Genomic DNA, 144179 nt, shown 5'->3' with positions numbered 1-144179 from the left:
AGAAACATGTACATTACCATTATTTGCACAAAAAATCTGATGGTGTAATCAGATTTTCAATATCTTTATTAGTTTAAAGTTTAGTATCTGACTGTAAATTATACTAGTTACACCCAGCAACGATTTCCAAAATCTAAACTGTTCATCCGATTTTATCAAATGACGTGTCTTTAGAAAGCTATTAGTGTAAACCTAAATTGGTAGGAACTACAGGCTTGCAACTTGAATAGTACATGAGTTATTGGAGGTCAAAGTTGCCGGTTACTACTGATCGCATCAGGCAAGAAATACTCCACATTTACACAAAAAACGGTAGCAGCATGCTTATAAATATATTTTGTAAGTAGGCTGTTTAGGTTTTCTCATTGGCAACGCCACGTAGCGCTCTGTATGAAAATCACTGGCTGTGCTGTGTGCAGTCTGTGGCTGTTTTGCATTGTTGTTCGCTATTGTAGCGTTGGGCAGTTCGCTGTTAACACCGCGTAGCGTTGGGCAGTTGGAGGTGAACCGCCAGCAGTGATGGATGTGGGGAGAGAGATGGCGGATTTTTGAGAGTGGATGATCTGGACAGAGACAGTAAATTTGTAAGACTGGATATCATGAATGGTAAATACATTGTTTGTTCTCTATCAAAATGTTTCATTTGCTAACTGTCCCTATCAGTAGTTAGTGCCTTCAGTAGTTTGAGTCTTTTATTTAGCTGGCAGTAGTGGCACTCACTGTATTGCAGTAGTTCGAGTAACGAAGATTTTTGTGAGGTAAGTGATTTGTGAAAGGTATAGGTTAATGTTAGTCAGGGCCATTCTTTTGTAGGGATTGTTGAAAGTCAGATTGCGTTGCTAAAAATATTGTGTATCAGTTTAAGCACAGTCATGTACAATTATTCTATGGGGGCAATTCATATGACGACCCTGCCAGGATACCTCACTGAAATCTTCTGATTTTTTTCTTGTAGTTTGTGTAGTTAGTGTAGCTATTGTTTATTGCTAGTGTGTAATTATAGAGAGAATTTCCTTTGTAGTTGTAGTTTTTCATTGTTGTACAGTAAAACAGTTGTGGCATGCATGCAGATTTGCACCAAGTATTTCACAGCTGCGCTTGCAATTAACTAGATATTATTTTCAGTGCTATGTTAATGTGTTCTTATTATTGCTCTTCAAATTGTGCTTTTCTGTGTTATCATGTGAAATATTGTGACAATAATGGGGTGTGAAAAACGTAACAGTAGGCTCCAAAGTAAACTGAGAAATAATAGTGACGACGAGCGTAGCTTATCAGCACCACTGTGTAATGAATTAACAGACATTCAAAGTAGTAATTTGGTAATAGTGCATAGGGAAATGGAGTGGGCGGCAAATAATGGTGTAGGCAGTGAAACAATTAGTGAACAGGGAAGCATTATCGATCGATCGGTTGGCAACAGCTCGCCTCAGGAATCCGAAATGACAGAACACAATATTGCAAATACTGTAGACTCAGGTTTTGGGTCCTCACCGTTTTCTCAAATGAGTCAAGACACATTTTCTGCTTGTCAAAATGTGAATGTTGCCGGTGAAAATGCACTGCCAAAAAGCATAGAGAAACAGATTCCAGACACTAATACATTATTATTGCATCAATGCAACAAATGGAACAAAATCAGAGACACACAGCAACAGTTAGACACAATGGAACAAAATCAGAGACAAACACAGCAAAAGCTTCAAAAGTTAGACATAATGGAACAAAATCTTCAAAAGTTAGACACCACACTTGAACAAACACGTGAAGATTTAACTACTGAGTTACATAACATTGAATAGAAATGTCAAAAAGTCTGTAATGACATAAAAACACAAATTTGTGAGCATTTTCAACCTATTTTTTTGTGGCATCAAAATGCATTACAGAATCACGAAGCAGCCATAAAAGAACTGCAAATTATTGTTCATGAAAATCATGAGACCTTGCAAGCTAAAATTGACTCAGTTGCATGCACCGATTCAGTTGCGCAGCTTGCAAAAACTCAGGAAAACTTAAAGGACACAGTAGATACTCTGAAAATTGGTTCAGAAAGACACATGGAGGAAATTAGTTCATTATCAGAGAAAGTAGTTGAACTTTTGGATCAGCTAAATAATTTGTCTATGAAGGTAGATGATAATCTGAATGACACAAAACCGGTAGTCTTTAATGACACAGAAGATTGCAAACAAATTAGGAAATTCAAACAAAATCAGAATCAAATTTATACACAACACCAAAGAGAAATCCGGGAAGTACAAGATCAGCTGACACAGGTAATACAAGAATTACGTATTTCAGAGGACACTCGCGCTCCAATATGGGAAGAGGGACATAGAAATACGGAACAGCCACAAAATAACACAGGGCACTTCGGAAATTATGAAAGACATTGGCAAGGTACACCGAATTTTGAGATGGAACCGCCGAAACGACGTAACAATGACTGACATGCGACTCGCCGACATGATGATTTTGACTATAAGCTGTTCATTACTACACGTAAATTCAAAACATTTAAGAATTCTGGCAACGACGTTCATCCACAAGCATGGCTCCATCAATTCTCTCATTGTTTTCCTCCCAACTGGTCATTAGAGCACAGATCAGAATTTGTGTGTGGCTACTTAGAGAATGAACCAGCTGTAGAATGCGATCGGTCATTCACGATTGCCACAGTGAAGGAGAATTTTGCCATGCCTTCCTCTCAGCATATTGGTCTCAAGCCACACAAGTCCGAGTAAAACATAGCATCATAATGATGAAACATTTCGAACAATCTGAATTTTCCAGTCTTGTGAAATATTTTGAAGACATGTTGCACAAGAATCAGTACCTGTCAAACCCATACAGCCCCTTAGAACTCATCCACATTTGCTTAATCAAATTACCTGAACATTTACGACATATTATTTTGGCAAGGCGTTGCAAAGACGACATTGAAGCTTTTCAGGGACTCTTACAAGAATTAGAAATTGACACTGACAATCGCGAAACGCGAAAACAGGAACACAACAATTACAGGTCACATCCGTCGCAATTCCGCGATGAAAGAAATAATAACTGGACACGGCAAGGCTATTCTCACAACACAAATCGTGACCAAAACAGACACCACCCATATGACAACCGTTGGCAGAGTAGTAATAATTACAGGGAAAGATCACCTCTCCGCAGTAATGACTATCACAGAGACAATCATAGAAACAGACAATATGGCAACTAGAACTATTATTATCATGGGAGACAGAATAACTTCAGACGCAACGGTCCACCGTGCAGTGATAATTCAGGGAGAAATTCTCCACCACTTAACCGACAAGAAAGAAACTACAGAAACTACAGGAACTACCGACGTGACAACAGACGATTAATCATAACGACAGACCTGAATTTCATCAGAACTGGCGGGATTCAAACAGGGCAGGGCTCTCTCGACAAGGTGAATTTGTAGAAGTTAGATCTCCAAATCCCAATAACGACGTGCGCCAGCAAAGAGACAGACTCGCACCGCAGGCAGCCATGTACGCCGGCTGACTCAGCGAAAAATAACATAGGCAGTAACCTTGAGAAAAATATAAGCATTCCTTTCCGACATATACAACATGATAATTGCTTTGAAGTTTAAACTCTGCATACTAGGAAGAGTAAAGGTTTACACCACATTTCACATGTAAAACCGTTTATTGAAAGATAATCTGCTTTTTAACTTTGTCTTTGCCATAAAACTTTTCACTTCACATTACTAGTATGCATTATCACACTTTGAAACTGTTATCATGCAACAAAGTTTTGAAGTTAACTATCCAGTCTAGAACCTAGGGAACACATTTAGACAGTCATTACCACTGCATTGTGATAGTGAACAGAGGACACAGTGTTACTGTGTGTGTACATTCTTGCTTATTAGTTGCACGATTACATAACGACTATAAGGCTTACATACTTAGAACATATACTGCTAATGAGATTTTAATGCAACATTTTGCTTTACTTGAAAAGACATTCCTTATTTGAAGTAGTTTTTGTGAGATTAAAGATGACTTAGTATTAGGTTTCTTTGACAGCTACATGATTATATCACGATGCTACTAATGTGTGACACAATTTACATTGTTGCTTTTGTGCTGTATCTGCTTTATATCTGCTCAGTTTTTCTGAATTCTTCTGGAAAGTAAAACATGTTTTAGTAGTAAGATTTGTGGTATAATTACAATGAGACAGCTTTTTTGTAGCACAACAATATGTTTCAGTGTAGTACTTTCTTGATCATGGTAATGTACGTAATAACTACGATATCTATATGCATATCATTTCACTTTTGTTTATGATGAGGTGAGTACATTGACTTCAGCAGAACTTTGCTTACAGAGGACGATAACTACGATACTTCCACAGAATTATCTTACAGCAAGACACACATTTAGCGCTAAAGGTCACGTATTTGAGTGATTAATTTTGTACTTAAAACATTAATTTTTAAAGATTTTAGAATTACAGTGATACATTTCATTCCATTGCTGTAATCTGTAACACCTGAGGGTATAATTACATTAATCCTCGGGGGGGTACACGCTTACTTTGTGTACTATGTGTCTGGCAAGCACAAGGAGCCCTAGCTAATATGGTATTTGCTTAAACAACTTTCCACATCGGTACCATATTTCTCTAACACACAAATTACACAGCTATCTGATCATTTAACTGAGAGAGACAAGTATTTATTTTACTACATCAGTGACAGATGTTTACGTAATTACACTGTTGGATAACTTCACACTTATGAAATGGTATTTTGTCTGTACTTTGTGAACTGTTCATATATTTGTTCGGAACCACTGTGATACTACGAGAGCTTTGAATGATGTGTTTGGTATGGGATCATGATATTTAAAGTACGTTTGAGGTAGATGACACTATTGAAATGAGCAGAGAATTTTCTTTAGGTTTTGAAATTATTGTAGGAAGCTACGACGATTTTGAGATTTGACTGAGGTGTTATGATATTATTATTACAATGACGATGTGTATTATGCTGTTGAGGTATGTTTATGATCAATAAGCTGATGCTATATGAGGAATTTGATTATGCTACGTATTTATTATGATGAAATATTGAAGAAGTGTCTACGAATATGTATATGTGTAATAAAGTAAGGAACAATGAGTAATGGTTAGGGACTCTGGTTGTGAAAAAGGATGTTGGAAACTGAGAATCGTACTTTTAAGAGTTATGAAATGTGTGTATATGCGTGAATGTATCACAATGCCGACGAAAATTTTTTGGACACTGTTATATTTATAGGATTTTGTTTCTACACATTTGCAACGCAAATTCTCGACCTGTGAAATTTTTATATGAGACTGTCACTGTAGTGCAAACTGCTGTCGTAAATATTTCGGTAAGAAAGACAAGTGACCTTGACGTAATGCATCGTGAGCGGTCAGTTGTGCCAGCCGCCTGGAGAAACAGCCATTAGGTGGAGAAAAAAAAAGAGGCCATTAACCTCGCTATTGACATTTCTTTGTAAAAAGCATCGCAAATACGACATGCTCATTACTTGGAAACATATGATTACTCGTACTTTGAGCTACTTACTGAAATGCTTATGAATTGATGGGAAATATTCTTACATCTGCACACCTGATTATGACAAGTGTCTTTCTACGAGAGTTGAGAGAATTTCTACTGACTTATGAAATGCCACATGACTGTTGAATGATGTTTTTATGCTTTGCTTTGTACATAGTTGCTTATTTCATTTGATATCTGGTTTCCAGCTGTGTTGCAGCATTGGTTTCGTAAAATAAAATTAAATGCATTTGCTAATGTGAACACTTTCTGTCAACAGATCTATTAAATAATAATTTTATGATCCACATTCTTCGAAAAAGGAGCACTTGGAAAGGAAAGAACAATAAGAAGGGACAAATAACAGTAACTGCATACATCATTTTCTTTTAAGTTTTTTGTTGCACCACTTTAATGACATAGATATTAAGATGTGAATAGGCATTTCCCTTATCTGCATTGTTGTCTTTAGTGTACTACTTTTTCTGCTTGAACTTTGTAATGTTTAGGTATAAGTTATTGCATTTGCTGCTGCTGTTTGCCAGGTATAGTTCTACTGAATTTTACATTGTATTAAGCTAGTTTTACTACTGATTTATTTTTCTTGTTGCTGCTCATTGCCTCATATTAGTTGTATTTGCTTTGCTTATTTCTATAATGCTGCTTGCTTTGCCAATTTGCATGTTTTGTCATTGTTGTTTGTGTTAATTGTTTTGTGCTGCTGCATTGCCTCGTCCCTTAGTTTAGCATCTGAGCTCAGTAGATTTAAGTTAGCTTAAGATGGGGTAGGCTATATAAGTGAACGATTTGTGATGAATTGGACGAAGTGCATTGAGAAGCTATAAGAAAATGGTTTGGCCAAAAAAATATTTTGAAAGAGGATATGAACAAAAAATTAGGGTTTAGAGACAACAAGTTTAGGTAGGATTTTCTTGGAAATAAATGAAGAGGTAAGATAATGGAAAATAATGAGGTAAGAAATATGTGAATATATAAATACAGAAAGCATGCTTGGATAGGATGTTTTGGTGGAAACAAATGTTGGAATAAGACGAAAGATCTATAGAATGAAGTTTTGGGTTGGACTACAGTACCAAATGTTACACTGAAAACAAACCCTGCCCTTTCCTCTTGTGTTATCCCACTATTTGTTTGTGTACCCTTGTTTATTTGTGTTTTTCCTGTCTTTATGTGTTTAGCTGATGAGAGTTCTGTTGTAGAATTTTTCTGATAATATGTTATTTACTTTGTAAAGATGTTTAGACATTATTTATCTGTTCTGTTTTGTTGCTCATGTATGAAGTTGATGTTTCAAAAGTTATTCTGATGTTTTATGTATGTACTTACGTCATAATTCCTGTAACACTGATGTATGTGTTATTTCGATTCTTTTGTAAAGCCCGTATTACTACAAATGTTATCTGTATTGTTATGTTCTTTAATGATGTATTTTGTACCTTTGTTATTGTATCCCTTTTTATGTTACAAAATTGTAATTGACACCAGTTCATCAAATTATGTAACTTGTAAGCATTCACTTCACTGCACATATTTCTGTTGGTCATAGTATATGCACAATATGTGAAAAAAAGAGGACTTTTAGTGTTTGGACGTGTGTTAATAATTCAGCAAGGGACTGATTAACAGCATTGCTGGTTCTAAGGACAATTCCAAAAACTTTGTGAGTGGTTTATGGACTTGCTATATTCTCCGCAAGACTCTTCGATGGTGATTGTGCACCTGCACAGTCGCAACAGATGGCTGCTGGCCGTGTCTACAAGGATTACAGTGGGTCTGCATCTTTGATGGCCCACCAATACCATTATTTCTACAAGGACTGCAGTGGGTCTGCATCTCTGGTGGCCCACCAATACCATACACTCTACCAGGACTACAGTGGGTCTGCTCTGTGATGACCTACCTACCAATATTCTTCAACTTCGACTGACTCTTCTGTGGGTTTGCTCTGTTGTGGCCCATTAGCTGTCTGCATGTCAAGGGTCAGCACTGGCTTTCCGTTGAAAGGACAACACTACTTCTTCAAGACTGCGCGGAAATCCACTACTTCCGTGTGCATTCTCTTTTACTGCTCAGACTTAAAAAAAAAAAAAAACACTGCAATTTGACTGTGATGAACGATCAGGACTATCTTTATGGACTGTGAGAAAATTTTAGCTTTTGACCAGCATTGTATCAGTAAGTGTGTGCATTTGATTTCTTTGTTATTGTAATTGTGAAAAAATTTTAACAAATATGTATTGGCCAGTGCCCAAAACAATTTGTAAAATTTTTTGTGGGGAGTATGGGGGCTATGTAAGTAGGCTGTTTAGGTTTTCTCATTGGTAACGCCACGTAGCGCTCTGTATGAAAATCACTGGCTGTGCTGTGTGCAGTCTGTGGCTGTTTTGCATTGTTGTTCGCTATTGTAGCGTTGGGCAGTTGGCTGTTAACAGCGCGTAGCGTTGGGCAGTTCGAGGTGAGCCGCCAGCAGTGATGGATGTGGGGAGAGAGATGGCGGATTTTTGAGAGTGGATGATCTGGACAGAGACAGTAAATTTGTAAGACTGGATATCATGAACTGATATATATATTATGACTTTTGAACACTATTAAGGTAAATACGTTGTTTGTTCTCTATCAAAATCTTTCATTTGCTAACTATGCCTATCAGTAGTTAGTGCCTTCAGTAGTTTGAGTCTTTTATTTAGCTGGCAGTAGTGGCGCTCGCTATATTGCAGTAGTTCGAGTAACTAAGATTTTTGTGAGGTAAGTGATTTGTGAAAGGTATAGGTTAATGTTAGTCAGGGCCATTCTTTTGTAGGGATTATTGAAAGTCAGATTGCGTTGCTAAAAAATATTGTGTATCAGTTTAAGCACAGTCATGTACAATTATTCTAAGGGGGCGTTTCAATTTATTCGTCTATGTCTTTGTTTATATCCGATATATACTAGTCATGAAGAAATTGGTTAAATATTTACTGTGTTTTAGAAAGCACAGAGACATTAGGCTACTGTCCTAGCTTTTGTTTCCATTCCTTTGATACGTGTTTATTTGATTTGTTTATGTAATTAATAATGTGTGTTAGAGCGTGGTTATGGTCCAGCTGTAGGAATATTTATTTAATTTCAATTTATTTAAATGTAAATCCAGTATTTCGTATGTGTTTCGACATGTTTGTGAGTGTGCGTTGGCTTGAATAAATGGCGGGAGCGCTCTAGCCAATCACAGCGCTCGTTAATGGGGAGACTGGATGGAAGTGGGACAGGAGTGCTGGACAACAGAGAAGAGTGCTGGGCGAGGAGGCGGGAAATACTTGGAGAGTGGAACAGTTTGCGCGTGGTTGTGGGAGATAGAAATATTTCGTAGTGCCGAATTGTGCACTTGTGAGACTCCCGTGGCTTCTGCAGTGAAGACGTAGTATGCGTTTAGAAATGAATATCTGACGAGCTATGTTGTTGTTCATAACTAATTACGTGAAGTAGGAACCTATTGTTTCCCTGTTATTCAACTTATATTTTATTTCACCAACTGCGACATAATCGCGTGTATTTTATTTAATTGCTGGACCATCGACACCAATAAGTGTTTGCAGTAATAAACGGCATTCTTAAAGGTACTTCTGCTATCGTACTCATCATTTACAGTCGTTTAAAATATTACCTGCAGATTTTATTTAATTGCAATCTTTCATATATAAATTTCTACATTACATTCGAAATTCGCAATTGCTGAGTGATAGGAACCTTCTACCGTTCGATTCGTGTGTATATTCATATTGTATATTGTAGACTCAGCAGAATTTGGCTTGTAATGGGGCAACTACGTATCCCAGCCCGTAGGCAACGAAACCAACCGAAACTTTTAATATTTCAACTCTGAGTCTGAGGGTACGTAGTTAAGAGCCATTCATGACATTTTCTATTTGAAAGCTCGCACCACACATCAGCCAGTCATCAACAGCATGCAGAAAGCTGAGTCCAGCCACAGGGTGCCATCACACCGGTCACACCACATGAGCAGCCATTGACAACACTCAGCTGCACGGCGGTTCCCAGTCCAAAAGTTAAGTGAGAGCACCACTTGCGTTTGCCTTGTCATTGCAGTTTGTTAGCCACGGCTGTTGGAATTAAACTGTCACCAAGTGAGAGTGGGTCTGAACTGTTACGGGCTGATGTGCGAAGCCATAGTAAGTCTCAGGGAGATACTAGTGCATTTGTGGTGGTTCGGAATTTTCTTGCACAGATGCAATTTGTTGTGGAGAAGTCGTGTGGATTAGATGAAATCAAGAACCAAGTAAATCAAAAATCAAATAAAGTTTGAAAACGAAATTACTCAAACGTTTTTAAAGTGGCTTAGTGACAAAGTAATTGAACTAAATACGGACTGGGCAGACCGGATTAGCGTGGTAGATAAGAATTCTTGGGGACAAGGTGAATGCTGCGCACATAGGTTGCATAAAACGTTTCAAAGAGACAGAACTCGCATCTGGGAGTGTAGACTGGGTGGGACAGGAACTGAATAAGGAAGCTGATCAGGCGAAACAAATTGTGCCCATTAGGACCACACTGAGTAACGTAGCTATGATTATCATGGGGAGGAGAGAGGGTGGAAAGTGGCTATAGAGTTTATGGTGAGTGCTAATAAAATTAAGCCGGCCGGGGTGACCGAGCGGTTCTAGGCGCTACAGTCTGGAATCGCGTGACCGCTGCGGTCGCAGGTCCGAATCCTGCCTCGGGCATGGATGTGTGTGATGTCCTTAGATTAGTTAGGTTTAAGTAGTTCTAAGTTCTAGGGGACTGCTGACCTCAGATGTTAAGTCCCACAGTGCTCAGAGCCATTTGAACCTAATAAAATTAAATATTTTAACGGATAAATACTGCAAGCAGCAAGTGGTTGTTTTCTTAGCCTCATCGAAAGACCTCTTCGTATAAGGAATAACAGATTAGGCGATAGTACAGTTCATTAAACGGCAGCTAGACGTAAGTTTACAAACGAAGACGAACCAGAATGCGAGTGTGTTTTGCGATTATGCCACATTTGAAGGCCGCCAGGGTGGCCGAGCGGTTCTAGGCGCTTCAGCCCGGTACCGCGTGACTGCTACGGTCGCAGATTTGAATCCTGCCTCGGGCATGGATGTGTGTGATGTCCTCAGGTTAGTTAGTTTTAAGTAGTTCTACGCTCTGGGGGACTGATGGCCTCAGATGTTAAGTCCCATAGTGCTCAGAGCCATTTGAACCATTTTGAACCACATTTGAGGCGCTCCTGCTCAGCAAGTACTCGAGCCCTCGAGTGTTGGGAAGCAGTTGCAGCTGCAGGATTCTTTCCTAAATCCTCTTAAAGTTGTAATAGTAGTCGAAGCAGCCAGCACGAATTTTGCGAAGCATAGCTACAAAAGTTAGTGTACGTAAACAATCCATTGGGCGCACTTACGGACATCTCTACTCTTAACAGGCAGCTACCTGATTAGTTACAGTGGGGTGATCTAGTACACAACCCCGGAAACTACTAAAGGTTTTCTAGATTCCATAGGAAGACTGGATGATGCTATGTATTACCGCAATAAAGGGCGCTTTGGAAATAACAGGGGAGGCAGAGCTTGCCATGAATTACAAAACACTGACAGGGAGAGCCAACAGCATAATGTTAACAGCCTGCAGCAAAATTCGAACAGTCGTGGAAATCAATTTAATCGGGATGACAGACAAAGCAGCAATGGGAATCAAAGCGGGAATCCGTAGCAGCCAGAAAACTAAATTTTGTCTCGACTGTGGTCCGTGAAGGGAGGATAACGCTATTTAATGACGAATATAGGACTGAAGAAGGTTATGAAAATTGTTGTTTTGGTAATAATGATTGAAGAGAAACTGGAATGTTCTACATGGAGGCTGCGCTCGGAAATTGAGCTGTGGGGAGGCTGGAGGCAGGAAGAACGAAATGGCTCTGAGCACTATGGGACTTAACTTCTATGGTCATCAGTCCCCTAGAACTTAGAACTACTTAAACCTAACTAACCTAAGGACATCACACACATCCATGCCCGAGGCAGGATTCGAACCTGCGACCGTAGCAGTCGCGCGGTTCCGGACTGAGCGCCTTAACGGCGAGACCACCGCGGCCGGCAGGAAGAACGAAGTCAGGGGGTGAAACTGAGAGCGAATTGTGTTTCTATTGATATTACTGTAAATTTTTTTTTGCAGGGAAGATGGTAAAAGTTTGGTGTCATTAAAGGTGAACGATCAGATTGTAATAAGTGTTCAGCAGGAGACGGTGAAAGCAATATTAATGTTTGTGGGGAATGAACTGAGGCAATTTCAGAAGTAATATATTCAGCTAGCGTGCAGAAAAAGGAACCTGTGATGATAATGAAGGTGAACCTCCTAGTGTATCTTACGTTAAAATTGATGGTATAATTTCTGTACATGAGGATTCCATTGTCTCATTTGTGTACGAATATTTTGGTGGGAAAAATTCCTAGACAAATATGCATATAATTCAGTGGGAGCAGCAGCCTATGATATGTCTGTGTAATTGATATTTATGTTGTTTGTATATACTCCTACCTAGAGATAAAAATTTTGCCAGGGAGCGGGATTATTTAATTTTTGTATGTTCATTAATCAATAGTAAATTCGACGTAATTAATTGTCTAAATTAATGTTGGTGCATACAGGTGGCTTTTTATTTAATCTGATGTTTCATCGTGTGTTTTTTAGGTTTGTTGTCTTGTGATTTTTGTAAAATCAGCTGATGTGTTGTTTTTGTAATCTGTTTGCATTTCAGAGACGTTGTTCGCAGTGAAATGAAGTTTCTTACACGTGCAGTGCTGCGTGTGCGTTCCTTCATAGTTAACATACAGGTCACAGAAAAGCTGGAATGGCATGTCTTGTTTTCGGCCCCGCAGCTCCATAGCGTCTGTTACTTTCTCGCAATTGGTTTTCTGTAGTATGAGTTTGGATTGCCGAGGGTGGGTTTCAGTAGCCCCACCTATGGAGCCACTGTTAGATTAATTGATCAGACGGCTCACTGGGTTCCATTGTTTCTTTGACACATTGCGGTCTGAGCCCTGTGGCTCGCGTGCGATATCTCCATGGGGTTACTTCGTGTTATCTTTCCGTTGCGCGCTTGGCTTGGGCTGCAACGCCGTCTGTCGGCCGTCTCGCGAAGCTGGGTGGCGTGGCTCCGGGTCGCAAGGAGATAGAGGAACGGACACTGGTGAGCAGCGGACGCTTCCTTCTTCTGGATAGCGCCAGGTATTGTTTCTGCATTCAATAGATAGTAGGCAAAAACACGCCACGATAACTTGGAATAGAAAACTTTCGACGACTTTAAGGAGATAAATATCTGTAAGTGGTCTGATGGACAATAGAACTAGCAGCATTTTTTAAATGAAAAATCCCAGCTCTTTATCCCGTGCCATTTTAAGTGCAGACATTTCCCAATAGATACAGATTCCATAGACAAGATTTTTGCTTCTACAAGCTACTGTTATACGTCTTCCACATTTTTCACTGTTCTTGCGATAGCTGCAGCGCAAATGGCTAAAGAGCCAATAGTTGAAAGTCCTGCCAGAGCTGAAATTATGAAGGGGAGGATTCTACCCAATGTGGTGGGTAGCTGTAGGACTCTAGGTGTTTTAGTTTTCCTTTTGAGGCTCCTTTAGTTGCCGCCAATGATAAAAGAATGCATTTTTTTAAACACCATGGTGTGTACTTCCTCACTTTCTTCTTCGTATTCATCATCCTAAGTGTACAGCGATCTGCATTCGTAATTCAAATGAAATTTAACTCCACACCTAATTCAAGTTTTGCGCACATTACAGCGAAACAACTTAATTCAAAGACATTAGTATGCAACCAATCCATACAACGCAACTTGTACACATTGTGTTCACTTGCACAATATACGTAAATTGCATACACAGTACGCACTCTCACATACGGAGAAATACTTGAATTCACTTATGCACACACCTACTAGCTTAGCACCTGCTGTTTTGTTCGCGCAGACATTATGGTCTGCACTGATTTTGTTTGTTTGTTTTTCTTTGATGCAATTTTTACGTTGATCACAAACTGAAACGCCTTGTAAACTTTTCACGATAATTAAGGCAATAGGAGAATGATCTTTTCCCAATGTACTTCTGATGGAAAAGTGATTCTGGTAGCTGGAGTCCTAGGTTTTAGTTAATCATGTCTTTTGCGTTCTTGTAGTGATGTTTCCACAAAACTTTCATCCCATAACACATATGTTTTTATATCTAAACGAGAAGTGGAACACCAGTTTTCATAAATTTCGGTTTAAATTTTTTTAATATATTGAAAAATTTTCTCAAAAATTTTCATCCCCTATTTCACTTCCTTAGGGGTTGAATTTCCAAAACCGGTGAAACACATATTTTTTATTTCTCATAGAGAAGCCAAATATGACTTTTAATAGATTCAGCTTTGAAAACGCTTTCATAATGAGATAGTCATAGACATAAAACACTTCGTCCCCTAATTCACCCCCTTCAGGGTGAAACTACCAAGATCAATGACACAAATATTTTTTTTATTTGTAACCTGGAATTCAAATACCAATTGCTTTAGTAGTTTTGTAATAATTATTTATTTTCAAGGAAGATTCACTGTGTCAGACTCATAGAGTTAAATTTCCAAACACACATTTCTGACCGAGCAACCAAACATCAATTTTAGTAGGTCTAACATCAAAATTTCCTTAACAGCAACCTCTCAACCCCCATTTCACTCCCTTAGGGGCAGAATTTCGAAAAATAGCTTCTTAGACGACCCGTTCAGTATAAGATCAGTATCCTCTCCAAATTTCAATTTCATTCCCTCAACGGTTTGGGCTGGGTAATGATGAACCATTCAGTCAGGACATTGCCTTTTATACACACTGAACGAAAGAAAATTGCAGCACCAAAACATAATTAATGTAGAGTAATTAAATTTCGGGAATTTGTCTAGGTAACACATTTAAGGGATTAATATCTTAAGATCACAAGTTAACGTAAGCGCGACATAGGCCATTGCAAATGTGAAATGCTGGTTGTTAGTGTCTGCTGTAACCGCCAAAATGTTGAATGCGAGCATGCAAACGTGCATGCATTGTGTTGTATAGTTGGGGATGTCTGTTTGTGCGATGGGCTGCCATGCCTGTGGCACTTGGTCGCTGTAATTGTCGTCTGATGATATCCCATATGTGATCGATTAGCGACAGATCTGGCGATCCAGATCTCTGTAGAGTATGTTGGTTTATAACAGCGGTATGTGGGCAGGCTTGTAACAACAACAACGCTGTACTACTATACAAATAATATTTTTTTTTTATTTTTCGATAAATTAGTGTAATCGATGTTCCGATTTCATTTCTTTTTTTTTTTTTTTTTGTTTCATGCCATTGTGTTAAAGAAACTGTAAACAATTTTCAATGTGAATATTAATGTTTATGTCGAATTTCAAGCACTATTGTAATAGAATTGAAGTGTAACAAACGTTGAATCTATTGTAACATGTTTAAAATTGTAATTGTGCGTCTGGTCCATACGTAGGCAATGTGTTAGGATATGTAGAATGCAAAACCACTGGTGAATACCCTGTCTGTAGGGGAGCGGTAAAAGGTGGATGGCAGGTGAGCGCGAGAAAATGCACACGGGCGCTGCACGGCGTAACGGGCTCAGCGGTTGTAGTCGGAGTTGGGCATTGGTCTGAGCAACACGTTCTGGCTCGAGGAGGCTCTCCTGGAAGACGTAGTTTCATTGAGCCTCGGATATGCCGTTCCGACGCCTATACAGCATGGCAAAATTCCATAGGCACTAAATGGAAAAGTATTGCGACGCTATGAAGAAGTAAAGTGCCGATACATCAAGAGTCATTGCTGTGGTTGTATGTGTGCTCCGTGCCTCGCCATCTCGCCGCCCGCCAACCGCCGCATCGATACGAACAGGTTGAAACTTTTAGTACTGTATTCGTGTGGACCAGTGTTACTTCTGTTCCATACTGTTCAATAACAACTTAAATCTTACCAGAACTGTCCTATCATTTAATTATCCTCACAACTAACCTAACCAGGGTCCTTTCCAAATGTTGTGCAATCTGAGTGTCCCGAAATGAAGAATTAAAGTTTATGTTAATAATAATTACCTGCAGACCTAGCTATGTTAGAATGATGATTAAAGAACTTTTTTGTTAATGAACTAATAGACGAATAACAAAGGTCTGACAAAGTTGGAAGATAATTTTGATATTGATTTAGTAGTGAAGTTTAATCATTTCGATCAGATATAATGGTATTTAACTGAGCAGGAAATAAAATGAAAAGAGTAGTAACTAATATATTGGAAATCTTGAGCACATAATGATTTCAGTAATCGAATTTTTTAATACAGTGATCATAACAGTTTCAGGGTCCCCCCCCCCCTCTTTTTTATTCATTTGAATTCTGAAGTGTTCTAGACTGATTTGATCAGCAAAGTTAAAGTCAATATAAAAAACCAAAATTTATCAGTGTTTTACTTTTATCAAAATTGACATTGTGTGTGTGATTCGAAAGTGCTATTTCTAGGGTAACCTATGCCCGATTTTAATCAGATCAATAGACAGTACGAAGTTTTGTAGTAAACATTATAGTGTAGTGTTATGTATTTATGGTGTATCTCTATCAGTACAGAAAGTGAAATTATCAGTTCAATAGATTTTCTGGTTCTAAAATTTACCATATTATGCTGTGTTACTACGTGTTGTTTTGCTTGAAAGTACATCAACTTGTACAGGGAAGAAACTCAGTTAATGCCTAATTAGGCTGGCGACCGTATTATTAACAAATTGGTAGCATCTTCTGTGTTGTTTCTTGTCCGTCCTGACGTGTAGTTGCATTTCGGACTTGCTTGACGTATCATTGTTATTACAGAGTGGGTGTAAGTCTGATTTGCCTCCATTCAGGTACACGCGGTCAATTTCTGTACAAAAATCCTTTCTCATAAGGTGAAGCCCGTCAACTTACCATAGTACAGGCTTTAATGAGTATCGTGTGCACTAGCGCAGCGTTACAGGCTGTATAACACTGCTGTATAACACTCCCCGGAGTGCTGAACATGAATGGCAGCACAACATGTCGAATCATCAAAGTGACGTAAAAATTTGCCGTCAGGGTGCGTTTGATTACCAAGAGAGTCCTTCTTGTATCATATCAAATCGTACCCCAAACTATAACCCCAGGTGTAGGTCCAGTGTGACTAGCACGCAGACAGATTAGCTGCAGACGCTCAACTGCGCTCCTCCTAACCAACACACAGCCATCACTAGCACCGAAGCAGAACCAGCTTTCACCAGAAAACACACCTCCACCTACCCTCCAATGAGCTCTCGCTTGACACCACTGAAGTCACAAATGGAGGTGGTTCGGGGTCAGTGGAATGCACGATACGGGGCGTCTGTCTCGATGCTGTCCTTGGAGTAACCGATTTGTAATAGTTCGTTGTTTCACTGTAGTGCCCAGTTGTCGTGTCCTGACATAGGTGAGAGAGGGAAAAAGGGGTTGCTGGTCAGTCTGCGCTCCCGAGTGGTACAGAGTAGAAGGCAGAAGGACAATTCACAGTGAAGACATTTGAGTGTTTTCTTCTATCTGAACCAAAACTGGTACAGGCGTTTACTAGAAATGCAGGTGGTGAGACTCTGTAGGGAACCCGTTGTGAAGACTCTTGGACAAACAGGGTTTTGAAATAGTTGTTTATTCCAGACAGGACTAACTAATACACTGGAGGCTAGGGTTAGAAAAAGCATGAACAACACTGTTACAACAGAAGCCAGTGCAGAAGTCCCAGAAGTGGATGCTAACCACAGTAGCAAACACTAGCAGCATCTTAAGGCAACAGCTTAGTTGCAAAACAAACCATAACGAATGTGACAGTGTTCACTGAGGCACTACAAGAGGGAGAGAGAGAGAGAGCAGAGTTACGCGGAGCTGTACCGAGGCTGAAGTCGACGGACACGGATTCGGCGCCCAGATCGTCTGACTGAGAACTCTGCCAAAATGCAGAATCTAGGGGTTTTAAAGAGCCGCGTGGGGGCACTGTTTTTCCCACTTAAAGCCACCCACCTAATCCCGTAGGTCTCTTGCAGGTGCCTGCCAATCATGGTTTAGTTCAGTCCCCTCTACTGCTCCTAAGGCGGGGATGTTAATGCAGTTGCACTAAGTAAGTCCGTATTTGGTACCAACATTCTTCAGCTGAAAGCTAAACGTAACTGCTCTGCCAAATAAGGCTTGCAACATCATTGTTATACGTCATTTAGCCCCGCTCCTCGGAGTAGGGACTGCTAGGTGAACAGTTTTTGGCGTTTTCGCTCTCTTTCTAACCCTTGTGTGTCTACTGACGTTGCTGTTCTCAGGGTTGGTATCAAGAGGGCTTTATACACTAGTACGTGCCTGTTGGTTACAAAGTTCTACGGTAACAACCTACTACAGCGTCTGGACGACATATGAAGTTACATGTTAATTCCTTGAAGAGTAACTAACGCTCTGAGACCGCGCCTGGGGGCGTCTGCATTTTCGCAAGGCTCTCCCCTTTCTGATTACTTCATGTAACAATATCTCTCCTAGTTTCGTCTGTCCCCAGCATCGTCTCTGCTTCCGCGCGTTGGAACACCTGTCCTCCTTCCTCACAGCTTCAAGATAACACTACAGTAGCAAGGGATAGTCAATATATTACACAGTGGTGCTTAAATTGCTGCTGCAGATGCAGTATGAAGCGCCCGGAGCCTGGTCGTCTTGTGATCGTACATTCTCGTGACCACCTCCGCTTGCAGTCACGTACACTGATTACATTCTTGCCGAGTTTACTCCGTATCACAGAAGGAACGACCAGCTTCTCGTAGCACTATTACACGACCTCACTCAAAACTCAGTAAGACTTGATAATGGCGTCTTTATTGCCTTAAAGGCATTCTTGACTAACATCAACTCACCACGTCCAAACCGAGCGGGGTAGGGCAGTGGTTAGCACACTGGGCTCGCATTCGGGGGGGATGACGGCTCAAGCCAGCGTCCGGCCATCCTGAAGTTTTCTGTAATTTCCTTAAACCGCTTAAGGCAAATGCCGGGATGGTTCCTTCGAAAGGGCACGGCTACTTTCCTTCTCCATCCTTCCCTAATCCGAGTTTGTGCTCCGACTCTAATGACCTCGTTGTCGACGGGACGTTAAACGCTAATCTCCTCCTCCCTTATAACGTCAAATCTCAAAGGTAAATAACACCCAAGACCGTTACAGCGTGTCTTTAAAGCAAAACTGATTTGCGTCCTCGTAGTGGTGTTACTAGCGACATACTTATACGACTGGCGCGAAATTTGAATAGACATCATTTTTCAGATGTAGAAAAACGCTATCAACTTTCGTTTAAGTCGCACACCTCCTTGTCACTGTTCAGTTTTTTTTGCCGTCAGTGCGTACAGGTACATACGCTACGATAACCAGGTCATACTAGTCCACAGATACATACGCATTTTCACTATACAAGTTCTGTTCAAAAAATTTCGGATCTTTATCCACAAAATTTTTCTACGCTTACCTTTTACTTATTGTGAATGGTCTCCTTCGAAATACTCTCCTCCACAATTCATAGACCGCTCCCAACGCTGTTTCCACTTCCGGAAGCAGTCTTCGTGCGCCTCTTGCTGGATCGCACGAAGCGCCATCTGCGATCTCTTTTTATCTCTTCTATCGCTGATCGCTGCAAATCTTCGTCCTTCCAACGGGCTTTTCAGCTTTGAAAATAAAAATAAGCCCACAAGGGCCATGTCTGGAGAGTACGTAGGATGAGGCAGCACAGCGATTTCGTTTATTTTTTTTTTTTTGTTTTTTTTTTTGCAAACGTCGCAACATCCCGATAGTACCATCGATTAACAGTTTGTCCCTATGGCAAGAATTCATGATGAAAGAAGTCGAAGGCCGACCGGAACGACGGCCATCTTTGACTTCCGCCCGGCCATTTTTCAGCTGTGTGAACCAGTCGTAACACCGAGTGTGGCTTAAGCACTCGTCACCGTAGGCTTCCTGTATAAAAGAAAAATTGGAAATTTGTGGTAAGGTCTTATGGGACTAAACTGCTCAGGTCATCGGTCCCGAAGCTTACACACTACTTAATCTAACTTAAACTAACTTTCGCTAAGGACGACACAGACACCCATGCCCGTGGGATGACTCGAACCTCCGACGGGGAGAGCCGCGCCGACCGTGACAAGACGCCTCAGACCGCGCGGCTCTTGCTGCATCATTTCGTGTGTCTCTGTAAAGGTTCCCTTGAGTTTAGGTAACAGACATACAGTAGTGAAACTTCCTGCCGTTACAAATAAAACACAGACTTGTGCAGGGATACCAAACACATTTCGCTCCAACACACAAAAATTACGAATGCTTCGGAATTTTTTGAACAGACCTCGTATATAAACATATACATATATTCTTTCAAGTAAATGGTGTACTTTATGGTTTTGATCCCATCAGCACAAATGACAGTCTTATTGTAATGACATTACTAACCACTTCTCAGCTGCAATACAGTATGTGCCTCATGTCTTCGCGATTAAATACTGACTTGACGCACTATATGCAGACAAAGCACCACTACACAGGCACTTCAAGTAATCCTCAACAGTGAGAGCCACTGAGGCCACATGTCACACAGCCTTAGAGCGTCTTTGGCTGGATCCTGTGTCGGTACGATACGTACACCTTTTTTGAGTAGACACCTACAAAATCCGCAATCGACGACCCATTTAGTTGGTTGGTTGGTTGTTTGGGGGATGAGACCAAACAGCGAGGTTATCGGTCTCAAAGGATTAGGGAAGGATGTCGGCCGTTCCCTTTCAAAGGAACCATCCCGGCATTTGCCTGGAGCGATTTAGGGAAATCACGGAAAACCTAAATCAGGATGGCCGGACGCGGGATTGAACCGTCGTCCTTCCGAATGCGAGTCAGTTTGCTAACCACTGCGCCACCTCACTCGGTCGACGACCCATTTGCCTTATCATTCATCAAGCCGATAACCTTATTACCCACCTGTATGCCGCGTGAACTTTCAGCTGCATATCCAGTTGTGTTGAATGCAGGGGGCGACTAACGTCTTCACATAAATCACAACACTTCACCCAGTACGTGAAGCAATCTGTGTACATGTTAAGTAACTTTGCAAAATCGTAATGGAAATGGTACATATGTTGGTTTACTTATGTATTTAATATGATCTGATTAGGAAAATCATGTCCTCTCTTATATCGGACCAGGATTTCACATATACAGTACCACTTTTACGTCATAGGTTCCTAAAAAATAGCAATTTGCCTAATATACACATACTAACATAAAGAGGCTTCCTGAACTGCCCCAAAACCTTCACCAGCTCCAGAGCGACGAGTTCTTTATTGAAGATTGTGACCCACTTAAAATTTCTTCTGTCTCATGGCACACCTTCCAAGAGGCAACTAGATGAAGAAAAAAATGTTCAAATGTGTGTGAAATCTTACGTAACTTAACTGCTAAGGTCATCAGTCCCTAAGCTTACACTCTACTGAACCTAAATTATCCTAAGGACACACACACACACACACACACACACACACACACACACACACACACACACACGCTCGAGGGAGGACTCGAACCTCCGCCGGAACCAGCCACACAGTCCATGACTGCTGCGCCCTAGACCGCTCGGCTAATCCCGCGTGGCGTAACTAGGTGAATTTTGCAGGTGGTCTCTAAAATTTGCCATAGTTTTTCTGAAAACTGAATTATTCAAAAGTTTACAGCAATCTTTCTCAAAAGAATACGTCATGGAAGCCCTGTTTTTGGTGTTTACGTTGTCTGCTTCTTCAAACAGAATAAGAGTGATGCTTGAAGAAAACCTAAATCGAGGCGTTGCTGGAGATTAAATACTGTATAACGTACCTTGGTTTTCTCTACAGCATTATCAACAGCTTGTAGAGGGGATCGTTTGAAGAATTCAGCACGCAGGACACAACGGCAAATCGCTGTGCGCGTTATGGAAACCATGAAGATACATTAAATCTAACTCTAAAACGCATTCCGTTTCAGAATTGGCCTCCACAGGTACGAAATTAGCCAATCCGATGATTTCATCATCAGACAGACATCAAAACCATCCAATAGCTGGAGATTGTTGTTTGGCGTGTCTGTATATGTTGTTTACATCCAAGCTTATAATGTGACTTAAATCCTTGCATGTTTTATTGAACTGTTCACGCATTAGTTGGTTATTTGCTTTGGCATTCGTATGGACTCATTAAAAATGTCCCTTGTTAATCACTCTCTCAAAATCAGTAGCATATCAATATCAATTAAGAGCTCAATGTTTACATGTGTGAGTTTGAGCATGGCGCCCCACAAAAGGCCTGGTGCGGCGTAGTAATGCAAAATCCAGAAAGTTTTTTTCCACATCTACATCTATATTTCCACCCAAGCATACATCTAGAATTGTTTAAAAATCTCTTCAAGTAAGCGTTCTTCTGCGTCCGTATAAAACCTTGCAAGTACCCCTAAGTTACAGGCGTTAAACTCCCGCCAAACGCTCACCATGTACCCGTTGTCCGCTTCCAATATCCCCACCTATATCTAGATCAACATACATACTCCGGAGGGTATCTTGTGCTGCTATTAGTCATTTCTTTCCCTGTTTCACTCACAGTGGGAAGGGAAAACGACTATCTATAAGCCTCTGTACAAGCCCTAATATCTCTATGGCAGTGCCTCTAATTTAGCTGGTGACTACAGTTATGTAGGGCAATGTGGTTTCATTGAGCTTCTCCGTCGAAATGGGACGATTACACAGATAATGATGTGGGGAGAGCAAACCAAATACTGCGATTTACTGGCAGAACACTCAGAAACTGTAACAGGTCTATTAAAGAGGCCACTTTGACTGTGCTTATCCGCCCTCTTCTGAAGTACTGATGTGCGCTGTGGGACCGCAGAAAAACAATTCGTTTTGCATTATCGTGAAATAGGGGAGAGAGTGCCACTGAGATGATACACGAATTGCGATGGCAGTCATTAAAAGAAAGGAGTTATTCGCTGCGGTAGGACCTTCTCATGAAATTTGAATCGCTAACCTTCTCCTCAGAGTGCGAAAATATTTTGTTGGCGCCCACCAACATAGGGATAAATGACCATCATAATAGAATTATAGAAATCAGAGCTTGCACAGAAATATTAAAGTAGTGGTTTTTTCCACGCGCTTTTCGAGAGTAGAACGGTAGAGAAGTAGTTCAAAGGTGGTTCGATGAATCCTCTGTCACGCACTTAGCTGTGAGTTTCAGAGTAATCACGTAGCTGTGGGAAGGCCTTTTTTTCGTTAAGAGCTAAAACTTAGCATTATCAGGATGTGCAACTCGAGTGAGATGCAGATCTTCTGATGCATGGTTTCAGCAAGTTTTTGTTGTGGTGCCTGCATAACTCAGCTAGTCCAGAAAGTGCAGCACAACTTTCTTAATGATACTCTTTCCAAAAAAAAAATATATTTCTCTGTGCTGTCAGGCAGGACACTAATCTTATTACTGCACAGACTGAAATCAGTCAAGAGCTCAACATGGCAGAGGGCATCATACCCCCTTAAATTATGGATTTAAACGGGTATGTGTCATGGAAGGTTGCAGTTCTAGTTTCGTGAGTTGTGTGCGGCTCAATGGAATTTGCCATTTAATTGACAAAATGGTTCAAATGGCTCTGAGCACTATGGGACTTAACATCTGTGGTCATCAGTCCCCTAGAACTTAGAACTACTTAAACCTAACTAACCTAAGGACATCACACACATCCATGCCCGAGGCAGGATTCGAACCTGCGATTTAGTTGACAGTGACCCCTAGTGGTGTTTCATCTTTATTATTTAATGGATGCTCACGAATATAGCAATCAACTTCATCCTTTTAGTATGATCTGTCTTCATGCATGTTGGTCGTGGGAACGTTGGTGTGGTAAATCACATCAACTTTTCTTGCAAGGTCTTCAAGCTCAGAGCAACCATCTTGAAGGATCTTACCCGATCTATACTCCAAAATGATTACAACTCGACTCACATTCACGTACAACTTGGTGCACTTCCATGGAAGTTATGTGCTGATCTGAGGGAGCACTACGTGAGTCAGTGGAGTCACCGTCACAGGCCATCACAGCAGCGAGAAGACACTCCGTGTATGCAGCAAAGGGTACTTGTTACTTGCAGAGAAAATTCTTAAACTTTAAGAATTTATTTGCCTCAGTGGGCATCTCTACACATACTGTTTCCTATGTAGAACTGTCCACCTGATGTGTTAATCACTCACTCATAATAAACGAGTTCAGGAACTTTGGACAGAAATGATTTTTATGCCTCTGTGAACTTAACTGTGTGTGTGTGTGGGGGGGGGGGGGGGGGGGTTAAAGGGGAAGGAACATATTTTTGATTCCGAGGCAGTGTTGTTTCTCACCCTGAGAGATTAACAACAAACCTGCATGTGTCGGATGCCAACCAGCGAATTTAGAGAGGTGAAGTGGTCCAACGACTGTATGCACAACATTATCATCATCAGCACCATCTGACTTGTATTCTTTCAGGCGTTATACATGAGTAGGCATATTGGGATTCTACCTCTCACATTTACTGATATCCTGATGGCTCATGGGGAGTTCAATACCATCATGCTTATAATTCCCAAAAATATCCATTTGACATTTACTGACATGCTGTGCCTTTGTCTTATAATTTCTTGCACAAGCCAGAAGTGACTAAGCAAAGCAACAGCAGTCATTATTTAGACATTATAAGCACCCTGTCTATCAGCTACATCCTTCAGAAGAGGAATGTAGGATGAATCCGCCATGTACTGGAACAGACACACGCATGTGAACGTCTAGATACGGGACTCTACTCATAGATTTCCCAGAATCTCTTGCTTAAAACTGAGACATTCAGGCCTGTAATGAGGCCCTCAAACCACTCGGCAGTTAAGGCACCCCACGATATCATGCCACTATCACTCCAATTATGTATAACAATGTTTTCAGAGACACCCTCCGAAGGGGAGAGGGAGCTTGCAGCATATCATAGTGCTACGCTTAATGACGACACAATGCAGATTGTTCACGATATTGAAAAGTTCCCTTTCCAAAGCATATAGGCAGGCAAGGACCAAATCATAGCATCTGACCGTGTCATCGAAATGGGTAAATAATATAATATCCCTAAGAGCATCTCGAGATACTGAGTATGACTGCTCTTGTGATCATCTTCATCCTTCCTATAGGAATGGGCAGAGAGGTGGCTGATGGCTGAGAGACGATCTTCACTGAGACTACAAAGGCTCCATTCAAATTGTGTGTGTATCCGTGAGAGCACTGCTGCTTGCAATGGCCCACGTACTGGCGAAGCTGTCGGTACCAGCCGCTGTAGTCTGGACATGTTCTGTGTTGCGACGACTGGAGCTGAGGGTGTGGATATCGTCGGCGTAGGCCATGTTGCGGCCTCTGGCTCTCCAGTGCAGATGATGCCATTCTTAGGGATGATGGTCATAATGTGGATGCAGGCAATGGGGGGTGCAGACAGTGCGGCATTTCTGAAAAAAAAAAGAAAAAAACATACAGCACGAGAGTCTCTAAGAATGATACGAAAAAATTTATTCATATATTCCTCAGTTAAAACTCTGCCTCATCCGAAGAGCTCCATTTCAAATGTGATGCACATCCATGAATTTCATTCAGGGCTACGCTCATGAATTCACCATGGGTGGGAAGGCGGTCAAGTCATCATCATCATCAGTCCTGAGCAAGTAGTAAAGGAAACGAAAGAAAAATTCGGAGTAGGAATTAAAATCCATGGAGAAGAAATAAAAACTTTGAGGTTCGCCGACGACGGAATTCTTTCAGAGACAGCAAAGGACCTGGAAGAGCAGCTGAACGGAATGGACAGTGTCTTGAAAGGTGAATATAAGATGAACATCAACAAAAGCAAAACGAGGATAATGGAATGTAGTCGAATTAAAGCGGGTGATTCTGAGGGAATTAGATTAGGAAATGAGACGCTTAAAGTAGTACATGAGTTTTGCTATTTGGGGAGCAAAATAACTGATGGTGGTCGAAGTAGAGAGGATATAAAATGTAGACTGGCAATGGCAAGGAAAGCGTTTCCGAAGAAGAGAAATTTGTTAACATCGAGTATAGATTTAAGTGTCAGGAAGTCAAATGGCTCTGACCACTATGGGACTCAACATCTGTGGTCATCAGTCCCCTAGAACTTAGAACTACATAAACCTAACTAACCTAAGGACATCACACACATCCATGCCCGAGGCAGGATTCGAACCTGCGACTGAAGCACCTAGAACCGCTCGGCCACACCGACCGGCTCAGGAAGGCGTTTCTGGAAGTATTTGTATGGAGTGTAGTCATGTATGGAAGTGAAATGTGGACGATAAATAGTGTAGACAAGAAGAAAATAGAAGATTTCGAAATGTGGTGCTACAGAAGAATTCTGAATATTAGATGGGTAGATCACATAGCTAATGAGGGGGTATTGAACAGAATTGAGGAGAAGAGAAATTTGTGGCACAACTTGACTAAAAGAAGGGATCGCTTGGTAGGACATATTCTGAGGCATCAAGGGATCACAAGTTTAGTATTAGAGGGCAGCGTGGAGCGCAAAAATCGTAGAGGGGGGGCCAAGAGGTGAATACACTAAACAGGTTCAGAAGGATGTAGGTTGCAGTAGGTACTGGGGGATGGAGATTTCACAGGATAGAGTAGCATGAAGAGCTGCATCAAACAAGTCTCTGGACTGAAGATCACCACAACAAACAACAGGGTCCTGAGATGGTGTGACCTGGCTCACAGTGATTTAATGACCCATGACGTATCACATGCCTTGTCTCACTCACTACAACAAAATACAGTACATTTGTTGAGTATACATGAAAACAACAGCACTCGCCATGGATACAGATATAGAGATAGATATATCTGTATATGAGTATATAACCCACTCTGCAAAACTTAAGGACAAGATGGATAAAGTAATATGCTATATTAATTATTCCGTGGAAATGAATAAAAGCAAGGTAGCATGTTGCCAGACATCTCCCAGTCGTGCACAGAAAGTTGGACTTTACATGGTGTGAGGTCATTGAGACTACAGCGCGAAATGGGGCTGGCTGCGCAAGATGTGGTAGCTGAACGAATGGGAAAAGAGTGTGTGTCAATCTCCGAGGAGTTACAGTGCTCCATCGCGGTGTTCTTCATTACAGCATGGGCCAGAGGCATTTGGATGACTTCACATAGGGAAGAATCGCAGGCGAACTGGGATAAGGACGAAGTGGGACGTATGTTGCACAGGAGTTTGGTACTGCTTGCAGCATTGTTTCGTGTGCAGGGGGGGGGGGGGGGTTGAACAGCCAAACAACGGGCTGTTACCCAAGGGAGAGGAGGTGGTCAGTCACGGTCAACTACAGCAGCTGACCGTTACATCGCGCAACGAGAATGAACCCATGTCAAACAAAGGGCGCAATTACAACCACATATAACAAGACTGTAACACACACAATTTCATGCTCCACAGCGGCAAAGCGACTGCACAGAGGTGGTCTCTTTCCCTCATGACCAGTACTTTGTGCCACATTTACACCTGCACATCGGTAGCACCGTTTGCGATCGTCACAAGCGGTAGGGATTGGATCAACGAGGACTGAGGGCTTTTCGGATGGGAGTAGATTCAGTCTGGTTAGTAAATCTGGACGAACCCCCACATGACGATACAATCTGCTGTCTGGCTCAAACCAGACAATGTGGTCCAGACTACAACTCTTTAGACAGTTTCAGCAGTTGTTTGAGCTACACTCCATTCTATCAATCTTAATATGCAGCATCCACCTCGTCCAACGTTGTTAAAAATATCTTGCCTACGAAATTAAGAAATCCCCTTTTCTGTGGGGTCTGCACCGTGTTAACTAATGTAGTCGGACTTCATTTTTTGCAGTCTTTCTACATTGCATGTGACCCAGTTAACATACGAGTATTACATTCAATTTTGCTAATACACTGCTGGCCATTAAAATTGCTAAACCACGAAGATGACGTGCAACAGACGCGAAATTTAACCGACAGGAAGATGATGCTGTGACATACAAATGATTAGCTTCTCAGAGCATTCACACAAGGTTGGCGCCGGTGGCGACACCTACAACGTGCTGACATCAGGAAAGTTTCCAACCGATTTCTCATACACAAACAGCAGTTGACCGGCGTTGCCTGGTGAAACATCGTTGTGATGCCTTGTGTGAGGAGGAGAAATGCGTACCACCGCGTTTCCGACTTTGATAAAGGTCGCATTGTAGCCTATCGCGGTTGCGGTTTATCGTATCGCGACATTGCTGCTCGCGTTGGTCGAGATCCAATGAGTGTTAGCAGAATATGGAATCGGTGGGTACAGGAGGGTAATACGGAACACCGTGCTGGATCCCAACGGCCTCGTATCACTAGCAGTCGAGATGACAGGCATCGTATCCGCATGGCTGTAATGGATCGTGCAGCCACGTCTCGATCCCTGAGTCAACAGACGGGGACGTTTGCAAGACAACAACCATCTGCAAGAACAGTTCGACGACGTTTGCAGCAGCATGGACTATCAGCTCGGAGACCATGGCTGCAGTTACCCTTGATGCTGCATCACAGACAGGAGCGCCTGCGATGGTGTACTCAACGACGAACCTGGGTGCACGAATGGCAAAACGTCATTTTTTCGGATGAATCCAGGTTCTGTCTACAGCATCATGATGGTCGCATCCGTGTTTGGTGACATCGCGGTGAACGCACATTGGAAGCGTGTATTCGTCATCGCCATACTGCCGTATCACCCGGCGTGACACGTCTCGGTCACCTCTTGTTCGCATTGACGGCACTTTGAACAGTGGACGTTACGTTTCAGATGTGTTACGACCCGTGGCTCTACCCTCCATTCGATCCCTGTGAAACCCTACATTTCAGCAGGATAATGCACGACCACATGTTGCAGATCGTGTACGGGCCTTTCTGGATACAGAAAATGTTCGAGTGGTGCCCTGGCCGGCACAATCTCCAGATATCTCACCAATTGGAAACGTCTGGTCAATGGTGGCCGAGCAACAGGCTCGTCACAATACGCCAGTCACTACTCTTGATGAACTGTGCTATCGTGTTGAAGCTGCATGGGCAGCTGTACCTGTATACGCCATCCAAGCTCTGTTTGACTCAATGCCCAGGCGTATCAAGGCCGTTATTACGTACGGCCAGAGGTGTTTGTTCTGGGTACTGATTTCTCAGGATCTATGCACCCAAATTGCGTGAAAATGTAATCACATGTCAGTCTAGTATAATATGTTTGTTCAATGAATACCCGTTTATCATCTGCATTTCTTCTTGGTGTAGCAATTTTAATGGCCAGTAGTGTATTTATGCGCTCTACTTTATCTCTACTATAACGCGTTTGGCTAATATCTAACGGCTGCCAAGTTCACTTTCTACATCTACGGCCACATTCCAAGTCACTTGTCCGTGTTTGGAGGAGGGTACTTCTAATTTCACCTTCCGTATTGGAAGAATGATTTTCGGTAAGCCTCTGTATTAGCTCTTATTTCTCGAATTTTCTCATAGTAGTCATTTTGCGAGATGTATGCGGGAAGAGGTAACATGTTGTCAGACTCGAAATTCTCTCGAAATTTCCGTAGTGAACCTCTCCTTGATACACAACGCCTCTCTTGTTCTGCCTGCCAATGGATTTTGTTGAACGTCACTGTATTTCCTTCGTGGATGGGTTACATTTCCTTAAGATTCGTTCTATGAATCTGTCTGGTATATGCTTTTCCTACTATTTATTTATGTGATTATTCCACTCAAGGTCGCTCTGAATACGTACTCCTAGGTATATTACGACAGATACTGTTTCCAGCAATTGTCATCAATAGTGTAGATGTAGAGTAGTGGATTTATTTTCCTATCTAAGCGCAATATGTTATATTTATTTACGTTTAGGCTCAACTGCCAGCGCCTGCATCATTTATGAATCCTCTGTAGGCCATTTTGCGAAACTATACTGTCGCCTAGCGTTGCTTATTTCTTACAGCCAATAGCACCCCCAGCGAACAATCTTAGAGCTACCGACGCTTTCTACTAGATCGTTTATATACGTTGTGAACAGTAACGGTCCTATCACACTTCCTTGGAGCACTCTGTAAATCTGGAGATTTTGCTCCGGTAAGAGAGATGTGTTGAGTTATATCTGCAAGGAAATATTGAATCCAATCGCAGAGATGGTCCGATACCCGGTAACCTCGTTTTTGGTTTCATTAAACGGCAGTGCGGGATGGCGTCAAATGTCTTCGTGAAGTCAAGGAACACGGCACCAACCTGCGTGTCGTTCTCTCCAGCGCTGTTAATGCCATGAATCTCACGAACGAACAAAGAGAGATGAGTTTCGCAAGATCTCTGTTTGGGGAATCCATGTTCATTTTCATAGGGGTGATTCTCGTTCTCCAAAAACGTCATACACTCCTGGAAATGGAAAAAAGAACACATTGACACCGGTGTGTCAGACCCACCATACTTGCTCCGGACACTGCGAGAGGACTGTACAAGCAATGATCACACGCACGGAACAGCGGACACACCAGGAACCGCGGTGTTGGCCGTCGAATGGCGCTAGCTGCGCAGCGTTTGTGCACCGCCGCCGTCAGTGTCAGCCAGTTTGCCGTGGCATACGGAGCTCCATCGCAGTCTTTAACACTGGTAGCATGCCGCGACAGCGTGGACGTGAACCGTATGTGCAGTTGACGGACTTTGAGCGAGGGCGTATAGTGGGCATGCGGGAGGCCGGGTGGACGTACCACCGAATTGCTCAACACGTGGGGCGTGAGGCCTCCACAGTACATCGATGTTGTCGCCAGTGGTCGGCGGAAGGTGCACGTGCCCGTCGACCTGGGACCGGACCGCAGCGACGCACGGATGCACGCCAAGACCGTTGGTCCCCTACGCAGTGCCGTAGGGGACCGCACCGCCACTTCCCAGCAAATTAGGGACACTGTTGCTCCTGGGGTATCGGCGAGGACCATTCGCAACCGTCTCCATGAAGCTGGGCTACGGTCCCGCACACCGTTAGGCCGTCTTCCGCTCACGCCCCAACATCGTGCAGCCCGCCTCCAGTGGTGTCGCGACAGGCGTGAATGGAGGGACGAATGGAGACGTGTCGTCTTCAGCGATGAGAGTCGCTTCTGCCTTGGTGCCAATGATGGTCGTATGCGTGTTTGGCGCCGTGCAGGTGAGCGCCACAATCAGGACTGCATACGACCGAGGCACACAGGGCCAACACCCAGCATCATGGTATGGGGAGCGATCTCCTACACTGGCCGTACACCACTGGTGATCGTCGAGGGGACACTGAATAGTGCACGGTACATCCAAACCGTCATCGAACGCATCGTTCTACCATTCCTAGACCGGCAAGGGAACTTGCTGTTCCAACAGGACAATGCACGTCCGCATGTATCCCGTGCCACCCAACGTGCTCTAGAAGGTGTAAGTCAACTACCCTGGCCAGCAAGATCTCCGGATCTGTCCCCCATTGAGCATGTTTGGGACTGGATGAAGCGTCGTCTCACGCGGTCTGCACGTCCAGCACGAACGCTGGTCCAACTGAGGCGCCAGGTGGAAATGGCATGGCAAGCCGTTCCACAGGACTACATCCAGCATCTGTACGATCGTCTCCATGGGCGAATAGCAGCCTGCATTGCTGCGAAAGCTGGATATACACTGTACTAGTGCCGACATTGTGCATGCTCTGTTGCCTGTGTCTATGTGCCTGTGGTTCTGTCAGTGTGATCATGTGATGCATCTGACCCCAGGAATGTGTCAATAAAGTTTCCCCTTCCTGGGACAATGAATTCACGGTGTTCTTATTTCAATTTCCAGGAGTGTAGTTCTTGAGTATAAAATATATTTCATAATTCTAAAATACATTAACGTCAGCGATATAGGCCTATAATTATGCGCATGTGCATCTGTCCGACCTGTCTTGATGAGGGGAATAACCTGCTCGTTTTTCCAATCGTTAGGTACCCATTGTCGTCCCAGCGAACTACGGTAAACTGCCGCTAGAAGGAGAGCAGTTTCTTTCGTATAATCTTTGTAGAATCTTACAGGTATCTCATCTTGTCCTGATGCCTTTCCACTACTAAACGATTGTAGTTGCTTTTCTACTCCCCAATCGGTTATCTCAATATCTGTCATTCTGAAGTTTGTACGGTTATTGGAAGGAGAGAGCATATTACGATCTTCCGCGGTGAAACAATTTCGGAAGACCCAATTCAATATTTCAGCCTTCTTTTTTATCATCCTTTCCGACGTCTGTGTTGTCACTGAATGACTGAATAGACGATTTCGAACCGCTTACTGTTTTACGTAAGAGCAAAACCTCTTAGTGTTGTCAGCCAGATCAACTGGCAAAATTTTGCTTTCAGAGTCATTGAAAGCTTCCCTCAGTGGTCTCCTTGCGGTCATTTTCGCTTCTTTGAGCTTTTGGCTGTCAGCTAGATTTTGACTCCTCTTCAATCTATAACGAAACAACGAAACTCTGTTTGTTTATGTACCAGTTATCTAAAGCGGCTGTTGAGCCACTATGGGGCTTTCCCATCCCTTAAGTCCTTGCTCGGAATATATTTGTCTAAGGTACATTGAACAATGCTTTTTTTTTACATTTGTGCTACATATCATCGTCTTCAGTAATGAAGTTTTGGTGTTGACTATTCAGATATTCTGCAATTTATCTCCTGTCACCCTTGTTTAGCACAAATATTCTCCTACGTTTCTTAACCTTCCTTGTAATATAGTCATAGTTCGCTTTTCCTTCCACGCGTTGTATAAGATGGATATCTTTCACCTGACAACTGCTTTGGTCAGTTATCTCCACTGACTACCCGATACCATTTTAAATTACTTTTGCCCAGCTCGTTCCATTCTTTGTTCCGGTAGTACTCATATACCGCTCCCTTATATTCCTGATGGTCTTTTCGAGGATCCATCTGTACTACAAACTTTCATTGCTCCATTTGTCCTATCTCACCTTCAGGTATCGTCAAACACAGAGGGTCCCAGCCATTCATCTCTAAACGTCATGTCAGTCAATGACAGAGGGCAGTCTTTTGAGGAATTCCATGCCTACTAAATCACTGTAAGGGATGTCTGTTTCCTTTCTCAGAACGTGGAATTTGTGGTCTCCTAACACATTTCCGGTAATCCTTAAAGTCAGCTTCGCCGTACCAACCATGCATTAACCGTTTTAATCTTTGTACCTCAAGACTATTAATTGATATATAAATGGTCACAGCTTTTTCTTTAATTAAAGTAATATGTTCCCCCGTATCTATTAAGAAATTCGTCTCTTTCTCGAATTCTTTGCAGTCTCCTGTCATTGTGTCGTTTTCGACTTCTTAGTCTAGTACTCTAACATTATGCCATTTCACTGTGGTGACGTGTTACTACTGCACGTACCACCTCCTTATTTCCCAATCTTTCTCGCCAGGCATTTCCCGAGTTTTTCCTTATACTGTTGCGCTGTATGTCTGCACTTACACATATGGCTTGGGAGTCCGATAGTCCTTTGCCTTAGTCCACGCCTCTGACATTTCTTTCCTTCGTACACTTTTCATCTGTTACCCTGTCTCATCACAGTGGTAACAGAAATCTTGAAATTTCCTTGCTTCCTCCATCCTGATGAGTGTCTCCACCAATTTTATTTTCGTGTCCTATCAGTGCTTATTGCAGTATCTGGATGTATGCTGTGGTTTCCCACAGCTGTAACGCTTTGTATCCCACATCTGCTTATTACTACGCTGGCAGTGTGTTCCGACAGGAACTTGATTTTTCTCTTTCATACACATTGTCGCACTTGTAGCGCTACGTCAACTGCGCCCGTTAGACCAATGTCTTCGCCTCTATTATGGACAGTGGTCTTGTTCTATCATTTCCCACGCCATGAATAAAACATTCGGGTCCTAGTGCACAAACCAGTTCCACCTCGCCCTTTTAATTGCACCTTTTCCGTCACCCGCATTATGGAAACTCTGAATGATTTGAATAGCTCATGTATCTTACTTCCCATGAGACTATTGCTTCTTCTGAATGTTGTCTGGGACGAACTATTCTACTAGCGTAACTTTCTGGGGTAAGGTCTCTCACCTCCTTAGTTGTTCTTACTTCAGTTTTAAGCATATTGACCTTAAAGCAAACCTCGAACCCTGGTACTGTCTGTTTGAAATATACGTTTAAATAATCAAAGCTGTAATTGTCTTGGCATTTTGCACAAATTTATCACTTGTCAGATATTGTTTGCAGTCTAATGCTGTGATATTAGGAATAGTGTGTGTTTTTAACCCAGTCAACAAAGTACTTCAGTCCCCTTTACTTAACTCGATTGATGAAAAGAAATTTGCACATAGTACCGACGACTGACCTTTCCAAGTGATATTGTATGACTCCAGTTCTTGTGCTCGACTGACTAACTGGTATGCGCAATTATTGTTCTTATATCTTCTTCTTGTTTGTAGCTCTCAGGATGAACATGAGACATAGGTGTCTGCATGCATATACACTGAAGTTCTGGTAGCGTTGAAAACTGTAGAATGTGTGGTTACCGGTAAAGTTTCGGTGAAATTCAAGTTCTTCCTCAACGTCTAAATTTATAATTCTGCATTCAGCATGTATTGAGATAGTAGGCAAAAACATGCCACGATATCTTGGAATAGAGAACTTCCGACGACTTTAGGCAGATAAAGATTTGTAAGTTGTCTGATGGATAATAGAGCTAGCAGAATTTTTAAACGAACAATCCAAGCTCTTTCCTGTGCAATTTTAAGTGCAGACCTGTTCCAATAGACACAGATCCCATAGTCTTATTATGTTTTTTTGCTTCGACAAGCTGCTGCTATCCGTCTTCCACATTTTTCACTGTTCTTGCGATAGCTGCAGCGCAAATGGCTAAAGAGCCAATAGTTGAAAGTCTTGCCAGACCTGAAATTATGAAGGGGAGGATTCCACCCAATGTGGTGGGCAACTGTAGGACTCTAGGTGTTTTAGTTTTCCTTTTGAGGCTCCTTTAGTTGCCGCCAATGATAACAGAATGCATTTTTTTAAACACCATTCGTATTCTTTATCCTAAGTGTACAGCGATCTGCATTCGTAATTCAAATGAAATTTAACTCCACGCCTAATTCAAGTTTTGCGCACATTACTTTATCTCCTACAGGCGCAGTGGTTATGCTGGCCAAAACCGATATCCCATCTTGCACTTATTTATTTGGGTCTGTCAGCTAAAATTCTATCTACAGTATGATGTCCTTATTTGGTAGCATGCGTTATCATGTTATCTGCAGGCCCCATCTAAAACCTTAATTCCCTTTTCACGCTGCCCGAGTTGTCTTTCAAGCATTATTCCAAGCCCACAATAGTTGAGATGTGAAGTTCTGTAGGTAACTTGTTGAGAATACCACTATCTGCGCTGATGTGCATCCTATCATAAATGTTATGTTACGACGCTGCTTGAGATTCGTGCACCTTATCATATAGCAAATTATTGGCATCTTCCCATCAATCCATGTAACAAGGGCCTTATTCCCCCATCATCTTATGACACATTGTATAAGAAAGACGTCTGGTTCCCTACTTCTCTGTAATTCTTCTGTGTAAAAACTACTAGCGATTTCGCTGCTGTTTCTATCCTTTAAGATGTAAGATCCAGAGTTTATTCGCTGCACCTTGGAAACTGGAAATATCTCCATCGACCAGTATGGTAGATACGATTTCTCAAAGGTGACCTTGTATTTTAAAATATGTACTAAAGCATGCACATTTAATTTCTGTTTGGGTGAATCTACCATTTTAATATGACTGCACTCTGTATTTAGAAGCTGTTATCATGAATGTCAACTGGTGTCATTCTTATTGTTCACTACATGGTCAGGTCTTATAAATCAATGATTTATGGAAGACTATCAGTCAGTTTACATGAACCACAAAGGTTAAAACTCATCCACATTCGTAATTTTTTTCGTTCAATGCAGATATTCCACAATACTTGCATTCAAATGAGAGAATGTCAAGTAGTGCTGCTTCGCAATATTTATTATAAAACTCTGCAGCTTGATCTGCCTGAAAATTGTGTGGGACACAATTAGTTCCCATTTGCACTAACTGATCAAACACCTGTGCAGCTGCCTTCCCTATAGCTGTTCACACAGGAAAGTCGAAGCAAATTTTAAGTATTTATCAGTAACCATTAACATGTATTTGAAACCTTTTTGTGTCATGAATATAGCCTCATATTCACAAGATATGCCTGCTGTAAATGATCCAAACCTCGGATTATAAAGTGCCTATGCAGAAATGTGTTGTATGCTGGTTTATGGAGCTCTTGAAGTACTATCTCAATAATCATGCAGTAAGACATCTTTATCAAAATTCTGAAATAATTAAAATTATTTCATTCGAATAAGATGTACTCCCAGCTGGGGCTGAGGCTGTGGCCAGTCATAACCATTCAAGTATTTCGTTGGGGTCACTGCAGTAGATGTATTATACAGATCGATTGTTAATTTTCTTATTCTGAATGTCAGGTACACCATTTAACATTCCATATCTTTTATTTACACAACTATCGTAGTAATGTTTAATGAAATCAGCAGTAGCATCTTCAGAGTCTTTGTCTTTGAGAGTCATTTGGGAGATTCTGTAACAGGCCTAACCGTTTCTCTGGGTGAATGGTCTCTTTACAAATGCCCTAACTTGAGCAAACACAGTTTCTCCAGGATAGCCTTGCAGATTTCAATGACTTTATGTTCTGTTGAATGTCGCTATATACTAAGCAGACGGGAATAGTATCCAACATACATGCACTCTCATCCGCTTTCTTTTGAACTACATCAATCCTTTCATTCAATTCATTAACTTCAAAATGGTCTGAGAAAGATTATTTACTTCCATGATACTTTTGCTGAGTGCTCCATCTATGACAATGAATACTGTTTTCGAACATCTGACTTTTCGTGTCAGTATAAATACGAATGTTGAAATTTCCATTGGTATCAGTCGTAATTCAACCGCCCAGTTGTATCGATTGTCAAAAAACGCTGTACTATGAATGACTACAGCAATATCCGCAAAATTTGTAAATTCATCGAATGTGATGTTAGTTCCTACATTTATCCAGTAAATATGTTTTAAACTCATATTTTCTTGTTTGAAGACGATAATAAGGTTTACATTATCTGTAATCAGTTGCTTTGTGATCCTACGGTACATCTGACATAGGTAAAAGTCATCAACGGCTCTGCATAGTAAAAGCAAAAGTACTTTCGTATTTTATCTTGATTAGACATTGATGAATATAAGCACGGTATTTGATTGTGATGGGAAATCGTAACTTACTGTGAAAGTAGCATCATCAATATCTGAGAGTAACTCTTCACATAGTCGGTATGTGCGCGGGAATGGTGTTTTGGCTAATACACATACATTTTTTAGGCAAACGCTGTCTGGGTGTATTATCAGACAAATTAGAAGCCGGCCGTTGTGGCCGAGCGGTTCTAGGCGCTTCAATCTGGAACCGCGCGACCGCTACGGTCGCAGGTTCGAATCCTTCCTCGGGCATGGATGTGTGTGATGTCCTTAGGTTAGTTAGGTTTAAGTAGTTCTAAGTTCTAGGGGACTGATGACCTCCGATGTTGAGTCCCATAGTGCTCAGAGCCATTTGAACCATTCTTCCTGCAATCTGATGGACCGACATTTATCGATCTAATGGTGTATGGCACTAGTGATAAGAATGCAGTACTATGCCTACTTCAAGTGTTGTGAACTTATAAATAGTTCCATGTATCGACATCTATGTATATCTACCTATCAACACAAATCAAAATATTGGGCTACATTTTCTTCTGTTGGATTCAGAGTTTGCCGTACCAGTTCTAGGAAATTGGTCTATAAAGTTTCGTAGAAGCTATAAACATTATACTGCCAGACCAGTCTGTGCATGCTGTATAGCATAGCTGATAAACATTATATTCTCGAAATTCTGTTCCTACTTACGAGTGGTTTCTGTCTTGTCGTATGCCTTCAATCACAATTTAGTTATCGCATAGTTGACACAACTCTCTAGGGCATAATACCACTTTAGTGCCACAATAATGTTGATTTTCAAATCTCACAACTGGCTTGAATTCACTATCAGACATCATTCCAATGCTGACATGCTTATACCAACTGGAATGTAGGGTAAAAGACGTGTTGGAAATGGATAATGCTCCTGTTAAAGTGTCTTTGTCAATGGATACTCCACGTCATCATCTGTAAATAAAAGTATAACAAGTTAAGCGAAACACACACACACACACACACACACACACACACACACACAAGGACGTGCAAGCAAACCGACAATACTTACATGATGGCGGCGCTGTAGCTTGACTTTACATGGAAGTGATATTAACGGTTTGACTGCTCATTACTAACTGATATCATTATTGGTGTTATACAGTTGTAAGGTGTCAGGCAAATCCAACACCTTCCATGAAAACCCTGACATGATAAGCAAATCCAGCAGTATGTCACATAGCTCCAAATAAATTGTGACATTAAATTAACCAAAGTAATACGAGTAACGAGTGAGCAAATGGAATACCACAGACTAACACAAGAATGCCTAAATGCATGTCATACCTTCCCACCGTGAGACAGACGCATTTCCGAGGGGAGAAACGAGAACAGAAGCAGAGAGCAGAACCGTGTTAAGCTAGAGGGCCCTACGATAAGGGACGGACACCCACGTCACCAGCCAACCGCCAGGACCACCCCCCAGCCCATGTTAAAAGATAGAGCCCTCCAGAGGAACAGTATAGATCTTACGATCACACTAAAAGGGCCACACCAGCTGGAAGTTTTAGCGTCAGACTTTTTCGCGTCTCTGTTACGTTGCAAACGTTAGAAACATTGCCCCACCACGAAAAGTATAACGTTTCTCATTGGATAGACAGAATTTTTGTAGGTGGAGCCTAAGGTTAACATTGAGACCCTGATTGGTCAGATGAAAACACAGCCAGATAGTTTTTTTAAAACCAACTTCGGTAAACTGTAGTAAGGAGAAGTTAGGAGAGAGTTGCTTCCGAGATGGCGAGCTGCGCCGCCCGCCGCCCCCTGACACTGCCTAACCAACGATAAGGTAATGAACGCACGCGATGCCGCATAACAGCGCATAAACCTTCACTCAGAGCTGCAGAAGTCTCATCTGTTAAACCCCCTTTTTGCGTAATACTAGTGTCGATCGTCAATTAAAGCTCATGGTATTCACATTTGCTACGTAATGAAACGTCCCCTTTTGATCATTTATCCATGACTGTGCTTAAACTGACACACAATATTTTGTTAGCGCAACGCAATCTGACTTTCAAAATTCCCTACAAAAGAATGGCCCTGACTAACATTAAACTATACCTTTCACAAATCACTTACCTCACAAAAATCTTCGCTGCTCAAGCTACTGCAATACAGCGAGCGCCACTACTGCCAGCTAAATAAAAGATTCAAACTATGGAAGGCACTAACTACTGATAGGGATAGTTAGCAAATGAAAGATATTAATAGAGAACAAACAATGTATTTACCTTGATATCATCATATATAAATATAGCAATTCATGACAAATTTCAAAACTCCGCCATCTCTCTCCCCACATCCACCACTGCTGGCGGCTCACCTCCAACTGCGCAATGCTACGCGCTGTTCACATCCAGCTGCCGCTGCCCAACACTACAATGGCGAGTATTACAACAATGCAAAGCAGACACAGACTGCCCACAGCACAGCCAGTGATTTTCATACAGAGGTGGCGTTACCAATAAAAAAACCTAAACAGCCTACTTACAGTAAGTTAAAATCTGAAACGCGATGATTTTTCTGTTATATAATAATTGAGAAGCCACATCAGCCACTGTAATTTACGACAAGTTAGATAAGTAATTAAAGATAATTGAGGGTCACTGTAGACCATTTTGATAGTTTTCTCTTTTGTGAAACTTCATTTAAACCTAGATTATAGATGTGATATGGCATAGGTCATCCTTCGATCCATTGTAGAACTTGGAAACCCACTCAGGGAATATTCGTTCACATTTTTGTTGAACGCAGTTGGTTTTTATCATCCTGTATTAAAATATTTCCTTTTATCAATAGTGCAATTTATAAACAATGTTTTGTGAGTAGAATAAAATTTCCAATGGTAAACTTAACTGCTTTTTCGACGTTATTTTACCAGCTAACTAAAAATAGGAAAGCCTTGAACCCCTTCCACTAAATTTAGTTAGTATTAAGATTCTTTAACAGGGAGTGCAGTGGAGCTGACGCTGAGATCATTAAGTATTTCGTTATAGCATCGCTAGTCTCACTGAACTCTTCTGAACTCTACATGTCATGTGTGGTCTGGTATCTTCTTACCAGCAACAGGTCCCAGGTTCAAGCTAGTCCATTCCCTAAAAAACAAGCTCGGAGTGTCGTTGCGCGAAAGTGGTAGGTAGACACGACTTAGAACAAACAGACACCACGCAGAATTTTAGACAGTATATATTATTTTCGCAATGCAGTGTGGGTAATCTCATAACAAATAGTAAGGCTGGTATGTGGTATGTTGCAGTTAGCTGGGGAGATCTACAGTCTGAATCTACTACCACGGCTCTGTGTGATGCCTGTTATTTGGTCTGTGGCGTGGACATAAAACAACTACTACCCTACCCCAGTGCGTGAGCGAAACGGCGCGGTATCTGGTAGGTACTTCGAAGCTGAAGTATGCGGGATAGTACGGTTCTTGGATTCTTGTGGGGAAAACATCTAAACTGCAGACAGATTCACCTTGAAAATCTGTTGGTATGTGGACCAAATACAGTGTCACGTCCAGCTGTAGTGAAATGGTGCCAACAAGACTGTACAGACGTGGATGGAGCTGATCAGCAAGGAAGGCCATCGACATCGACCACAGACGACAGTGTCCAGGCAACCGAGGAACTGTGTGGCAGAGATCGCAAGTTTCGCGGCGATGAGGTCGTTCTCATTACAGTTCTCGAGTGACTTCATGACCAAGGACAGGACTTCTACAGAGGAGGAATTGAACGATTGGTAGGAAGTGTCCGGCCATTGCTTATAGAGAGTTGGTGACTATATTCGAAAGTAATGTCGTGTATCTGTGTCACTTAGAACCATAGTGCAGCGTTCAATAAACTCTACTTGGCTTGCCACAATAATGGGTAATTTACTTCCTGAAGTCCCCTCGTGATACAACAGAGAGAGTGTTAAGGGACTTTAAATTATTTGCACCCACAAAATGCTCTAAATTAGTAAACACGAAGTGTTTCGAGGATCATGTTATTAAAAAAATGGTTCAAATGGCTCTGAGCACTATGGGACTCAACATCTGAGGTCATCAGTCCCCTAGAACTTAGAACTACTTAAACCTAACTAACCTAAGGACATCACACACCTCCATGCCCGAGGTAGGATTCGAACTTGCAACCGTAGCGGTCGCGTGGTTCCAGACTGAAGCGCCTAGAACCGCTCGGCCACACGGCCGGCTTCATGTTATTATTTCGGCGTAGATTCACTGGTACTTTGTCGAACATACGTGTAATTTACAATAGCCCAAGGCAGTAGTAGGGCTGTGCTGCTCCTGGATCACTTAAAAATTGTCGCCAGATTTCTGGCGACATTGTCAATGACATCATAATGCGGTGCTACCAGATCTTCCCCCCATGCATCCGACATAGGCCAATTACCGTACATATAAAATGTTGGGAAATTCCAATAAATGGGCGGAAATTCAAAAATCATAGATGGCAGACCTAGCCAACTTTACCCAAGTATAATAGCCAAGCTGGACTTTTCACAGACCTATGATATCAGAATCGAAGACGGTGCATCTGTGGACACTGGACAATCTGTATGGTTCACCAGGTCAGTTGTGGTAAGAATAGAATCCAAGATGGCTGACCTGATGATACTGGGCCAGCCTGTACAGCAGTCAGATTTTCCCCAACCCTATGGCACCAGGACCCAGTATGGAGTATCTAGGGATACCAGGTCAGCCTGCATAGTTGTCAGATCTTTTATCCTAAGTTCAAAATGGTGGGAAATTAAAAAAAAATTGTTTTCCCCAAACATTAAAGTTCAGAGTCCATTTACCCCACATTTGAAATTAAGCTCTGTTTAAACATTTATGGCAGTATAGGATGGGAACGACTGCGTCTTTATTTAACATGTAAAGTTTCCCACACCCCTCTGACGTCACAGTACAAATAGGAATCGCCTTAAATTTGCGATTCACTTGTCCTAAGTTTAAACAATCACAATAGAAATGTTTGCATCTTGATTTAAACAAATATCGCACTGTGAGGGCCCGTGGTGCCTGCTGCTTGTGCAATCGCAAGTGAGCATCACCTGCGCATACTGCTACACCGACTCTATCACGTGACATCACTCCAGCTTTTCTGGTTTCTGGGCAGACCATTACCCAGCGCTGTCTGACTGAACGCCCCCCTCCCCTCACCCCCAGCTCCCCGCCCGTCCTGCAATAGCAGCCCATCCCACTTAATTTATCAGTCCTGCACCAATTGATTGCATGAGACCCACCATGCAGGCACTCACCTGCACGATCCTAATCTCTGGCACGTTGGAGCCTGTCTGCTATTCATGGTTAAGGTTCAAATGGTTCAAACGGCTCTGAGCACTATGTGACTTAACTTCTGAGGTCATCAGTCGCCTAGAACTTAGAACTAATTAAACCTAACTAACCTAAGGACATCACACACATCCATGCCCGAGGCAGGATTCGAACCTGCGACCGTAGCGGTCGCTCGGCTCCAGACTGTAGCGCCTAGAACCGAACGGCCACTCCCGCCGGCTCATGGTTAAGACAAACATGTTTTTGCCCTATACTGTCACCCCACTACCAGTAACCTGCATGGACACATGAGAACCTTTCTGCTGTTTGTGACGCTGGGTTTTCAATACAAGACGATTCTCCAAATAATAAATGAAGGTCGCAAACTTTCTGCTGTGGTAAAGAAACTGGTGGAAGTTAGTAAGCAAATAAGCGTACTTCTTACGCCATCACCCAGCTTAAAGTCCATGAAGACGTGTGCCCAGTATATTGCAGCTCTTATCCGTGCCACAGCAGAACTACATACATTGTAGTGTAGGGGCGAAAGACTGTATTGCTGTCTTATACACTTTTTGACTTGAGAACTTCGTTCTTGGTCTTCCAGTCTCATCGTTCTCCTTAGCTCTTGTACATATTGTACATTACCCATATTTCCCTATTGCCTACTCCTATTACGCCAATTTTTTCGAGAGTTTCGAATATCTTCCACAATTTTGCATTGTCGAATGCTTTTTCGAGGTCGACAAATCCTATGAGAGTACTTCGATTTTTCTTCAGGCTTGATTCATTATCATGCACAACTGGCTCTCTGGTGCCTTTCCTAGTCAAACTGATCATCATCTAACAGATTCGCAATTTTATTTTCCCTTCTTTTGTATATTATTCTTGTCAGCAGCTTGAATGCAATAGTTGTTAGGCTGTTGTGCGATAGGTTTCGTAGCTATCAGCCCTTGTATTGTACTGTATTGTATGTTAACCGGGGGGGGGGAAGGGCTAGAAACGGCGGAGAGGCTCCGTCCCCGCCGCAGCCGCAGTGATCCACAACCCCACGACGACTACCGCAGTCCACTTCACCCCTCCGCCGTCCCACACCGAACCGCTCTTTCAGGGTTATTGTGCGATTCGGCCCCCGGTGCCCCCCCCCCCCCCCTCCAGGGAACGTCTCACACCAGATGAGTGTAATCCCTATGTTTGCGTGGTAGAGTAATAGTGGTGTACGCGTACGCGGAGAAGTTTGCGCAGCAACCGCCGACATAGTGTAGCTGAGGCGGAATAAGGGGAACCAGGCCGCATTCGCCGAGACAGATGGAAAACTACCTAAAAACCATCCACAGACTGGCCGGCTCACCGGACCTCGACACAAGTCTGCCGGGCGGATTCGTGCCGGGGACCAGGCGCTCCTTCCCGCTCCGGAAAGTATCTGCCCTTACTATCTTCGGAATTTTGTGGATGATATTTTTCGGAAAGTCTGGCCGTACGTCGCCAGTCTCCTACAGTCTACGCATTAACTTGAATAATCATTTGGTTGCGACTTTCCCCTGTGATTTTAGAAATGCCTGTGTAGTGTTTTCTATCCATTCTGCCTTACTTCATCTCAAGTCTTCCAGAGCTCTTTTAAAATCTGATACTGGATCCCTCATCTCTTCCCTATGGGCTGCTGTTTCTTCTTCTATCACGTCATCAGAAAGAGTCCTGCCCCTCACTGAGGCCTTGAATGACTCTTTCCACCTAACCACTCTTTCCTCTGCGATTAACAGTGGAATTCTCATTGCCCTCTTAATGTTTCCATCCTTGCTTTTAATATCACCAAACGTTGCTTTAATTTTTTCTGTAAAGTAAGTTAAACCTTCAGACGATCATTTCTTTTTCAATTTCTTCACGTGTTTCCTCCAGCCATTCCGCCTTATCTACCCTCCACGTCGTACAAGGAATTTATATTGCTGCATTCCTATCTTTCCCTGAACAGTTTTTTACTTCTTTCTTTCGTCGATCTTCCGTTCTCAAGGTGTCGTCGCAGTTACTTTCCTTGTACCAGAGTTTGCCCAATATCTGTTATTACCCTTCATAGAGATGTTCACTCCTCTTCAACTGAAATGCCTACTCTCGTATTCCTTTCACAGCAGACACATCCTTAAAGAACTTCTAATACGTCGCATTATTTCTCAGTACTACAGTATTCCACTTCCATCCACGATGATCCTTTCTGACGATTCTCTTAAACTTCATTCTACTCTACATCATTACTAAATTGTGATGTGAGTCCATATCTGCACCCGGGTACGCCTTACAAACCGATATCTGATTACGGAATTTCTGTCTGATATCATGTAATGTGGATGTAATCTTCCCGTGTTGCCGGGTCTTTTCCAAGTATACTTCTTCCTATTATGATACTTGAACAGAGTAGTCCGTATTAAAATCTGAAATTTATTGCAGAACAGAACAGTAGTTATTACTGAATTAGTCTTTCTCCTCTCTCATTCCTACTGCCGTCTCCATATTCTCCCGTAACCCTTTCGTCTTCTTCTTCCCCTACAAACACATTTCAGTCCTCCGTAATTATTAGATTTTCAATTCCTTTTACGTACTGAATTACTCGTTCATCATCCTCATATGTGCTTACCCTATCTCTTCACCTTCCGTTTGCGGGGATGCCATGTGTACCTGAACTATCGTGAGCAATTATTTGCTGTCGAATCTGATGAGAACAACGATATCACGGAACTTTTCCTCTACAAACGCATTTCAGTCCACCATAATTATTAGATTTTCAGTTTCATTTACATGCTGACTTAGTCGTTCATCATCCTCACATGTACTTTCCTTATTTATCTCTTCACTTTCCGTTTGCGAGGTTGGCCTGCGTACCTGAACTATCGTGGGCAATTATTTGCTGTCGAATCTGTTGAGAACAATGATATCACGGAACTGTTCACAGTAGCTCACTATCTACCCTACTTTCCTATTCATAATTAATCCTACATTCGTTACATTATTTTCTGCTGGTATTGAAATTACTCTTTATTCATCCATTTCACTTCACAAACCCCCCTATGCATTTCTCTTTTCAGATTTTCAAGGTTTCCTATTACGTTCAAACAGCTGGCATTCCATGCCCTGACTTGTAGAACGTTATCTCGTCTTTGGTTATTCCATCTTTTTCTCGTGGCCACATCCTGCTTACTGTTTGGAAATGGTTCAAATGGCTCTAAGAACTATGGGACTTAACAGCTGAGGTCATCAGTCCCCTAGACTTAGAATTACCTAACTAACCTAAGGACATCACACACATCCATGCCCGAGGCAGGATTCGAACCTGCGACCGTAGCAGCAGCGTGGTTCCGGACTGAAGCGCCTAGAACCGCTCGGCCACAGGGGCCGCCTACTGTTTGAAAACATTTGCCTTTCTGTGATAAGATGACCGCTTTTGCGAACCTTGTGCTGCCAGTCTTGCGTGTTGACTGTGTGACACATAAATGGAAATACCCACATCAGTGTAACTTCGACTTTGGGAGTGATATCACTCTTCCAATATTTTCAGCGGGCACAATGGTGTTCGGAGCCATCGGGTATAATTTTAGACAGCGATTGAGGGAACTCACATTGCACATTGGTACGTCACGGAGATCCTGTGTCATCATGGGTTACCTCTCATGCGAAAGTATCGTGATGTCATTTTTCAACAGTAAACCGCTCGTCCACACATGGTATATGTCTGAGTGAACTGTCTGAGTGATGTTGAGGCACTCCCGTGGCAAGCAAGATCTTTAGATCTGACCCCGGTAGAACATGTGTGGAACCATCTCGGACGTCAGTTCCGCCCCAGGGTATCAAGGACCAGTTACAGTTGTGCTCCAGCTTGTCTTAGAAGAGGATAAAACGCCTTTATAACAAGCTTTCCGACAGAATCAGTGCATGCATCCAGCCCAGAGGAGATGCAACATTATACTGATAAGTAAGGTTGATAGTGACAAGTTCTTTGTAAATTTGACTCGATTTTGTAATCACTGATTTAAGACACGTACTGTCAGTCCGTGATGTTTCATTCCTTTTCCGGACGCTTGACTTTTTTTCGTCAGATAGTGCACTTTCGGCTAAATAAAGAGAACAGTGCGGTACTCATTTGGCAAGAAGCTGAGAAAGTTACGAGGACTATCGGATTGTTTTACTCAAGGCGGTAACTACAATACGCAACGGTGGGAAGGCCACGAAAACGGAGGTGTGTAGTTGGTTGACTATTACACTCCAGTCCGACTAATTACTTTACCCGTCTAACAAATATCATTCTTCATCCGAGCTCCATCCCAGACTAAAGAAGTGGTAATAACGTCGATGTTGAGTACCCAGAAGTGACGCAAGTTGCTGTTGTTGTTTTTGTTGTTGTTGTCTTTGTTGGAAGACTGCTTTGATGCAGCTCTCCATGTAAATTTGTGTGTGTGTGAAATCTTATGGGACTTAACTGCTAAGGTCATCAGTCCCTAAGCTTACACACTACTTAACCTACATTAGCCTAAGGACACACACACACACACCCATGCCCAAGGGAGGACTCGAACATCCGCCGGGACCAGCCGCACAGTCCATGGCTGCAGCGCCCTAGACCGCTCGTGTAATCCCGCGCGGCCACGTAATTTTACAGCGGCCACATTAGTTTATCGTGTGGAATCCTCTTCTGCGCAACTACTGCAACCTACGTCCATTTGATCATGCCAACTCCAGTCAGCTCTTGGTTTCCCTCTACAAATTTTACCTCCGCAATTCCTTCCATTACCAAACTGGCTCTTCGTTGGCGCCACAGGATGTACCCTATCCACTGATCTCTTCCTTTAGTCACGATGTGCTATAAATTTCTTTTGTGCCCAATTCTACTCTCAAGGGAAACTTCTTATGGCTCCACCATGAGATTTGGTGGTAATTTGGCGCAGTTGACAGACTGTCAAGACCTGAACACTGATCAAGCTTGAAAACAGGAAGAAGGTGTACTGAACTGTGAAAAAAGAAGCAAAATACAAACACTGAACTGTCCAAATTCAATATATGCAACATCGAGCAAATTCGCATAACCATGTCATCGTGGTTATGTGGTCACGCTGTTGGACTTTGAAGGAGATCCTAGTTCAAATCTACCTCTAGTTCCACTTTTTTTCACATAATTATGAACTGTCTATCTGGTCATTGACGAGTCTGTTCGCTGTATTCAAATCTGAGTCTGCGTCTTGGTCTAAAGTCCGTGTGCAGCAGCGAAGTGTAACTAAGGAACATCCAGAAGTACGTACATCCTATTTCTCCTACACAAATACCACACGTTCTGAATCTTGTGTTCCGTTTGAACGTTCTGATTCTTGAATTCCTTTGCTGCATCACTGTTTGGTCCCCTCTCCCAAATCAACCAGCCAACCAACAAATTCCTTTGTCGTATCATAGTTCGCACCCGTTTATTTGTTTTCATTTCCGTGAGAGGTCTATGGGCATCTCGCTTGCTCTCACTGATCATAATATTTACTTTCATACGGTCATAAATGCTTATCACACGACTCATATTCCATAACCAATGTACACTACTGGCCATTAAAATTGCTACACCAAGAAGAAATGCAGATGATAAACGGGTATTCATTGGACAAACATATTATACTAGAACTGTCATGTGATTACATTTTCACGCAATTTGGGTGCATAGATCCTGAGAAATCGGTACCCAGAATAAATACCTCTGGCCGTAATAACGGCCTTGATACGCCTGGGCATTAAGTCAAACAGAGCTTAGATGGCGTGTACAGGTACAGCTGCCCATGCACCTTCATCACGATACCACAGTTCATAAAGAGTAGTGACTGGCGTATTGTGACGAGCCAGTTGCTTGGTCACCATTGACCAGACGTTTTCAATTGGTGAGAGATCTGGAGAATGTGCTGACCAGGGCAGCAGTCGAACATTTTCTGTATCCAGAAAGGCCCGTACAGGACCTGCAACATGCGGTCGTGCATTATCCTGGTGGAATGCAGGGTGTCACAGGGATCGAATAAAGGGTACAGCCATGGCTCGTAACACATCTGAAATGTAACGTCCACTGTTCAATGTGCCGTCAATGCGAACAAGAGGTGACCGAGACGTGTAACCAATGGCACCCCATACCATCACGCCGGGTGATACGCCAGTACGGCGATGACGAATACGCGCTTCCAATGTGCGTTCACCGCGATGTCACCAAACACGGATGTGACCATCATGATGCTGTAAACAGAACCTGGATTCATCCGAAAAAATGACGTTTTGCCATTCGTGCACTCAGGTTCGTCGTAGAGTACACCATCACAGGCGCTCCTGTCTGTGATGCAGCGTCAAGGGTAACCGCAGCCATGGTCTCCGAGCTGATAGTCTATGCTGCTGCAAACGTCGTCGAACTGTTCGTGCAGATGGTTGTTGTCTTGCAAACGTCCCCATCTGTTGACTCAGGGATTGAGACGTGGTTGCACGATCCGTTACAGCCATGCGGATAAGATGCCTGTCATCTCGACTGCTAGTGATACGAGGTCGTTGGGATCCAGCACGGGGTTCCGTATTACCCTCCCGAACAACAGAAATTGGATCTCGACCAACGCAAGCCACAATGTCGCGATACGATAAACTGCAATGGCGATAGGCTACAATCCGACCTTTATCAAAGTCGGAAACGTCGTGGTACGCATTTCTCCTCCTTACACGAGGCATCACAACAACGTTTCACCAGGCAACGCCGGTCAACTGCTGTTTGTGTATGAGAAATCGGTTGGAAACTTTCCTCATGTCAGCACGTTGTAGGTGTCGCCACCGGCGCCAACCTTGTGTGAATGCTCTGAAAAGCTAATCATTTGCATATCACAGCATCTCCTTCCTGTCGGTTAAATTTCACGTATGTATCACGTCATCTTCGTGGTGTAGCAATTATAATGGCCAGTAGTGTATAACATGACAACTGCCAAGACTATAGAAGAAGAACGGACACGTCACTGACCGGGCGCACAGTTCATAAATTTGTGAAAATAATTGGGGACGAGGGAGATTTGAACTCAGATCTTCCGCTTTTCAGTCCAACATCGTGGCCACATAACCCAAGACCGCGGTCCTTGCAACTTGCTCGATGTTGCAAATCTTGAGCTTGGATCGTTGACTGTATTTTGCATCTTTTCTCACACTTCTTATTTTCGTACTTGGTATGTGTTCACTTTTTGATGGGGTATCCGCAGCGCAACTTTACCATTAAATCTGGTGGGACTGCGATGGGAAGTTTCCCTTTTCAGCACCTCCTCCTCATTTGTTACGCAGTCTATCCGTCTAATCTTCAGATGCTTCAGTAGCACTACATTTCAAAAGCTTCTATTATCTTCTTGACTGAACTGTTCATCATCCACGTTTCGCTATCGTAGGTTACACTCCGCGCAAATATCTTCATAAAATACTTCCTAACGCTTATATTTATACTCGATGTCAGCAAATTGCTCTTCACTTCTGCTACCATCAGGTTTTTTGCTGTCCAAATAACAAAACACATTTACCACTTTTAATGTCTCATTTCCTAATACAATTCCCTCAGCATTGCTAGACTTAATTCGACTACATTACTTTACCCTCGTTTTAATTAAGTTGATATTCATCCTGTAACCTCTTTACAAGACCATTTCCTTCAACTGTCACTAACAGAATTAAAATATCCTCTGAAACTTCCAGTTTTTTATTTCTTCTTCCTGAACTTTAATTCCCTTTCCAAATGTGTCTTTGGTTTCTTTTACTCATTGCTCACTGTAAAGACAGAATAAATGCGGAATAGGCTACAATCCTGAGTCACTCTCTTCTCAACTACTGCCGTCCTTTCATGTCTTTCGTTTGACTCTTATAACTCCAGATGTGTACGGGCGAACAGACGTGCAACTGTTGAGCAACTGACCGCCCAGATGAACCAAGGAAGTACCAATAGTCTCTCCTCAACGACCGTTCAACGAACGCACAAGACGCCTGATCAATGTACCACTGTTGTCTGTTGTTCACCTTCGACGAAGGCTGGAATTTGCTCGCCAGAGCCGCAACTCTGCGTCAATTGAATGGCGACAGGTGGCCTATACTGATGAATCACGTTTTTGCTCCATCGGACAGATGGTCGCTGGCGTAGAACGTCTGCAAGCAAACATCCTGCAGCAATCGTCGGAAGGGTCCAGGGCGGAAGAGGGAAGGTTGTGTTCTGGGGAATGTTTTCGTGGCTTTCGCTGGGTGATCTTGTCTTTCTGGAAGGCGCAATGAATCAACACAAGTATGCTTCTATCCTTGCCAAGCATGACCTCCCCTGCATGCAGTTTGCTTTTCCTCGGCACGATAGAATCTGCCGGCTGGAGAATGCAACGTGCTGGTCTGAAGAGCATCAGATGAGTTTACCGTCATGCACCGGCCACGAAACTCCCCGATTTAAACCCAATCAAGAATCTGTGGGACCACCTCGATCGAGCTGTTCCTACCGGGAAACACAGCCGCAGCTGGCCACAGCACTGGAGTCGCCAAGGCTCCACAGTGCTGTCGGTGCCTTCCAGAATCTCACGGACTCTCTTACAGCATCTCTAGCAGCGGTACGGCGCTGGCAAAGATAGTTATTCGGGATACTGACAGGTGATCACATTAATGTAACTAGACAGTTTATACGAGGGCAGTTCAATAAGTAATGCAACACATTTTTTTTCTCGGCCAATTTTGGTTGAAAAAACCGGAAATTTCTTGTGGAATATTTTCAAACATTCCCGCTTCGTCTCGTATAGTTTCATTGACTTCCGACAGGTGGCAGCGCTATACGGAGCTGTTAAAATGGCGTCTGTAACGGATGTGCATTGCAAACAACGGGCAGTGATCGAGTTTCTTTTGGCGGAAAACCAGGGCATCTCAGATACTCATAGGCGCTTGCAGAATGTCTACGGTGATCTGGCAGTGGACAAAAGCACGGTGAGTCGTTGGGCAAAGCGTGTGTCATCATCGCCGCAAGGTCAAGCAAGACTGTCTGATCTCCCGCGTGCGGGCCGGCCGTGCACAGCTGTGACTCCTGCAATAGCGGAGCATGCGAACACACTCGTTCGAGATGATCGACGGATCACCATCAAACAACTCAGTGCTCAACTTGACATCTCTGTTGGTAGTGCTGTCACAATTGTTCACCAGTTGGGATATTCAAAGGTTTGTTCCCGCTGGGTCCCTCGTTGTCTAATCGAGCACCATAAAGAGCAAAGGAGAACCATCTGTGCGGAATTGCTTGCCCGTCATGTGGCTGAGGGTGACAATTTCTTGTCAAAGATTGTTACAGGCGATGAAACATGGGTTCATCATTTCGAACCTGAAACAAAACGGCAATCAATGGAGTGGCGCCACACCCACTCCCCTACCAAGAAAAAGTTTAAAGCCATACCCTCAGCCGGTAAAGTCATGGTTACAGTCTTCTGGGACGCTGAAGGGGTTATTCTGTTCGATGTCCTTCCCCATGGTCAAACGATCAACTGTGAAGTGTATTGTGCTACTCTTCAGAAATTGAAGAAACGACTTCAGCGTGTTCGTAGGCACAAAAATCTGAACGAGCTTCTCCTTCATGACAACGCAAGACCTCACACAAGTCTTCGCACCCGAGAGGAGCTCACAAAACTTCAGTGGACTGTTCTTCCTCATGCACCCTACAGCCCCGATCTCGCACCGTCGGATTTCCATATGTTTGGCCCAATGAAGGACGCAATCCGTGGGAGGCACTACGCGGATGATGAAGTAGTTATTGATGCAGTACGACGTTGGCTCCGACATCGACCAGTGGAATGGTACCGTGCAGGCATACAGGCCCTCATTTCAAGGTGGCGTAAGGCCGTGGCATTGAATGGAGATTACGTTGAAAAATAGTGTTGTGTAGCTAAAAGATTGGGGAATAACCTGGTGTATTTCAATGCTGAATAAAACAACACCTGTTTCAGAAAAAAAATGTGTTGCATTACTTATTGAACTGCCCTCGTATATACACATACATCCCCCATTTAGAAGATTTTCGAACAAATCTATGGGTTTTTCGCTTTACTTTTATGAGAGTACTAAGCAAGTTTTTAAACTTGTTTAGAACTGTGTGTGAGATAATATTCTAAAATTTGTTTTCCTCGGAATAGATTAACTCTGTGTTTTCAAATTCTGAATGAAACAAATTTAATATACCAAGTCTCATGATCTGGAGCCATTAGGGAACTGTTTCCTTTAAGAGGACAAGCAATATCTGTTGAAACTCCCAGATAACGTGGAGAAAATGTACGACGTGTACAAAATTTCCTGCTACCGATCCAGATGACGCTGTGGTTGGCACAGTGAACTCGCATTTGGACGGGCGGCGGTTTACATTCAGGTTTTCCATCATTGCCGTAAATCGCTCCAGGCGAATGACGGGACGGTTCCTTAGAAAGGACATAGCCAGTTTCTTTCCCCATCATTGAAACATCCTGAGCTTGTGCTCCGTCTGTAATGATCTTGATGTCGTCGTGACGTTAAACCCGAATCTTCCTTCCTTCCAAAAATTTCCTGTTCCAAGACCCCTTATACCAAGAAGCAGCTAGGAGATTAGATGTTAGAAATTGAAGATGGCATTGCCTAAGGTGCGAATACAAGTCGGAATAAAGATCATATGGTTTCAGATAATCATAAGTGAAAGATACAGTTAAGTGTTGTACTTGAGGTGCCGTGCAGGACAGTGTCTTTATTCGTTATTCACATTATTTCTGCATTATTTCTATTTCCCTTCTTTTTGGTCTTCATTACTCGTGATAGAATGCGCCGATGAGATCGACTGAGTGTTTCAATTTGTCTGCTTACAGCTATTCACATTGGGAGTGATACCCTAAGAGTCAAAATTACACTGCTTTACAAAAAAAAAAAAAAAAACGAAGCACCCAGAAGAGGTGGTGGAAAAGAAGTAAAACTTCATGGATTGGTAGGGTATGTGATCTTTACAAAGAACTTAGCAGTATGAGCCTCTGTATCAGTGTGGGGTTGCACTCTCCTCTGCCTGGACGCATCATGCAGAGAGTTCATAGAGACACGGGCGATGTGTGTCCTGTCCTGTTGAAAAATGGCACCATGGTATTGTCACACGAGAGATAGCGTATAAGGACATAGGATCTCCGTGACGTAACGTTATGCTGTTGGGGTTCTCTCAGTCCTATCACCCGTGATCTGAAGTCATACCTAATGGCCAGCCGGAGTGGCCGAGCCGTTCTAGGCGCTTCAGTCTGGAACCGCGCGACCGCTACGGTCGCAGGTTTGAATCCTGCCTCGGGCATGGATGTGTGTGATGTCCTTAGGTTGGTTAGGTTTAAGTAGTTCTAAGTTCTAGAGGACTGATGACCTCAGAAGTTAAGTCCCATAGTGCTCAGAGCCTAATGGTCCCAGCACTATGACGGGAAGAGTAACACAGCGGTGCCTCTTCAATTCATTGGAAGAATGGGATCTCTCCCCAGGCTGCCTCCATACTCGCCCTGGTTAGTTCAGGTTTGTGATTCACCCCTAAATGCTATGTGACACCATTTATCAGCAGTCCATGCTTCCCGATCACGATACCACTTCAAACGGAGCCGGTTGTGTTTCGGTGTTAGTGACAGACTTCATACGGGACAGAAATTTCGAGTCCGGCTACTGTTAGTCACCAACCGGTGGTGTGGGATGACACAGGATATTGCAGGAAGCCTACTACATGTTCGCGGATGGACGTCAGAGATGTGAAATGGTTATGATGCATCTGATGCACAATACGGCAATTATCCCTTGTGGTGGCCAGATGTGATCGATTGCAGCCGTGATGAAGAGAATACTTGCTCTCACATTCCCTAGCAGTCCAACATCGTGCCACTGTCACATCCGAATGCCTCACAAATCTGGATTTTGCGTGATTCAACCAGCCGGCCATATGGAGACGCACAATGAAGCCGATCAAACTGTCACGTAATGATAATGCTCTCTCATACGATTACGCGGCATTTATGTTTCCTTCAGAGTCATTACTCAACATCTGACGTTATTCACGCCAGTTCTACCAGGCCTGGTAACAATACTAAACAAGAGCAGCATCAATATACTCTGGCGGTCGTTCTGCTTTCTCAGACAACTGCACCCTTGATCAGAGCCGATGGTGTGTACATGTATGAAGTTACACTGAAATCCAACCAGGTCTTTTGGGTGCTTTACCCTTTCTGGTCAGGCAGGGTACATGTTGTTCGTTCCGATAAGGACGGAATTACACGGATGGGTGATTGTTCAGTACTCCCTCAGGGCTTATCTTGAATTTTCCAAATAAGAAAAAAGAAAACACGGTAATACTAAATCACAATGACCAGAACGAATTATTAATGCAAGTCTTACAAAATATGAATTGTAGACTGCGCCTCTCGTTAGCCTCCGAATTATTTACGAATGAGTACTGAAGTGTAAGGCCTCAGAATTTTTTATTGGAAAACTCTAAAGGCTTTTTAAGTAAAGCAAACTTTATGAAGATTCAACTCTCATGTTCTTCATGTCCACATGTCTGCAGCCTTCTGCTGCTAGAGGGGCCCAAATTTTAGCGTGTAACATGGCGGTGGGATCTGTAACATGTCGGTGCGTGAGAAATAGCATGCTGTGATCGAGTTTCGAATTCGTAGAGTTCTTCAACATTTGAGGCACCCTTTGCTTCAGTATGAAAATGCCAAACCTCACACGAGGGTTTTGACATCTGCAACAGTTCGAAGCCTTGGTTTCACTGTCACCGACCATCCTCCATATAGTCCGGACTTGGCCCAGTTCGATTTTCAGCTGGTTCCAAAGCTTAAAGAACACCTTCGAGGACTTCATTTTCTACAGTGGTGAAGCGTTGTGGCGCTATCGACAAAGTCAAAAATTCTACTGAGACACTGTCAAAAAACTGACCTCTCGATGAGAGAAGTGCGTTCATCACCAGGGTGACTATATTGAGAAATAAATATGTAGACATGAGGAATAAAGATGTGAAATGTTCATAATATTTGTTTTATTTAAAAAAAACTTCAAGAGTTTTCTCATAAAAAAAGGTGTTATATTTCAGTACGCACTCGTATATCTCTAAGCATGTAGCTGTAGTGCATTTAACTTGGTTCGTGTGGCATTTGCTGTCATTATATTCACTTTTGGAACTTACTAACCCGTCCAATGGCCCAAACACATCAGTATGAATAGTCAGCAGATATTATTGGTTTTGATGTCCCATATTCCTTGACAGAGAGTAGGGGACGATCGGGAGACCCGCACTGCTGTACTAGGCAAGGTCATAGCGGAGGTGGTTTGGCATTGCCTTCCTCCGACCGTAATGGGGATGATGATGATGACAACAACACCCATTTATCTCGAGGCAGGTGAAAATCCCTGACCCCGCCAGGAAACGAACCCGGGACCCCGTGCTCTGGAAGCGAGAACGCTACCGCGAGACCACGAGCTGACGACCATTGGTTTTGAGAGCGTGCAATATTTATTCCTCTCTTGGCTTTCTGTTCAGTCATTTAAATGATACAAAGTATTAGAGAGGCGGTCTTGTATGCTAAAGACTGGGAGGTCAAGAGTATCGTATGTGAGTCCACGTCGACAGAGTTGAGGACCGGTGGACAGTGGTGTCGCTTGTCCAAACATAGCGTTGGGGACTAGCCTCAGCAAGTTAAGCGCTGAAAAGAGTTTGTCTTTTATTCAGCGACACGCATCCAACTCCTTATCAAGTGGAATGAATTAATTTTAGTCGTTCTACGTCTACTTGATTTCAGAATAGCAACTGTACCCTCATCTCTAGATGATCCGTAATAGTATCTTAACTCTACAGCGTAATAGACGGACCAGCTAGTTACACTCTAAGACAAAAAACGAGTGTAGCTGAATGGGGCGGAAATCTGTAGACGTAATGTACATGTACAGACAAAAAAATTACAATTTCAGAAAACAATTGTTTTATTCAAGACAGAGCTTCGCAAGTCAGTAACGCATTGGTCCACATCTGGCACTCGCGCAAGCAATTATTCCGCTTGGCATTGATTGACAGAGCTGTTGGATGCCCTCTTGAGGGATATCGTGCTAAATTTTGTCCAATTGGCGCATTAGAATGTCAAAATGCCGAGATGGTTGGAGGGTCTTGCTCTCACAAGGGAACCTCCCCATCTCATCCCCCTCAGATTTAGTTATAAATTGACACAGTGGATAGGCCTTGAAAAACTGAACACAGATCAATATAGAAAACAGGAAGAAGTTGTGTGGAACTATGAAAAAATTAGCAAAATATACAAACTGAGTAGTTTATGTGTAAGATAGGCAACATCAAGGACAGTGTAAATTGAGGAGCGCCGTGGTCCCGTGGTTAGAGTGAGCAACTGCGGAAGGAGAGATCCTTGGTTCGAGTCCACCCCCGAGCGAAAATTTTACTTTCTTTATTTTCGCAAAGTTACGATCTGACCGTTCATTCATTGTCGTCTCTGTTCACTGTAATAAGTTTAGTGTCTGTGTTTTGCGACCGCACCGCAAAACCGTGCGATTAGTAGACGAAAGGACGTGCCTCTCCAATAGGAACCGAAAACATTTGATCGCAAGTTCATAGGTCAACCGATTCCTCCATAGGAAAACATGTCTGATATATTCTATACGACACTGGTGACGGCATGTGCGTCACATGACAGGAATATGTTGTCGACCCACCTAACTTGCATACTTGGCGAATGGGTAAAATAAATAAAAAATTAAACTTTTCACTCGAGAGAAGATTTGAACCAAGGACCTCTCATCCGCAGCTGCTCACGCTAACCACGGGACCACGGCGCTCGTAGGCCGACACTTTCCTTGATGTTGCCTAGGTTGCGCATGGACTACTCAGTTTGTATATTTTCCTTATTTTTTTCATAGTTCCACACAACTTATTCCTGTTTTCTCGATTGATATGTGTTCGGTTTTTCAAGGCCTATCCCTGTGCCAACCTATAACTAAATCTGAGGGGGGTGCGATGGGGAGGTTCCCTTGTTAGTGCTCCAAATGTTTTCAATTGGGTAGAGATCAGGCGACCTTGCTGACCAAGGTAGAGTTTCACAAGCACGAAGACAAACAGCAGAAGCTCTCGCTGTATGCGGGCGGGCATTATCTTACTGAAATGTAAGTCCAGGATGAAGGGCACCGTAACAGCGCGTAGAATATCGTCGACGTACCACACTGCTGTAAGGGTGCCTCGTATGACTGCGAAATGGTTCAAAATGGTTCAATTGGCTCTGAGAACTATGGGACTTAACATCAGAGGTCATCAGTCCCCTAAAACTTAGAACTACTTAAACCTAACTAACCTAAGGACATCACACACATCCATGCCCGAGGCAGGATTCGAACCTGCGACCGTTGTGGTCGCGAGGTTCCAGACTGAAGCGCCTAGAACCGCTCGGCCACAACGGCCGGCCAGCCAAATGAGTCCTACTACGAAAATAAATGGCACCCCAGACCATTATTCCTCGTTGTCGCGCCGAATGGCGGGCGACAGTTAGGCTGGCATCCCACCACTGCCCGGGGCACCTCCAGACACGCCTTCGCTGGTCATCGGTGCACAGTTAGAAGTGGGCCTCATCACTGAAGGCAGTTCTATTCCAGTCAATGGATTCGAGGCCGCATTTGGTGCATATCCAAAATTATTGTTTGTCTGTACATGTAAATCACATCTAACGATTTCCGTCTCATTTAGATAATTCTTGTGTAGTGTGTCGTTCGTTGTTGCCTTGTTGTTGTTGTTGTTGTTGTGGTCTTCAGTCCTGAGACTGGTTTGATGCAGTTCTCCATGCTACTCTATCCTGTGGAAGCTTCTTCATCTCCCAGTACTTACTGCAACCTACATCCTTCTGAATCTTCTTGGTGTATTCATCTCTTGGTCCCCCTCCACGATTTTTACCCCCCACGCTGCCCTCCAATGCCAAATTTGTGATCCCTTGATGCCTCAGTACATGTCCTACCAACCGGTCCCTTCTTGTTGTCAAGTTGTGCCACAAACTCCTATTCTCCCCAATTCTATTCAATACCTCCTCATTAGTTATGCGATCAACCCATCTAATCTTCACCGTTCTTCAGTAGCACCACATTTCGAAAGCTTCTATTCTCTTCTTGTCCAAACTATTTATCGTCCATGTTTCATTTCCATACATAGCTACACTCCATACAAATATTTTCAGAAACGACTTCCTGACACTTAAATCTATACTCGATGTTAACAAATTTCTCTTCTTCAGAAACGCTTTCCTTGCCATTGCCAGTCTACATTTTATATCCTCTCTACTTCGACCATCATTAGTTATTTTGCTCCCCAGATAGCAAAACTCATTTACTACTTTAAGTGTCTCATTTCCTAATCTAATTCCCTCAGCATCACCCGACTTAATTCGACTACATTCCGTTATCCTCGTTTTACATTTGTTGATGTTCATCTTATATCCTCCTTTCAAGACACTGTCCATTCCGTTCAACAGCTCTTCCAAGTCCATTGCTGTCTCTGATAGAATTACAATATCATCGGCGAACCTCAAAGTTTTTATTTCTTCTCCACGGATTTTAATACCTCCTCCGAATTTTTCTTTTGTTTCCTTTACTGCCTGCTCAATATACAGATTGAATAACATCAGGGAGAGGCTATATCCCTGTCTCACTCCCTTCCCAACCACTGCTTCCCTTTCATGCCCCTCGACTCTTATAACTGCCATCTGGTTTCTGTGTTGTTGTCTTAGAGAGTATATTCAGATACTCCTACATCTGTTCCTCGCAGTGACGACTCTATCAAATTCTGGGAACTGTGTGATGTTTATTAATCTTGTTCACTATGTAACACATTTTTGTCCCTTAGTCTTCTAGTCGTCCTCCAAATGCTACCTCCTCTGCTACGCTTCGAGTAGACAGGCTTGACCCTGAAATATTGAGCTGCGCCAGATATTTCATTTTAAGCACGGTTGCTGTTAATTGCTCTAAGTGATCCTATCACAGCGACTACTAGTAGCGCCGAAAGAGCTGCCGAAGTCACCCTGCAGTATTCGTGTGGTACACGCCTTAACCATCGTGTCGTAGGCCCCCCCCTCCCCCCCAATTGTGACTACACTCCTGGAAATTGAAATAAGAACACCGTGAATTCATTGTCCCAGGAAGGGGAAACTTTATTGACACATTCCTGGGGTCAGATACATCACATGATCACACTGACAGAACCGCAGGCACACAGACACAGGCAACAGAGCATGCACAATGTCGGCACTAGTACAGTGTATATCCACCTTTCGCAGCAATGCAGGCTGCTGTTCTCCCATGGAGACGATCGTAGAGATGCTGGATGTAGTCCTTGGAACGGCTTGCCATGCCATTTCCACCTGGCGCCTCAGTTTGACCAGCGTTCGTGCTGGACGTGCAGACCGCGTGAGACGACGCTTCATCCAGTCCCAAACATGCTCAATGGGGGACAGATCCGGAGATCTTGCTGGCCAGGGTAGTTGACTTACACCTTCTAGAGCACGTTGGGTGGCACGGGATACATGCGGACGTGCATTGTCCTGTTGGAACAGCAAGTTCCCTTTCCGGTCTAGGAATGGTAGAACGATGGGTTCGATGACGGTTTGGATGTACCGTGCACTATTCAGTGTCCCCTCGACGATCACCTGTGGTGTACGGCCAGTGTGGGAGATCGCTCCCCACACCATGATGCCGGGTGTTGGCCCTGTGCGCCTCGGTCGTATGCAGTCCTGATTGTGGCGCTCGCCTGCACGGCGCCAAACACGCATACGACCGTCATTGGCACCAAGGCAGAAGCGACTCTCATCGCTGAAGACGACACGTCTCCATTCGTCCCTCCATTCACGCCTGTCGCGACACCACTGGAGGCGGGCTGCACGATGTTGGGGCGTGTGCGGAAGACGGCCTAACGGTGTGCGGGACCGTAGCCCAGCTTCATGGAGACGGTTGCGAATGGTCCTCGCCGATACCCCAGGAGCAACAGTGTCCCTAATTTGCTGGGAAGTGGCGGTGCGGTCCCCGACGGCACTGCGTAGGATCCTACGGTCTTGGCGTGCATCCGTGCGTCGCTGCGGTCCGGTCCCAGGTCGACGGGCACGTGCACTTTCCGCTGACCACTGGCGACAACATCGATGTACTGTGGAGACCTCACGCCCCACGTGTTGAGCAATTCGGCGGTACGTCCACCCGGCCTCCCGCATGCCCACTATACGCCCTCGCTCAAAGTCCGTCAACTGCACATACGGTTCACGTCCACGCTGTCGCGGCATGCTACCAGTGTTAAAGACTGCGATGGAGCTCCGTATGCCACGGCAAACTGGCTGACACTGACGGCGGCGGTGCACAAATGCTGCGCAGCTAGCGCCATTCGACGGCCAACACCGCGGTTCCTGGTGTGTCCGCTGTGCCGTGCGTGTGATCATTGCTTGTACAGCCCTCTCGCAGTGTCCGGAGCAAGTATGGTGGGTCTGACACACCGGTGTCAATGTGTTCTTTTTTCCATTTCCAGGAGTGTATTTTGATGCAGCCCGTCACGACTTCCTCTCCTGCGTTAATGTCTTCCCCTCAGAGTAGCACTTACACATTACGCCCTGAATTACTTGTTTGTTTGTTGGATGTTTTCAAATCTCTGTCTTACCCGACAGTTTTTACGCTCTGCTGTTCCCGCGAGTACCATGGACGTTATTCCCTGATATCTTAACCCATGTCCTGTCATCCTGTCCTTTCTTCTTGTCAGTGTTTTCCATATGTTCCTATCTTCGACTGTTCTGCGGAGAACTTCCTCATTTCTTATCTTATCAGTCCATAATAGTCTTGTGGAGCACTGCATTTCAGATGCTTCGGTTCTCTTCTGTTCTGGTTTTTCCGTTGTCCATGATTCGCTGCCATACAATGCTGTGATTCACACGTACATTCTCAAATATTTCTTCCTAAAATTAAGGCCTGTGTTTTATACTAGTAGACTTCTCTTGACCAGCAGTACTCCCTTTGCTTGCATAGGCTGCTTTTGATGTCCTCCTTGCTTCGCCCGTCACCGTTAATTTTGTTTATAAGGTAGCTTAATTCATTAACTTTGTCTACTTCTTGATCCCCAGTTTTAATTTTGCTACAACTCATTACATTTGTCTTATCCCCGTTTACTCTCATGTCATATTCTTTACTCATAAGGCTGTTCATTCCGTCCAACAGATTCTCTATTTCTTCTTCTCATTCAGTGAGGATGGCAATGTCATCAGGTAATCTTACCGGTAATTTCTTTTCACTCTGAATTTTAATCACTCTTGAACCTTTATTTCCATCACTGCTTCTACTAAGTACAGAATGAACAGCAGGGCCGAAAGTCTGCGTCCCTGTCTTACTCCCTTCTTAATCCGAGTACTTCCATCTTTGTCCTCCATTTTTATTGTTCCCTCGTGGGTCTTGTACAGATTGTATACTACCCTAACGTTTACCCCCATTTTTCTCAGCATTTCGTGCATCTTGACCATTTTTACATTGTCGAACGCTTTCTCTAGGTCGACGAATGCTATGATCCTCTCTTAAATTTTCTTCAACCTTGGTTCCATTACCAAGTGCAACCAGAATTGCTTCTCCGGTGCAGTTACCTTTCCCAAAGCCTAACTGCTCGTCATGTAGCTGTTCCTTTTCCATTTTTCTGTACATTATTCTTGTTAGCAGCTACAATGCGTGAGCTGCTAAGCTTGCTGTGTGATTGTTTTCGCACTTATCTTCCCTTGATATTCATTGCAAATAAGAACGGAAAAATTAGTCAGCGCCAGGAGACATCGCGCAAATACTGTGCCAAACAGCCTCTGTGACTGATAATCGCCTCAGTTTGGTGAGGAAGAAAGTTCACAGGCTTCATCACGTGTGCCATATCCAGCTGAAGCCATTGTATACCGCCTAGAGCTAAAAACTGCTGGGCTGTTGCTTGCAACATTGCACAGGCTGTTACAAAGAGACATTTTCTGTGCTGTTGAGATTGCCACTCGCGGTGCAGTACGGTGCCCGAATGTTGATCAAACTAAAGACCGCTTGTATGTGTGCAGCCCTGTGAACACACAGCTGTTGTCACCGTGGAGGATGGGGATGTTCACCGCCTCATCATTAAGATGCACAACCACCGAGAATGTTGCAGTAAACTGCCTGGTTCTTTTTCACGGTTACCTGGGGGAGTGGACCCATATCGTGGTACGAGAAACACGCCAAAATGTCACAGAATCACATGTGGCCTGAAGTGCCCCTTTGGCCATTAGTGCACTCAGCGTCTTGCGTTGTTTGCTGACACTCGTCTCCGGTTCCTGTCAATTAAGATCTATTTTGCGACCACTGTTCTTCAGGCGTGTTACATGGCTCTAAGTGGTACATTATTCTTTGTAGATACTGTGGACAGCCCCCGCTGATGCACCAGCAAAGTAGGAAACTTGATATAAGGTAAGATTATGGGCACCTCCAAACTCGATAGCTCCTTTTTGCCATTCTGCCTTGTTTCCACGTCAAACCACGTGTCCGCGCTGATTCCATACACCTGCTGGATCATACGCACCACTTCATTTCCATGAAGCTGTGGAGTGGCGCCTGGTATAAATGCGAACCATCTACAGTGCTCCAAAAGCGACCACCGAGCGAGTTGGTCAGTGGTTATCACACTGGGCTCGCATTCGGGAGGACGGCAGTTCAAATCCCAGTCCGACCATCCAGATTTGGGTTTTTCGTGATTTCTCCTAATTGCTTAAGGCAGTGGCTGCGATGGTTCCTTTGAAAGGGCACGAATTACACTGCTTGACAACTGCTAAGGAGCAACTGCCACTTATCAAGGAACAACCGCCAATTGCGTCGGAACAACTGACAACTTATACGGAACACTCGACTAATGATACTCGACTAATGATAGTAAAAGGAAGTGTAGAAGTTGGAACTTGTTGACTGCAGCGAAACCTGCGCGCAAAAGCGCTGTATGTATTCGACAGTTCATGCAGTACGGTGTTTTGACGAAGGTATTGTGGAACCGATTACCGTGACGCCCTATGTGGTACGGTAACATATCTGCAAGACATCATTTGAGTGATTACGATTATGGACCAGCAGCTGGACGGCTCGAAGCCGGTCAAAGTGAGATCTCGCGATTAAAAAAGGCCAAAAGGCCACTGAAGGTGAAAATGCTATGAGAAAGTAGAACCGTGGTCGTAGACGGACCACCACGCCGCAAGGGTATCAGTACGTAGCTTTTGTGGTGGAAAGGAACAGACGTCTCACTCCTAGGCCGGTCGGTGCAGACCTCGCAAGTTCTACCGACACACGTGTCTCCGCCAAAACCATTTCACTGCGATTAACTGAAGTTGGTTCGTATGCTCGGAAGCCTGTTAAATGCACCCCACTTCAACCACACCATCGTCCAGAAAGAATTTATTGGTGTAGGAAGTATGTTGGTTGGGGTCAGCAGCAGTGCCCGAGGAGGCCATATTCCTTACTGAGAATCAGGTGGTTTGAGGTTTTCGGGCGCTAAACAGCGTGGTCATCAGCGCCCATACTGAGAATCAGACATCGACTTGTTAGGGTGGGAGTATGACCTGAGTCAAACATGGACGTTATTAAAGTCTGTTATCCTACTTACCCATCTGGTGACATCTGTCCTGTTTTTCGTCATAAATATTTCGCCCAACTTCTGTTTCGTGTGTACTGTGTTTCATGTCGTCCATCATTAAAAATGGTTGGCTCTTAGCACCATGGGACTTAACATCTGAGGTCATCAGTCCCCTAGAACTTAGAACCACTTAAACCTAAGGACATCACACACATCCATGCCCGAGGCAGGATTCGAACCTGCGACCGTAGCGGTCGCGCAGTTACAGACTGTAAGCCTAGAACCGCATGGCCCGTCCATCATTACTTGTGATTATTCCTGTCCATTACGCCTGTGTTCCTTGGCAACTGTCAAGCCGTGTACTTCGCTCCCTATCCTTTCCTAATCTCAGCATGGGATCCGTCTCTAATGACCTCGTTGTCGATGGGACGTTGAACATTAATCTTCCTTCCTTCCTTCCTTCCTTCCTTCTTTCCTTCCAAAGTGACCAAGTATTCTTTTGAGGAGGTGATTAATATTTTGTCCGGTGAGTTTCGTACCTGTTCGAACACTACAAAAATGAGACATTCCAGTCGCCTTCGTGGAAGTTCGTCATTTGTTGGTAACGTCCCAGATGCCATCAGCTGAAGAAAGTGGTGTCGTGAAATCTGCATAGGTCGGCGCTGTACATGGGTCTGCTTTCTGAAACTTCCAGCGATGCTTAAGTGATGTCGCGAGCTATACTCGCTGCTTCCTCTTCTACGAAGCGATTTTGGTTCCCACTTTATTCAGGCATGTGTACTACAATACCGATTTTTGTTTTCTCCTTGTTTTTACGTCTTGTTTTATAACTCGTCCTTGTAAAAAGTGAAAAATGACATTCGCTGCTATGATACACAACCCTCCATTCACTTCTCTTTTCTTGTGAACACGGCGACTTGTTGAACTTGTTAGAGAAGTTTCTAAGCCATCAGGTATCGCAACGAGCAACAGTAAGTTTCAAAATGCAATAAAATGAATGATTTGAGCAGTACAAAGCATTCAGTGCTCTGTTCAAGCGAAGTAAATTTGTGCTTATCTTCCATGGATTGACTGACGTTTCGAGCCCTGTTGGACGTAGCTTAGTTTTACATGGCGTTCAAGCTACGATATTCTTCCTATCACGAAGTTTAGCAAGGACAATAAATGCTAAATTTCAGTAGTAGTAGTAGTAGTAGTAGGGATTCGAGCCATGGACATCGGGTTTCTGTCTTTAGTTATGAACCTGCATATGCAGAGTTTATCTATGCTATACTTTATTCCTTTATTTTGGATCATTTATATTCTATAATGGACACAGGCTTCCAAAGTCGAGTGAGAAAGATCCTGTAGTCCACTAAATGGTGGATTTGCCGATTCTGCATAAATAATAACAGCCAAGGTGATCCAAATGATATTCGTCATTTAAGAAATTTTCAACATTTTGTTGAAATATGAACTATCTAATCAGTTTATACAAACATTTAATTACTTTCTACTAGTAGCCCTTTAAGTAACCTCCTGCTGCTCGTAAATCATAGAGCTATTATTTGTCATCAGTCAGCAGACAGCAGAGGCGGCCGCCACGAGTTCCTCTAATCTCATGGAAGTCTTTTCGTGTAGATACTGAGCGGCGGTGTACCTGAAATGTTTTTCGACCACCCAAAAGGAAACTGTGTGATTTTAGCGTTGGGTGTCGCGATTCTACCTCCATCGCAAAGACCTCAAAGGAAGGGGTGAAATGAAGGTAAAAGGGGGTGCGAAAAACTTCCCGTCGTATGGCAGGTCCAAGGTGGCGTTTGTGCAGAATTGTGGTGAAATTTGGTGCCGATGTAACGTCATTAACCTGCACATGAACTTGTGAAGTGTGGCCTTTTGTTCGTTTGTGTTGGTACCTTACTGTCTGAACCGTCGTCGAGCCCGAAGGTAACGTCGCGCGGATCTAGTATTTCGTACGATTACAGAGAAAGGTTGTAGTCACCTTTGACCCAAATCAAACTTACACGTCGCAGTGGGAGACAATAAACGGCTTTCGAAAGAGGGATCCTTTAATTTTGTTGTGCAGTGTAGTTGGTCCCCAATTACTATGTAACTTTTTTTGCTATTCCATTCAACATGTCCCATTATTCTTCTTTACTCAAAGTGGGTAGCAGCGTTGTCAGCAAATCTTATCACTGATATCATTTCACTTTGAATTTTAATCCCACTCCTGACACTTTCTTTTAATTCATTCATTACTTCTTAGATACAGGGGTTGAAATGTATTCGAAAAAGAATGCATTCTTGTATAAGGATCCTTTTGCTAACGGCAATTCTCTTGTCTTCCGTTCTCACTGTTCCCTCTGAGTTCTTGTACATGCTGTGTATGTGGTGTCACCGCCAGACACCACACTTGCTAGCTGGTAGCTTAAATCGGCCGCGGTCCATTTAGTACATGTCGGACCCGCGTGTCGCCACTGTGTGATCGCAGACCGAGCGCCACCACAAGGCAGGTCTCGAGATACGGACTAGCACTCGCCCCAGTTGTACGACGACTTTGCTAGCGACTAAACTTACAAAGCCTTTCTCTCATTTGCCGAGAGACAGACAGAATAGCCTTCAGCTAAGTCCATGGCTACGACCTAGCAAGGCGCCATTAGCCTTACATAGTTTGATAGTTATCGGATGAAATGTCTCATCACGAATGCTGTATTCACATGAAGATATAAAAGTTAAGTATAGCAGCTACGTACTTTTCTTGCTACCATTCACTACTTATCCTGTTCCAGAATTCACGCCCGTCTGCGTTAGATAGCGTGCATTTCGGCCTACTCTATCTACACTCCTGGAAATGGAAAAAAGAACACATTGACACCGATGTGTCAGACCCACCATACTTGCTCCGGACACTGCGAGAGGGCTGTACAAGCAATGATCACACGCACGGCACAGCGGACACACCAGGAACCGCGGTATTGGCCGTCGAATGGCGCTAGCTGCGCAGCATTTGTGCACTGCCGCCGTCAGTGTCAGCCAGTTTGCCGTGGCATACGGAGCTCCATCGCAGTCTTTAACACTGGTAGCATGCCGCGACAGCGTGGACGTGAACCGTATGTGCAGTTGACGGACTTTGAGCGAGGGCGTATAGTGGGCATGCGGGAGGCCGGGTAGACGTACCGCCGAATTGCTCAACACGTGGGGCGTGAGGTCTCCACAGTACATCGATGTTGTCGCCAGTGGTCGGCGGAAGGTGCACGTGCCCGTCGACCTGGGACCGGACCGCAGCGACGCACGGATGCACGCCAAGACCGTAGGATCCTACGCAGTGCCGTAGGGGACCGCACCGCCACTTCCCAGCAAATTAGGGACACTGTTGCTCCTGGGGTAACGGCGAGGACCATTCGCAACCGTCTCCATGAAGCTGGGCTACGGTCCCGCACACCGTTAGGCCGTCTTCTGCTCACGCCCCAACATCGTGCAGCCCGCCTCCAGTGGTGTCGCGACAGGCGTGAATGGAGGGACGAATGGAGACGTGTCGTCTTCAGCGATGAGAGTCGCTTCTGCCTTGGTGCCAATGATGGTCGTATGCGTGTTTGGCGCCGTGCAGGTGAGCGCCACAATCAGGACTGCATACGACCGAGGCACACAGGGCCAACACCAGGCATCATGGTGTGGGGAGCGATCTCCTACACTGGCCGTACACCACTGGTGATCGTCGAGGGGACACTGAATAGTGCACGGTACATCCAAACCGCCATCGAACCCATCGTTCTACCATTCCTAGACCGGCAAGGGAACTTGCTGTTCCAACAGGACAATGCACGTCCGCATGTATCCCGTGCCACCCAACGTGCTCTAGAAGGTGTAAGTCAACTGCCCTGACCAGCAAGATCTCCGGATCTGTCCCCCATTGAGCATGTTTGGGACTGGATGAAGCGTCGTCTCACGCGGTCTGCACGTCCAGCACGAACGCTGGTCCAACTGAGGCGCCAGGTGGAAATGGCATGGCAAGCCGTTCCACAGGACTACATCCAGCATCTCTACGATCGTCTCCATGGGAGAATAGCAGCCTGCATTGCTGCGAAAGGTGGATATACACTGTACTAGTGCCGACATTGTGCATGCTCTGTTGCCTGTGTCTATGTGCCTGTGGTTCTGTCAGTGTGATCATGTGATGTATCTGACCCCAGGAATGTGTCAATAAAGTTTCCCCTTCCTGGGACAATGAATTCACGGTGTTCTTATTTCAATTTCCAGGAGTGTACAAGGTGTTGGCACATTTGCCAACACATCAGTGTATTACCCGTTTTTCTCTTTCCCTTACACTTCCTGTTCTGAAAATTTCAATATCTTGCATCATTTTACGTTGTCGGACGCTTTTTCTGTGTCGATAAATCCCATAAAGTCGTGAATTTCTGATTTCTTGCCCCTGTTACTAAGCACAATGTCAGAACTGCCTTTCTTGTGCCTTCAATATAATAAACTGATCGTCATCTAACAGATCCCCTGTTTTTTTCTCCATTTTGCCGTGTAATATTGTAGTCAGCAATTTGGATATATGAGCTACTAAGCTGATTGTGCGACAGATCTCTCAGTTACCTGCCTTTGATATTTCCTGTGTATTCTTTCGACAGTCCGAAGATCTGTCTCCAGACCCAAAGATTCTACACACTAATTTATACAGTCGTTTAACTGCTACTTCTCCCCAATGATTCTAGGAATTTCGAAGGAATGTTATTAATCCTTTCTGCCTTGCTTGTTCGCAAGTTTTCAAGAACTCTGTCAATCTCTGACACAGTATTGGACATCTTTCTTACATTGCTTCAGCAGACATTTTCATACTTTCGTAGAGGCCCTCGATGTTCTCTTTCCAGCAGTCTGGTCTCTCCTTGTTTATAACACATGTGAATTCCTAATGTTGACGCCCTTGCTTTTCATTTCACCGAAAGCTATTTTTACGCCTTTATATGCCGAATCTGTCCTTCAAAGCAACCATTTCTATTTCAGTTTCTTTACACTTTTCCTGCAGTCATTTCGCTTTAACTTGCTTGCACTTCCTATTGATTTCATTCCTGTTGTTGTTTTTGTTGTGGTCTTCAGTCCTGAGACTGGTTTGATGCAGCTCTCCGTGCTACTCTAACCTGTGCAAGCTTCTTCATCTCCCAGTACTTACTGCAACCTACATCCTTCTGAATCTGCTTAGTGTATTCATCTCTTGGTCTCCCTCTACGATTTTTACCCTCCACATTGCCTTCCAATGCTAAATTTGTGATCCCCTGATGCCTCAGAACATGTCCTACCAACCGGTCCCTTCTTCTTGTCAAGTTGTGCCACAGACTCCTATTCTCCCCAATTCTATTCAATACCTCCTCATTAGGTATGTGATCTACCCATCTAATCTTCAGCATTCTTCTGTAGCACCACATTTCGAAAGCTTCTATTCTCTTCTTGTCCAAACCATTTATCGTCCATGTTTCACTTCCATACATGGCTACACTCCATACAAATACTTTCAGAAACGACTTCCTGACACTTAAATCTATACTCGATGTTAACAAATTTCTCTTCTTCAGAAACGCTTTCCTTGCCATTGTCAGTCTACATTTTATATCCTCTCTACTTCGACCATCATTTAACCATACAGTAAAGCTGCATGCCCTCGGGAAAAATTACGGTTGTAGTTTCCCTTTGCTTTCAGCCGTTCGCAGTACCAGCAGAGCAAGGCCGTTTTGGTTAGTGTTACAAGGCCAGATCAGTCACTCATCCAGACTGTTGCCCCTGCAACTACTGAAAAGGCTGCTGCCCCTCTTCAGGAACCACACATTTGTCTGGCCTCCCAACACATAGCCCTCCGTTGTGGTTGCACCTACGGTACGGCCATCTGTATCGCAAATGTACGCACGCCTCCCCACCAACGGCAAGGTCCATGGTTCATAAGTAACATATACTGTATTCCTTTCATTTTCTGAAAGTTTCTTATTTCCCTCTTTGGTCAACCAGGTGAAGTATTTCTTCGGTAGTGCAGGGTTTTTTTCGTAGTTACTTTCTCGCACATGTATTTGTCTGTCCAACTTCTATGATTCTCGTTCTAGTTATGTTATTCACTATCGCAGTATCTATAGCCCAGGTAGTTTAAACACATCTCATCATTGATCAATACGTTAGTATTACACTTCTTTACACATCGATTCTTCCTAACGATTCTCATAAACTTAAGTCTATTCTTCATCGCCACTAAATTGTGAACTCAGTCTCTACATCTGCTCGTTGGTACGCCTGGCAATCCAGTATCTGATTTTGGAATCCCTGCCTGATCATGATGTAATCCAGCTGGAATGTTCCCATGCCTCTGAGCATTTTTTCTTGTGGTTTTTGAACAGTATATTCGTTATTACTAACTGAAATACATTGCAGAACTCAGTTACTTCGTCTCCTCTCTTATTTCTACTACCGAGTGCATATTCTTCCACAACTTAGTCCCGCATTCCAGCTCCCCGCGATTATTCGATTATTATCTCTTTTTACATACGGAATTACCTGTTCAGTATCCTCATATATTTTCTATATGTCCTCATCTTCTACTTGTGGCGTCGAAATGCATATGTGATTCATTGTTCTTAGCGTAGCTTTGCTGTCAATTCGGATGAGATTAATCCTGTTATTGAAATGTTCACAGTAACTTACTCTTTATGCTACCTTATCGTTCATATCGAATCCTACTCTCGTGATACAATTTTCTCCTGCTGTTAATAAGATCCTTCATTGATCTGACAAAATATCCGCTCCTTCTTTCTGTATGTCTTCACGGAGTCCTATTGTAGGATTGAGCTTTTGCTTTTTCCTTTTCAGAGTTTGTAGCTTCCTTATAACATTCAGATTCCTGACATTCCACGCTCCGACACGTAGAATTATTTCCTTCTTGATATTATCATCATGTTCTGACAAGCGTCGACAGCGAACTGTGTTAGTGGAGATTCGTTACTCTGGAACTAGGACATTACATTATAGATAGATTACCACAATTTATTAGCATTTTCAAGAACAAATTGCTATTCTGACATCACGCATATAGCACGTGTCACTGTGAGACTCGACCATTGAATTTTTTGGACGTGCTCTGGGCTGTGAAATTTTATCCAGAGGTTTCGTCCTAAAATAACTGGAACGTTCAGGACTATTAAGATTTTTTCAATCCTGATCAGTCTCCAGCCCTGCTACCTAATACAGTTTATCGTGCCCGGCAGATGGAAGACAAGCTAATTTTGAATTTTGCCGTTCTTACATTAATTGGTTCAAATGGCTCTGAGCACTATGGGACTTAACATCTGAGGCCATCAGTCCCCTAGAACTTAGAACTACTTAAACCTAACTAACCTACGGACATCACACACGTCCATGCCCGAGGCAGGATTCGAAGCTGCGACCGTAGCGGTCGCGCGGTTCCAGACTGAAGCTCCTAGAACCGCTCGGCCACACCGGCCGGCTTACATTAATTACATGCTTTTGTGTGGGACATATGGGATACACACACACACACACACACACAGCTCGCGGAATATTTGTTTCCTTCTTTCCGTTTTTTGAATGATGCTTTAGAAAGTGTTACTGAATACGGCCCCAGCTACTCCGAGTTTTGTACGAGTTCTCTGCTGGCTCATGCCATCGTCGCTGGAGGAGTAGTACTCAGCTGTTGAAGAAAACTGTTATCGCGCCACTAGGCGCCAAGCACGGTTGGAGGGGGTGGGGGGGAGTGGGGGAGTGCTTACCAGCGAGAGCTGTGCTGCGCGCAGTGACCTCGCGGCAGCGGCAGAGCAAACAAACGGCGGCGGCGGTGGCGGCGGCGGCGGTCGCGTCCCGGACCTTCCTCAAGGCGGCGCGCCGGGCCTCTGCTCAGCGCCACGCCACGCCACGCTACGGCTCGCTATTCTGGCCGCGGGCGGCGCGCGCCCACACAGCTCGGCATCCCCTGTAACACGCCGCGCACGTGCTCCACACTCCATTCAGATTCTTGCGCAAGGAAGAAACATCGGTTACCGGAATGTCAACAACGTTAAAAACCTGGACGAGGACCTAAAATAGAAATAAATTTCCGCGTGCAGAACTAACACATGTGATTAGATATGTATTAGTTGGGGCTCGTGCTACATCTATTTTTAATTTGCAGTTGGTTAAGTTTTATAGTTTCTTCGAGACAAAGCGTTAATCTACGGAATAATATGGGAACAATGTGGTTTAAGAAAATCACAAAAAACAGTGACGTCTGGATTACTGGTCCTATAATTGAATGCTCATTGTTCCGAATTTAAGTCCAGTTTTCTTATTTAGTGTCTCTCTCTATCCGTCTCTCACAAAAAAGAAAAAAGAAACAAAAAAGATAACAAAGTAAAATGAATATAAATCGGCAGTCAGAATGCTGTAATTCGAGCCTGATGAAACTAGGTAAATTTAAAATGAAAGCGGTCATTAGCAAAGAAAGTTATATCAGTTCCTCTTTTAAAAGAATTTCTAAGTGACCGTCACTGAAACTTCAAAAATAGAGGTCATTAGTCTATGAAGTGTTTGAAACCCTCTTCCCGTCACTTTCTGTCTTATGCCAATCTTCCCATTTCTATGTGATTGCTACACTCTGCATCCCCCATATAATAATCATCGTCCGCTGCTATAAGTTTGCCGGCCAGAGTGGCCGAGCGGTTCTAGGCGCTGCAGTCTAGAACCGCGCGACCGCAGGTTAGAATCCGGCCTCGGGCATGGGTGTGTGTGATGTCCTTAGATTAGTTAGGTTTAACTAGTTCTAAGTTCTAGGGGACTGATGACCTGAGATGTTAAGTCCCATAGTGCTCAGTGCCATTTTTTTGCTCTAACTTTTCCTCTGAACAGGTCCTTCCAGCGCTAAGCCAACTTGTCCATTTGGGCCTTATCTCTCCACTTACCAATTAACATTCCTCGATAACACCACATTTCATATGCTTCCAGAAGAACTACTTATGGGAAATTACGTGATTTACTGTTGTGGAGAGCACCTAGCAATGCTTAAAGTGGGGTGTGTCCATACACACTGACACGCCAAAGAAGCTACTATAGGCATGTGTATTCAATACGGAGATATGTAAGCAAGCAGAATACGGCGCTGCCGTCCGCAACGCCTGTATAATACAAGGGTCTGGCGCAGTTGTCAGATCGGTTACTGCTGCTACAATGGTTTTTTATCAAGATTTAAGCGAGTCTGAACGTGGTGTTATAGTCGTAGCACAAACGATGGGACACATCATCTTCGAGGTTGCGATGAAGTGGGTATTTTCCCATACGACCATTTCGCGAGTGTAACGTGAATATCAGGAATCCGGTAAGAAATCAAATCTCCGTGCGGCCGGAAAAAGATCCTGTAAGAACGGGACGGGACAAACGACGACTGAAGAGAATCGTTGAACGTGACAGAAGTGCAACACTTCCGCAAACTGCGGCAGATATCAATGCTGGGCCATCAAGTAGTATCAGTGTGCGAACCATTCAACGAAACTTCATTGATATGGGCTTTCGGAGCCGAAGGTCCACTCATGTACCCTTGATGACTGCACGCCTGGACCTGTCAACACCGAGATTGGACCGTTGATGACTGGAAGCATGTTGCCTGGTTGGACGAGTCTCGTTTCAAATTGTATCGAGCGGATGGGTCGTGTACGGGCGAGGGGACAACCACATGAATCCATGGACTCTGCATCTCAGCAGGGATTGTTGAAGCAGGTGGAGGTTCTGTAATACTGTGGGGCGTGTGCAGCTGGAGTAATATGGGACCCCTGATACGTCTTGCCGCGCGGGATTGTTCGTGGACTGTGCGGCTGGTCCCGGCGGAGGTTCGAGTCCTCCCTCGGGCATAGCTGTGTGTGTTCGTCCTTAGGATAATTTAGGTTAAGTAGTGTGTAAGCTTAGGGACTGATGACCTTAGCAGTTAAGTCCCATAGGATTTCACACACAACATTTGATACGTTTTGATACGACACTGACAGGTGACATATACGTAAGCAACCGATCACCTGTATCCATTTATGTCCATTGTGCGTTCCGACGGACTTCTGCAGTTGCAGCAGGACAATTCGACACCCTTCACGTCCCCAATTGCTATAAAGTGGCTCCAGGAAAACACTTATGAGTTTAAATACTTCCGCTGACCGCCAAACTCCTCAGACAAGAACATTATTGAGCGTATCTGAGATGCCTTGCAACGTCCTGTTCAGAAGAGATCTCTACCGCCTCGTACTCTTACGGATTTATGGACAGTCCTTCACGATTCATGGTGTCAATTCCTCGACATTAGTCGAGTCCATGCCATGTCATGTTGCGGAACTTTTGCGTGCTCGCGGGGGCCCTACACGATATTAGGCAAGTATTCCAGTTTCTTTGGCTCGCCAGTGTAGAAATCCCTACGGTTCAAAATTGATTTCGCAACTATGAGAACAATAATAGTGACCATCGAAAGCTTGAATTTTATCTTTGATTCGACGCGGTTTATGTACCGAGAATTTTATATTAGTCGTGGTAGGAGAGGAAAAATGGAGGGGCATAATTAAGACACTGGCCTCGTATTCGGAAGGAAGGGCAATCAACTCCTTGTCCAACCAACCTCCAAATGAAAGGCAGCGTTTTTCCTAGAACAAGACCGCAGTGGAATCTGTCTGCCAGCTTTCTCTAATGACCTCCACGTCAACGAGACTCTAAACTCTGTCTTTCTTTCTATCCGGCATTGTACGGATTTGCCCTCATCTGAGCTCTGCAATCACCTCATCTATGCCCTCATGGGGGAAAGTATGACGTAACATCGAAACGGATGGTGGTAAGTCTTGGTACTTTTTTAGATACACAGACCGCTGTTGTAGGGGAAAGAAACTGGAAGTCCAGGGGAAACAGAAGAGAAAAATGATTAACTGAGTCGCCTGACAATGATGAGGTGAACCCATCGACATCTCCTACAGAGCACGCACTTCTCTGTAGCCCTGTATCTTAACCGTTCCGAAAACAGCTAGATTCGATATCAAGATACAGTATATCCTTACCAAAGAACTGGCTGCCCAGTATTTTTCATTCAAACTAGGCGAATCACATGTTATTTCGTGAATACCAGCTGCTAGTGATTTCTTCACATAGTTTAAAAACTCCTCCAAAGGTCCGTCTCCCATGATATCAGATCTGAAACTAAAATCAGATTCAGGCAATCATCTATGAGATCAATGTATGTATGCATCTGATTATTAAATTCTATACCAACATACTCTGTCAGTGCAGTGATATGCAAAATACTTAGTGGTCCAAAAAGTTTTGGAACTTCTAAAGAGAGTTTCACGAAAAAAGTTCACAGTAAATGTCTCTTTACAATATATATATAAGATTAGAAAGTTATTGTAATTAGTAAGTCTGGAAGCATTTTAAATGTGGTGTTACCGGTGAATGTCAAAAGTTAAGTGGGGAACGGCAAGATTCAAATGAAAGTGTATCAAAAACAATTGGATGGAAAGAAGTCGAAGTAAAACCGTTAGCATAAGAATGGATAGGTTAGAGGAATATCTTCTACACCATCCAGGAACAGTTAACTTGGCACTGGAAGGAAAGCATAAGTATACTTTGTTTCATATTCATCACATACCGCTGGTACAGTTCTTTACCTATCAGCAATGAGCCAATAACAAGTCATTCTGGAGAGTGCAACATCTAGTAGCCGGAAGCGCTGTATGAACCCAACTTAGGACTCAAGTAGTCCCCTTACTCTCCTGAATCACTCAGAGAATGACTGAAACGAGAGTAGGAAAGAGGAGCAGGTGCCAGCGCGTGAACTCAACAAGAACAGCAAACAGAGATACAATGGCTGCTGTGCTGCCCTTCATCTCCAGCGTACAAGTAGTGCAAGGCCGAGGTCGCAGGCACGACGGCAGCCGCATCTGTCGTCTGACGTCACTGCTGTAGTCTGTCCTCCCATGCAATCTGAACCAGGCTGCCGTCAGAGACTCGCAGTACTCGCTTGCTTTCTGGAAAAAAAAAAAAGTAGTATCGGTTTCCATCGGTTACTCATAAGAGCAATACACGCTCTCAGCACCAGAATGAGCAAGCAACGAAGTGGGGCAGCAGGAAGACCTGAACTGTTATTAAAGATTAACTCCAATCAAATCCCGTTCAGCTCTCCTAACTTAAGTTTCCATTGTTTGCTTAAATCACACCCAGGAAAATAAACATTTGCAAACAAATAAATACTGGGTAAAGTGGATTTCCAATTACGAACTTCTTTGGACGTAGTGAGCACAGCATAAGTGTGAAGCTGGAGGTTGCTCGTGGCTATTCTTTGAGTATTTTGGTGTAAGGGAAGCTGGGGCCTGCAGTGGCTCGTCACAGATTAATAGACTGAGGTGACAAAAGTCATGGGATGCTTCCTAACATCGCGTCGGACCTCCTTTTGCCCGGCGTAGTACAACAGCTCGACATGGTATCGACTCAACAAGCCGTTGGAAGTCCGCTGGAGAAATGCTGAGCCATACTGCCTCTACAGCCATCCATAATTGCAAAAGTGTTGCCGGTACAGGAGTGTGAGCACGAACTGACCTATCGATTGTGTCCAATAAACGATCGATGGGATCCACGTCGAGCGATCCGGGTGACTAAATCATTCGCTCGAATTATCCAGAACGTTCTTCAAACAATTGTGGCCCGTTGACATGGCGCAGTCATCCATAAAAATTCCATCGTTGTTTGGGAACATGGAATGGCTCTGGCTCTGAGCACTATGGGACTTAACATCTATGGTCATCAGTCCCCTAGAACTTAGAACTACTTAAACCTAACTAACCTAAGGACAGCACACAACACCCAGTCATCACGAGGCAGAGAAAATCCCTGACCCCGCCGGGAATTGAACCCGGGAACCCGGGCACGGGAAGCGAGAACGCTACCGCACGACCACGAGCTGCGGACTGAACATGGAATGCATGAATGGTAGTAAATGATCTCCATATAGCCGAACATAACCATTTTCAGTCAACGAGCAGTTCAGTTGGGCCAGAGGACCCAGTCCATTCCATGTCAACGCAGCCCACACCATTATGGAGTCATCACCAACGTGCACAGTGCCTTGTGGACAGCTTGGTCCATGGCTTCCTAGGGTCTGCCTCACACTCGAACTCTGCTATCAGCTCTTACCAGCTGAAATCGGAATTCATCTGACCAGGCCACGGTTTTCCAATCATCTAGAGTCCAACCGATATGATCATGGCACCAGCAGAGGCGCTGCAGGCGAAGTTGTGCTCACGGCGTTCGTCTGCTGCTATAGTTAACCGCAAATTTCGCTTCTCTTTTCTAACGGGTACTTTCGTCGTACGTCTCAAACTGATTTCTGCGACTATTTCACGCCGGGAGGCTTGTCTGTTAGCAATGACAACCCTGCACAAACTACGCTGCTCCCGGTCGTTAAGTGTTATCCGTAGTGATAGGTAATGCCTGAAATTTGGTACTCTCAGCACACTCTTGACACTGTGAATCTCGTAATATTGAATTCCCGAACCCTTCCGAAATGTAATGTCTCATGCGTTAAGCTCGAACTTCTATTCCTCGTTCAAAGTGTGTTAATTGCCGTCGTGCGGCCACAATTACACCTGAAACCCTCACATTTATCACCTGAGTAGAAATGACAGCTTCGCCGTTGAACTGCCCTTTTATACCTTGTGTGAGGCTACCATCATCTGTATATGTGCATATCGCTATCACTTCAGTGTAATGTAGTTACGATATGTTCGATTTGCTGCCGCAGTTCACGTCACTTCTGTGAAGGTACTTTCACGATACTGAAAAACACTTGTAGCGTGCAATCAATGAAACATGTAACGCAAAAGAAAAGCAACAGAGAAAGGCAGCAACTCTGACGAAACTGTGATGTGGTTGCCATCGCTGCAGCGCATGTTACCCAGCTCTTCGTCAGTAAACCTCTCTACACTGCAGTGTTGTTGATGTTGTTGTGGTCTTCAGTCCAGAGACTGGTTTGATGCAGCTCTCCATGCTACTCCATCCTGTGCAAGCATCTTCATCTCCCAATACTTACTGCAGCCTACATCCTTCTGAATCTGCTTAGTGTATTCATCTCTTGGTCTCCCTCTACGATTTTTACGCTCCACGCTGCCCTCCAATGCTAAATTTGTGATCCCCTGATGCCTCAGAACATGTCCTACCAACCGGTCCCTTCTTCTTGTCAAGTTGTGCCACAAACTCCTCTTCTCCCCAATTCTATTCAATACCTCCTCATTAGTTATGTGATCTACCCATCTAATCTTCAGCATTCTTCTGTAGCACCACATTTCGAAAGCTTCTATTCTCTTCTTGTCCAAACTATTTATCGTCCATGTTTCACTTCCATACATGGTTACACCCCATACAAATACTTTCAGAAACGACTTCCTGACACTTAAACCTATACTCGATGTTAACAAATATCTCCCTTTCAGAAACGCTTTCCTTGCCATTGCCAGTCTACATTTTATATCCTCTCTACTTCGACCATCATCAGTTATTTTGCTCGCCAAATAGCAAAACTCCTTTACTACTTTAAGTGTCTCATTTCCTAATCTAATTCCCTCAGCATCGCCAGACTTAATTCGACTACATTCCATTATCCTCGTTTTGCTTTTGTTGATGTTCATCTTCTATCCTCCCTTCAAGACACTGCCACTGCAGTGTATCACTGTCGAAGTGCAACCAACACTGCTACAAAAACAAACCCGAAACAGATCAGAGCAGTGTTGAATGTAAGCTTGAAGGCGAAGAGTAAAGTGGCGTTTTCTATTGTCAGCAGCAAAGGCCGAGGGCGAATGGAATAAGTTTATATCCAAATGAGACTCACAGGCCATACCATAGACCATTTGTACTGTTTTGAAGATATTTGAATGTTATGCTGTACAGAAACAAATATAAATTGGAATCAGAGCAATCATATCTGTGTATTTACTAATAATGGCGCACCATAAATTGGAACGAACTCCCTGACACAATATCTATCAAAGTTTGGAAAAAGGTGGACGAATTGAGATTTCTCGCCCATTTCAAGTCCCCAATACCGGAGGCAATACTTTCCTGTGCCGCACTCATAATATCTAGTTTGTGATATCAGAATGGATTTAGATATGCTATTTGTGTTTCAAGAAATTTTACACGAGAGGTTGTCCGCTATCTCAGCTGTGGGTTATTTGACACTCGATATAATTAGTTTTATTGAATTCAGGAAAGATTTTTTTTCTGCTACACGTTCTTATTCTAATGAGGCTTAAAAATAACCAGAATGGCTCAGGCTGTCTTCCATTCCTACAATGACGTGGAAGTAAATCGAAAGTTACAACGGAAGAGTACCACCTGAGATAGAACAGTTATTCCAGATGGGAATTTACGATGTGGGGAAACATCAGTGTTGCTAGCAACATCGTTGTGTCCTGTAGGATCTAGCTGACGTTACTCCAGTAAGACTACATACTAAGAACAGCAACAGTAGCATCAGCTGTAGACGTGAGAGCAGGCCGACAGGGACGGACCGATCATGATGCGGACATCGAGCTCCACTTCTGACTGCATCATTACTCCTTTTTTTCCCTTCTGCTGTCTTTTCAGCCATACATGATTAAACTGTGCTGCAACTTGAATCCCTTTATTGAGCCATAGTACCGATTTTTTTCGTTAAAAAGCACCCCACAGACTAGTTAGTAGATGCTGGGTTAACATTTTGGTGAAGAGAATCAAACAGGATTCGCACCGAAGGTAGTTTTCAGCTAACTGACAGTGTACAGCAGTGCAGTAGATTCGGCCCGAGGTGAAGACTGCAGGGCTCGAAACGTCCCTGTAAGGCCACAGAAGAAACAATGCACCAGGAAAAGAACATGAGAAGTTTTGTGTAACTGACAATGGCCGCGAGAATTTTGGGTGTTATTTCTAATTTCAGCTCGCCATACGACACGCTGGGCCACCGCTAGTCTTTTGGAAGTGTAATTCCCTCTTGAAATAGAGATGGGCGTGCAAGTCGAGGGTTGTATGTAGACATAGGATGTGAAATCAAAATGAAAAAAATCAGTAAGAAAATAGGCAACTACGTGACGAGAGAGATTATCACCTCGAAAAAATGAAGTTGCATAATTAATCCTTTGTTTGAGACTTCGTGGAGGATAAAAACGTCGCTCTGGTCCGGGATTCGAAGCTGGGACCTTTGTCTTCGGCGGGCAAGTGCTCTATCAACTGAATTACCCGAGCAAGATAAACGAGCCGCTTTCGCATCTTTACTTCCACCAGTATCTCATCGCCTACCGTCCAAACTTCACAGAGGCTGTCATGCATAACTTGCGGGACTAGCACTGCTGGAGGGAAGGATACTGCGGAGACGTGGCTTAGCCATAGCTTAGGGAACTGGTACCAGCGGCGTGTGCGCTGATGTGAAACTTACTGGCAGAATAAATCTGTGTTCTGGGCCAAGACTCGAACCTGGGACTTAACGCGTTTCTCGTGTAAGTACTACTCTGCCAGGAAGTTTCAAGTCAGCACACACTACGCTGCAGAAGGAAAGTTGGTTCTGGTAATTGTTTGCTTGTTTGATTGCAATCCTGGTACACACTGAAATCCGCACGCCGCAGTACCTCAGCACGTCACCGGAAGGGCCAAAATATAAAGGTAAAGTCCAGGGATGAGGCGGTGTATCGTAACGTAAGTCTTTTTCGGCAGTAGAGGAAATATCGCAGTCGTATCGTACAATACCAGAAGGCTACGTAAGTCATCTGGATTGGCCTGACATAGCTGTAGTATTTCCGCTGCTGCTGGAAAAGAATTGCGGCACGATACGCCACCTTATACTTAGGCTGTACCACTATATTTTGGCTCCTTTGGCGGCTTACTACGGTATTGCAATGCGGGGATTTCAGTGAGTATTAGGACTGCGGACATGTACTTGAAAACAAAGTGTAAATTACGGAACATTATTTTTTGAGGTGATAGTTAAAACATGCCACGGCTGCAAAATACTAACACTAATTCTTTACAGACGAATGGAAAAACTGGTAGAAGCCGACCCCGGGGAAGATCAGTTTGGATTCCGTAGAAATGTTGAAACACGTGAGGCAATACTGACCCTACGACTTATCTTGGAAAATAGATTAAGGAAAGGCAAACCTACATTTCTAGCTTTTGTAGACTTAGAGAAAGCTTTTGACAGTGTTGACTGGAATACTCTCTTTCAAATTCTGAAGGTGGTAGAGGTCAAATACAGGGAGCGAAAGGCTATTTACAATTTGTACAAAAAAAAAATGGTTCAAATGGATCTGAGCACTATGAGACTAACTTATGAGGTCATCAGTCCCCTAGAACTTAGAACTAATTAAACCTAACTAACCTAAGGACATCACACACATCCATGCCCGAGGCAGGATTCGAACCTGCGACCGTAGCGGTCGCTCGGCTCCAGACTGTAGCGCCTAGAACCGCACGGCCACTCCGGTCGGCCAATTTGTATAGAAACCAGATAGCAGATGTAAGAGTCGATGGGCATGAAAGAGAAGCAGTGGTTGGAAAGGGAGTGAGACAGGGTTGTAGCCTCTCCCCGATGCTATTCAATCTGTATATTGAGCAATCAGTAAAGGAAACAAAAGAAAAATTAGGAGTAGGGATTAAAATCTATGGAGAAGAAATTAAAACTTTGAGGTTCACCGATGACATTGTAATTCTGTCAGAGACAGCAAGGGACCTGGAAGAGCAGATGAACGAAATGGACAGTGTCTTGAAAGGAGGATATAAGATGAACATCAACAAAACCAAAACGAGGATAATGGAATGTAGTCGAATTAAGTCGGGTGGTGCTGAAGGAATTAGATTGGGAAATGAGACACTTGAAGTAGTAAAGGAGTTTTGCTATTTGGGGAGCAAAATAACTGATGATGGTCGAAGTAGAGAGGATACAAAATGTAGACTGGCAATGGCAAGGAAGGAGTTTCCGAAGAAGAGAAATTTGTTAACTTCGAGTATAGATTTAAGTGTCAGGAAGTCTTTTCTGAAAGTATTTGTATGGAGTGTAGCCATGTATGGAAGTGAAACGTGGACGAGAAATAGTTTGGACAAGAAGAGAATAGAAGCTTTCGAATATGGTGCTACAGAAGGATGCTGAAGATTAGTTGGGTAGATCACGTAACTAATGAGGTGGTTTTGAATGGAATTGGCGAGAAGAGAAATTTGTGGCACAACTTGACTAGAAGAAGGGATCGGTTGGTAGGACATACTTTGAGGCATCAAGGGATCACCAGTTTAGTATTGGAGGGCAGCGTGGAGGGTAAAAATCGTAAAGGGAGACCAAGAGATGAATACACTAAACAGATTCAGAAGGATGTAGGTTGCAGTAGGTACTGTGAGATGAAGAAGCTTGCACAGGATAGTGTAGCATGGACAGCTGCATCAAACCAGTCTCTGGACTGAAGACCACAAAAACAACAGTTAAAACATGGACTACCCTCGTGCTACACTTGGACTCCAAGATTACTCGTGGCAAGGTGCCTGATTGTAGCTGAACGGGTGGAAGTCAACATATCTCGACTCGTTTGCTCACAGTTGCAGCCAACTTTTACTTATAGACAACGCAGCGCGTTACAAGTCAAATATGTCAATAAACAAGTTTTTTTTTTTCGAAGTTAACTGCACATAACACTTCAGCGGCCGTCAACTGAACATGGTTTTTCTGCATTCGCTAATGCAGAGTCGCCGAATGCAGTATTGTACGCTCGATAATGTAGACAGCGAGCAGAAAGAAGTCAATACCGGTCGATGACATTACAATTTCCATCAGTTCAGCTACTACTTCGCCGAGAGTCTTCTCAGAGTGCGAGTACAGGACAGTATTGTAACAACGGCGACAGTAAATGGATAGGGCGCAAGTACATGTGCAGCGCCACCTTCGAGGCAGGTCGCTGCACGACATGAGCTGCGATCGATGGTGAGACAAGAGAAAAGCGAGCGAGAAGCGCGCGACTAGTCGAGGGGAGCGAGGCAGACGCGCGCATACCTGTCGGGGCGGCGTGGCGTGGGTGCGGCCGCAGTGCACGGCACGTCCAGCACAAGGTTAGCACCGGATTTTGGAGCGGGCCAAGCCACGTCCGCGGCTGGCGGCGGCGCGCCGGCGAGTGCGGCAAGGTCGCCCTCCCGCCGGTCGCCACGCAGACAACGCCCGCCGCCAGAGGAGCCGCGAATCAACAGCCGCTGAGCGCACCTGCTACAGCCGCCGGCTCACGGGCCGCGCATTCGAACGTTGAGCGAGCCGAGTTCCCGACGTCACAGCGCCGAATAGCACGTTGTGGAGTCTTTCTGAACGTGCAGAGCTATGTCTAGCACCTCAGATATTCTAAACGTGCGTCTGAAAGCTGATTAGAGAGATAGCAGATCGCCACCTACGTCAAATACACGCCATCTCCATTCAGTACAGAGTAGCGATGTGCCATGTTGCCTTTCAGTTGAAGCCCATATGTATACAGGGTGGTCCGTTGATAGTGACCGGACCAAATATCTCACGAAATAAGCATCAAACGAAAAATCTACAAAGAACGAAACTCGTCTAGCTTGAATGAGGAGACCAGATGGCGCTATGGTTGGCCCGCTAGATGGCGCTGCCATAGGTCAAACGGATATCAACGGAATTTTTTTTTTTGAAAAGGAACCCTCATTTTATTACATATTCGTGTAGTACGTAAAGAGATATGAATGTTTTAGTTGGACCACATTTTTCGCTTTGTGATAGATGGCGCTGTAATAGCCGCAAACGTATAAATACGTCGTATCACGCAACATCTACATCTACATGACTACTCTGCAATTCACATTTAAGTGCTTGGCAGAGGGTTCATCGAACCACAATCATACTATCTCTCTACCATTCCACTCCCGAACAGCGCGCGGGAAAGACGAACGCCTAAACCTTTCTGTTCGAGCTCTGATTTCTCTTATTTTATTTTGATGATCATTCCTACCTATGTAGGTTGGGCTGAACAAAATGTTTTCGCATTCGGAAGAGAAAGCTGGTGACTGAAATTTCGTAAATAGATCTCGCCGCGACGAAAAACGTCTTTGCTTTAATGACTTCCATCCCAACTCGCGTATCAAATGTGCCACACTCTCCCTCCTATTACGTGATAATACAAAACGAGCTGCCCTTTTTTGCACCCTTTCGATGTCCTCCGTCAATCCCACCTGGTAAGGATCCCACACCGCGCAGCAATATTCTAACAGAGGACGAACAAGTGTAGTGTAAGCTGTCCCTTTAGTGGACTTGCATCTTCTAAGTGTCCTGCCAATGGAACGCAACCTTTGGCTCGCCTTCCCCACAATATTATCTATGTGGTCTTTCCAACTGAAGTTCGTAATTTTAACACCCAGGTACTTAGTTGAATTGACAGCCTTGAGAATTGTACTATTTATCGAATAATCGAATTCCAACGGATTTCTTTTGGAACTTATGTGGATCACCTCACACTTTTCGTTATTTAGCGTCAACTGCCACCTGCCACACCATACAGCAATCTTTTCTAAATCGCTTTGCAACTGATACTGGTCATCAGATGACCTTACTAGACGGTAAATTACAGCATCATCTGCGAACAACCTAAGAGAACTGCTCAGATTGTCACCCAGGTCATTTATATAGATCAGGAACAGCAGAAGTCCCAGGACGCTTCCCTTGGGAACACCTGATATCATATCAGTTTTACTCGATGATTTGCCGTCTATTACTAAGAACTGCGACCTTCCTGACAGGAAATCAAGAATCCAGTCCCCATAGGCCCGCAGCTTGATTAGAAGTCGCTTGTGAGGAACGGTGTTAAAAGCCTTCCGGAAATCTGGAAATACGGAATCAACTTGAGATCCCCTATCGATAGCGGCGGACGGTATTTGCTTCGTGATACGTTACCCTGTTAAAATGGACCGTTTACAAATTGCGGAAAAGGTCGATATAGTGTTGATGTATGGCTATTGTAATCAAAATGCCCAACGAGCGCGTGCTATGTATGCTGCTTGGTATCCTGGACGACATCATCCATGTGTCCGGACCGTTCGCCGGATAGTTATGTTAATTAAGAAAACAGGAAGTGTTCAGGCACATGTGAAACGTCAGCCACGACCTGCAACAAATGATGATGCCCAGGTAGGTGTTTTAGCTGCTGTCGCGGCTAATCCGCACATCAGTAGCAGACAAACTGCGCGAGAATCGGGAATCTCAAAAACGTCGGTGTTGAGAATGCTACATCAACATCGATTGCACCCTACCATATTTCTATGCACCAGGAATTGCATGGCGACGACTTTGAATGTCGTGTACAGTTCTGCCACTGGGCACAAGAGAAATTACGGGACGATGACACATTTTTTGCACGCGTTCTATTTAGCGACGAAGCGTCATTCACCAACAGCGGTAACGTAAACCAGCATAATATGCACTATTGGGCAAAGGAAAATCCACGATGGCTGCGACAAGTGGAACATCAGCGACCTTGGCGTAATTTATGGTGTGTCATTATGGGACGAAGGATAATTGGCCCCATTTTATCGATGGCAATCTAAATGGTGCAATGTATGCTGATCTGCTGCGTAATGTTCTACCGGTGTTACGACAAGATGTTTCACTGCATGACAGAATGGCGATGTATTTCCAACATGATGGATGTCCGGCACATAGCTCGCGTGCGGTTGAAGCGGTATTGAATAGCATATTTCGTGACAGGTGGATTGGTCGTCGAAGCACCATATCATGGCCCGCACGTTCACCGGATCTGACGTCGCCGGATTTCTTTCTGTGGGGGAAGTTGAAGGATATTTGCTATCGTGATGCACCGACAACGCCTGACATCCGTCAGCGCATTGTCAATGAATGTGCGAACATTACGGAAGGTGAAATACTCGCTGTTGAGAGGAATGTCGTTACACGTATTGCCAAATGCATTGAGGTTGACGGACATCATTTTGAGCATTTATTGCATTAATGTGGTATTTACAGGTAATCACGCTATAACAGCATGCGTTCTAAGAAATGAAAGTTCACAAAGGTACTTGTAACACATTGGAACAACCTAAATAAAATGTTCAAACGTGCCTACGTTCCGTATATTAATTTAAAAGACCTACCTGTTACCAACTGACGGTCTAAAATTGTGAGCCATATTTTTGTGACTATTACAGCGCCATCTATCACAAAGCGAAAAAAGTGGTCCAACTAAAACATTCATACTTCTTTACGTACTACACGAATATGTAATAAAAATGGGGGTTCCTATTTTTTTAAAAACGCAGGTGATATCCGTTTGACCTATGGCAGCGCCATCTAGCGGGCCAGCCGTAGCGCCATCTGGTTTCCCTCTTCAAGCTAGACAAGTTTCGTTCTTTGTAGTTTTTTCGTTTGACGCTTATTTCGTGAGATATTTGGCCCGGTCACGATCAATGGACCACCCTGTATAGGCCGTTTCTGGGCACCACCAAACTGAGGATCTCAAAAAGACTTCTCTATAGTTCTATGATTCTTGTAATGAAATGACGAGGAACGTCATATCGTGGTTAAAGAATTTTCGGACTTGCGTGCCGTATTATAAGAGTACGCCGTTTGAAAGCAACGGCACATTGAAGATCTATCAAAAACGCATTGTTCGTCGTACAGTTTGCCATAATTAAATATCAGTTAGTAACATAGCTACGTTTAAAGGTCTCAGGAGATAGTAAGATGCTAGGTAGAGTCATACCACGCTGGTTACGTTAGGGACATCACTAGCGTCACAGATGCAGAAGGCAAGGCGTGGAGTGATGGTGGTTCGTGTCTCACTACAACCTCTGCGTTTTAATACGTTCTAATACTTTCTTATGAGTTTAATGTAAGTATATACTACAATCTTCGACGTTATTAATATAAGTGCGCTCTTTTTGAGGAGTGAGTTTGTTCGATTGGCTTAATCTACAAGGCAGCTTCCACTACTTGCAGGAAGACATTTTGCCATTTCTTCATTTAAGTTTTGTTCAAATGATTCAAATGGCTCTGAGCACTATGGGACTTAACTTCTAAGATCATCAGTCCCCTAGAACTTAGAACTACTTTAACTAACCTAAGGACATCACACGCATCCATGCCCGAGGCAGGATTCGAACCTGCGACCGTAGCGGTCGCGCGTTTCCAGACTGTAGCGCCTAGAACCGCTCGGCCACCCCGGCCGGCTTAAGTTTTGTATTTCATATGTTGTACAGATTATGTTATTGAAAGAGATCAGTGATCAAACAAGAACGACCTTACTAAAAAGCGAGAATGATAAAATTATTTTTACCCCATATGGAGAACTTTTGTAAAGTTGTACCGCACTATTAGTAATGCAGCTTTTATAAGCGATGTCCTTGTTCACTTGACATGGTACCTTTCCTTTTTCGCCGCGGTGGGTAGCCGAGCGGTCTGAGGCGTCTTGTCGCGGTCTTCGCGGCTTCCCCCGTCGGAGGTTCGAGCCCTCCCTCGGGCACGTGTGCGTGGTCCTTAGCGTAAGTTAGTTTAAGTTAGATTAAGTAGTGTGTAAGTTTAGGGACCGAGGATCTCAGCAGTTTGGTCCCATAAGACCTTACCACAAATTTCCAAAAAATTTCCTTTTTCCCCTACATCATGTTCACGGATACTGAAGTTTTTATTTACGTGTACTACAGGCAGAAAAACCTGACTAGTATATGGGCAAGGGAAGAAATGTACGTTTTAACAGAGCAAATGTACGAATTTTACGTCCCTCCATTTCGTAAACAGTGCAATTTATGAGCTAGATACAGCCGACAACTGCCGCTTAAGCCAGTTGCCATCGCTTACACCTCGTTGGGGCCCAAGCACTGTATGCACAAGTCGCATCGCTTCTGAGCGTTCAGCAACACGCTGAACTCTGTACACTCAAAGTGAACGGCTTAACGGCCTTCCCTGTCGGCTCCCGTCTGTGGTTTGAAACAAACTCATCGCTTACCCATTTCCATTTGAACGGAATTCACTTCTGCGCCTACCACATCATTATTATAAATTGATTATTCCAGAGAAGAAGACATCAAACAGCCGCTGTTGATAATTCTACTTATTTACGTAAATATCGCCGTAACCGGTTTCAAACCGACAGGATCTTATCCAGACGGCTTTTCACATCAAGACGCACATTTGTTAAAGTTTACATACGATGGTCTATGTGACAAGAAAGCAAAAGAAAGTGTTTGTTTCGTAAACAGTTCACCTTACTTCTCGACCTAGTCTCCTTTGAGGGATATACACTTGCTCCAGCTATTCTCCAGCTTTTTCATCCCATTCGAATAATATGTTCTGTCAAACTCTGCAAAATACTCGTTGACTGCAACTATCAGTTCCTCATTTCATAAAACTTTCAAGTTAGGGAACAAGAAGAAGTCACTTGGGGCTAAATCTGGTGAACAGGATGTATGAGAAACCAAGTCAACTGCACTTTCGTCATTGTTATTGCTGACTTGTGGGGTGATGCATGATCCCGATAATAGAGCATTTTTCTGCATGCTGATCTTGGTCTTGTTTTCAGCCACAGCAACCCCCCTGCGGGTCCGGGGGTTAGAATAGGCCCGAGGTATTCCTGCCTGTCGTAAGAGGCGACTAAAAGGAGTCCCTCCCCCTCAAGGGGGTAGTTAGCGCCTGCGTCAGGAGACGGACGGTTCCACGACCTATATTTGCGGTCATTTTGGTTTTTCACTTCTTCTCGTTTCTTCCTTCCTTTGGTTGGTTCCTTTCTTTGTTCTTCTCCATCTCACTGCCTTACTTACACTTTCCCTTGCCTTCTTCTCCTTGCCTTCTTCTCCTTGCCTTCTTCTCCTTGCCTTCTTCTCCTTGCCTTCTTCTCCTTGCCTTCTTCTCCTTGCCTTCTTCTCCTTGCCTTCTTCTCCTTGCCTTCTTCTCCTTGCCTTCTTCTCCTTGCCTTCTTCTCCTTGCCTCCTTCTCCTTGCCTTCTTCTCCTTGCCTTCTTCTCCTTGCCTTATTCTCCTTGCCTTCTTCTCCTTGCCTTCTCTGGTCTCCGCCTCGGCGTTTGAGACAGTCTGTCCTCTCTCTCCCTCTTTCTCTTCTTTTTCCTCTTCTTCCTTCTTCACTGTGCGCGCCTGAAGGCCGACCCACGCGTTCGCACGCGTAGTCGGTGACGGGGTAACGCGTAATTCCCCGCCCTGGGTAGACAAGTAAGGCACGCACGTACCCTCTGGCAAAGGCCAGGCCCAGGGAGGGGTGATTGCCTGAGCTGACACCTTCCGACCATGCCGATTGATCCCTCCGTCTTTCTCGGGAGGTGTGACCTGAGGTGTAAACATTCACCTAAGCGGGAGTGCCCTCTGAGAGGGTCCCCACAAGGAAGGAGCGCGCCATCGGAGACGCTGGCAATCATGGGGGATTCCTCCCAATGGATTTCTCTTCTGCTTCTCTCTCGACTTCTGCCCACAGACGGAAACTTGACCAGCCACCAGTGACAAAAGTACTACCCCTGCCCCACAGTTCCTCGTAGTTTCTCGATCTGAGGACGGAAAGGATTTTTCCTCTGTCAACCCTTTCGTTATCCAGAAGGGCGTCGATGTCATAGCCGGATCTGTCAAGTCTTGTACCAGGTTGCGTAATGGTACCTTGTTACTAGAAACTGAGAGCGCCTTTCAGGCACAAAAACTGCTTCGGGCCACACTCCTGTACACGTTCCCTGTCCAGGTGGAGGCTCACCGCACTTTGAATTCGTCTCGTGGTGTGGTATATACTAGATCACTCGACGGATTGACTGACGAGGAGATTCAGTCTTTCCTACCTGAGCAGGGCGTGACGGCTGTCCATAGGGTCATGAAAAAGGTCAACAATGACCTTGTGCCGACCCAGACACTTTTATTGACCTTTGATAGTGTTCAGCTGCCGTCGCGCATTAAAGCAAGCTACGAGGTTATTTCTGTTGGCCCCTATGTCCCGACACCTACGCGATGCTACCAGTGTCAGCGTTTTAATCACACTCGCCAGTCTTGTTCCAATGTGGCTAAATGTGTCACTTGTGCCAGGGATGCCCATGAGGGTGACTGTCCACCTCCGTCTCCTCGTTGTGTGAACTGTCAGGGTGACCATGCAGCCTCCTCCCGCGACTGTCCCATCTACAAGGAAGAACGCTGTATCCAAGAAATTCGGGTCAAAAAGAAAGTGTCCACCTCGGCTGCTCGTAAGCTATTTGCTAGTAGGAAGCCAACGCTGCTCCCAGCGGGGAAATACAGTTCTGTCCTCGCCTCTCCTCGGACTACCAGGGAGGTGGCGACGCAGACATGCGATCTGACCTTCAGCACCACAGTCGTCCGTTCGGCCAGCGCCAAGATCGCGCGGTCGACGTCTCCTCTTCCTCCCGTCACCCCTCAGACACAAGCACCATCATCAGCTTCTGCCAAGACGAAGACCCAAAAGTCAGATGCACGGACCTTCAAGAAGGAACCGTCCCGTGCAGACTTCCTGCGTACCTCGAACTCCCAGCCATCGACCAGTACTTCCACTAAACGACCTTCAAAGAAGGCTCATAGGAAGCACAGTTCTCCTTCTCCGCCACGGCGCATTTCTTCTCCTGCGCCACCCAGCGGTTGCCGCCCCAGGCCGTCATCCGTTTCGCCTGGCCGCACCGCTGGTAGCCGAACATATGGCCGTTCACTTGCAGAGGAAGCTCCCCCTCCTGGCCATCTTAACAAGATGGCCGATGAACCTATAGAACCAATGGACGATGACTGTCCGCCTACTGAAAGCAGCGGCAGTGCTCGCTCGAACCCAGGCCCTCAGCGGCCTTCGACGTGACCCCTTCTTTCATCTTCCTTTTCTTCTCACGATGGCACTTATTCACTGGAATATTCGCAGCATTCGCTCCAACCGAGAGGACTTGAAGTTGCTGCTCCGCTTGCACCGTCCGCTCGTCGTACCCCTCCAGGAAACGAAGCTACGCCCATGCGATCAAATTGCCTTGGCACACTACACCTCTGTGCGTTTTGACCTACCCCCTGTGGTAGGTATTCCGGCTCATGGAGGGGTTATGTTGCTCGTCCGGGATGATATTTACTACGATTCCATCACATTGCACACCGGCCTGCAGGCAGTTGCCGTCCGAATTACTCTCCCCACTTTTACATTTTCCATTTGTACCGTTTACACTCCATCGTCGTCTGCCGTTACCAGGGCAGACATGATGCAAATTATTGCTCAGCTACCTGCACCATTTTTGTTAAGTGGAGACTTCAATGCCCATCATCCCCTTTGGGGCTCTCCAGCATCCTGCCCGAGGGGCTCCCTGTTAGCAGACCTTTTCAACCAGCTCAATCTTGTCTGCCTCAATACTGGCGCCCCTACTTTTCTTTCGGACACATCTCACACCTATTCCCATTTAGACCTCTCTATATGCACTACCCAACTTGCACGCCGGTTTGAGTGGTATGCACTTTCTGATACATATTCGAGCGACCACTTTCCGTGTGTTATCCATCTCCTGCATCATACCCCCTCTCTGTGCTCAACTAGTTGGAACATCTCCAAAGCAGACTGGGGGCTCTTCTCTTCCAGGCCGACCTTTCAGGATCAAACCTTCACAAGCTGCGATAGTCAGGTCGCACACCTCACGGAAGTCATTCTCACTGCTGCTGAATATTCCATCCCTCACACTACTTCTTCTCCACGTCGCGTACCGGTCCCCTGGTGGACCGCAGCATGTAGAGACGCTTTACGTGCTCGTCGACGTGCTTTACGCACCTTTAAACGCCACCCTACAGTGGAGAATTGTATCAATTATAAACGATTACGTGCGCAGTGTCGTCGTATTATTAAAGAAAGCAAGAAAGCCAGCTGGGCTGCTTTCACAAGCACCTTCAACAGTTTTACTCCTTCTTCTGTTGTCTGGGGTAGCCTGCGCCGGCTATCTGGCACCAAGGTCCACTCACCAGTTTCTGGCCTGACGGTCGCGAATGACGTCCTTGTGGCCCCTGAGGATGTCTCCAATGCCTTCGGCCGCTTTTTCGCAGAGGTTTCGAGCTCCGCTCATTACCACCCTTCCTTCCTCCCCCGAAAACAGGCAGAGGAGGTTAGGCCACCTAACTTCCGCTCCTCGAATCGTGAAAGTTATAATGCCCCATTCACCATGCGGGAACTCGAAAATGCACTTGCCCGGTCACGGTCCTCCACTCCAGGGCCTGATTCTATTCATATTCAGATGCTGAAGAACCTTTCTCCTGCGGATAAAGGTTTCCTTCTTCGTACTTATAATCGCATCTGGATTGAGGGACATGTTCCCGCATACTGGCGCGAGTCTATTGTCGTACCGATTCCTAAGCCGGGGAAGGACAAGCACTTGCCTTCCAGTTATCGACCCATCTCGCTTACCAGCTGTGTCTGTAAGGTGATGGAGCGAATGGTTAACTCTCGTTTGGTTTGGCAGCTCGAATCTCGACGCCTACTTACCAATGTACAATGTGGATTTCGTAGGCGCCGCTCTGCTGTTGCCCATCTGGTTACCTTGTCGACCTTCATTATGAATAACTTCTTGCGGAAGCGCCCGACCGCGGCTGTGTTCTTTGATTTGGAGAAGGCTTACGACACCTGTTGGAGGGCGGGCATTCTCCGCACCATGCATACATGGGGCCTTCGCGGTCGCCTCCCTCTTTTTATTCGTTCCTTTTTAATGGATCGACAGTTCAGGGTACGTATGGGTTCTGTCCTGTCAGACACCTTTCGCCAGGAGAATGGGGTGCCACAGGGCTCAGTTTTGAGCGTCGCTCTCTTCGCCATAGCGATCAATCCAATAATGGATTGCCTCCCAGCTGATGTATCAGGCTCCCTTTTCGTGGACGATTTTACCATCTATTGCAGCGCGCAGCGTACATGTTTCCTGGAGCGCTGTCTTCAGCGTTCTCTTGACCGTCTTTACTCCTGGAGTGTCGCCAATGGCTTCCGTTTTTCTGCCGAGAAGACGGTCTGTATTAACTTCTGGCGCTACAAAGAGTTTCTCCCACCGTCCTTACGACTCGGTCCCGTTGCTCTCCCATTCGTGGAGACAACAAAATTTTTAGGTCTTACATTTGACAGGAAACTTAGCTGGTCTCCACATGTGTCATATTTGGCTGCCCGTTGTACCCGTTCTCTAAATTTCCTCCGTGTTCTCAGTGGTATGTCGTGGGGAGCGGCTCGAACCGTCCTACTTCGCCTATATCGGTCGATCGTCCGCTCCAAGCTGGATTATGGGAGCTTCGTATACTCCTCTGCACGGCCGTCCATCTTACGCCGCCTCAACTCCATACAACATCGGGGTTTACGTCTTGCGATCGGAGCGATTTGTACTACCCCCGTCGAGAGTCTTCATGCTGAAGCCGGTGAATTGCCACTCACCTACCGGCGCGATATACTGCTTTGTCGGTATGCCTGTCGGCTACTGTCAATGCCCGACCACCCGTCTTATCGTTCCTTTTTTGACGACTCTCTCGACCGTCAATACGGGTTGTATGTCTCTGCCCTGCTACCCCCTGGAGTTTGCTTTCGTCGCCTCCTTCAACACCTTGATTTTTCACTCCCTGCAACCTTCAGAGTGGGCGAGAGCCACACGCCACCTTGGCTCCAGGCTCAGGTTCACGTTCACCTTGACCTTAGCTCGCTCCCAAAGGAGGTTACCCCCGATTCGGTATACCACTCCCGTTTTGTCGAACTTCGTTCGAAGTTCATTAATATGACCTTCATTTATACAGATGGCTCTAAGACCAATGACGGGGTCGGGTGTTCTTTTATTGTCGGGACGCAAAGTTTCAAATACCGGCTCCATGGCCATTGTTTGGTCTTCACAGCTGAGCTCTTTGCCCTCTACCAGGCTGTTCTTTACATCTGCCGCCACCGACATTCTGCTTATGTCATTTGCTCCGATTTCCTGAGCGCCATCCAGAGCCTCAGTGATCCGTATCCGGTTCACCCTTTCGTGCACTGGATCCAACGCTCTCTTCAGCAGCTGGTGGACGACGGTTCTCCGGTTAGCTTTATGTGGGTTCCTGGCCATGTCGGTATCCCTGGGAACGAAGCTGCAGATGCTGCGGCCAAGGCTGCGGTCTTCCAGCCTCGGACAGCTTCTTGTTGTGTCCCTTCATCAGATTGTAGCAGGGTCATTTGTCGGCGGATTTTATCGCTGTGGCATGCCGATTGGGATGCACTTACAGACAACAAGCTTCGGGCCTTGAAACCTGTTCCGGTAGCTTGGACGTCGTCCTCACGCCCTTCTCGGCGGGAGGAGGTCGTTTTGGCCCAGTTACGAATTGGACACTGCCGGTTCAGCCATCGCCATCTGCTGACGGCTGCTCCGGCGCCGTTCTGCCCATGTGGACAATTGCTGACGGTCCGCCACATTTTAGCGTCCTGTCCGGATTTTAATACACTGCGTCTTGATCTTGGCCTGCCATGTACTCTAGATGCCATTTTAGCGAATGACCCAGGAGCAGCTTGACAAACCTGTCTAAGGACATTTGATTATGTTGTCTTTTTAATCCTATGCCTGTCAATCTGTCTTTTATCGTGTTTTCCCTTTTAGTTGCTGTTTTAAACTTGGGCCTCGCGGTGCATTCCTAACGTAGTCTGGGCGATAATGACCATTGAAGTTGTGCGCCCTAAAACCACAAAAAAAGGCCAGCGCAAGCCTCAAACGATCCACCAATGACGCATAATATGGATCAGTTATGGTTCTGCCTTTTTCCAAGTAATCTTTGAGGATTATTCCTTAGGAGTCCCCAAAAAACAGTGGTCATTACATTACCAGCTGACAACATTGTCTTTGCCTTCTTCGGTGCACTTCCAGCAGCCTTTGTCCATTGTTTTGACTGTCGTTTTGACTCCGGTGTGTAGCGACAGATCCAGGTTTTATCAACAGTCACAAATCGGCGCAAAACGTATTGCAGAATTTGATTAAATATCACCAGACATTGTGTTGAAATGTTGTGCCGGATGACCATTCGGTCGACTGTGAACAACTGCTGCAACCACCTCACATAGCTTCTTCATAGGCAACAGTTTGTCCAGATTATGATACACTCGCTTAATTGAGATGCCTGTAGTCTCAACAGTCTCACGAATTTTTATTCGGGGGTGTTCATTACCGTATCATGGAATTTTTCAGTCGTTACCTTTGTGGTGACCTCAAAGGAACAGACGGAGCGCGCTTCGTCTTTGACGCTTGTCTGACCGCATTTAAATTCATTAATCCAAAAGTAAATGTAGCAGAGGCCGCGTGAACTTCAGCCAAATGTGTTTTTATTTGCGCGGCAGTCCAACCCATCAAATCAAAAGATTAAATAACAGCATGAAATTCGGTTTTATCAGCGTTCCCGTATTTTTAGCTCGGCGCGGACGGCTGTACAATCAGACACAGGTTCGTGTTTCTGCAACGTTCCACAGGGCTCAGAAGAAAATATCAGCTAAACCATAAATGGTAGATACCATTCCGACATACACTCCTGGAAATGGAAAAAAGAACACATTGACACCGGTGTGTCAGACCCACCATACTTGCTCCGGACACTGCGAGAGGGCTGTACAAGCAATGATCACACGCACGCCACAGCGGACACACCAGGAACCGCGGTGTTGGCCGTCGAATGGCGCTAGCTGCGCAGCATTTGTGCACCGCCGCCGTCAGTGTCAGCCAGTTTGCCGTGGCATACGGAGCTCCATCGCAGTCTTTAACACTGGTAGCATGCCGCGACAGCGTGGACGTGAACCGTATGCGCAGTTGACGGACTTTGAGCGAGGGCGTATAGTGGGCATGCGGGAGGCCGGGTGGACTTACCGCCGAATTGCTCAACACGTGGGGCGTGAGGTCTCCACAGTACATCGATGTTGTCGCCAGTGGTCGGCGGAAGGTCCACGTGCCCGTCGACCTGGGACCGGACCGCAGCGACGCACGGGTGCACGCCAAGACCGTAGGATCCTACGCAGTGCCGTAGGGGACCGCACCGCCACTTCCCAGCAAATTAGGGACACTGTTGCTCCTGGGGTATCGGCGAGGACCATTCGCAACCGTCTCCATGAAGCTGGGCTACGGTCCCGAACACCGTTAGGCCGTCTTCCGCTCACGCCCCAACATCGTGCAGCCCGCCTCCAGTGGTGTCGCGACAGGCGTGAATGGAGGGACGAATGGAGACGTGTCGTCTTCAGCGATGAGAGTCGCTTCTGCCTTGGTGCCAATGATGGTCGTATGCGTGTTTGGCGCCGTGCAGGTGAGCGCCACAATCAGGACTGCATACGACCGAGGCACACAGGGCCAACACCCGACATCATGGTGTGCGGAGCGATCTCCTACACTGGCCGTACACCACTGGTGATCGTCGAGGGGACACTGAATAGCGCACGGTACATCCAAACCGTCATCGAACCCATCGTTCTACCATTCCTAGACCGGCAAGGGAACTTGCTGTTCCAACAGGACAATGCACGTCCGCATGTATCCCGTGCCACCCAACGTGCTCTAGAAGGTGTAAGTCAGCTACCCTGGCCAGCAAGATCTCCGGATCTGTCCCCCATTGAGCATGTTTGGGACTGGATGAAGCGTCGTCTCACGCGGTCTGCACGTCCAGCACGAACGCTGGTCCAACTGAGGCGCCAGGTGGAAATGGCATGGCAAGCCGTTCCAAGGACTGCATCCAGCATCTCTACGACCGTCTCCATGGGAGAATAGCAGCCTGCATTGCTGCGAAAGGTGGATATACACTGTATTAGTGCCGACATTGTGCATGCTCTGTTGCCTGTGTCTATGTGCCTGTGGTTCTGTCAGTGTGATCATGTGATGTATCTGACCCCAGGAATGTGTCAAAGTTTCCCCTTCCTGGGACAATGAATTCACGGTGTTCTTATTTCAATTTCCAGGAGTGTATTTAACGCCCTTGACTATGTCAGGTATCTGTGCTATTCCTAAAGACAGTGATTCCAATTAAGCTGCAGCGAATTCTTTGTAACATTTTTTATTGCTTCGCTTGTTCTTTATCTTTTCATAACAGTGAGGCCTATTTCATTGCGCAACTAGCGTGAAAATATTACTTATGTGTACTGAACTTTTCTTAAACTTTGAGCCTTGAACTGATTTAATGCGGAAATCAGTACTCGACTTTCAATTCTGTTTTGTTCTTACATGAAAGTATTACATACTTTCAATTTTTCTATGCTGTAATCTCTCCTGACGTGTTTAATAAATAAGTTATTTGTTTTTGTACTTTAAAGTTATGACCTTTGCTTGTATCACTTCTTTTTAAGCCAGATTTTTCAAAATTACTCTGATAATCAGGCATATTTATGATCGCCCGGCCAGAGTGGCCGAGCGGTTCTAGGCGCTACAGTCTGGAACAGCGCGACCGCTACGGTCGCAGGTTCGAATCCTGCCTCGGGCATGGGTGTGTGTGATGTCTTTAGGTTAGTTAGGTTTAAGTAGTTCTGAGTTATAGGGGACTGATGACCTCAGAAGTTCAGTTCCATAGTGCTCAGAGCCATCATCTATTTATGATCCGGCATTGGTAGATCCCTGAGCCTGTCGGATTATCGAAGCCCTACTGTACTATTATTATTTTGTTAGCTGTTACCAGCGTCTGAGCTCACATTTTGGTAGGTTTGTTATGAGGCGTGATGGTGGGTGAGTAGCTTAGCTGCTGCATGTGCAAAAACGTCGGCTGCCTTCAGGTGTCTGCCTCTTTGGATAAGCGACGTGTATTGGTTGTTTGGTTGGTTTGGGGGAGGGGACCAAACAGCGAGGCTATCGGTCCCATCGGCTGAGGGAAGGACGGGGAAGGAAGTCTGCCGTGCCCTGAGGCGATTAAGGGAAATCACGAAAAACCTAAAGCAGGATGGTCGGACGCGAGTTTCAACCATCATTCTCCCGAATGCGAGTCCAGTGAGCTAACCACTGCGTCACCGCGTTCGGTCAAGCGTCGTTCTACTGAAGTAATTATCCGTTATAGATTGTGTCCAATATGCAACAAACCTAATAATTTTTAACCCTGTTTATGTTCACTGATGTAAAAAAAAAAAAGCTCCATTCCCTTCTCCACCCTCTCAGGGGACGATGGTCCTTTTATTTTATTTATTTATTTCTTTTTTGCTTTGTAAAGTAACCTGAGTTCTTCCACATGTTTCAAGGTAACTCCATACCAAATTTCACAGAAGCGGGTTCAGGATTTAGTCAAGAAAACCACAGACAGAGGTACTTTCGTATGGCTCCGTGCACCATAAAGCCTGTATGTTCCAAAAGGCCGCGCACGAAAATATGATTTTTCAGGGGGTCACGTATCGGTTTCTGTGTACCACAGAGATAAGGGGTGAAATTTTTTGGATAGCCCTTGGCTTAGTAACCATTTGTATACATATCGAAAGAACGGGCACCCTGTAGCTCTCCTGCAGCACAAATTGGGCAAATCGGTTGGTTCTTTTGCGTTATGTGTAGTCTGTAGTGGACTTCAGGCGGCTTGTTAAAAAAATGGTTCAAATGGCTCTGAGCACTATGGGACTTAACATCTATGGTCATCAGCCCCCTAGAACTTAGAACTACTTAAACCTAACTAACCTAAGGACATCACACAACACCCAGTCATCGCGAGGCAGAGAAAATCCCTGAAGCCGCCGGGAATCGAACCCGGGAACCCGGGCGCGGGAAGCGAGAACGCTACCGCACGACCACGAGCTGCGGACAGGCGGCTTGTTAAAGCGCCATTTATTCACGGGTGTTTCCAAGAAAACCCCGAAAAACCATGATTTTTGGGTATGTAAAGTGAGGATGTCCGTCTCTGTAATCTCAATTCGCGTCAGATCGTCGAATTTTTTACTGTATGTTCGGGGAACTTCGATACTTTTTTTTGGATGTCATTATCTGTTACCAAGATCCAGAGGTTCAAATTTGCCGTACTTATGCAGGAAGCTGCAAAAACTTATTTTTAATAGATTTTGGACCGTGGGTCACATTTATCTACGTAAGTATCCCCAGCAAATGGTCCAAATTTTAACTATACATTCTTTAGACATTTATTTAGAAACACCATTGTCCCGTTGTCGAAAATCTTTATCCATTATGAATATACTCCCGGAAAACCGTGATTTTTTGTACCAAAAGTACCAATTGTGTGAAAGGCCTCTTCCTTACTTTCTATTCATGCCAAATAGTCGATATTTTTACAATATATTCTTAAGATGATGTTCTCGAGAACCTTGAAACTTTTTGTCGGTATCATTTACTGTTGCAGAGGTACAGAGGTTCAAAGTTGTATTTATGCACAGAATATCCGGTTTGAGGCGTAAATGTAGTTTTGGCTGACGTAGTGAATACATGCAAGGGTTCTAGGAGCATCGGAAGGTTTCTGAGGGCACAAAACCATATTTTCAGTCCCCTTTTTGCGCCAATAAAACTTTATGACAAGCTGTCTGCGTACATAGGCACTTCACGCCCGTGCAGGCTTCCATGACCTTGGAAATTATTCGACTGCGCCACAAAAAACTATTTAGTCATACAAAATTCTTTGTACTACTAAATCAAACACCTCATTTGTTAGTATACTGTAGGTGTAGCCTAAAAGTTTTATATAAAGTAGTGTACAGGGAACTTGCGTTGGATCGGAGACGATTTTGTGTTGACCTCATATTATGCGTACTTACTTGTGGTTTATATGTGTCAAAGTATGTAAAACTGTCGAAGTATGTAAATAAACTGTCAATATATTATTGACCTAAATAATTCGTTTTATGTAAGTGGTACACAACGCTGTAACAGGGAAAAGAAGAAAACCAGCTGAAAAATTCCCCTGTCGAAGAGAAAAAAGGCGAATACCCCTCTTTAAAAGACTCTGACAGAAAAATGGGGGACCAGCTGCTTCAGTCCTCATTTCGCCTGCCTCACCAAAACGTTTGGCATGCGAACATATTCGCGCTTTTTTGTGCTGAAAGAGAGTAGCTGAGAGACAGTGATGGTGGAAGACAGAGGAGGCAATGCCACTGGGAGAGAAAGAGAAAGGAGACAGTGATTGTGGGTGAGAGAATGTGCCAGTGAAAGAGATGGATGAAGACAATGGCAGGGTGGGGGGAGGGGGGGGCGGAGCAAAGAGAAAGGAGATAGTGATGGTCAGTGATTTCGCAGCAGTAAAAGAAAAAGAGAGATAGATGGAGATAAAAGCAGTGAGAGAAAAACAGAAAGTAGACAGTGGGAATGAAAAAGAGAGATGAGTCGAGACCATACATTGGCTTGGAGGGGGGCGGGGATCTGACGCCCCCCCCTCCCCCCGCCACAAACCCCCAGGCCAGAGAACGTTAACACGAAAAAATTTGCCCAGTTCGCTCATCACCTATACCTACTTCTTAAAGTTTCCCATCCAAGGGTCAAAACACCGAGCAAATCATTTCATGGACATGTGTGGGGAGGTGAGAATGTGGTTGAAGAGAAAAGCATCAGACTCTATGTGAGAAGGAAAGAGACAGTGGCAATGGGAGGAAAAAGAATGGGACAAAGACAATAAAGTAGGTCAGAGAGACAGTGGTAAGGAAGAGTGAGTATAGAGTAAGGGAAGAAGACAGAGAAAGTGGGAGAGGCAGAAGTGAGAAAGTGTCAGTGGGAGGAAAAGGAGAACATGGGGGAGAGACATACGAGTTTATAGACAGTGGCAGTGAGAGGGAAATGCTGGGTATGACTGCTTCGCCACAAGAAGAGACTGGGTAAAAGGATTTGGAATGTTCTGTGTTAACAGAGCACGAATATCTTACCATGCATGACTGAGGCAGCTGGTAGCCCACCTTTCTGTCAGTCACTTAAAGGGGATAATATTCACCTTTTTTGTGTTATGACAAGAGCAGTTTTCAGCTGGTTTCATATTAGTATGGTCTATTACTTTTTGCAAATAAGCCCATTAAGACAACGCAAAGTACTTAGAACTGGACACTTGCCTTTGATTGTGTCCATATTTCTTAGATTATCTTCCTGTGAGCTTCCTTCCACTCTTCATTGTTTTTCCAGTCTTCTTCTTTGGTTTTTCCACATGGTCACCTTGGCTATTTGTGGATTTTGGACCTGAAGATTTCATGGTTTTGGACAGATTCTGGTGCTATTATTGCCAATTTCAGGTTAGTTTCTGTGGTGTGCATTATGTAAGACCTTCGGTACACACACCATCAGATTATTTGACTTATCACTCTAACGAAGTAGGCGAGTGTCAGCAATATGTCTCATGGTCTTATCGTGGCTTGTTTACCTTCTGCCGTTAGGTCAGACGATAGAAATGGCACTTGCACGCTTAGAGTAGTAGATTGACGGTGACCAACATTAAACAGAACTTGATTAATTTTCACACACATTTATTAAAATAATAATAAGCATAAACATTATGTAACTTGATTCTGGATGCTATTTACAATTGACAACCTGAAGTTCTTTTGGTCTTGGTATGATAATCTTATTCTCACATATCTCTGATACTTGACGAAGTGTCTGTACATTTATCTTCATGGCTATGTACAGGAATATGGTAATCTTATTAGGTGCAGACTGGTACAGACAAATGCAGACTGACTAATCGGAGGTCTGTACACTCATTATAATACCTCGCATGTTCAGGTATCACTGCGCGAGTGTGATCCATGAGGAGAAAAGGTTCTACGTTAGCAGCAATCTCATTGGCTAAGTTACATATTAATACGCAGGTCGGTGGAAGCAGAATTTGGTCCGTCTCTAAGGCAGCGCCATCTCGTAGTGCGGAGATGGACGAGCGCTGTGCCTGCGCTGTTGTGCTTAGCGGGGCGCGTTCTAGTTAGGAAGTTGTGTACGCACTGACTACGCTGAACTATGTACACAACAGTTTCTATCTTGCCAGTCCGTTAAATCGTGTCCGTTTTGGCTTTACTCCTGTTGTCAAAGAATTCAGCTATTTGTTTTGTACGCAAGCCTGCGTTCATTCTTTTAATTTGTCTGTAGACTCATACCCTGCGTTTTCTAATGACACCATGGATAATTACGTAATATTTAATTCCTTTTTACCTCAGAGGCAGTATTGGCTGTCTACTGTTTTGGGCCAGGAATTTTTCTTACAATTTTGCATTTCTTTTTCTCGATATTTTCAGTGTTTATTTACCTGTTCAGAATTAGTGGTTCTGATCGATGGAGGCATTCAAGCTTACTGTGTTACCACTTAATTACTGTATATATTTATTTTTATATGCTTGGACCTATAAATAGGGTGGTCAAAAAGTGTCTCAAACGCTTGTCGTGATGATGTAGGGCAGATTGTACTGAGACATAAATGTTAAGAAAAAAATGTGATACGTTGCGCCGTTTCCGAGTTATTTAGCGTTGAAGTTAGCCAACAAAGTCGTTGCGCGCGCGAATTCAAGTTTTTGCTAACCAAACAAAGCACTCGTTAGGTAACACCGCCCCTGGCAGGCTGCTTGAATGTGAACGCGCGACGCCCCGATTGACTACATTCAGTGCTTAATAACTCGGAAACGGTGCAACGTATCGAATTTTTTCTTAACATTTATGTCACGGTGCAATCTGCCCTGCAACACCCCTACGAGCGTTTCAGACATATTCCGACCACCCTGTACATGTATTCCTTGTTGTACGTATTTTGGGTAAGTCGGTGTGAAGTTTCCGTTCTTTGGAATCTAATTACGTTTGCTTTTGTTTCGATTCCAGGATAGTTACACATATATATTTAAATAGTGAAACTCGTTTAATTTTGACTTATTTCATCCCCATGAATTTTTGTGCATGTTTGTTGCAGGTCGCCTACCCTGTCTTCTCAAAAGATATCTGGAGACTGACTTTTTCTGCAGTATCTTTCAAGAGTTCAGCTTGATTTTGGGTTGATGAAATGTCACGAGTTAAGATGGCTAAATCATCTGTAAATGCTAGGTAACCTAGACGATGTCCCAGGAGGAGTGGTCAATACTCAAGGATAATACAGGAATAATCATTGGAAGCAAAAAAGTTTAGTAAACAAAGTCTCTGAAGATCTATGAGCACTTCTTCATCTTCGGTACTGTAAAACAAATCCATTCTACCGCAAGATCTTTCCTTTCCATGTTTCGAAAAGTGGTAGTAAGGACCAAACAAAAACAGTAAACATGGGGTCTAAAGCGCATACCTTTAGAGCTATGCAGTCTTCGCAACTGTGAAACACATCTCTTCCGCTGAACAAGTGCTCATAGTTCTTTAGGTATGCGTTTCAGAACCCATGTTTAATAGACATTTTTGCTTCTAATGATTGTTCCTATCACCTCCCTGAATACTGACCATTCATCCTGGAAAACCCTATGTAGATAACTTGCATCTGCTTGCAGCGATTGTTTGGTCAATTTTGAGGATTGATTTCTTTTTGCCCCGTTCTAGTACCACTTTCTCAAGGACACAATTTAAGTAATAGAGACAGCTGTCTCCTTGTCTCGCTTTGATTTCGAAAGGATCTAATATTCCCTCCATAAGTTTAACTTTGGACATTGTGTCTTCCAGCTTCTGTTTTACAACTGCAAGTGTTTTCAGGTCTAGACCATCTTCTTTTGGATATTATTATTAGTAGCACTTCTAGTAGTAAAAATATTAGTATCTCATTTAGGACCACTGGAGACCATATCCAGTAGCTATTCCGATTTATGGCAAACTGTTTCTGTAGCCCAGAAGCGCTACATTTTTGTTTTTCCTGTCCAGCAGCTGTTCTGCTTCTGCCCAGCGTGGAATCCCTTAAAGTTGTTGATCAGTGAGCTGCAATTCGAACTGATAGAGATGTCCAATTCTCTTGAGGTTCTTCATTAATTCCTTGAACCATTTATTGAAACAGTTGGGTTAGTTGTTCAGTACATTAAAAATCTGCTTCGTTGGTCTGGTTACATTCGTACTGAACTTATGTCTGTAGAACTTAAGTCGTCGTTTCCTTATTGAAGCCATTATCCGTTCATTATTCCGGTATAACTCTTCTCTTCCTTGCAGTCTGTACTTTCTGTTTATTATCTTAGAACTCATTTTCCGAAATATCGTGCGCTCTAACTTGTTACAGTCCTACCTTTCCTGTCATTCTGAGGGTGATCTTGCTAAATGTGGACAAAATGCCGAAAACTATCCCTGGGAGAATAAATAGGAAAAAAGGTCATATGGACATACGCCGGAAATGTGTTCCATGGGAAGTACATGCACTTGAAGAGGAGATAAAAGACCTGTGACAGCGTAGCGCACAAGGAAATTGGGAATGTTGTGTCTGCAAAAGTGCTTTTCCTCCAGACTCAAGAGAACAGTGATCTGGAGCACTATCACGTAGTAGCCACGTTACCTCCGTACCGTAAAAAGACAAGTCTTCCAGCATGGGAGGTAGACTCACCTTCAGGAAGTGCAGATATGCCTCATCTGTGAGGGGTTGTGGAAGGATGACTGGTCCCACAGGCGGGATTGAACCAGTGCTGATGGTTCGTTTTTACCATATCGTGGGGATTCTCTGTACCCAACAGGTGAGCGTTTTAAGGTTTGGCGACACCACCCCTTGTGTAGGTTCCCTCATCTGTGAATAGGACTGATGGCAGATACCCCAGAACCATAGTGGTCTGTGCAATGAACCAGTTACAAAACCCTCGCACAGAAGCACGTTCGTAGGTGTAAAGGCCTGTGCATGTTGTAAGTGATGCGGATGGGGGCAGCTGAGATTGTTACACACGGTCGTCTGGCTTACTCCACACTGACAGCCCAAGTGGCTGGTGCTGGCACCGGGGTAATTGTCAAAGATCTTTTGTCTTCACTTTCAAGTGGGGGTAACTGTACCTTCATCGTTTCCTGTAGTTTGTCCCCATGTAGCAAAATCAAACTGCTTACACTCGGTTTTAATTACTGTGTTATAGTGCATGGTTTAACTTTTATTGAGATTTCCTCTGTCTTGTGCAGAACATTGTAAGGATGCAGATGTCGATCCGGCATTCAATGGATCGAATCTGCCTCTTAGGCTGCTTTGCTGCAGCATAGCGTAGCTCTTTGCTACGACGCAGCAGCATCGCTGACGGGGATGCCCCGTAGTTGTGGAAGGTGCGAGTTGACGAGAGGCAGTGAGTCAGTCGCGCTCGAGACGTACCCCGAGCCACGAAGAGAACAGGGTGCAAGTTATACTAGAGCGCAATCGTGGGAATTGTGTTAAAACATATATTTGTCGATTATGAATCTTTTAATATTGAAGAGGCGATCGTACAGAAAAAGAATGGCAATGGCTAACTCTTTTTGTATCGTGAATTATGACTATGTACAAGTGGAGAGCGAGTGCTGTTAGAAACTGCTTTAAAGTTATTTCGAGTCAAGCAATGAATAAATCAAGTGTTCCGTACAAGTGTGTTACCTGATTTACAGCCTAAATGACTTTCATAACTTTCGAATGGGACTATTCTGTGATAGTGGGAGCAGAGTAGGTATGGCAAGTGTCGTAGGGTTCAAAGTTGAGACTCGACATTCCCCAGGCCGCAACCGGCCTAAGTGAAACATTTCCAGCAACCGATATAAAAAAAGGGGGGACAGCTTACAACACGAATCCTACGAAAAGGAGCAGCCACCTTCTCTCTCCTGCTGTCGTTGGCTTCTTTTCCGCTAGCTTTCCCCAGTACTCTTTCACCAAGGTATCTGGAACTGTGCACTTTTCCTATTTTGCCATACTCTTTCGTCAGGTGATCAGGCGCTCTTTGAATGTTGATTATGTACTTAGTTTTCTCGAAATGGAGGCCAGTTTTTTCTGTTTGTGTTTTTTCAGCGTGTTTATCTGTTCTACAGCTATATCTGTGTTTGTTGACAGAATCGCCAGATCATCGGCGAATGCAACGTTGTTGATTCTAATATGGTTCAGTGAAACTCCATGCGATATTTGTTCAGTAACTCTTTCCACGATAAATCCTTTTCACATTCTTTGATGACCTTCTGTAACACGCAACTGAAGAGAACCGGAGACGGTTCATCACCTTGTCGAACCCCAGTTTCACTTAGTAACACTTTGGTGAGTTCTGCCATGAATTTTACTGTTGAATGTATGTATGTGAGTTTACTTGATAATTTCTACACTCCACTCCAAAATTTTATTCATATACCAAACCAGAGTAATATTAGTATTTACTTGTGCTTAGATATTTTATAAAATTGATTAGGTACGGAACGTTAGACGCAAACCTAAGCAAATTTATACAGAAAATGTTCTAGCACGAAGTACTGGTCCGCTATTTGTCACTCTTTGTAGAGATTTCTGTCACGTAAAAGCCATTAAATGATTACTTTCACTCCATTCAGAATGTCAGAATGAAGTGTGACACCCCACAGGCATGAATACATTCTTGTATTTGCTTTGGCGTGAATGCAAACAGCCTCTGAATGCCATCTGGAGGAAGCTTTTCCGAAACACATAAGTTTGTAAACTGTTCGCGTGTTGCGATGGTTAAAGTATACAGAGCGTTTCAAAAACAGCTATGCACCGTGGGCCATAGAGGACAGGGGTGAACGACGGCCGCGCAGATGTGTACGGGCGAATAGACGTGCAACTGTTAAGCTGCTGACCGCCCAGATGAACCAAAAGGCTACCAACAGTGTTTCCTCAACGACCGTTCAGCGAACGTTGCAGCGTTTGGGCTCCCGTAGAAGGCGTCTAATCTATGAGTACTGCTCATCGGTGATGAAGGCTCGAATTTGGATTTGCATTTGGACCTCGACTGAGTGGCACCAGGTGACCTTTTCAGATGAATCGCGTTTTATACTCCATCGGACATATGGGCTTTGGCGTGTTTGGCGTCGAGGTGCCGTAAACCTTAAACCTTAAGCTTGCACAGTAAGCTGGGAACTTGCCGACCAGGTTACACTCGACGTCCGCCTGTCTGCGCGCCGCCCACCACTACAAATTCTTGCGCGAGCCAGCCACGCTTGCCCCTGACCAATTTAACCTCAGGCTGGTTCTTGAGACCGGCGCTGGACAGCCAGAGTCCCCCAAAAGCTACAACTTGCCAGCCACGTGCCCCCAGGCTCTGCCAAACCAATCACACTCACGCCGCGACCAGAGACCTTAGTTCGCGACACACGATGAATCGATGTCGGCAACCTAAGTAAGTGGTGGTGCCAGTGGAATGCCATGCCACCAAGATGTGCACACTACATGCAGTTTGTAGGTAAGGTGTCATCTCCCACCAGGATAATCCAATGTGTCACACAGCTCACAGTGTACATGCATGGTTCAAAGAGCACCAGGATGTGTTTACCATCCTCCCCTGCCCACCAAATTCCTCGGATTCAAACCCAAGTGAAAATCTGTGGGACCATCTCGATCTGGGAGTGCACGCCATGGTTCTTCATCCGAGAAACCTAGCGCAGCTGGCTGTGGCGTTGGAGTCAGCGTGGCTCCATATCCCTGTTAGGACCTTGCAGAACCTCGTTGGCTCTCTTCCTGCACATGCACGTGCCACAGTAGTCCGCGCTGCAAAAGGTTGTTATTCAGGCTTTTGACAGGGGGTCACATTAATGTCACTAAACTGTGTACATCTACATGATGACTCTGCAGTTCACACAGAGGGTACACAGTCTTGTTGGCTCTCAACACACACTGGAGGCATCCCGAGGCGAGGGCCACAGCTGTACTGGCCAGAAGCAACTTTAGAGTTTTGCCAAGGCAGAATCTGATCTTGTTAAATCAAACTCTGGAGTCAGGTCCGTTAAGATCTGTAAACCAGTTCATTTCAGCGCAAGAGGAGTCCATATCAGCTGAACAGCTTGTGCAAATGTCGCTCAGTATAGGGAGAGGCAACGACAAGTAACGACTGTTTTGAGCACCTCTGTGTCAAGTTCCATCGCAGCCTTAACTTTGTTGTGTGTTGTTTTTATTCTGATCATGCAGAGAGCCAATTCCAAGAGGGAATCGACAGTAGTCCAAATCCTACTCACATCTAAGTTTTCTAATAGTAGTAGTAAATATGTCATAAGTGCATGCCGAGCCAAACAAGTTTTAGAGTAGGTAGAGGTTGACCCGGGGATCGGGTCTTTCCGAAGGGGGGGGGGGGCGAATAATGTAGTGGCACCACCGTTTAAGATAGGAAAAAGTTAGATTTGGTGCCATATTTCTGAGCGCACAAGTTACAGCCAGGCGCGGGCCTGTTGACAGCAAGTTACACTTACCAGTGGTTGCAAAGTAGAATGGAGGCCACAGGGCTGTAGAACTGCTGAAAAGAGTAAACACAGCAGTTTGCATGGCGCAAGTTACAGGCAGAAGGGGCCCACTGGCCCAACTTCGGTGTTATGAGTACATGACTGGAGCGGCATGTTAGCAAAACAGAGGTGCACAGCCGCGTATAAATAGGAGCCGGTTTTCTAATGACAGGGATTCAAGTGTGGCAGCTCTCCTGGATGGCGGAGCATGTCACACCACCAGCTGCATGCAGCAGCAGATGGGGCACCAGCATTCCAGTCCACGGCTAGTCGCTGGTTCGACCCTCTGAGGCCAATGCAGGGTCCATAGCCAGCCAGCGGCGGGCCACTTGATGGCTCGCTACTGCGGGCAGTCTTTGTTGGCTCCCTACACACGCCAGAGGCATCCTGAGGTGAGGGCCACAGATTTGGCTGTCGGATCACAGGCACTTATTGTCGCCGCAATCTTAACCATGACGGTGAAGAAGCACGCAGCAGGCTGCCCTGCAGCTCCCAGCAAGTGGCACTGAGCCAATGGGGACGAACCTGCTGAGTTAACTGCTGGCGCATTCTGATGTCGTCAAAACACCGTGGCTGTACAAAGCCGGCATGCCGCAGTATTTTGCATGGGTCGCTGAGGTAGCCCTTCTGCGCCAAGCTGTTTTGCAGACAGCAAAGTGGCGTCCTCGGCATCACGGGACCCTGTGACACAGACAGGGAGGAATGCGGCACTGTAGCTGGGAATGATAAAACACTTCAAGATCATGGCTGAGTTTTAATATGGTGCATCCAGACAGTTTCCATCCACATCCAACATTCCGCCACTGCACACCAACATCTACATTTGGCAGTGACAGCTACGCATCATTGTTGTATTTACCTGACATTCCATTAGATTTCTTCCTTCACAAATCAGCTGCAGTCATGTCGACAGAACAAAACGATAAACTGAGACATTAAATTTCAGTCATAACATTTCCACAGCTTTTGCACTAACACTGCTTAATATTATCAGCCTAACTCTAACAAGCTTAACTTCGACATTGTCTCCACCAAAATCGTCAGCATCAGTCCAGCTGTCTTGTGTTCCTAGAAAACCAAGCCATTTAACTAATGATCTATTCCCTACACGTCTTATGACACACTCTTTGACATACACGTCTGGTTCTGAGCTCTTCTGAATTTCCTCATTGTACAAGCATCCTGAAATTTCAGTGACTCTGCTGTCATTTAAGATATAAATTTAGGAATTTGTTCTCTGCACGTTAGAAACTGTACATTTTTCACTCAACCAGTTTGGGAAGTATGACTTTTCAAATGTTGTCTTGTCTTTTGAGATACATACCAAGTCACTCCCCCACCCCCACCCACCCACCCGCAGGAACCATGGGGACTTGCGTGCCTCAGCGATACAGATGGCCGTATTGTAGGTGCAACCACAACAGAGGGGTATCTGTTGAGAGGCCAGACAAACGTGTGGTTCCTGATGACGGGCAGCAGCCTTTTCAGTAGTTGCAGGAGAAACAGTCTGGATGATTGACTGATCTGGCCTAGTAACACTAACCAAAACGGCCTTGCTGTGCTGGTACTGCGAACAGCTGAAAGCAAGGGGAAACTACAACCGTAATTTTCCCCGAGGGCATGCAGCTTTACTGTATGGTTAAATGATGATGGCGTCCTCTTGGGTAAAATATTCCAGAGGTTAAATAGTCCCCCATTCGGATCTCCGGGCAGGGACTACTCAAGAGGACGTCGTTATCAGGAGAAAGAAAACTGGCGTTCTATGGATCGGAGCTTGGAATGTCAGATGCCTTAATCAGGCAGGTAGGTCAGAAAATTTAAAAAGGGAAATGGATAGGTTAAAGTTAGATATAGTGGGAATTAGAGAAGTTCAGTGGCAGGAGGAACAAGACTTTTGGTCAGGTGAATACAGGGTTATAAATACAAAATCAAATAGGGGTCATGCAGGAGTAGGTTTAATAATGAATAAAAAAATAGGAGAGCAGGTAAGCTACTACAAACAGCATAGTGAACACATTATTGTGGCCAAGATAGACACGAAGCCCACGCCTACTACAGTAGTAAAAGTTTATATGTCAACTAGCTCTGCAGATGATGAAGAAATTGATGAAATGTATGATGAGATAAAAGAAATTATTCAGGTAGTGAAGGGAGACGAAAATTTAATAGTCATAGGTGACTGGAATTCGAGAATAGGAAAAGGGGAGAAGGAAACATAGTAGGTGAATATGGATTGGGGGTAAGAAACGAAGAGGAAGCCGTCTGGTAGAATTTGGCACAGAGCATAACTTAATCATAGCTAACACTTGGTTCAAGAATCATAAAAGAAGGTTGTATACATGGAAGAAACCTGGAGAATCTAGAAGGTATCAGATTATATAATGGTAAGACAGAGATTTAGGAACCAGATTTTAAATTGTAAGACATTTCCAGGGCAGATGTGGACTCTGACCACAATTTATTGGTTACGAACTGTAAATTAAAACTGAAGAAACTGCAAAAAGGTGGGAATTTAAGGAGATGGGACCTGGATAAACTGAAAGGACCAGAGTTTGTACAGAGTTTCAGGGAGAGCATAAGGGAACAATTGACAGGAATGGGGGAAAGAAATACAGTAGAAGAAGAATGGGTAGCTCTGAGGGATGAAGTAGTGAAGGCAGCAGAGGATCAAGTAGGTAAAAAGACGAGGGCTATTAGAGATCCTTGGGTAACAGAAGAAATATTGAATTTAATTGATGAAAGGAGAAAATACAAAAATGCAGTAAATGAAGCAGGCAAAAAGGAATACAAACGTCTCAAAAATGAGATCGTCAGGAAGTGCAAAATGGCTAAGCAGAGATGGCTACAGGACAAATGTAAGGATGTAAAGGCTTATCTCACTAGGGGTAAGATACTGCCTACAGGAAAATTAAAAAGACCTTTGGAGAAAAGAAAACCACTTGTATGAATATCAAGAGCTCGGATGGAAACCCAGTTCTAAGCAAAGAAGGGAAAGCAGAAAGGTGGAAGGAGTATATAGAGGGTCTATACAAGGGCGATGTACTTGAGGACAATATTATGGAATGGAAGAGGATGTAGATGAAGATGAAATGGGAGATATGATACTGCGTGAAGAGTTTCGCAGAGTACTGAAAGAGTCGAAACAAGGCCCCCGGAGTAGACAACATTCCATTAGAACTACTGGTGGCCTTGGGAGAGCCAGGCCTGACAAAACTCTACCATCTGGTGAGCAAGATGTATGAGACAGGCGAAATTCCCTCAGACTGCAAGAAGAATACAATAATTCCAATCCCAAAGAAAGCAAGTGTTGACAGATGTGAAAATTATCGAACTATCAGTTTAATAAGTCACAGCTGCAAAATACTAAAGCGAATTCTTTAGACGAATGGAGAGCTGGTAGAAGCCGACCTCGGGGAAGATCAGTTTGGATTCCATAGAAATGTTGGAATACGTGAAGCAATACTGACCTTACGACTTATCTTAGAAAATAGATTAAGGAAAGGCAAACCTACGTTTCTAGCGTTTGTAGACTTACAGAAAGCTTTTGACAATGTTGACTGGAATACTCTCTTTCAAAGTCTAAAGGTGGCAGGGGTAAAATACAGGTAGCGAAAGGCTATTTACAATTTGTACAGAAACCAGATGTCAGTTGTAAGAGTCGAGGGGCATGAAAGGGAAGCAGTGGTTGGGAAGGAAGTGAGACAGGGTTGTAGCCTCTCCCCGATGTTATTCAAACTGTATATCGAGCAAGCAGTAACGGAAACAAAAGAAAAATTCGGAGTGGGTATTAAAATCCATGGAGAAGGAATAAAAACTTTGAGGTTCGCCGATGACATTGTAATTCTGTCAGAGACAGCAAAGGACATGGAAGAGCAGTTGAACGGAATGGACAGTGTCTTGAAAGGAGGATATAAGATGAACATCAACAAAACCAAAATGAGGATAATGGAATTATAGTCGAATTAAGTCGGGTGATGCTGCGGGAATTAGATTAGGAAATGAGACGCTTTAAGTAGTAACTGAGTTTTGCTATTTGGGGAGCAAAATAACTGATGATGGTCGAAGTAGAGAGGATATAAAATGTAGACTGGCAATGACAAGGAAAGCGTTTCTGAAGAAGAGAAATTTGTTAACATCGAGTATAGATTTAGGTGTCAGGAAGTCGTTTCTGAAAATATTTGTATGGAGTGTAGCCATGCGTGGAAGTGAAACATGGACGATAAATAGTTTGGACAAGAAGAGAATAGAAGCTTTCGAAATGTGGTGCTACAGAAGAATGCTGAAGATTAGATGGGTAGATCACATAACTAATGAGGAGGTATTGAAGAGAATTGGGGAGAAGAGGAGTCTGTGGCACAACTTGACAAGAAGAAGGGACCAGTTGGTAGGATATGTTCTGAGGCATCAGGGGATCACAAATTTAGCATTGGAGGTCAGCGTGGAGGGTAAAAATTGTAGAGGGAGACCAAAAGATGAATACACTAGGCAGATTCAAAAGGATGTAGGTTGCAGTAAGTACTGGGAGATGAAGAAGCTTGCACAGGATAGAGTAGCATGGAGAGCTGCATCAAACCAGTCTCAGGACTGAAGACCACAACAACAACAACAACCAAGTCACCAATATTAAATTTTTGTTTACATGGATCCAGGATTTTAATACGATAGTACACTGTAACCATGAGTCCATTTTTTTTGTACTGTGTTTGGTTCGATTATACTGCACTGTTATTTCTCGGAATGTATCTGTCCATTTGTATGAGCTGTGAAGATTAAAACGCATCCACTTTTGACCCTTTATTATTCTTTTCAGATGTTCCACAGTATTCGTCTTCAGATGCATGAATGTTGAGTAGCGATGTGTTCCATAATTCCATCACAGTTTTGAAAGACACATTGTAAAACTCACCACCGTAATCAGTTTTGAGGTTGTCAGGGCCTCGATTTGTTCGTGTCTGCAACAAACACTCAAACACCATTGCAACATTTCCAGAAACTCGTTGAAACTCTACCTTGAGAGGATTTCATATCACTGGAGCTCCATTTCCCAACGAGGAAAAATATCAATTGGATTGGTGCATGCATAAAGCGTAGCGAGTCAAGGAAGCGGAGCGCAACTCTTGGCGTCATTCATAGGACGAATGAAATATATTTCTCGATGCTCTCAGGCAGGACACTGAACTGATTTTTGTCCCAGCCGAAATCAGCTAAGCGCTTAAGAAAGTGAGCATCATACCCGCTTAAATTATGGAAGAAAAACGGGTATTTGCCTTTGTTCATAATGGTTCAAACGCCTCTGAGCACTATGGGACTTAACTTCTGACGTCATCAGTCCCTTAGAACTACTTAAACCTAACTAACCTAAGGACATCACACACATCCATGCCCGAGGCAGGATTCGAACCTGCGACCGTAGCGGTCACGCGGTTCCAGACTGTAGCGCCTAGAACCGCTCGGCCACACCGGCCGGCATTTGCCTTTGTAAGCGGTACTTCAAATTGCATGTGGGCTGCGCAGTAGAACTGTGAGGCTGTGGGCTCACCTTCACAGTGGGTGACAGGGGCGAGAAGGCTTTCAAAAGGAGGCATACATCATAAATGGGCATCACTCCTGATGGTTAGCATTCTTAAACTTCAAGTATTTGTTTTCTTCAGTAGGCATAATAACACGTACTGGGTCCTTGGGAGTGCAGTCTACTAGGCGCGATTCTGGTAACTTGTCTGAGGAAAAATAATTCAAATACCTTAAACAAAAATGCTTTTTACATTTGTAGCTACTGAATTGAGAGGCGAGAAGTTGGGAGATGGTTGCAATCCAAACATAATGATTATTGCTGTTTTCCATATTATTTTCATCGGAGAATAAGAGCATGTTTACGTGCATCTTATGCTCACCAACACATTTTGAGAAATAGTGGGGTCCGATGACTATATGGTCGTTCTGACTTGCGTTTCTCCAGACCATAAACATGAACCAATATTCCAGTATTCTGCACCTTAAATCTAGATATGTTCTAGATCTCGACAGGCACCTCAATGCCATCAGAGTTATTACACTTATGAATGTCAAGGTATCTGCCATATCGATACGTGTGCCCTGGATTCTCTTTAATATTCCTTTTGGAAGCCAGGACTGACCATGCACAATTGGCTGATACTTTTCATTTTTGACATTAATGCCTGCATTCTTGGCTGGTATATCCTTAGACAGCTTGATATAGCTGGCACCTCCATTTACAGGATCATAGACATTTGTACAGATATCCAGGTGTAGTATTCGGCTGAGTGCTTTAGCTGACCACCTAACTTCCATCTCGGAACACTAGGCCAGTATAGCTCTCAAGGTGGACTCACCAAGCCACCCCGTGATCGATGCGCTCCACATTATTACGAATGAAGACCTGCCTCTTGAATGCCAGAGGCAACTTTAGGGGGGGGGGGGGGGGGAGAAGATGACAGTTCAATGCACAGCACTGCACCATCATTAACAACCTTGAGGGGCTCCAACAGGAAGGTACACATTCTTAGGAACCCAATACCGTCGTGATACCCGGCAGCGGGGACAGCGGCGGCAGCGGCTTCCCACTTGTGACTAGCGGCGCCCTTGCCGGCGAGGCAGGTCCACTGTCTCCATATTTGGCGAAGCAAGCATCACCAACCCCGGGTCTTGCACCACTTCTTGTTGCGAAAATTGTTCACCTGATGCAGTCGCTGTAGAATAGAGAGAGAAGAATGAAAATTATGTGAAATGGTCCAGACACAGTCTTCTGTTGCTAGAAGGAAAGAAAAAACACAATTATTATTATTATTATTACTATTATTTGTAAGCAGAGTGAGTATGTATTACTCATTCCACTCTGGCCCCTTGGCATCTCCCTCAGATTATCCAGAGTCTCCTCATGCAGATGAAGGCCTCTCTCCATCTCCTCCACCCACTGTGGCATTTCATCCTTGTCTGAGTTGGGGAAGAGCCATCTGTCCATCTCACTGACATCACCGAAAACTACTTACCAGTTTTTTAAATTATAAAAAAATATACACAGGTAAGAAACTACAATAAATATATACACTCCTGGAAATGGAAAAAAGAACACATTGACACCGGAGTGTCAGACCCACCATACTTGCTCTGGACACTGCGAGAGGGCTGTACAAGCAGTGATCACACGCACGGCACAGCGGACACACCAGGAACCGCGGTGTTGGCCGTCGAATGGCGCTAGCTGCGCAGCATTTGTGCACCGCCGCCGTCAGTGTCAGCCAGTTTGCCGTGGCATACGGAGCTCCATCGCAGTCTTTAACACTGGTAGCATGCTGCGACATCGTGGACGTGAACCGTATGTGCAGTTGACGGACTTTGAGCGAGGGCGTATAGTGGGCATGCAGGAGGCCGGGTGGACGTACCGCCGAATTGCTCAACACGTGGGGCGTGAGGTCTCCACAGTACATCGATGTTGTCGCCAGTGGTCGGCGGAAGGTGCACGTGCCCGTCGACCTGGGACCGGACCGCAGCGACGCACGGAGACACGCCAAGACCGTAGGATCCTACGCAGTGCCGTAGGGGACCGCACCGCCACTTCCCAGCAAATTAGGAACACTGTTGCTCCTGGGGTATCGGCGAGGACCATTCGCAACCGTCTCCATGAAGCTGGGCTACGGTCCCGCACACCGTTAGGCCGTCTTCCGTTCACGCCCCAACATCGTGCAGCCCGCCTCCAGTGGTGTCGCGACAGGCGTGAATGGAGGGACGAATGGAGACGTGTCGTCTTCAGCGATGAGAGTCGCTTCTGCCTTGGTGCCAATGATGGTCGTATGCGTGTTTGGCGCCGTGCAGGTGAGCGCCACAATCAGGACTGCATACGACCGAGGCACACAGGGCCAACACCCGGCATCATGGTGTGGGGAGCGATCTCCTACACTGGCCGTACACCACTGTTGATCGTCGAGGGGACACTGAATAGTGCACGGTACATCCAAACCGTCATCGAACCCATCGTTCTACCATTCCTAGACCGGCAAGGGAACTTGCTGTTCCAACAGGACAGTGCACGTCCGCATGTATCCCGTGCCACCCAACGTGCTCTAGAAGGTGTAAGTCAACTACCCTGGCCAGCAAGATCTCCGGATCTGTCCCCCATTGAGCATGTTTGGGACTGGATGAAGCGTCGTCTCACGCGGTCTGCACGTCCAGCACGAACGCTGGTCCAACTGAGGCGCCAGGTGGAAATGGCATGGCAAGCCGTTCCACAGGACTACATCCAGCATCTCTACGATCGTCTCCATGGGAGAATAGCAGCCTGCATTGCTGCGAAAGGTGGATATACACTGTACTAGTGCCGACATTGTGCATGCTCTGTTGCCTGTGTCTATGTGCCTGTGGTTCTGTCAGTGTGATCATGTGATGTATCTGACCCCAGGAATGTGTCAATAAAGTTTCCCCTTCCTGGGACAATGAATTCACGGTGTTCTTATTTCAATTTCCAGGAGTGTATTTCTTAGAATATGCACTTGGAAGAGTTCTGTGGTGGCTCCTGCTCATCCTGACACATGCCTCTCCCTGTTCCTCTTCTTCTTCTACCAGGAGATGGTCTACAACTGAAACGTAGAATATGTACCATATTACATATACAAACATATACAATGAAATTTTTGTCAAACGCAATATATCACGCATACTCAATACTACGAAGAAGAAAATTTTATATACTACTCTCAGCACTGATGCTGTTGCTGGCTTTCAATATTCAACTCACCAATTATACATTGGACATAGACTGAAACAGTAAGATGACATGTATTTAATACTACAAAATTCCAAGTGAAAAAGTTAGTTACCTATTTTGATTTGTTCAGGGATTAGTGGGACTTCCAGTCTGTGGCCACATGATTTGGCACAGTGTGTAGGCCAGGCCTGTCTCCCGACTTGCACATGTGCTAATACACAAAGTGTCCAGCATGTCTGCCATGTGGTCAGTGCGAAGATGATGTCAGAATATTTTTAACAGTGTTATTAAGGACAGTGAGTTATGTTGATATCGATTTTCCTTCCATGATCGAACAAAAAAGTGATCTATGTAATTACTTCTTTCCTACGTTTTTTACAAGACCTGCATCTTCCAAAACAGCAGGGCTTTTCCCACCAAATAAAAAAGAGACCGAATCCCTGCAAATTGAATTTTATAAATAAACAGTGTATCCTTTGCTATGTAATTGACACTGATTTGAACTTCCTGGCATGAGATGCTTTGTCTCCAGCACAAATTGAGTCCTTTTCTCGCTAGTTTCCAGGTGGGAAGGGGAAGGGGAGGCCTGAGGGATTTCCCAGAGGGGAGGAGAAATTAATTTATCGATTTAATTAATTAGTCAATTATTTCCATATTATATGTGTCCTTGTATCAGCGATGAGGTTTCCCAGAAGGGGGGTGGATGGGGGTATCTCAAAAGAACAACTTAATTGCAGGGGTCATAAATCAATTAACAGAACAATAAGTTAGGGGAGGGGAGGGGAAGAGAGGGAGTCATAAATCAATCAAGTTTGCTCCTGAATGTATGCAACCCACTCTAACAATGTGCCCTAGAAACCCAGTTACCCTACTGCTATTGTGTACCACCAGCAGCAAAAGGAAGATGGTTCGAATGCCGGACATTTGCCACACTTGCCCCTTCGCCAGGTAGCGATCCCTAAGGTAAGGGACGCCCTTCCTACTTCTGTCCGCTTTCAAACCGTCGTCTCCACATCTTACTACATACAACCAGTACGTAAGGGACCTTCTTCTTCGACATCTTGGCCAAATACAGAGCTTCTTTTCCGAAATAGAAATATTTATAACTTTCGGGAAACAAAAGCAATACCGACTATTATGTCAGTATGTAATTAGTTCTGCCAAGTATAAATATAGATCCCTCTGTCTGTACGGTAGCTTCCTTTCACGCTTACTGATCGCGATAGAAGCAATCCATCGCCATGAGAGCAACAAGAAAGGAACGATGTAAAGAGAATGCGAATGTACGCTAATCATTTCTTTTTTATCACTGCATTTGTGCCTACTTTAATTACTACAACTGCATGCTCAAAAGACAATAAGGAAAGAAGAAATGGGTATGTGAATGTTTGAAAAGAACGGCATATTCCATATTAATTTACTCTCTAAAATGCGATATCCTTTGCGGCGAAACATTAGTTAATAAAGTGTAGCGGGACAATGTTCAAAACATGACTGAAAATACGTTCACTAAATAGAGATAAGATCATCTATGATCGACATGTCATCTAAAGTCGACATACAATTTTAAAATGTTAGAAATAAGGAAATGAAGTAATGCAGAATGCTATGCTTGTAACGTACGTTGTTGTTCTACATTGTTTAGCTCTGGTATTTACAGGGTCACAGAGAAAGCACCCTATGTTTTGGAGGGAAAATCCGTTAATTATAATTATCTGCACTACAACAGAAACAATAAGCACAACTTCAGGAAAAATAATGTAATGTGTGCTCCAGCTCACAAGCGACATTGAAGTAGATAGTTCCTGTGACTTAGTATGGGCAGAGGTTATATTCGACAACCGGAGTAAGATAATAACTGGCTCCTTTTACAGACCCCCAGTCTCAAATGAAACAGTTGCTGAACAGTTCAAAGAAAACTTGAGTCTCATCACAAATAGATACCCCACTCATACAATTATAGTTGGCAGTGACTTCAATCTACCTTCCGTATGTTGACAAAAATACATTTTCAGACCCTACTGTAGATAGAAAACAACTTCTGTAATTGTTATAAATGCTTTTTTTGGATTATTTTGAACAATTAGTTCACGAGGCCATTCAAATTGTAAGTGGTTACGAAAACACACTTGATCTCTTAGCCACAAATATTCCTGAGCATCACGACGGATACAGGGATTAGTGAACACACAGTCGTAACGAGGCTCAATTCCGTAACAAAGAAATTCACCAAAACTAAACGTGAAATACTCGTGTATCTATCTATAAAAGAAGCTAAAAATTCAGGTGACGTCTTTCTAAGAGACAGTCTCCAATCCTTGCAAACTATGTAAGTGAAGACCATATGTGGCCTAAGTTCAAAGAAATAGTATCAACAGCACTCGAGAGATTCATACCAAATAAATTAATAATAGACGGAACTGATCCCCCCATGGTACACAAAACACGACAGAAAGCTGATGCAGGAGCACCGAAAAAGGCACGTATAATTTAGACGAACGCAAAATCTGCAAGATTAGCGAAGTTTTACTGAGGCTCGAAATTTGGTGCGGATTTCAATGCGAGATGCATTTAATAGTTTCCACAATGAAACTCTCTCTAGAGATGTGGCGGAAAACCCAAAGAGATTCTGGTTCTATGTTAAGTAAACCAGCGGAAAGGCTCAGTAAGCGATGACGAGGAGGAGGAGGAGGGGGAGACAAGGGACCCAACCCTCCGGAGCAGGTAAAATCGTGGCAATTGTCCGGCGTGGCAAGTGTCCGCACACCGATGGTTCAGGTACATTCAATTAGCAAGTATTGTGATGAAGAGTTTTGCTTGTAAAAAGTAATTGTTGCTGCTTCTATGTAATTTAAATGTGTTTCAAGAAATGCTTCCAATTCGCAAGTGCGTTTTTCGCGTAATATGTCATTTACACATTATGTTTTGTGTTGTTAACTGTTGCCTAATTCTGTTGCCTAATTCTGTTGCCTACACTGTAAGTCATAAACATGAGCGTTTTTCTGAATGATGCTGGACCTTTCTATATACAGTGGGATCCTGAGAAACTTTGATAGTTAATGCTCTTGGGAAAATGACATATCGTTCCAATTTTAGTCTGATGGCTGCATAGTGGAAAGTATACATTCAAAGATCGCTGCGGGCTGTGAAAGGGGACGACCTGCATCGAAGGATGGAGTAATGTGAGTTTCTTGAAAGCATGCTTTGAGGATGAACGGTTTACACGGACGGGTATTGGTCTGATAGGTGCAATTCAAACTGAACAGTTCTCTAAACCGCCACAGCTGCATATACTAGACTCCTTAAAATCCTCATGTTCACACGGACAAACATGTTAATCTAAAGGGTGTTAATGTGAGGTGTGATCTGTCGTTGAGCGGTTTGATTGGCCCATTCTTCTTTGGAGATATCGTAACTGTTGAGGTGTATCTTCATATGCTGCAAATGTCGATTTTACCTGCAATCCGAGAAGTGTTGAGAAATGAAAGATTTTATCTATAACAAGATTGCACCCCACCTCACTACCACAGAGATATTGCAGCCTACTCGGATGATACCCTACCTGGACGATATATAGGTATAGGTCGACTGTGAGCTGTTATGCACCCATCAACGTCTCCAGATCTCACCTCTTGAATTCTGCTTGTAGGGGACTTTGAAAAATGAGGTTTATCAAAAAAAACCAGCTACACTGAACGAGCTACGAGAAACCATTGAGGCGTCCAATGCAGCTATCACACTGGCAACACTGACACTTGTAGTTCAACCTTAATTCAGTCAACAGTTCAGCGCCATCGACGTTGTTTGGCTGCTAATTGGCGTCACTTTGAACACATAAAATAACCTTCCCTTCCCCCCTGCCCCCATGCAATAATGGTAATGGTATGTCATTTTGTTCCATTAATACTGACTATCAAATACTGTCCATATTTTTCTGGACCCCTCTGTAGTTAGCTGCAAATTAGGAAAACATTTACTTGCAATTTTCTTCTAGTCCTCTTATGCAAAAACGTACGCATATTAAACATGACTTTAACAATTTACAGTACACGTTCAAAACAAAACAAAAATGTTCAAATGTGTGTGAGATCTTAAAGTTATCAGTCCCTAAGCTTACACACTACTTAACCTAAATTATCCTAAGGACAAACACACACACACACACACACACACACACACACACACACACACAGGCCCGGGGGAGGACTCGAACCTCCGCCGGCGTTCAAAACAGAAACGTACAACAGCAAAGTCATAAAGATATTTTACATTTTCTCAACAGAGATGTGATGTTACAGGTAGTCCACAGTATATATATATTTCCTACAAGCTTTCCCTTTCCTCAGATTCGAATAGCTTCAGCCACTTCACTTAGCTTACTTCTGGAATGTCGTTTTACGGCGACCCAGCAGCGACTGGTTACGTCTGCTGATACGAGAAACTCTCTGGTCACCAGTCTTGGAGATTTCATGTTCAAATGAATCTGAGATGCTTTTTTCGTTGCTTATGCAACAGTGTTCTGACCTGTTTTGTGTACCATGGGAGATCAGTACGTCTTTTATTTATTTATTTGATATAAATCTTTCAGTTTCTGCTAGGATCAAGTACCGTAACTCAGGGTTGGAAAGCTTTGAAATAAAGGCACAGGGTCGTCAAGGAGATGGATCGTCACCGATTTTGTTCAGCTTACTATAAAATTAAGTGGTCCAATAATGGAGACAGATGAAAAAAATTATGACTATTGTAGGAGTGCTAACTGGGTACAAAATGAAACATAACGCCACACTAGAAAGTCCAGCCGTTGCCAATGTTATGACGTTGTTACGTGAGAATGAAGAAGATGCAAAAATGGCACTGGAAAATCTTACTGTAGTTGCAGGCAATGGCTGTCTCAAGTTAGTGTAAAATGAGGTCAAGGTCTTTAATGCAGGCATCAGCTAGAAGGTTGAAGACCAAGTGGTGAAGAATGTGAACAGCTTGTTACCTTGGGGAAAACATAACAGACAAGTTACAGACCAACAACAACATTACACACAGGTCGCAAATGCTGTAGAAACTACGGTATGTTGCCAAAACATGTTGTGGAAAGAAAAACCTGTCCTGGAACTCCAAACCAAGACATTATATGTCACCAATCATAAATACCGCATTGTACCCAACGAAGACCTTGTGCAAGAAAGTCTGCATCTGTCTGGAGGAAGAGGAACGAAATATTTTGGGAGACATATAGAACATAAAGTTGAATCCCAGGTACATAGATCAAGGAAGGAGTTGTAAGCGAGTTTTGAAGATAAGACTCGGATTTGCTGTGCACTTCAGGAGAGGATGGAGGACAACACTTTGACCAAGAAGATACAGAATGCAGCATGCTGAACAGGGAACAGCTGTATGAAAGAAGCTGGGAGGACTGGAAAAAATTGGTATAAGTGAAGAAAATCCATCCCCCGAAATGCGAGAAAGGACCAACTGTAGGAAGACAGTGGAAGGTCATACGTGAGCTGATACAAATCAAAATTAAGGTCATGGAAGTAGAGAGAACCAGGTGGAACGAGTGACTGAAGAGATACTGGTAAGAAAGATGTGTAGTGAACAAGTCACCTGTTATTCTAAAGGGTTGAAACCTTGGCCTAATAATTATAAATTATTCAGCTTAGTAGAGGTCAGAGGATGAATGACCTCTACGGTGGATCATGGATCTAGGGTACTAGTGGTGAGGAGGGCCTGCAGTTCACCATTGTGGGTGAAGTTGCTGGGTGTGGTTAGTAGGTACTGAGTGGATGCCTGACGCCCCGTCATGGAAACAGTATTTAGAGTTAACCTTTTATTTGATGCCAGAACACATTAGTTGGACAATGCCCCAAGGTGCAGACCAGAGTAGGACGGTGAAGTTTGCTTTGGACAGTGAAGCTTGGTTCTGTCAGCAAGTAGCTTCTTGGCACAGCCAGCAGCGGTGTCAACCTGGATAGCAGATGATGTACTCAACTTTCCCTTTCTTGTGGTATGACGTTGACTCAGGCGCCTAAAGAGGTCAATATGCAGCTTCTAGAGTAGACAGCCACACTGACTGATGCGAAGCACAGCTCAGTGTGACATGCACCAGAATGTACAGAATCAAATTGTGGACCCCAGTATGGATGGCAACAACTCGCAACAGTGTCATGAGCCTGCACACAGGATTGATCAGCACAGAGTTTGTGCACAGAGAGTAACGAACAGCAGGAAAATTTGACTGGGCAGTCGATGGCAGTTCAGTGCTTAGGTGACAAAGGCTCAACACATCGTCGCCCATGGTAGGTGGTCAGTAGCAGATGGAAGTTAACTGACAGGTAACCTGCATGTTGGTATGCACCGACTCAGCAGCATTCGGACTTAATTTGGACAACAGACCTGCAGCTGGTGTAGAAAGTGTCTGTTGGTGGCAGCTTGATGACATATTTCTTAGTGATTCCTGTTGTAAGCTTCCCGTTGTGGCTGGCTCCTGATGGTGGCTGAACACCGCCTGTCAAAAATGCTAGATTTTATATGAACTCGGTCTGTTATCATTTTTGAAACGGCAGTGCTCCTCTCTCCTAAGCCATTGCAGAACCAATGCGTCAGGTATGGCTGTTGGGCAGCCACGACATAATTGCCCCAGTCTTTTCGTTGTGTCAGCAATTTCATAATTCTGTCTGGGCAGTATCTCTGCAATGTTGGCATAGCCTGAATGCAGTTTCTTTCACAAGTAAACCTACTCTATCCCTGAGGCTGAGTTTATGGATGTTTATGTCTACGAATCTTAATAATCTTATCAGTCACATTGTTATTAATTTTTATTTTGAAATTTCTTAGGTAATTTTCGTGTTTGTTTATTTGTAGCTTTTCTGTCATGACAGTCCAACCGCCTCAGCAGCAGAGAGGTCGGTGCAGATGACTTCCATGAGAAGACTCCAGGTCTGATTCCCAATACTACCAAGCATTTTTCCTTCCTGAGAGGAATAGTACAGAGTGCACTCAACCGCATGACGTTAACTGAGGAGCTAGTTGAATGAGAAATATCGGCTCAACACACTGAAAAGTCGACAAAACAGCCAGGAGGGCGATATGCTGACCACATGCACCTCTGTACCATATCTGCATGGCGCCACAACGTAGAGGATGATACAGCGGCCTCTCGACATGCTTTGGGCCTTCAAGGCATGGACGACAAACTAGTCTTTCGTTTTTATCCTCATGTCAAATGACATCACAGGGAGGTACCTCTCGCTGCAGATGAGCCCTGGGAGACCCTCGTCTGCCCTCTGGCCGTAGTCCAGCCTGACCCATATACTTTTATCTTATGTAATCATTTCTCATGTCTGGTGTCAATATTGCACTCAATGCTTCGATTTTATAACTCCTATATTCTACTACAATTCGTTCTGATTTCTGACTGATGACGCTGGCACCAGATGACTGTCCCATGAAGCAGTGTCTCGCTGTTTATTCCCTTAACTCCCAGACAACAATTACTACCTAGTTCGTTAAACATAGGAAATTTGTGAACACATCTGCAATGTTCTCTAACCAAAATGAATAAAATACTGCCAAGTTTAATTTTTGTACCACTCGGCAATGAATAATATAGATATTTTTGTCAACGGAGTTGCCAAACAGCTAAATTGCTAAAATTAAATAACCACCGCAGGACCCAGCAGAACTCCGGTCGGGTTATATAGTATCCCAGTATCCCCATGGGACCCACCGTTACGCAATACAACTTATATTTTTGGCTGCCGCCTCACCAGGCTCCTCATGACTCCACAGCGGAGGTGCAGGGTAAGCAGTATAACCACAAACGTAAGTACACCATGGTCGTTGTCAACTGCATCTCCTGCAGGTTCCATCGTGAAACATGGCACCAGCTTTTCTGCTACAGGCACTGTAATTAGTGGTGTCATCATGGTATAACTACATATCACAATAGTGTTGCTGACAACAATCCCAAAAAGTATGCATCTTGCACTTTAGTGAATCATCACATTCTTGCAAAATAAAAATAGTCGATTCAGTGGTATTTGTCATACTTTTTATCAGAAAGTAATTCTTTCATCATGGATTTCTTTAAATTGGTTTTATATCTTTAACATATAACTTTGCAGAACAGAGATGAAAGAAGAGTGGAGCCATAAACAAAACACGACAAAACAGTCTGCCTCCCATGGCATCAACTTATGTCCAAAGACTATAATACATCAGAGATAATTTTCAGAGAAGTTACATTGATCTACATTGTGACATTAATATTTCGTGCATTATTATAAAATACAGTTTGTTTTAACTTTAATAATTATTTCTAGCCAATTTTGTTTAAGTTAAATGTAAAAATACCTGGATGACTAGTTTTTTAGAGTGAACGTATTTTTGTAGATAAAACATTCAGAATATTTTCATAGCTGTCCAGTAGGATAAACAGAAATAATGGACAAATACAAAAACTCCAGCTCCCCAGCAAACAACCAGAACTACACAAAAATTAACAAAAAATAGTATTGAATGATTCATTTACAGTGACACCAGCATTGACAGAACCAATTTGGTAAAGAGAAAATTACCCTTGGGTTGTTGCAGCAGGCACTGTTATCATTTTGCAGATCATGTGCCCCCCCAATCTCACAGAAGTATTCTTTCACTGGGCAATTATAAAGGATGTCCTATAAAGGATGCCACCTGGCTGACAAAAGCCAGTTCGCACCAGAGGTTTCCCCAAGCCATAGCTCCAACTCCAATTGCCGTTACCTTAATTGGAACTCCTGTTACCCAGCGCTGTCATATGCTCGGAGCTGTGTCCAAGCCCTTTCTCTGTGTGCTGTCTGAGTTCTCCATATCAGCCACTAACATCTTCACTCTGAGCCATATCTCGAGTCTTCACTCCATGCCTTGTTAAAGTTTTCTATAGCAACCACTGATGCCTTCACTCCAAGTCGTGTCCACACTGTTGCTACATGTCTTGTCCGAGTTCTCCACAAGAGCCCAAAATTAACCGCTTCCACTGCCCATTTGTGCGCAACTCACCATCACTCTCTGATTACATTGGCTGCATTATTAGCCTTTCCAAGGCAGCCATCTCTGACCGTCTACAAGCTTCTGCCTCATCAAGAGCTCTTTCCTGGACCATCGTTGAGTGCTACCGCTCTCCACCAACACGGCCACACCGAGATTGCACTTTTAAGAAGTGTTGGAGCACAACATCAATGACTATCAGTGGTCTGGAACCAAATAGTGTATATTCAAGTCCAAATGACTGTTTTGTTGTATTCCATTGAGTGTGGATGAAGTTAATTTATTTCTTGCTACCTGGAGCACATCATTTTGAGTGGCTTTCTCAGCCATGACATGAAAGATTCAATACAGAATTTGTGGCTGAGTAATATCCTTTTTTAATTATAATACATTGTACATCACGTCAAGAAAACAATTGTCCTCTAGTGCAGTGAATGACAGGTGATAACACTTAACAAGGATAGCAGAAGTAATTTATAAACTACCATTCAGTGTCTTGAAAATCATTTGCTGTAGAATCTTTGAACATATTCTGAGGTCAAATGTAATGAGGTATCCTGAACAAAGTGACTTACTCAATGCCAATGAACATGGATTCCGGAATCATCAGTCATACGAACCCCAACTCCATTATGCCTTGATAACAATGGATGAACACAATCAGGTAGATACATATTTGTTCTTGAATTCAGAAAAACATTTCACTCAGTACAAGACCAATGTTTATGAAATTAAGTGTGATAATATGTGGTGTTAAATGAAATTTGTGACTCACATGAGGATTCTTGCTAGGGAGGATGCAGCATGTTCTCTTGCATAGAGAACCACTGACAGCCCTTGGAGAAACTTTTTGTGCACCCTAGGTAAGGGTGGTGGAACCTTTGTTGCTCTTTAGGTATACTAATGACCTGCTAGACAATATAGTATGGTATTAGTTGTATCATTGGACGTGTTGTAGGTGACGCAGTCATCTATAATGAAGTACTGTCTGAGAAAAGCTTCACAATTATTCATTCAGATCTTAATAAGATTTCATTGTAATGCAAAGATTGGTTAATTTGTTAAGAAATGCATAATAACACACTTCACAAAATGCAGAAAATTACAGCCACTCAACTGCCACAAAAACCTAGTCGTACTGCTTTGTAGGAATATGAAGTGGGACGATCACTTAGGCTCAGTCATGTAAAGTACCGTACATGGTGATGCAAATCAAACAGGAGTAACAGCTCATACTGAACATATACATAAAAGGGCAACACGTAACTGCTTTATTTGACCCATGGGGAAACATCAATGAGAGGCTGAAAGCCTGAACTGGCTGTAAAGGGATTAAGTCACAAACGAATCTTTGAGCCACCATAAGACCATCATGATGAAGCCAGGGCTCTGTCAAGTTGATCACAGACAGTGGAGGGGGCTGCATGATCAATGACTTCACAACACTAGGGTGAACCTGGCAGTGCAGCACCAGTCACCCAGTAGCAGAATGCACTGTCAGCAGCCAGAGGCCATTGTCTCTGGGGAGACGCCATCATATTCTCCGCACCGCCCACTAATGATTGTAGTCAAAGCTCAAACTCATTGCAATCATCATTGGGCCTTCTTCAGATGCCCAATATCCTCCTTCAGCAGAGAATCCTAGCTCGCACTAAGCTTGAAACTCCAGCAATCACACAAAAGTCTATTTACCAAGTTTCAAGAAACTGCATTAAGCGAGCCATCTAGAAATGTACTACATCAGCCTACATATAGCTTTCACAGGAACAACAAAGACAAGATTAGATTAATTACAGTGTGCACAGATGTATTTAAGTAGTCATTTTTCCCATACTCTATGCAGAAAGGGAAAGAAGTGATACAATGGAAAGTACCTTTTTCCAGGCACTTCACAGTGGTCTGGTAGATGTAGATATAAACGTTACAACACAGATACATCTACAGAAGAATTGTAAACTGAAGTAAATGTGTTCCCAGTTATGCCAATCAGTGTTCATAAAAATGTTGAAAAAGTTGTTCTTGTAGTGCAATGTCTATGATAGCCAGAATCACGAAATGTTTTCTGGCTGGATAAATGAGATAATGAACACTTATAATGTCACAATTCCTGACTGTTATGGTTCCAAGCTGCCTGTAATATATTTTCTAAGCTGCAAGTGTGCAGTAGCAAATGAATTTGATAACCTTGAAAACACAAAGGTGCTTCATTCATTCTCAGTGATTTTGCTGACCTTCATGGACAAGCATTCTTTGGGCATCCACTGAGAATTTTTCGCCTCAGATGTGCATATAATTTTGTATAATATGTTAAGTTGTCAGTGTGTGTCTTTGAAAGACACCATTAGGGTGAACTTGCAAATTGGAGGGGTAATGTTTACATTCTCGTCCATCCATCTAGACTTAAGTTTTCCTTGGTCTCATTAAATGAGTTAAGAAAACACCAAGACAGTTCCTTTGAATCAGAAATGGCCAGTTTTTCCCTTGTGCCCTAACCAATGCTCACCTCTAATGACCTAGTCATCGATTGGAAGCTGAACCCTAATCAATCCTCTTTCCTTCCATTCTGAATAGGAAACTTCTGGTTTGGATGAGACTGTCAGTTGGGTCTCAGAGGGGTTTTGGTACAGATTAGAAGCCCTGTGGGGCTCAGAGGAGAATAGAAGTTATTGCAAAGAAGTTGAATTTAGTGAGTTTCAAATAAAAGATGCAGATGGTTGTCTGTACTTGAAGATGTGCGAAAAGTGGTAAATGTTCAGTGTGTAACTGCAGCTGGAAGAAAGGAAGGGATTTTAAATTTGTATTAATGCAATTGTGATGTGATCTGGGGTCTGACAGGAAAGATGTACAATTTAGTCTGAGAAATCGTGTGCAGGGACGGTATCTCAGTGCATCACTCACTACAAATATGACTGTACATAGGAAAAGCTACAGTAACATTAATTAAGAAATAATGTTTGACTTAAAGTGAAGGCATCTTAAGTTCTTAAAGAATGCCTGGAGCTGTTAAGTTAATGGATTTAATTAGCTACTGGACTTGCTAAGTGGCAACGGAAGATCGTAATGATGTAGTAAGTCGCTCAGGGATCATCGTGTCTACAACAGACAGACCTGTGTTTAATGCACAATTCTGCCAGGGATTTTTAACTAGTGGAATAGCTGAAACAGTGCTCATGCAGCCTTTTGAATAATAATGTAGCTCTATTTGAAGAGGTGATAAAAGTTCCAGTTTTGTTATCCCACTAGGAGAGCATTGTGGTATACTGCTCCACCCACTAATACTCTAAGCAGGTGCTGAAGAAGAGGTATGTGCTTCACAGGACAGAAGATATCATTTAAATGAAATATGATAATGAGAACAAGGTGGAACTTGAAATAAAACTAAGGAATCTGCCATGATAATGTACCTATGTAGCAGTTCACAATTAATGGTCATATCCCCTCAGTCCCTTAGACACTGAAGAGAGATTTTGATCTTAATGCAAATCCTGGTGGTCAGGATCGTTATGCTACAACTTACCTACAGCAGCCAAATAGTGATGATTAAAATTTCTTCCAAAATCAGAGTTCAATCCATCATATTTCTTGAAATGAGTGCCAAAAGCGTGTGTCAGCAACTTCAGCTAAAGTGGTGGTATAAAAAAAGCAAATAATATTACTTTGTTTGAGACTGACTAAGTATTTGTAGTAGAAAGGAGGTGGTGACCAAAAGATTGTTGTGGGTATTTTTGCTGTATAAATTAACAGCAGTTGTGGTCCAATGTTGTATGTTATTTTAGTTTGTCACTTATCTGAAGAGAGGCAACAGGTGCAAGTGGACCTCATATGAAAGCAATCCCATTATTGTGGAGCCATAAATTTACTATCTGTAGGGCACTGTGTAGTTCTGAGAGAGGCCAATGGTCACTCAGGTTCCTATTAATCAGAAATATGTCAATATAAGCAGAGACTAGAACTCTTTTCTGTGGATGTACTACATGCTAGTAACCAGTAGATTCAATTCTAATTAATCTGTAGCTGATCCTTGATGAAAGTGGAAATGTTAGAATTCACGTTCATGATAAAATTCCTTAGATTATATGTGTGTGCTTCTGCCAAGAGAACAATGGGTATGACTCTTTGAAATCATTTGCCAGCAAATTTAATAACAACTTTCTTTGAGTGGCAGTAAACTAAGCACTTGCTACTTAACAACTAAATGCAAATGCATTACCTTTATTCCCACAGACATTGCATACATTACCAATGAAAATTAGTTTTTTAGAGTATGTTGGTGATTAAAAAAAAATATATGTCACTAAAAACCAGTAACTGTTCTGGCTGGGATAGTGTTTGTGGTAAGTTATTAAAATATTCGGTTGACATCTATAGGGCTATTATTGTTATAAATACTCGTAGTCAGTGACTCAAACAGATTCTCTGACACATTTAATTTTTTTGTATTTCTTATCGAATGACAACAATCACAAGCTAGTCACACAGATAGCCGGTTTCAAGTGTAAGATGTACCCATCTTCAGATCAAATGTGCAGCTAAATTGTCTAATTATGGGGCCTACTGAGTCTATGCTTTGTTATACTTGACAAACTATGGCCTCAGTAGCAAAGATCATTATTGTGCATTCTATCTAAAGATGGTTTCTATGTTCAGCTGAAATCAGTCATAGTGTATGACTAGCTTGTGGCTGTTGGCATTTAATAAATACAATAAAATATGTTTTGCAAATATGGATCCTCGTCTGGCAGGAAATCAGAAATGGACATGATAAGAATTCATTCATGAATAATGATGTGTTCCCGATAAAAATGAGACATCAAGTTCGGCATCTTATGAAGATAATGCTAATATAGAAAAAAGGGGCTATTTTTAACAAAGGTACTTTGGCAAATAGAAGTTTCAGATATCAGGCAAAGGAAAATAAAATCTCAAATGGGTGAATGTCACCAACACATAGAAGGGTAAGAATATCACAGGAACAATAATCACAATATTATATGAAAGTATTTGTTAAATGACGTCCGTTTGTGATTGAGAGTGAGAAGGTACACGATCACCACAGTGTGCATGTGTGTCTCCTCTCAGCATGCTTTGTGCACATTTGGATGCCATTTTCAGCTGCAGTATCATCCATCAGTGTGCTGAGCTGCAGAAATTTATATTGTTTGAGAAAATTGAGTCATCTGCCAAGTTTCAATTTTACAATTATTTGAAAATTTATTTAAAAGTTTGATCTATCTGAAATATAGACAATTAATAATGAAAATGACATTCTGCAAACATACATGACAAGAAGAAATGACTGGAGCCTACAGACAGTAATGCTCCAGTACAAATTGTTACAGTTGCAACCAAAGGAATAGATAAAGAACTTACAAAAATACTTCCAGAATTGCTATGGTGGAAGATGATTCCACAATCTGAAACAATGCTTCAGTTGTGATATTTCACAAGTAAAGAGAGAGAAAAACTATAGACTTATCAGCCTCATCTATGTAATGTATAAAATATTACCAAAAATTGTTGCCATTTGGAAGTAATGAAAAACATTATAAAACAATAGATAGAGTATCAATTTCCAACTTTTCTTGGATTTTCTGAGACTGCAACAGAAATATACTAACAGCCCTTGAGGAAAAAGATATTTCTTCAGCCTACCGAGCGAGGTGGCGCAGTGGTTAGCACACTGGACTCGCAATCGGGAGGACGACGGTTCAATCCAGTCTCCAGCCATCCTGATTTAGGTTTTCCGTGATTTCCCTAAATCATTTCAGGCCAATGCTGGGATGGTTCCTTTGAAAGGGCACGGCCGATTTCCTTTCCCATCCTTCCCTAACCCGAGCTTGCGCTCCGTCTGTAATGACCTCGTTGTCGACGGGACGTTAAACAGTAACCACCACCACCATCTTCAGCCTACATTAGTATACAGACGAATGTATAAATCACTGCTTCAGCCTCCATTAATTGTATCAACGAGTCATGTCATCTGAGAAAGCTATCAAATTATGATACAGAGTTGCTGACCTGTACTTAACTTAAGGAGATGAGATGGCTAGTACTGACAGTAGCTTCCAAAAGACGAAAAATACAGAGACTGTAATGTAATAGAAGCAGGGTAGCTAACATAAGAAAACCTACAGGAGTTTCATGGATGTGTATTTTAGAAGACCATAATGAATGAAAAAGTACTGTCCATGCCTTTATGAAGCAGTGGATGTCAAATGGCTGATATAAAAAATGATGAAATGTAACCAAATGTCGCAAAATGTTGCTTGCTGTATATCATTAAAATGTTTTCTACAGTGGAAAAATGTAAGGACTAGTGGGGAAAAAATACATTTTATCTCGCTTGAGACTCCAACTGTCTGCCCCAGAAGAATTAATGTAAAACCTTTACTCATTTTTGTCAAACACACTTAATGTACCCCAGTTTAAGCAGCACTGAACTTGCATGAAAGAAGATGTACATTGTAAGACACACCAAACAAGTGGTTGCCTAAGCACAAACATGACACAAGATGAATCTAGGAGGAAGTACCATACACAACACCAAATAAGGAAAATGGATGGTGATGACTGATCCTAACTCAAAATTTTATTGCTTATCATATTCAATCTACATTTTAATGTGGCTGATTTGTAATTTCACAGCTGCTAATTTTTCAAACATTTTGTGACGTTGTGAAGTAGTGTAAGATACAAATAAGTGTTTAATTTGTGAAATAAAAGTACTCAACTCCAAAGCCACTTGTCACTGTGCCACAGAAAATTTTAAATCCTTACAGATGAAGAAGGTACATCATGCCTTTTTCTGTATAGAATTTATGCTGAATCTCTAGAAGATTACTGTAGCTATTAGACTTTTATCAAGCATCAGAAAGACTGACTTTATAGGATAAGCAGGAGTAATTATATAATATAGTAGTTCACTCTGTCGAGTAAAAAGTGAAAAACTGGAGGCTTCAATAAAATCAACCTCACCATGCACTTTTTTAAGACATTGCTCTGCAGTAGTTTGTTGTTCATAATGCAGATATCAGACAAGTGCCGTGGTTTAGTCCTACGATCTTTTCTGGCACATAATTCCTACTTTCATCTCTAGAATTCTGGAATAGAAGTGTTTAGTGTACATTACTAATGCAGATATATAGTGGTATGTATTTCATGTTAGAACTGTAGATTGCCCTCTAACTACCTAGTTGAGGCCATTTGTCAGTCAAAGAAGAGAAAAGAAGTGCTCTCTCTCTCTCTCTCTCTCTCACACACACACACACACACACACACACACACACAGAGAGAGAGAGAGAGAGAGAGAGAGAGAGAGAGAGAGAGAAATATGGATAAGTATACTCCCTCTCTCTCTCTCTCTCTCTCTTTCTAGAGGACTGATCCTCAAAGGGTGTGCTAAAGGATATTTTACTAACTATTTCACACAGAAAGAAATAATGACAATTCTTTGACAGTAATAAATACTGGTTTACTCCAAATTTGCAATATAAATATACAATATGTTTTAGTCTCTGAAAATAACACTTCCCACTGACATTATCCAAACAGCATTTTTGGTCTTCTGTAACACCAATGAATGGCAACTTATCATTTCTTATGACAAACACTTGGCATAAATGAAGTTCAATATTTATTTGACAAATATTTATATAGATTTCACAAGGCAAGCAGAACAACCTAGTAACCTCTCTACATCACACCAAATACACTTTACCACTTATTTTGCTCATAAAAATCAGTTGAATCATTACTTTCAGATCAGTTGGTAAAAAAGTAAACAAAATGTAGGAAATGCATATTGAGAATACTGTGCACACATAGAAAACAGTATGGAAACACCATCTGCAAGTGAGACATATTGTCAAATATGGATTCTTGACACACTAATAGCAAAATGTGAAACAGATAGAAGTTACATTATTGGAAAGTGTTAAGTTATGATCTACAAAAATCAGGAAATGTGTATGTTCACTGTGAGTACTGTTTAAATTAAGCTGCAACATCTAGTAATAACGTTATATAATTCACGTCTTAATTTTTTGGTCCCATAATGGAAACATTTACTTTGGAGGAAAGACAGATAACACAGACTTTGTTGCAATTTTTTCTATAACAGTTCAAAAAACAAATGCAATTAAGGGAATTTACCAGTCATCAAAAGCTAAGCTGTGTACAGGTACACATAATTTCTACTGCTCAGGTAACACAGTGTAAGTTTTACCAAGCAGAACTGAAACACAGAAAACTGTAATAAAGAAGTCCATCCGTAACATAGCACACCACAAAAAAGAATTACTGGCATAACAATCAGTCTTAAAATAGTTTGAAATATCTTTCACATTAAAATGTCATGTCATGGCATGTCAATAATATCTCTTACATTTTTCTTTTTCAAGAAACAACTGATTCTTATCACTGAATCTGAAAACAGTGCAATACATCTATCATTACAGTTATTGGCAGCAATGTAATTAGGGCCTATGTGATAAATCAATCACGAAAACAGAGCCAGAAACATGTGATACATAATCTTTTGTTTTATGTTAAAAATCACATAAGTTTTATGTAAGTTTCAATGTGGAGAGAGAGAGAGAGAGAGAGAGAGAGAGAGAGATCATGCTTTCTCTGGATTATAGAAACCAGATTCACATTTTTCCCTAAGAGAGATGCATTTACCACAAGAATAAGTTTAAAGAGCAGTTTTGTTTCACTTTACGTTATGGCCTATAATTTTCATCTTTTATGTTGAAAACAAATGTGTTTAAAGTGTTTTATTACATTTCTATGTAAAATTATACAGATGCCACATACTTGTCTTGTTTAATGTTTTCTTCACATTTTTTAACTGTGTTGTTGGTTTGTCATAGGTCCTCAAAATACATGAACTTTGAATTAAAGGCAATGATAAAAGAGAGTATAGGCAATGGAAGAAGTGCACTGTTCATTCTATCAGATACTTTTAAAATTATTCGTTGTGTCTAGGATGACATTGGGAATGTACACCATATTTCTTTCCCCCATAGAACTGTATTCAGCTTGTCTTGAAAGATTCACATGGCAGAAGTTGTGACATAATACATCGATTAGCTTACATAACCTCAGTCAAATCTTGTAAGACTTAATATTGTAAGGATGACAAATGCATTGTTACTGCACATTCACAGAACAGTCACTACCAATATGAATTTTGGAGGAAGTACAACAGTTTGACCAGCACTATGTATCACTGATAATTTTAAGAGGTCATATAGAGTAATGGAAAATGATTGGGGTTTTGTATGAGTTTTACATTAAGAGTACTGTAAGCTGCAAAGATCATCATCCTGCAAATGTGGAACAGCACTGTAATTGAAAACATACAGAAAGACACAGGAGGAAGAAAAAGCAACAAAACTTGAGACATATTGAGATTAATGTCTATGGTGAACAATGTGCAGGGTTATTTTTATTATTACATGTATCATCCTGATTTTTTTTGTGAATGAGTATATTTCAGTTTGCCATAACACAACAGTCAGATTAATCATGAAATATTGTCATCTATTTCTGGGGCTAAAACAAGTTAGGTATGTATGGCATTACTGTACATTCAGTGAAGTTGCACGATGGAATCACGCAGATATTTAACTTGCAGATAATGTAAGCAAGAGGGATTTAAATCTCATTAATTCTGTAGAGTGATGACTCCGTAACCCTCCTCCTCAGTAAATGTGTTGAGCTGTATGGAGAAAATTGTGACTAGACATCCAAAGAAAAGTCCCTGCTCAATGTTTTACACCATCAATACCTCAAAAATGCAAGACCTGCATCTGAATGTTCAGCTAAATAATAAGTATGAACCCTTCCCAAAATAAAACTCTTTACACACAGCCTTACTTTCATTTGCAAAACACTGCTTTACAGACATTTTTACATCAGTATAATGCTCATGTATCAAGTTACAGTAGAATGTTAATTACATCAAATTCTTCATCTTTTTTGCTTTCACCAGAGGTCTTAATTTAAAATTGCAAAGTAAAGGGAATTTGCTTTCTAACAAATATTTTTATAAAGGAATATATTTGTATACTCAAATTTACTGTACGTTTTCCAGATCTCTTTGTCATAGACAAGCAACAGTGCTTTGTTTGTATTGCATTCCATACACTACTGTATTATAAGCACTGTTGGTGCCTTTCACTTTTACACTGTATCAAGTATTCAACACAGGTAGTGTTTTAATAAGTGTGTAATTACAGCAATCAGTTTGTGATCATTGACACTTCACTTCTCTTCATCTAGAGGTTTCCTGTAGTTATCACATTCTAAATTTAAGCAGCACTAAAAAATTTTCATTAATTTGATGGCTTGCTGCTAGTATGCACAGATTTAACGAATAAATAATTTGGTGTGATTGCTTGTGCTCATTTGAGAGTGAAGTTTTCTTTTTCCAAAATAGAATAACATAAAAAAACATCAACTACTGTGTTCAGTGAAACTCTGTAACATTTACTGATAGTGAATGACATGTATTTTGAATTAAAAATCATTTAAATTTTTTCTGTACAACATACAACTAGCCAATGAATGAACATAATACTTATACATATTAACTAACAAGTACTATATTTTGAATGTGATGCAACCACTGTCTGCTAACGACACCTTTCACACGTGTATAGGCAATAGAGCCACAGGTAGCAGTCATACTTTTCTTTTCCTTTTCTTTCTGCTGGACAACTGTAAGGTGGAATTTTGATTTAAATATTTCTTTTATGTGAAAACTTGTGTTCTAATAACCCTTGTTTATCATTGCTTTAATCCACCATTTCAGTATGAGAGGACAGTTTATGAGTATTCGTGAGAATGTAAAGCCTAACTTTTTCTCAAAAGATTGGAATAGTATACAAACAACACAGTTAATTTGCACAGCATCAGAAAATATCAGATGGGTAATTGTACTGAAAGTTTATGTGCAACAAATGTGTGCACTGATAACATTTATTTGATTTTGTTCACTTTGAACAAATCATATGTAAGTGAAATAACTATAATTAAATGCACATGAATTACATAAAACATCTCCAAAGAATAGCAGAAGGAAGTTTAAAAACAGTTTTTAAACCATAAGATGCAAATATGTGGCTGTTGTACTTTTCGTAAAATAATGTTTCTTGTACATAATGTAATGTTGCACTCAGTACATGTATGACTTGATTTTAATGCAATATTGATACATTTGCTTAGGTACCAGGTTTTGAATGTTGCTGATTGGTAAATAATGTTCAAAACTGTTGAAATAAAAATATAATTTTGTGTGTGTGTGTGTGTGTGTGTGTGTGTGTGTGTGTGTGTGGAAATAACATATGAGAGCAAACAGTTCTTAAAATCTAACATTAAAACAGAACTAGTCCCAACAGCAGCTAATTGCTTACATACTCTTACTGTAAACTGTAGTAATATCTGTGTACATACTAATAAAATATTACAATAATAGCAGTAGTAAAATGACACATGATCATATGGAAATTTGTGGTACTGTTGGAGCTGCTGTTCTGGATATTACAGTAATTCTCTGTACAAAATTCAACAAATGTGTAAGCATTGTCATTCAAGACAACACATTGTATGTCCATTACCATAACAGGAAAAATGTCACAAACACATACAGCACACAATAATGGATGCTTAGTTAAATGCAGACAATATGAATGTACATATATACAGCTGAATATGGTGAACTCAGGTAGTAAAACTACAAAGTGAACAGTTGCTTTCCTGTGGTATTACCTGTCTACTGTATGATACATAAGTGAAATACAAGCATTTTATCCTCACAGCAAGTAAGGGAAAGGCATGTATAAAAATCAGTCACAGTTTACAGAAACTACATATGTATAACCATTAAATTTATATAGAGTATTCTGGTGCATGCTAACTTCACAGAGTCAGGTAGCAGCACTGAGTATGTGGGGAGCAGACCTTTAGCATGTTAACAGATTGCTTAAAAGTGCCATAAATGTATTAAATACCTATTGAACCTCAGTGTTGAACAGATACATGATTCCATGCATTGATAACTTTACTTAACAACATAGTGTTTGCACCATTTGTAAAAATTTGTACAGAGTTAAACAAAACAAAGACAATGCAATTTTAAAATAACTAACATGAATTCTAGGGGAGGCATTAACAATGAAGTGCTTTCTGTTTGGTTTTTTCATACACATAATCATTCTGCGAGGGGGAGTGTCACTGAAACATTCTCTCGAGAAGACTGCCAGTATTACAACTACCATGTATCAATTTCAGTGTACTTGGAATGTACATATGGAAAATATTCCAAAATATTCCACAAATATATTTCTATATATCACAGCCGTACACAATTTTTCTACAATGATTACTTTTCTTCTTCAGTTAAAACAAATACATCAGCAGACCGCAGGTATGTCATAGCTGCTGTTGAACTCCTACCACTGTACTTAATGCGTTCCAAAATTTTCTGACTTTATTTAAGTTACAGAAAGAATTTCAGTGAGTAAACAAAAATTTACGTCTGCACATCATACAAAATGGTAAAAATAATTTCTTCTTCTTAAATAATAACTTTTGACAACTTTTGTTTGTGTATATTATGATAATAAAATATATTAATGTTTCACGCAAACATTTTTTGTGTCATTCATTTAAATTCTAAATATATTTTTGGGAAAAATATCACAATAGCAACACAAAAAGTTAAAAAGAAAAATTTCTGTACACCATATTCATGAAAAATTATATGTATATATATATATATTTATATATATTTGTGTATAACAAAATCAAACTTAAACAGTTCTTGGCATTGCACTATAGGCTGCAACTTCACTTTCTCTTTTAATCATTCACACAAAATTACAGCGAGAATAAGTTCACCTTACACATATACACATACTTTAAAAAAATCATCTGGAACATCTCTAGAATGCTCATCAGCATATTTATAATATTCATTTACTATAATAAAGCTTAATGGGAAGCTCAGCTTCCATCTGATATATTATTACTTTGAAACATACAGAACATCATGCTGATGAAAATTCATTTAACTGTCTCTTTTTATCTTCACGGCACTTTTTCTTCATTACTGGTTTGAGATCACATCACATTTAATTTAGGGGAAAATTTTCTGGTACATGTTCGGCTGGAATGTACGCATTCTGATTCTCCAATAAAAGCTTGCGAAGTAATTTTTTTTTTTTTTTCCTATGGAATGTAAGACTACTGAAAATCATTCCCCAAAAATGTGGTTACAGATCTGGACTAAGGGCTTGGCGTCCTGTCACCAACATGCTCCTCTATGCTAGGCATTAAAGGAATTGACAACTCTAACATTTACACACTGAAAATATAAATATTGTCTAAATGGAAAAACTCAGACTATTAAACACACTGGAAAAAGTTTGTCTGTAACTGTGCCAGACATTCACCAACTGCAAAGAGTAAAATTGGAAGCAAAGCAAGAACACAATTATGTCATCGTGATGGATGACAACAATATATATGTTCAAACTTATGTAAGGACATGAAATACATTTACCCAGTTCCCGAAGTAAATGCAACATGAAGTTCATGTTTACTTAATGTATCCAAAACATGTGACTGGTGTACTTATGATTTCACCCTGTATTTAAAAAATCTTATCAACTGTCCACTTTCCTGTGTCAAATATCCCACCAATTAATGCAGAATGGTTATACAAGAAATGACCTGTGGTCGAATTCCAGTTGCTTAACACTGTCACTGATTACATCCCTCACATTTGTTTCATCATTTCTGCCTCCATTTACTTTATAATTTAATGCCATATACTCAAACATGTATAAATTGTAAATATATATGTATGGTACAATGTGTATAAGTTCATACCATCTCTAATTGCACTTCAATTATCAAACAAAATTCAAGTTTCTTTTATCAATATATAAACTAGTCTAGTATATATATAAGATATTGATAGAGAAAATATACATTCAAAATTTGGCTTCATCACAGACAAGTAAAATTCTTGGAGAGCCCCAAGACATCTTTAAAAAATTTTTCCTTAATATTTAAATTTCTGAACATCAAAGCACCTGTCTGAAGGATAAGACAGATACCAGGGTCATCTGTTATCAACAGTATAAGCACAGACAGAAGACACACTGGTTACATACAGTGATACAAGCAAAATGACAATGCACGCAATGACAGAAAAATTGTTGGAACAAATGACTCAAGAGCACATCACAGAATTTACAACAGTGAAAGTGATATTTTAAGTACCCAGCACACCAGACTATGACTACAATTTCATTCGTTTGAGGAAAAAGATATTAAAAAGGGAACTGACCATCACATGTCTGTACTGTACCAATAATCTTACATTTGCTGTTATGAAAATAATGGGACACTTGGAATTGTGAAAATCGAAATGACAACAAATATGACAGAATTATGAAATAATTCTGAGTGACATAAAACAATGATGATAGAAAAGGAAGTATGAATGCACTGACATTACTAACACTAGCATATTAATTTTTTTCTAACCAACATTCAGTGTAAATAATGAAAAATATAAAGAATTTGACAATAGTTACATGAGACTTTGAAGATTCTTTGGACAAATGGGAATGAATTTTAATTGCTCTGATAAATATCTTGGGAAAACTCCAGAACATTTTGGTTATATTAAAATATATATATATATATGTTTAAAAAGTCTCCACAAATTTATACACCTACATTTTTAAATAAGTTACATTCAGATTACCAACTCTACCTACTGTAAAAGAAGGACAAATAATTGATGAAATCTGATAAATATAAGGGCATGTGTTCCACATTAGCTTTGGCAACATTTGGATTGTCGACCTCACAGTAGCAGGAAAAGTAGTCGCACATCAGTATGTTGAAGAAAGAATGTTATGAAATGCCAGTGACACACTCAGGGCAGATAATATTAAGTTTGCAAATACCTCACATTTAAAAATTGAATTCTTTTGCTTTCCTAAAATAAAGAAGAAATACAGTCAGTATCATTAGTGTTAAACACCTACAAAATCAGTACAGCAAGGTGATTAAAATAAGATACACCTTAACAATATACATAATAAAATCTCTTGCATTCACATTAAATTTTTGACATGTTATGAAATAGTAGCTAAGAAATGCATCAGTCTCTCTATGAGTTGACCGTCATTGATTTGGTATCCTCAGTTTGTTCTGAATCCTCATTGCCTTCTTCTTTAGGGAGTAAGTCTTTGGCAGCTTCAATATCACCAAGTATTTTTACAGTTTTACTATCACAGGCACTTTCATCAGTTGGATTATGAACATGTTCTTTATGAAATTCACTTGAATCTTTAGTAAATAATTCAGAACTATCATCAGTTGGTGTCACACAGTGCACCCCTGACAGTGGCAAAACACTGTCCTTGCTATGTTTTTCATCTGAAACTGAAGTAACATGTTCACTATCTATTCTACAGTCATGTTCTGGCAGGCCACTGGATGAATTTGATAGACAAACTACAGGCTCTGCAGGAGAAGCAGATTCTAAGGGCTTGTCCTGGATGACACTTTCTTGCTTTACAGGTTCTTCATCTGAGCTATTTACACTGGTACTGCAATCTTTTATACTAAAAGGTGTTGGAGCTTTGGGCAGAGGAGTGACACAACTGTTACGACAAAGCTGGTCAATGAGTGCTTTGTTAGACATTTTTCCGCTATTTCCCACACCTGTACTGCCTTCTTTGGGTGAGGATGATGGCAAACCCATCTCAAGACTTGAACGAATTATACCATCAAGAAAATTACCATTAGCTCCTGTTCCATCATACAAAGATGCTGCCATCTCTCGTGCAGTCTTCCCAAGAGGAGGAACTACTGAAGACGGGCTTGTTCGTGGTGCAGTCCTAGTTTCATCTTGTAGCCTGTGTATCATTTGTGGTGCAAAGAAATGTTCAGGATTTGGAGGAAAGCTACCAGCAGGAGTGGCAAAATCTGGAACTGGTAAGGCATGAAATGGACCAGGCCAAAATGGAAACGCTGTTGTAACATTAGCATATGCAGCAAGAGATAAACTGGGATCAAACAAGGGTGGTATTTTCAGACCATTTGGTGCACCAGGTAATGGAGCAGGTGAATTAAAGGCAGTCTTGGGAGGTTTAGGCAAAGTTTTAAGTTTATCATTTGCCAGTGCTGATGAGGTTGCTGCTGTGCTCCTTGGAACTGAAGTTCCAGATTCATCTTTCCTTTTAACTTCATCAGACTGTTGTTGCTTGGGCTCCCTCTTCCGAGGTCTCATCAAATGTCTCTCTTTCACCTTGTATTCTAATGTTGAATGTGGAACACCATAATATGATCCTGCCCTATGGACACTCATTTCACCCCTCTGCACTGCTCTAACAGCTTCCACCAAACTATCACGGTCATAATTACGGTATTTTCCACGTTTTGGCCGGGTTCCTTTGCCAGTAGAATTTGATGAAGCTTTTCCACCTGCAGGGGATGTCTTGTTTTTATCATCAACATTAGTGTTGTTATTGTTATTGTGTTTTATAGTGCACGATGTGATATTTGTATTTAATGGAGGAGTAAAACGACCTCTCTTAAATGGGGGTGGCTCATCTGCTGATAATAAGAGCTTCTGTGACATTGGAAGATCAGTCGGTTGAAACTTCTGACTAATGCTTTTGGCTATAACATCACGTAAACTGACCCCAATACCTTTTCCTACAAGGTTAGATGCTGGTGGTGAACAAGACTCATTACTGTTGTTACTGCTGCTGTTCAATACATGACTAGATTCCTGGCCAGGAAATGCAGGAACTCCAACAGTCTGGAATGGAATTTCACTAGAAGGCAAACTTCCACTTCCTCGAGTAGCCACACCATTTTTCGTAGTTGGTTTAAAGGACGGAATTCTCAGTATCACATTTGGTGGTGTGGCAACTCTAGAAGTGGAAGCTGTTGCATCTGTGTCAGATGATTCGTCTGCTTCCCCAACTTTTGTTGTAGCTTTCACAGGGTCTGTTTGAGATGATGCAGACGGAACTCTCGGTGGCCCAGCACTGTTGTCGCTATCACCTAACTTCTGTATCTCATCACCTGAAGCACCATTCAATGTTACATTTGTATTTGCTTCCAAATTATTGGCACTACCTAGCTTCTTTATCTGCTGTTGCTGCTCCTCTGCCATCATGCGGCGGACAAGTTCAGGGAGAAGAGGGGAAGAAAATTTTGGGAGTGTACCTCCACTTTCAGCATGGCAAGGATCTTGAGCACTTCCAGCTATCAGAAGCTGGGAGATGTAAGGTCCCAATGCACTCTGTTCTAGACCATGCCAAAGTTCACTAGACTGTGGAAACACTGGGGAAGATGCTGACTCACTTGCTTCACGATTGTGTCCTGCAGAAACTTCCTCCAGAAGAACTCTAAGAGCATCCCCATCTAGCACAGATAATCGCAGAAGATCATCAACAGAAAGAAGAGGACGACTTAAAGCACGTTCAACTTCCTTCTCATCCTCAGCGCCAGATAGGTCTCTTTCCTCTACTGTAGGAACCACTAAGTGTGCGTCACGTTCACGCTCCATAGCCAACTTGTACACTTTGTTCCGAAGTGTGGAGCGTGGTATACCATAAATAACAGCTGCACGCCGAGTTCCTAATTTTCCACTCTGGATATCTCTCAGAGCAGCCTGAAGCTCTTCTTCTGTGTATGTCCTTCGACCTGCCACTGCACTCATTCTTGGTTTCGCCCTGTATTGAAAATAACAATAACATGTATCAGTTATGATCTGAATTTAAACCACAACAACAATTTTAATATCAAAACTTATGAGTCAGTTGTATGATATTCTTTTACTGTTAGATATATAAGTCATGAGGATATTCGCATGATGAGTGCAGTAGGTATAGTCCTATTACATACCTGTTATTCACAACAGAACATCGCCCTGTATATAGTGTTCAATTAGGAACTAATTAGCATGATATATGCATCCTGAGACTTCAGTGTCAAACGCAATAAAACAGACTATAACATCACTATTATTGATGCTTGAGTGTCAATCATGCTTGAAAACAGACTATAACAGCACTGCTCAATCTCTCAACAGCAACACTATTTAAATAGCCACAAATGATAGCAACTCACTGCTCAGCAGTAAAAACATGAGTTATACTAATGGTGCCAATAGTTAAACAGTTTCTTATGGTGGTGAATTCTCAAAAACTTACTGTTTTTAACTATACATTATTGAACTCATTTACTGTCTCCTAACATCATCTGCCTTCAGCCTCACAACAG

The 144179-nt window shown here is 43.2% G+C and overlaps 1 protein-coding gene and 1 long non-coding RNA gene across 3 annotated transcripts in view; both read right to left on the bottom strand.

Moving 5' to 3' along the window:
- Window positions 1–23821: 23821 nt before the first annotated feature.
- On the bottom strand, window positions 23822–83076 carry LOC124605825. Its single transcript, XR_006978683.1, has 3 exons — window positions 82966–83076; window positions 71690–71889; window positions 23822–25181 (listed from the first exon to the last, which is right to left on the bottom strand). It is a non-coding gene; the product is annotated as an uncharacterized LOC124605825 (long non-coding RNA).
- Window positions 83077–133304: 50228 nt separating this feature from the next.
- LOC124607502 (mushroom body large-type Kenyon cell-specific protein 1) overlaps window positions 133305–144179 on the bottom strand; it is a 20475-nt gene continuing 9600 nt past the window's right edge. For both annotated transcript variants that reach the window (XM_047139886.1, XM_047139888.1), the window contains one exon: window positions 133305–143629. In XM_047139886.1, coding sequence (XP_046995842.1) covers window positions 141049–143629 — 2581 coding nt within the window. In that variant the 3' untranslated portion in view covers window positions 133305–141048. The remainder of the gene's footprint in view (window positions 143630–144179) is intronic.

Source organism: Schistocerca americana, chromosome 3 (genome assembly GCF_021461395.2).
Source record: "Schistocerca americana isolate TAMUIC-IGC-003095 chromosome 3, iqSchAmer2.1, whole genome shotgun sequence".
In the NCBI taxonomy this organism is placed as follows: Eukaryota; Metazoa; Arthropoda; class Insecta; order Orthoptera; family Acrididae; genus Schistocerca; species Schistocerca americana.
The sequence above is the reverse complement of the archived record's forward strand: the minus strand, read 5'-3'. Positions and strand labels throughout refer to the sequence as shown.